The 144,179-nt window shown below is 44.8% G+C and overlaps 1 protein-coding gene across 1 annotated transcript; it reads left to right on the forward strand.

Moving 5' to 3' along the window:
* Nucleotides 1–34,112: 34,112 nt before the first annotated feature.
* LOC144112605 (uncharacterized) lies at nucleotides 34,113–83,907 on the forward strand. The gene is made up of 5 exons (XM_077645402.1): nucleotides 34,113–34,176; nucleotides 39,752–40,284; nucleotides 71,855–71,863; nucleotides 82,817–82,898; nucleotides 83,885–83,907. The coding sequence occupies exons 2-5, from the start codon at nucleotides 39,760–39,762 to the stop codon at nucleotides 83,905–83,907; spliced, it is 639 nt and encodes a 212-aa protein (XP_077501528.1). The 5' UTR covers nucleotides 34,113–34,176; nucleotides 39,752–39,759.
* Nucleotides 83,908–144,179: the final 60,272 nt, after the last annotated feature.

Genomic DNA, 144,179 nt, shown 5'->3' on the forward strand with positions numbered 1-144,179 from the left:
GTAGCGCAAAGCGAACGACAAGGCCGTCGAGGAGAGCATTGCAAGGAGCGCGGGCCGTTTGAATATGCCGTTCCTGTCGTTTCGTCTGCTTCTACTGAAGCGCTTACAACATTTTCGACTAATTAAGCGGAAAAATATCAGAACAAATGATTTAACGAGGCTTTACCTTTTAAAGAATATTGTTTGCAATGCTCGCCTCGGCGGCCTTGTCGTGACGGTTTCCACTGCCCAAAACAGATGGCGCCACTGCCGCCCTTCAGGGAAAAAGCGTCGTCTGCGGGTTTTGGTTGCCGATCTCTACGTAGACGATTATGTTTTCGCATCATGCACGGCTCAACTAAGTAAGTACCGTTGTCAAACTTGCTACGATACAAAAGTTACCATAATACGCAAGCTCTGTGTGCAGTTTCACCGCAAACGAGCCAGCGGTAGAGGCGGCGAAATTTTTGAAAGTTTCAGCGATAAAAACGCACGATACTGTATGAGACAGATACTGTGCCATTTCCTTTCCCCCCAAAACCAATTATTATTATTATTATTATTAATCGGAAGCTTAATTCCTGCATATTCCAAAATGCTAAAGCATACGTGCGGTGCATTTGCTTGCAAACTGAGTCGTTCGAACTCGGCAAACTAGAGAAACAGCTTTACAGTGAAGGCAGTTATCCAAAGGCGTGCTAAGCGAAGTGCATACCGTAGCAGACGACGGCGCAGGCCGCTCGGCGTCCGTGTGGGCGCGCGACCGTGTCACGCGTCCACACAAGCACAAAAAAAAAACTTCAATCATTCTTTTTTTTTTGTATAAATGGTGCATGAGAAAGACAACGCAAACATAATTTCTGGCCTGAAAGGTTTTGTATGAGCACAAAAAGCCATAACGGGAAAAACTCATGCCAGCCTCACCTCGCGGCACCTATCGGTACATAGTAGTACCAGTAGTACTCGATGCTCCGCATGTTGCGTGGTAGCGCGGTCTTCGACTCGGCGCGGCAGCTCAGCTTTAACTGCTTTAGCTTTGCCAGCGGTAGCGCTGAAGTTGTTGGTTTGTTGGGTTCTGGCTTCCTACCACACAATATTTTTGCGTGTTGTACCATTTCTGCACTCCACATATGGCTCGACATTCATGAAAAGTATGTGCTATAGCCCCGTTTGCATAGCGGTTTCTTCCCATGTGCTCTGCATGCCGTGCAGCCGTTTGCTGACAGTTGACTAACGTTTAATTGAAAAGGCTTAGACCTTACTTCTTTGTTGCAGCATCGGACGATTTGTACTGAACTATTTAAGACCATCCTTTTCTTAGGTAGCGGTGTAGGTTGATTGTAGATGCCCACGAAGAATAATTGGTGTGTCTGCTGAGTGGCACCGCTTCGTGGCGATGCCGAAACCAAGCAAAGCGCGGTCTATTCGTTACAAAGCCCGGTTAGAAGTTCAGGCGCTTTTCCGAGCATCTGAAGCGCCGAGCTCTTCGCAGACTCGCTTTACGAGCTCAATTCCGAGTCATTCAGGTGAACCGGATGGCGAAATTAACTCGCCGCGATGCGAGTGATGCCGACTACTTTGCACTTCCTTGCGACAATGCAAGCGGTGCCAGCGGTTCTTCAGATGACCCTTGCGCCAGCGTTCTTGAGCAAGCTGCTGATTCTTCGTACGCTCGCCTCGACTTGCCTTCGGAGCACACTGCAAGCTCAAGTGACTCTAGCGATGCCGACATAATGAGCAGTGTGGCGAGTGGCATTTCTCAGTGTGCACTGGTCGCTGGTTCCCAAGAATTGGGACACGACGTCCCGACAACTGAAAGCGTTGGAACCGTTGACGAGTTTCGTTCTCGGCTGGTTGGTTGGGCGTCACTTGAACACAACATATCCCATCGCTCTGTAACGGACTTGCTGCGTCTTTTGAAAGGTCACAGCTGCTTTTCTGATTTTCCAACAGACGCACGAACGTTGCTTCAAACTCCTCGTAGAACTACAGTTATAGCTGGTGTTACTGAATTGCCTCCTGAACACTACTGCAATTTCGGACTTAAGAAAGGCTTGGAGGATGTTCTGTGTCCCGCAAAGCACCCGCCACAGGTCGTTGGCCTTTCTTTCAGCATAGATGGCCTGCCTTTTTCAAAGAGCTCCCGTCTGCAGCTCTGGCCAATTCAATGCCAGATTCAACTTAGTGCCACCCATAAATTACCAGAGCCGGTGATCGTTGGTGCTTTTCTGGGCCCTGCAAAGCCAAACTCTGCCATTGAATTCCTTTGCCCTTTTGTTCTCGAGCTAAAAAATTTAATTCGGGTAGGTCTAATGATCTCTGGCAAACTGGTTAAGGTAGAAATGAGAAGCTTTATCTGCGACGCACCTGCGCACGCATTTATATTCTTGACAAAAGGACATGCTGGCTACGTGGCGTACCCTAAATGTACTGCAGAAGGCAGTTTCAATGAGAAGATGTTTTTTCCTACCTCAGAATCGACGCTAAGAACGGATAAATTATTCCGGAAACAGGAAGATTTTGAGCACCACCACGGTGTGTCATTGTTGACGGAACTTCCTATTGACTGTGTGAGCAATGTGCCACTTGGTCTCATGCATTTGCTGTACCTTGGTGTAGTTCGTAAGCTGATAAACTTGTGGTTTGCGGGACCACTGACAGTCCACCTTAGTCCCGCAGATTGTAAAGAAATATCAGCCAAAAGGGCCGCCCTTGAGGGTTGTGTTTCACTTGAGTTCGCTAGGAATCCTTGTGGACTCTGGATGAGAAAGGCTGCTGGAAGGCTACAGAGTTTAGGCTTTTTCTGCAATACACTGGCCCACTATTGCAAATGGAGTCACTGCCAAGTCCCATGCTTTTGAATTTTCTGACTTTGCATGCAGCTGCAACTATTCTTAGCACTCCATCACTTTGCCGATACAGTATGCAGACTATGCAGAAACACTGCTTCAGCATTTTGTGAAATACTTTGCTAGAGTTTATGGACAGGAGGAGGTTTCGTACAATGTTCACTGTTTGTTGCATCTAGCAGCAGACGTTTGTTTGTATGGAACGCTTGACTCTTTTTCTGCATTTTCTTTTGAGAAGAACATGCAGGCAATCAAAAAGCATCGTAAACCTGGTCGTGCATTGAATCAGATATATAATCGGTTAGAGGAAAAACGTGCCACCAGAGCACAGCAAAGTTACTTTGAAAGGCGGGCAAGGGAACTCTCCCTCCAAGCTGTAGACTCCCGCAGTACAAAAGAAGCAGCTTTAAATCCTTCACTCTGAGCTTAAGACCTAATGACAGCTGCTGCCAAATCAATGAAGATGTCATTCTCATAGAAAATATTGCTCATAGAGTGTCTGACGGAGAACCGTGCATAGTTGGCAGAAAGTTCTGTGAAACGGAACCATTGTACTATAGCCCGCTTGACTCTAGACGGGTTGACATTTCAGTTGTGAGCAAACTCTCCTCAATAATGTGTTGGCCTATTGAAAATGTGAAAAAACTGGTGAAGCTGCCGTACGAAGGCAAGTCTGTTGTCTTGCCACTTTGGACACAGCGTAATTTTCGGGTAGTGCCTGTATGAAGGTTGTAAAGCTTCCTAAGAAAGGTTGTTTTTCGGCACACAAGCGTGGACTTTGACATCATTTGGGATGTTCATCTGGTCTGATGGCTTCTTGAATTTCGTTTCGCAATGTGCTTTGTATTTTCATTATCACAACTTTACAACTCCTTTCATTTGCTCATTTCTTACGGTTTTTGTGGTGAAGCACCGTTCAGCACGCCTAAAGCATTAGGATGCTTAGCACCAGTATTTATTTGGCTCAGCTAGATAAGCTGTATTCTGGTGCTAAATTTTTAGCATATTTGCGCTTTAGTTTTTTGCTCTCTGGACGCCTACCCAGTTCTTGTATGCGCTTGGAGCGTTGGACTACAGTTTGTCTTATGTGCTACCTTGTAATGTTCCACTCATGCACATGTGCACATATGGAAAGTGGCTCAGTCTTTTCTTGCTCTGAGAACAATAAAAATTCTAATTTTGTGACCTTGTTAAGAATGCTACGAGCATTCAGCAGAACTATCCTGGGCTATGAATTATTTGCACTTTTGGAATGCGATCTGTTATGGTAGTCACCTGCTGTTGGTGATTCGTTATGGTTTTTTCAAGCACCCTTACGTTGGGTCCGGCAGAGCAAACGCTTGTTTCGAGTGTCGTCCAGAAAATACAAATGGTCATCGATCTTCAGCTTATCGTGAACCAACGATACCCTTTGTCTGTTCAATCTCTCGACAGCAACGGACTTCCACAATTTCTTGTACAACTTGTACAATATCTTTTGCATAGTCATTGGTGATGCTACCAGATGTGCCTTTAAGTTTCTGGCAGTTCTTAAGAGCACTGTCTTTTTCTCCGGAGTCATAGAATTTCAAAATTACTGGTCTAGTGGCATAAATGATGTAAATGTACTTTTCTCAGCTCCTAATAAACTTGGTAAGGTGGGGAAGAGAAAGCGGGAAGATTTGAGACAAAAAGCGCCTGCAATATAAAACATGCGAATAATTTCGTTTCCTGCAGGTGGGCGTAATATATCATATTCCCTTTGGTTTATAGCCTCGCTTACATGAACCAGACAGGCCGTCGCATTGTCAGGCTCATAGAACACAAGACTTCTTTGGAAAAGAACGCAAACCTGGCAGAACAATACAACTTGTCAAAATCCAGTTGTAGGTTCAGTGCCGTGTTAGTCTCCACGTTCTTTGTCCTGCTGTCCTGTGCTACTGAAAAAAGCTCGTTATGGATTACCAACTCGCTCAATATACCACTCTTCTGCTCTAAAGTTACATATGCTAGGGGCGTTGTTTTCAACTCGCGACTCTAATGGCATTCGTGCATCCTTTGGCGCAAGGTGGCCAAAATTTGTTGAGCAACAATGCCGAGGGTGATTGCATTTTTGCCAGATCTAACGGCCCGGCACAAATCATCGTAACCACATGTCTAATCGGGGAAGTCCAAAGGTTAGCTATGAGCCATCATAAATTAGAATCATTTGACGAAGTTGGTACAATGGTACGATGCTACAACTAAAAAAAATAGCAGTTAACACTTGGCCATGGCCCGTGCCATCACATATTACTTGGCTAACCGATCACAACAATACATGAAATGAGGTTTTTAAAGTTTGAAATCATTAAAGAACCTGATATCAAAACACTCGAGCATACAATTTCTTTTTCTTGCGATTAGCTTCTTGTTTAGGTAACAAGATAGCTTTTAACTACGGACTATTTTTTTTGTCATAGAGAAATTTCGTGCGGTGGTCCTGAATGGGGCGAAGCTTCACTGTAGACATAGTCAACATGCTTCGCTTGTTTTCTTATGTCTATCAACACTATTTCTATGCTGCAGAAGCCATCTTTATATCTAAAAAAACCCATTTTATTAAATTAGTGACGTGCTTCGTTGAAACACCTGGAATTATTTGAGTTCTGGTCTGGAGTAACTTGTCTCGAGCTAGTTGAAGGCTGATTCTGCTCTTTGGATCTTTGCGCATTAACCAACTGTGCATGCATGTGCTGAACCTCTGCATGAGAAGCAAGCCGCCGCGGTGGCTCAGTGGCTATGGCGCTTGGCTGCTGACCCAAAAGACGTGGGTTCAATGCCGGCCACGGCAATTGAATTTTGATGGAGGCGAAATTATAGAGGCCCGTGTGCTGAGCGACATCAGTGCACGTTAAAGAACCGCAGGTGGTCGAAATTTCAGAAGTCCTTCACTATGGCGTACCTCATAGCCTGAGTCTCTTCGGGCGTTAAACCCTCGTAAACTATTAGCCATCTGCATGATAAGCAAGAGTTCTAGCAAGGCACGATTAGACAGAGGGCCTCTTCGGGAAACAAATGAGCGAATTGGTGTGTGTTGAATGTATACTGTCCCAATTCTCTTCTGTGGTCAGGTGTCCTTCAGAAATGTGCAGCACAAACCACTGGTTCCTGTCGAACCGTTGCGTAAACAGGAAGCAGTTTCAGCATTCCACAAAACTCTTTGGCATAGAAATCATGCATGTCTCCTACCAAATGCAATTCTACATCTTAAAGGGACCATGAAATGACACATACTGAGGTTAAGAAAAGCACGAGTGATAGGTATTCTATCAGTCGTCATCGCACCGCAAATATTTTTAAGCCACCTTCGTTAAAACTGAAGGTCATCATCATCATCATCACCAGCCTTACTACACCCACTGCAGGGCAAAGGCCTCTCCCATGTCTCTCCAATTAACACTATCCTAAAGAAAAAAAATCCGCGTGTCGATGGAATTGCATAACCAGGCCTGGAGTGCGGCCTGATCTCGGTGACCAGAACCGACAACGCACTCTCGCACCAGAGCAGGATTTGGCCACCCTGGTGTAGTACTTGGCCACAACCTTCTATGATCAAACCAAAACTGAAGGTATCGGCGATTAAAAATGGTGCTCCACTTCGTATCCCTCAACTCATACACGCCGATGTTCCAGAAAAAGAAAGATAATAAAAACAGGCTTGGACTCTACCCCTGCACCCCATCCTGCCCACTCGCCCACATACGCTCTCTCAGCATGCCCGATGACGTCAGTAGGCTTGTCCAGACTGCCCTTTAACGTCATTGAGGTAGGGGATATGTGGTGAACAGTCGCCGTAATCGGTTCCGAGCTGCTGCGATAAACAATTAAAAATATTATTTGTAAATTATAAGGTCCACACAGATTTGATTCAAATACTCACAAAGACCATCTCTGCAGATCTGTTGCATTAGAATATGACCATCAGAGTCATTCCAGGGACCCTCTAGTACATACTTGACTGTGAAGAACTGTTATTACCCAAGGCCATCTTAACTTCACTAATCCGCCCTTGAAATCAACATAGTTCTGCCATATTATCATCATTTGCTCTTATAGTAGGTAAACATCTGAGCGAACGGAATTTGGGTTTTATTAGACTTTTTAGCCTTTGTTCTTGAGTTTACAGTCTAATCTAGGCCAACAATCGCAAGCTGTTGAGAAATGACCTTTCTGTTATGAGTATTTTGATATTCAAGGCGTGTAAATTTACATCTGCAGTTGCAGTAATGTGTGGTGTATGCACACACCTGCACCATTAGCACTACCTCCAGATGCCTTTCCAATGCACGATTGCCTGCGTTTACAGATGAACAATGCCCTTGTGTCTTTGGGGCTTTTCACCTGCATATGTGACTATGCTTTGCTTCACTTTGCAGGTATCAGGGCCAACAGAGAGAGTTAAAGGAATACAGGAAGCCTAAGGGAGGTCCTCCAAAACAGCTGCTGCCAACTACGCTGTCCCACAATGTTTTGCTCGTATCCTTTATTGTTGCATATTCAGTGATTTGCATGCGCAAAGATGAGTGCATAACAAAAAATGTGGTGGCGCTTTGGGCAGGATTACTTCATCATCGTCATTAGCCTGATTGCACCCACTTCAGGGCAAAGGCCTCTCCCATGCTTCTCCAATTCACCCTGTCCTTTGCCAGCTTCTGCCACCGTATGCCAGCACACATGTTAATCTCAACCACCCACCTAACTTTCTCCCGACCTTTGCTACACTTGCCTTGTCTTGGAATCCACTGTTACCTTTAAGGACCAGTGGTTATCATGCCTTCGCATTGCATTACCATGGCTAAAATGCCATGGCAGGGATTGAGAAATGCCGTGCGTGATATTATTTGGAGCCCGTAGAAAAACATCATGTTTAGAACTTTGTAATCATATCCTGAAGCACAGTACCAGGTGTACTTTTGTTTTCTATCCTTATTTGAAATCTACCTGAAAGAGAACAAATGGGCAGCTACATGTGCTAAGGCTGTTCTTGACCTCGCCTTTTATTCATTAGACCCTTTAGTATTGCTCATATCCTGTCTTTGCTCATGTACCGGGATCAGGCTCCATCTTGTTTCACTGCTGTTTGTTTCTGGTTTTCTTTTTAGCATCCTTGGAACCTTCTGATGAGACTATATGTCATGATGGAATTACATTAAAGGGGCCATGACAGCCTATTTTCACACATACCCTGCTTACTACATTTAATTATCAACTTGTTAATTTAAAATTCCCCCAAGTTTCAGTTGATTCTGTGGGATAAATATTTTTAAAATGAATTTTTGCCGTTTCTTCAGCGAACTGCTTGCTGGTCTGGCAACTTGTGATTGCTCACGTCACAGGGACATACCCATCCCGCGTCGTCTGCTGCCTGCTGTTGTGCTGTTGAGGTGCTTGCATACACACCGTACACGGCGGTCGCTCGGAATTTTTCTCTTTTTTAGCTTATCGAAATAAAATGCATTTTCAGTGTTTTCTTTTTGGTAGCCCTCAGCTTAGTACGCGACCTGAGTGATCCTTAAAAAAGCGGACTTACTCGTGGCACCCCTTTTCTGTTTGTTGAGGAAAGAGAAATCAGTGGACCCTTGCTTTATTATTTACGCTCATAAGCATGTTATTTTTATGTTATGAGTGTAGTTTCTTTTGAGCAGTCAAGCTCTCCTGTATGTGAAAAGCGGCATGTGCCGTGCATGCCGTCGCCGATGTGCGCCATGAAAGCCACTGCGTTTTGTAGCTGGCTCCCAATTTCTTGTCCGCTATGCATCGGCTCGATAATTAAGCTCAAATCATCACAAGGTGGCTCTAGAGTAACCTTGCGGCGCGAAAAGAGCAGAGGAAAGTGCCGAATGAGACGACTTCCCTCTGCATGTGTGCATTTGTAAGTCGAACACACATTCCCTTCGGCTCGTAGAACCCTTTTGCAGGAACCAAGTCGCCTGCAAAACCCTAGGCAACTTGAATGCTTTCACTGCCCGCACCGATGAATAATCTCCGCCGTCTAAATGAGTGCTTGGAAATAATAGTACATCATTTAGCGTTTACTGTGCGTGCGCATTGTGTCTTGGGAATGCGACGATCACGGCAACTGCAGTGCCGCGCTGGGGTTGTTTACATAGCTGTGTGCAAATAGTATGGCTCGTTTGCTTGGCATAAAACGCAAGGTGGGCTCTCCTTATCTTAAATATTACATAGTATTGCTCACAAATTGTAGTTTTACTCATTTACATGCTATGATAACACTGCAATAAGTGCCGCTGATGCTATATCGCCTGCCTGGGAAACACTTCGCATAGGACCGGCGCTTCCCGCAAATTGTATCTGCATCCTTTTGTGTCATCAGTATATTTGATTTTAATGCGCTTTTGCTAAAGTTATGTTCAGACATTACTTGAATTAATTTAAGCAACTAGATTTGTTGTCCACAGTCGTCGCCGGCGGCTGCTACCGGCTTGTTTTTAGCACATGCTATACAGACTGGGTTACATATCGGCACTTCCGCCTTATTGTACTCGCACCCTGCGATGTAGGCAGTTGTCGCTTTGAGGGCACTGTGGCCAAAACTATGCTCGACAGCTATTTTTAGGCGCTAAAACTTGCGAATTCGCTCTCCGCAATCACCGAAATCGCACACACGAATCCTGTTTACTCGCTAGGCCTCGTCACAAAAGGGGCTGGCGGTCCACCGTTGGCCGAAATTCAAGCATCTGGCAGGATTTCCCCACTGATTAGTAAGGAAGTAGTAGTATGTGTTTATTAAAAATAATAGTAAAAATGGAAGTTAAAAGATTTTTGCTAACCCCTGTATCTGCCATCACGGTGGCGGCAGCACCTGAGCTGGGGCAGTGGAAATAAAGGATAGCAAGCAGTATGAAGGAATTGAATGTTAGAAGTGAGGGGATAGCAAGAAAGGGCATAGGGAGTGGTCATATATACACTATTTACAAAGGGTAACAATAAAGGTGTCCAGGTTGTGCGTATGTACAGTCAAGAAAGAAAAAATAAGAACGCGCGCACAACACTTTGCCCGCAACACCTGAAGTTGGGTGCCCAGCTGTTAATCGTCCTAGGCAGTGTATCAGGAACGTTTGGTCACTGCGCGTCACTACCTGGCGCAAACAGACGGGACGTCAAGCCCGTCTCTTCAAGAAATGCACAGAGGCTCACCAAGGTTCGCTCACGGGTGCGCACACTGCCCTGCGGCCACAATAGCGTATTGAGCGAGTCCAGGAGTATGCCCAGTGCCCTGTAGGCTGCGAGCATATCACGACGAGCGTCGGCGAAACGCGGCACAGCAAAGGAGCAGGTGCTCCAGTGTCTCCACTGCACTGCATCTATCACACATATCACTCGTCGCGAGCCCGTGACGCACTCTTCGTTCCCCAGGACACGCGCAGCCTGTGCGCGCGCTGAGGATCATTACGCGTTGGGACCGCGAAAGAGCTCGGCAGCCGTTGATGTTGGCAATACGCTCACCTGCGGCGGTGCGTGGGTCGGGGTGCTGCCATCGGAGATGTTCATGGATGAGCGCACGCACGTCCTCCAGCACAAGGGGAAGATCACTTGGAAGTAGTTGGTGCGCGACGGTCGTGAGTTGGTTGGCCTCCTCATTGCCAGCGATGCCGCAGTGGCCGGGCACCCACTGTGCACGCACAACGTACCTTTTCTGTGCTGGGCACTCGATGCTTGTGCGAACGCCACCCACTAGTGGGGTACCACGGCCATTGCACTGCAGGCGGGTGAGGGTGGTGCGGGAGTCGCATAGCAGAGCACTCCTGGGTGGCGGAGGGACGATGGAGAGCAGCATGTCCAGCCCGACCCAGATTCCCATGAATTCCGCCATAGTGTAGGAGCCCAGGAAGGTTGCGTGTTGCTGGCTGTGCAGCTGCAGGGTGTGTATGGTAGCCGCCACTGCGAGGAGCGGCTGTCACGGCCCACTGAGCCGTCGGTGTACACGAGGAGATGGTCATGAAGCTCCTCGTGTATGACGGCTCTGGTCAGCTGCTGCACAGGAGGGGTTTGCTCCGCTTTCCCGTGATGCCGACAATCTCTTGCTGTATCTCCGATGCAGCAGGCCAGGGCGGGCAATGGCCGTAGGGTGGTGCGGCTTCTGTTAGGCGCTCATATTCCTGCAGCGCCGCAGCCATTCGTGAGCGTGGGTGCGTGCGCATCCGCTGCAGTAGCGAGCCGCCGTCCGGTGCGCATGGGAGCCGGTCTATGTAATGCCACGTTCTTCACGCTGCTTGGAGCTGGAGCGGCCACGCTTCTGCCTTTGCCAGTGTTGCTGTGCACTAGGAATTTTTCAGCACGCCGATTCACACGCGCAGGGACTTGCAGTGCTGGAGCTCCAGTTTTCTCCAGCAGGGTTTGCGCACCAAGACGAGCGATAGCACGTAGAGTGCAGCCCCCAATCCTGCGGCGTTGTACAGTCGCAGCGCGGCTTGCTGGGTGATGCCCTGTCCTCGAGCGGTAAGCTCGTGCACGGCGGCGGTGATCCTCTTCATCTGCAAAGAGGACTTGGTCGCAGCGGGGCGGAAGGAAAGGCGCCGGTCGATGGCCAGGCCAAGGTACCGCGCCGATTTACGCCAAAGAATCGAAGTCCCGTCCAGTGACTGTGGCGTAAGGTGCACGCGCGAGCGCGAAACGCAAGCCATGGTTACCGATCTGTGCGCGTCCAGCGACAGATCTAGGCCGTGCAAGCAGGCGCCATTTGCTGCCAGCACTCCCTGAAGGCACTCCTGCACATGGAGCACCTCGCCCGGTGGCCGGCCCCCGGCACCACAGAGCAATGTTGTCCGCGTATGTGTACATGTACACATGGTGTCGGCCGCTCGTGGGGAGGCAGGCCGGCACCGCTGACATGGCCACATTAAACAGAAACGGTGATAAGACAGAGCCCTGCGGCACGCCCAGTTCCACCAGACGAGGCTCGGAGAACTTACCCCATACTCGTACTCGCATGGTGCGCCCGCTCAGGAAGCATGAGCATATTGCAAATGGTTCCCGTTCACACCGGCTCCCTCAAGCACCGCGAGAATTGGTGATCGGTGGACATTGTCAAAAGCTCTCGAGACGTCCAGTAGCAGCAGCAGCGTGACCTGTCCTGCCACCCTGGCGTGCTCCACCGCTGTGACGTCCGACATCGAATCAGCCGTACACCGCATCCCACGGAAACCCGTCTGCCGCTCCTCAAACAAACCAAACCATCCGCAGCTCACTCGTTCAAACGCTGCAACGCCATATGCTCCATGAGCTTACCCGCCGCTGATGTTAGTGCCACTGGTCGGTATCCGTTCAGTTCCGTAGGTGAGCGCCGTGGCTTTCGAATAGGACAGACGACAGCGGTGCGCCAGTCCTCCGGTAGCTCCCGGCGTTCCCACACCACGTTAATCTGCTGCAGGAGGATCTGTTGTTGCTCCGCATCCAGGTTTCGCAGCATTTGGTAGGTCACCCCGTTCAGTCCAGTTGCCGATCGGCGGCGACAGCGCTGCAGCACGTTGTTCAGTTCCGTCACGGTGAAAGGCACGTCACACGGACCTTCCAAGGTGACGGGAGAGGGAGTGGCACTGCTTCTGAGGCTCTCGGGTGCAGCCTTGCTAGCTGCACCTGCGGGGCTGTGCGGTATGAACCGGTCGGCAAACCGCTATGCGAGGTCTTCGTAGCTTTGCCTTCTGGATATAGCCAGGTCAGCAATCAGTTGATGGTTCGCCTTCGGTTCTGGGATGCACCGCATGGTGTCAAACAGCATCCGCATTCTGGCGTCTTCCTCCATCTTTTGGCATAATGAAGCCCACTGCCGACGGTAGTTTGTTGGCGTGGCGGCGCGCTGCCGTGTCCATGCGGTTGTAGACCGTCCAGTCGGCAGTTCTGTCAGTCCGTCGCGCCCTTCGCTCAGCGCAGTCCCTTTTCTCGCGCAGCTCGAGCAGTTTGTTGTCTGATGTGGACTACCCCGCTCTCACCCCTGCTCTTCTGGTGGCTGCAAGGGCGCTCTGGACCAAACTATTGAAAAAGGGGGTGTCTGAGGCGGCCGCCTGGTCTACAGCCTGTCTGAACGCACTCCAGTTGACGATGGAGTATGAGTGTGTGGCGTGCGCCTCCGCCGCAGTGGGTTCAATCAGAATTGAGTAGTGGTCCGAGCCGCAAAGAGATGATGATTGGTGCCATGTCACCTCGATGCTTCTGGATGCAAAGGCAACGTTGATGCAGGAGTTGGGTGTTCCGCGTCGTCGAAAGGTGGGCTCGCTGGTGTTCAATGGAGTCAGTCCCAGCTGCGTTGCTGCGTCATGCAGGCCGTCTCCTTGCGCAGAGTGGCGCGCACTGCCCCACGCACTGTGAAGTCACCGCAGATGATTTGGTGCGAGGCACAGCACGAACTCACTGCACGAAAACATAGCGCGTTCCACGAGACAGCTGGGCGCACGTAAACGCAGGCCATCGACATGTCAACACCACCGATGCGCACTGTCACCACAACACACTCCTGGGCATCGGTTGTCGCCGCAGCCGAGCCGATGAGAGTTAGTTGTACATCCCGCCGCACATACACCGCACACAGCGATTTCCCAGGCCCGTGGGAGCAGTCCACACGGCACTTCAGCACAGGACATCTCCTCACAAGTCGTTGCCGAATGGTAGCCGACATAGCCGGGTAGCCGTCGTTGGGGCTCCCCATTGTGGACCTGCACATATGTCTCCTGCAGCGCGATAACCTCCGGTGTTTTCAGCGATTCACATGCGGAGCTCAGAGTACCGTGCTGCAAGAGAGTAGACGTTCCACTGAAGGATTGTGGGGATCCGTGGTGGATCCCGGCGACTAGCCATGCTTTTCGGCATCCTGTCGAAGAAAGCCTGCAGCTTCTAAGCAGGCCGGCGTCCTTCTGATCCCTCTGGAAGCAGGGACCTGAGCGCCCGCAGGGCGAGCTTCAGCTTCAAAGCACAGCAAAGTTACCTCCAAAGCACAGCAAAGTTACTTTGAAAGGCGGCCAAGGGAATTTTTGCTGGAAAATGATAATGTGGGAACTCTCCCTCTAAGCTGTAGACTCCCGCAGTACAAAGGAAGCCGCTTTAAATCCTTCACTCTGAGCTTGAGGCCTAATGACGGCTGCTGCCAAATCAATGAAGATGTCATTCTCATAGAAAATATTGCCCATAGAGTGTCTGATGGAGAGTTGTGCGTAGTTGGCAGGAAGTTCTGTGAAACGGAACCATTGTACAAAAGCCCGCTTGACTCTAGACGGGTTGGCATTTCAGTTGTGAGCAAACTCTCCTCAATAATGTGTTGGCCTATTGAAAATGTGAAAAAACTGGTGAAGATGCCGTACAAAGGCAAGTTTGTACAAAGCCTTGCCGCTTTTGCACACAGCATAATTTCTGGTAGTGCATGTACGAAGGGTCTAAAGCTTCCTAAGAAAGGCTGTTTTTTGAAACAAGCATGGACTTGGATATCATTTGGGATGTTCATCTGGTCTGATGGCTCCTTGAATTTCGTTGCACAGTGTGCTCTCTATTTTCATTGTGACAGCTTTACAACTCCTTTCATTTGATTGTTTCTTACAGTTTTTGTGGTGAAGTACCGTTCAGCATGTCTAAAGCATAAGGATGCTTAGCACCAGTATTTATGCTGGGACTCAGTTAGATAAGCTGTATTCTGGTCCTAAAATTTTAGCATCTTTGCGCTTTAGTTTTTTGCTCTGTGGGCGCCTACCCAGTTCTTTTATGCGCTTGGAGCGTTGGACTGCAGTTTGTCTTATGTGCTACCTTGTAATGTTCCACTCATGCACATGTGCTGCTGTTTATATGGAAAGCGGCTCGGTCTTTTCTTGCTCTGAGAACAATAAAAATTCTAATTTTGTTACCTTGTTAAGAATGCTGCCAGCATTCAGCAGAACTATGCCGAGCTACAAATTATTTTCACTTTTGGAATGTGATTCATTATGGTAGTCACCTGCTGTTGCTGATTCGTTATGGTTTTTCCAAGCACCCTTACGTTGGGTCCGGCAAAGCAAACGCTTGTTTCGAGTGTCATCCAGAGAATACAAATGGTCATCGATCTTCAGCTTATCGTTAACCAACGATACCTTTTGTCCGTTCAATCTTTGACAGCAACAGTCTTCCACAATTTCTTGTACAACTTGTACAATATCTTTTGCATCGTCATTGCTGATGCTAACAGATGTGCCTTTACGTTTCTGACAGTTCTTAAAAGCACTGTCTTTTTCTTTGGAGTCATAGAATTTCTTAATTACTGGTCTAGTGGCATAAATGATGTAAATGTACTTTTCTCAGCTCCTAATAAACTTGGTAAGGTGGGGAAGAGAAAGCGGGAAGATTTGAGACAAAAAGCGCCTGCAATATAAACCATGTGAATAATTTCGTTTCCTGCAGGTGGGCGTAATATATCATATTCCCTTTGGTTTATAGCCTCGCTTACATGAGTTAGACAGGCCGTCGCATTGTCAGGCTCATAGAACACAAGACGTCTTTGGAAAAGAACGCAAACCTGGCAGAACAATACAACTTGTCAAAATCCAGTTGTAGGTTCAGTGCCGTGTTAGTCTCCACGTTCTTTGTCCTGCTGTCCTGTGCTGCTGAAAAAAGCTCGTTATGGATTACCAGCTCGCTCAATATACCACTCTTCTGCTCTAAAGTTACATATGCTAGGGGCGTTGTTTTCAACTCGTGACTCTAATGGCATTCGTGCATCCTTTGACGCAAGGTGGCCAAAATTTGTGTAGCAACAATGCCGAGGGTGATTGCATTTTTGCCAGATCTAACGGCCCGGCACAAATCATCGTAACCACATGTCTAATCGGGAAAGTTCAAAGGTTAGCTATGAGCCATCATAAATTAGAATCATTTGACGAAGTTGGTACAACGGTACGATGCTACAACTAAAAAAAATAACACTTGGCCATGGTCCGTGCCATCACATATTACTTGGCCAACCGATCACAATACATGAAATGAGCTTTTTAAAGTTTGATATCATTAAAGAACCTGATGTCAAAACACTCGAGCATACAATTTCTTTTTCTTGCGATTAGCTTCTTGTTTAGGTAACAAGATAGCTTTTAACTACGGGCTATTTTTTTTGTCATAGAGAAATTTCGTGCGGTGGTCCTGAATGGGGCGAAGCTTCAGTGTAGACATAGTCAACATGCTTCGCTTGTTTTCTTATGTCTATCAACGCTATTTCTATGCTGCAGAAGCCATCTTTATATCTCAAAAAACCCATTTTATTAAATTAGTGACGAGCTTCGTTGAAAGACCTGGAATTATTTGAGTTCTGGTCTGGAGTAACTTGTCTCGAGCTAGTTGAAGGCTGATTCTGCTCTTTGTATCTGTGCGCATTAACCCACTGTGCATGCATGTGCTGAACCTCTGCATGAGAAGCAAGCCGCCGCGGTGGCTCAGTGGCTATGGCGCTTGGCTGCTGACCCAAAAGACGTGGGTTCAATGCCGGCCACGGCAATTGAATTTCGATGGAGGCGAAATTATAGAGGCCCGTGTGCTGTGCGACGTCAGTGCACGTTAGAGAACCCCAGGTGGTCGAAATTTCAGAAGCCCTTCACTACGGCGTACCTCATAGCCTGAGTCTCTTCGGGCGTTAAACCCTCATGAACTATAAGCCATCTGCATGAGAAGCAAGAGTTCTAGCAAGGCACGATTAGACAGAGGGCCTCTTCGGGAAACAAATGAGCGAATTAGTGTGTGTTGAATGTATACTGTCCCAATCCTCTTCTGTGGTCAGGTGTCCTTCAGAAATGTGCAGCACAAACCACTGGTTCCTGTCGAACCGTTGCGTAAAAAGGAAGCAGTTTCAGCATTCCACAAAACTCTTTGGCATAGAAATCATGCATGTCTCCTACCAAATGCATTTCTACGTCTTAAAGGGACCATGAAATGACACATACTGAGGTTAAGAAAAGCACAAGTGATAGGTATTCTATCAGTCGTCATCGCACCGCAAATATTTTTAAGCCACCTTCGTTAAAACTGAAGGTCATCATCATCATCATCACCGCCTTACTACACCCACTGCAGGGCAAAGGCCTCTCCCATGTCTCTCCAATTAACACTATCCTAAAAAAAAAATCCGCGTGTCGATGGAATTGCATAACCAGGCCTGGAGTGCGGCCTGATCTCGGTGACCAGAACCGACAACGCATTCTCACACCAGAGCAGGATTTGGCCACCCTGGTGTAGTACTTGGCCACAACCTTCTATGATCAAACCAAAACTGAAGGTATCGGCGATTAAAAATGGTGCTCCACTTCGTATCCCTCAACTCATACACGCCGATGTTCCAGAAAAAAAAAGATAATAAAAACAGGCTTGGACTCTACTCCTGCACCCCATCCTGCCCACTCGCCCACATACGCTCTCTCAGCATGCCCGATGACGTCAGTAGGCTTGTCCAGACTGCCCTTTAACGTCATTGAGGTAGGGGATATGTGGTGAACAGTCGCCGTAATCGTTTCTGAGCTGCTGCGATAAACATTTTAAAAAATCTATTTGTAAATTATAAGGTCCACACAGAGCTTATAAATTTGATTCGAATACTCACAAAGATCATCTCTACAGATCTCTTGCATTAGAATGTGACCATCAGAGTCATTCCAGGGACCCTCTAGTACATACTTGACTGTGAAGAACTGTTATTACCCAAGGCCATCTTAACTTCACTAATCCGCTCTTGAAATCAACATAGTTCTGCCATATTATCATCGTTTGCTCTTAAAGTAGGTAAACATCTGAGCGAACGGAATTTGGGTTTTATTAGACTTTTTAGCCTTTGTTCTTGAGTTTACAGTCCAATCTAGGCCAACAATCGCAAGCTGTTGAGAAATGACCTTTCTGTTATGAGTACATTGATATTCAAGGCGTGTAAATTTACATCTGTAGTTGCAGTAATGTGTGGTGTATGCACACACCTGCATCATTAGCACTACCTCATGATGCCTTTCCAATGCACGATTACCTGCGTTTGCAGATGAACAATGCCCTTGTGTCTTTGGGGCTTTTCACCTGCATATGTGACTATGCTTTGCTTCACTTTGCAGGTATCAGGGCCAACAGAGAGAGTTAAAGGAATACAGGAATTCTAAGGGAGGTCCTCCAAAACAGCTGCTGCCAACTACGTTGTCCCACAATGTTTTGCTCGTATCCTTTATTGTTGCATATTCAGTGATTTGCATGCGCAAAGATTAGTGCATAACAAGAAATGTGGTGGCGCTTTGGGCAGGATTACTTCATCATCGTCATTAGCCTGATTGCACCCACTTCAGGGCAAAGGCCTCTCCCATGCTTCTCCAATTCACCCTGTCCTTTGCCAGCTTCTGCCACCGTATGCCAGCACACATGTTAATCTCAACCACCCACCTAACTTTCTGCCGACCTTTGCTACACTTGCCTTCTCTTGGAATACACTCTGTTACCCTTAAGGACCAGTGGTTATCATGCCTTCGCATTGCATTACCGTGGCTAAAATGCCATGGCAAGGATTGAGAATGATATCGTGTGTGATATTATTTGGAGCCCGTAGAAAAACATCAGGTTTAGAACTTTGTAATCATATCCTGAAGCACAGTACCAGGTGTACCTTTGTTTTCTATCCTTATTTGAAATCTGCCTGAAAGAGAACAAATGGGCAGCTACATGTGCTAAGGCTGTTCTTGACCTCGCCTTTTATTCATTAGACCCTTTAGTATTGCTCATATCCTGTCTTTGCTCATGTACCGGGATCAGGCTCCATCTTGTTTCACTGCTGTTTGTTTCTGGTTTTCTTTTTAGCATCCTTGGAACCTTCTGATGAGACTATCTGTCATGATGGAATTACATTAAAGGGGCCATGACAGCCTATTTTCACACATACCCTGCTTACTACATTTAATTATCAACTTGTTAATTTAAAATTCCCCCAAGTTTCAGTTGATTCTGTGGGATAAATATTTTTAAAATGAATTTTTGCCGTTTCTTCAGCGAACTGCTTGCTGGTCTGGCAACGTGTGATTGCTCACGTCACAGGGACATACCCATCCCACGTCGTCTGCTGCGTGCTGTTGTGCTGTTGAGGTGCTTGCATACACACCGTACACGGCGGTCGCTCGGAATTTTTCTCTTTTTTAGCTTATCGAAATAAAATGCATTTTCAGTGTTTTCTTTTTGGTAGCCCTCAGCTTAGTACGCGACCTGAGTGATCCTTAAAAAAGCGGACTTACTCGTGGCACCCCTTTTCTGTTTGTTGAGGAAAGAGAAATCGGTGGACCCTTGCTTTATTATTTACGCTCATAAACATGTTATTTTTATGTTATGAGTGTAGTTTCTTTTGAGCAGTCAAGCTCTCCTGTATGTGAAAAGCGGCATGTGCCGTGCATGCCGTCGCCGATGTGCGCCATGAAAGCCACTGCGTTTTGTAGCTGGCTCCCAATTTCTTGTCCGCTATGCATCGGCTCGATAATTAAGCTCAAATCATCACAAGGTGGCTCTAGAGTAACCTTGCGGCGCGAAAAGAGCAGAGGAAAGTGCCGAATGAGACGACTTCCCTCTGCATGTGTGCATTTGTAAGTCGAACACACATTCCCTTCGGCTCGTAGAACCCTTTTGCAGGAACCAAGTCGCCTGCAAAACCCTAGGCAACTTGAATGCTTTCACTGCCCGCACCGATGAATAATCTCCGCCGTCTAAATGAGTGCTTGGAAATAATAGTACATCATTTAGCGTTTACTGTGCGTGCGCATTGTGTCTTGGGAATGCGACGATCACGGCAACTGCAGTGCCGCGCTGGGGTTGTTTACATAGCTGTGTGCAAATAGTATGGCTCGTTTGCTTGGCATAAAACGCAAGGTGGGCTCTCCTTATCTTAAATATTACATAGTATTGCTCACAAATTGTAGTTTTACTCATTTGCATGCTATGATAACACTGCAATAAGTGCCGCTGATGCTATATCGCCTGCCTGGGAAACGCTTCGCATAGGACCGGCGCTTCCCGCAAATTGTATCTGCATCCTTTTGTGTCATCAGTATATTTGATTTTAATGCGCTTTTGCTAAAGTTATGTTCAGACATTACTTGAATTAATTTAAGCAACCAGATTTGTTGTCCACAGTCGTCGCCGGCGGCTGCTACCGGCTGGTTTTCAGTACATGCTATACAGACTGGGTTACATATCGGCACTTCCGCCTTATTGTACTCGCACCCTGCGATGTAGGCAGTTGTCGCTTTGAGGGCACTGTGGCCAGAACTATGCTCGACAGCTATTTTCAGGCGCTAAAACTTGCGAATTCGCTCTCCGCAATCACCGAAATCGCACACACGAATCCTGTTTTGCTCGCTAGGCCTCGTCACAAAAGGGGCTGGCGGTCCACCGTTGGCCGAAATTCAAGCATCTGGCAGGATTTCCCCACTGATTAGTAAGGAAGTAGTAGTAAGTGTTTATTAAAAATAATAGTAAAAATGGAAGTTAAAAGATTTTTGCTAACCCCTGTATCTGCCATCACGGTGGCGGCAGCACCTGAGCTGGGGCAGTGGAAATAAAGGATAGCAAGCAGTATGAAGGAATTGAATGTTAGAAGTGAGGGGATAGCAAGAAAGGGCATAGGGAGTGGTCATATATACACTATTTACAAAGGGTAACAATAAAGGTGTCCAGGTTGTGCGTATGTACAGTCAAGAAAGAAAAAATAAGAACGCGCGCACAACACTTTGCCCGCAACACCTGAAGTTGGGTGCGCAGCTGTTAATCGTCCTAGGCAGTGTATCAGGAGCGTTTGGTCACTGCGCGTCACTACCTGGCGCAAACAGACGGGACGTCAAGCCCGTCTCTTCAAGAAATGCACAGAGGCTCACCAAGGTTCGCTCACGGGTGCGCACACTGCCCTGCGGCCACAATAGCGTATTGAGCGAGTCCAGGAGTATGCCCAGTGCCCTGTAGGCTGCGAGCATATCACGACAAGCGTCGGCGAAACGCGGCGCAGCAAAGGAGCAGGTGCTCCAGTGTCTCCACTGCACTGCATCTATCACACATATCACTCGTCGCGAGCCCGTTACGCACTCTTCGTTCCCCAGGCCACGCGCAGCCTATGCGCGCGCTGAGGATCATTACGCGTTGGGACCGCGAAAGAGCTCGGCAGCCGTTGATGTTGCCAATACGCTCACCTGCGGCGGTGCGTGGGTCGGGGTGCTGCCATCGGAGATGTTCATGGATGAGCGCACGCACATCCTCCAGCACAAGGGGGAGATCACTTGGAAGTAGTTGGTGCGCGACGGTCGTGAGTTGGTTGGCCTCCTCATTGCCAGCGATGCCGCAGTGGCCGGGCACCCACTGTGCACGCACAACGTACCTTTTCTGTGCTGGGCACTCGATGCTTGTGCGAACGCCACCCACTAGTGGGGTACCACGGCCATTGCACTGCAGGCGGGTGAGGGTGGTGCGGGAGTCGCATAGCAGAGCACTCCTGGGTGGCGGAGGGACGATGGAGAGCAGCATGTCCAGCCCGACCCAGATTCCCATGAATTCCGCCATAGTGTAGGAGCCCAGGAAGGTTGCGTGTTGCTGGCTGTGCAGCTGCAGGGTGTGTATGGTAGCCGCCACTGCGAGGAGCGGCTGTCACGGCCCACTGAGCCGTCGGTGTACACGAGGAGATGGTCATGAAGCTCCTCGTGTATGACGGTTCTGGTCAGCTGCTGCACAGGAGGGGTTTGCTCCGCTTTCCCGTGATGCCGACAATCTCTTGCTGTATCTCCGATGCAGCAGGCCAGGGCGGGCAATGGCCGTAGGGTGGTGCGGCTTCTGTTAGGCGCTCATATTCCTGCAGCGCCGCAGCCATTCGTGAGCGTGGGTGCGTGCGCATTCGCTGCAGTAGCGAGCCGCCGTCTGGTGCGCATGGGAGCCGGTCTATGTAATGCCACGTTCTTCACGCTGCTTGGAGCTGGAGCGGCCACGCTTCTGCCTTTGCCAGTGTTGCTGTGCACTAGGAATTTTTCAGCACGCCGATTCACACGCGCAGGGACTTGCAGTGCTGGAGCTCCAGTTTTCTCCAGCAGGGTTTGCGCACCAAGACGAGCGGTAGCACGTAGAGTGCAGCCCCCAATCCTGCGGCGTTGTACAGTCGCAGCGCGGCTTGCTGGGTGATGCCCTGTCCTCGAGCGGTAAGCTCGTGCACGGCGGCGGTGATCCTCTTCATCTGCAAAGAGGACTTGGTCGCAGCGGGGCGGAAGGAAAGGCGCCGGTCGATGGCCAGGCCAAGGTACCGCGCCGATTTACGCCAAAGAATCGAAGAAGTCCCGTCCAGTAACTGTGGCGTAAGGTGCGCGCGCGAGCGCGAAACGCAAACCATGGTTACCGATCTGTGCGCGTCCAGCGACAGACCTAGGCCGTGCAAGCAGGCGCCATTTGCTGCCAGCACTCCCTGAAGGCACTCCTGCACATGGAGCGCCTCGCCCGGTGGCCGGCCCCCGGCACCACAGAGCAATGTTATCCGCGTATGTGTACATGTACACATGGTGTCGGCCGCTCGTGGGGAGGCAGGCCGGCACCGCTGACATGGCCACATTAAACAGAAACGGTGATAAGACAGAGCCCTGCGGCACGCCCAGTTCCACCAGACGAGGCTCGGAGAACTTACCCCATACTCGTACTCGCATGGTGCGCCCGCTCAGGAAGCATGAGCATATTGCAAATGGTTCCCGTTCACACCGGCTCCCTCAAGCACCGCGAGAATTGGTGATCGGTGGACATTGTCAAAAGCTCTCGAGACGTCCAGTAGCAGCAGCAGCGTGACCTGTCCTGCCACCCTGGCGTGCTCCACCGCTGTGACGTCCGACGTCGAATCAGCCGTACACCGCATCCCACGGAAACCCGTCTGCCGCTCCTCAAACAAACCAAACCATCCGCAGCTCACTCGTTCAAACGCTGCAACGCCATATGCTCCATGAGCTTACCCGCCGCTGATGTTAGTGCCACTGGTCGGTATCCGTTCAGTTCCGTAGGTGAGCGCCGTGGCTTTCGAATAGGACAGACGACAGCGGTGCGCCAGTCCTCCGGTAGCTCCCGGCGTTCCCACACCACGTTAATCTGCTGCAGGAGGATCTGTCGTTGCTCCGCATCCAGGTTTCGCAGCATTTGGTAGGTCACCCCGTTCAGTCCAGTCGCCGATCGGCGGCGACAGCGCTACAGCACGTTGTTCAGTTCCGTCACGGTGAAAGGCACGTCACACGGACCTTCCAAGGTGACGGGAGAGGGAGTGGCACCGCTTCTGAGGCTCTCGGGTGCAGCCTTGCTAGCTGCACCTGCGGGGCTGTGCGGCATGAACCGGTCGGCAAACCGCTCTGCGAGGTCTTTGTAGCTTTGCCTTCTGGATATAGCCAGGTCAGCAATCAGTTGATGGTTCGCCTTCGGTTCTGGGATGCACCGCATGGTGTCAAACAGCATCCGCAATCTGGCGTCTTCCTCCATCTTTTGGCATAATGAAGCCCACTGCCGACGGTAGTTTGTTGGCGTGGCGGCGCGCTGCCGTGTCCATGCGGTTGTAGACCGTCCAGTCGGCAGTTCTGTCAGTCCGTCGCGCCCTTCGCTCAGTGCAGTCCCTTTTCTCGCGCAGCTCGAGCAGTTTGTTGTCTGGTGTGGACTACCCCGCTCTCACCCCTGCTCTTCTGGTGGCTGCAAGGGCGCTCTGGACCAAACTATTTAAAAAGGGGGTGTCTGAGGCGGCCGCCTGGTCTACAGCCTGTCTGAACGCACTCCAGTTGACGATGGAGTATGAGCGTGTGGCGTGCGCCTCCGCCGCAGTGGGTTCAATCAGAATTGAGTAGTGGTCCGAGCTGTAAAGAGATGATGATTGGTGCCATGTCACCTCGATGCTTCTGGATGCAAAGGCAACGTTGATGCAGGAGTTGGGTGTTCCGCGTCGTCGAAAGGTGGGCTCGCTGGTGTTCAATGGAGTGAGTCCCAGCTGCGTTGCTGCGTCATGCAGGCTGTCTCCTTGCGCAGAGTGGCGCGCACTGCCCCACGCACTGTGAAGTCACCGCAGATGATTTGGTGCGAGGCACAGCACGAACTCACTGCACGAAAACATAGCGCGTTCCACGAGACAGCTGGGCGCACGTAAACGCAGGCCATCGACATGTCAACACCACCGATGCGCACTGTCACCACAACACACTCCTGGGCATCGGTTGTCGCCGCAGCCAAGCCGATGAGAGTTATTTGTACATCCCGCCGCACATACACCACACACAGCGATTTCCCAGGCCCGTGGGAGCAGTCCACACGGCACTTCAGCACAGGACATCTCCTCACAAGTCGTTGCCGAATGGTAGCCAACATAGCCGGGTAGCCGCCGTTGGGGCTCCCCATTGTGGACCCACACATATGTCTCCTGCAGCGCGATAACCTCCGGTGCTTTCAGCAATTCACATGCGGAGCTCAGAGTACCGTGCTGCAAGAGAGTAGACGTTCCACTGAAGGATTGTGGGGATCCGTGGTGGATCCCGGCGACTAGCCATGCTTTTCGGCATCCTGTCGAAGAAAGCCTGCAGCTTCTAGGCAGGCCCGGCGTCCTTCTGATCCCTCTGGAAGCAGGGACCTGAGCGCCCGCAGGGCGAGCTTCAGCTTCAAAGCACAGCAAAATTACCTCCAAAGCACAGCAAAGTTACTTTGAAAGGCGGCCAAGGGAATTCTTGCTGGAAAATGATAATGTGGGAACTCTCCCTCTAAGCTGTAGACTCCCGCAGTACAAAGGAAGCCGGTTTAAATCCTTCACTCTGAGCTTGAGGCCTAATGACGGCTGCTGCCAAATCAATGAAGATGTCATTCTCATAGAAAATTTTGCCCATAGAGTGTCTGATGGAGAGCCGTGCATAGTTGGCAGGAAGTTCTGTGAAACGGAACCATTGTACAAAAGCCCGCTTGACTCTAGACGGGTTGGCATTTCAGTTGTGAGCAAACTCTCCTCAATAATGTGTTGGCCTATTGAAAATGTGAAAAAACTGGTGAAGATGCCGTACAAAGGCAAGTTTGTACAAAGCCTTGCCGCTTTTGCACACAGCATAATTTCTGGTAGTGCATGTACGAAGGGTCTAAAGCTTCCTAAGAAAGGCTGTTTTTTGAAACAAGCATGGACTTGGATATCATTTGGGATGTTCATCTGGTCTGATGGCTCCTTGAATTTCGTTGCACAGTGTGCTCTCTATTTTCATTGTGACAGCTTTACAACTCCTTTCATTTGATTGTTTCTTACAGTTTTTATGGTGAAGTACCGTTCAGCACGCCTAAAGCATTAGGATGCTTAGCTCCAGTATTTATGCTGGGACTCAGCTAGATAAGCTGTATTCTGGTCCTAAAATTTTAGCATCTTTGCGCTTTAGTTTTTTGCTCTGTGGGCGCCTACCCAGTTCTTGTATGCGCTTGGAGCGTTGGACTGCAGTTTGTCTTATGTGCTACCTTGTAATGTTCCACTCATGCACATGTGCTGCTGTTTATATGGAAAGCGGCTTGGTCTTTTCTTGCTCTGAGAACAATAAAAATTCTAATTTTGACACCTTGTTAAGAATGCTGCCAGCATTCAGCAGAACTATGCCGAGCTACAAATTATTTTCACTTTTGGAATGTGATTCATTATGGTAGTCACCTGCTGTTGCTGATTTGTTATGGTTTTTCCAAGCACCCTTACGTTGGGTCCGGCAAAGCAAACGCTTGTTTCGAGTGTCATCCAGAGAATACAAATGGTCATCGATCTTCAGCTTATCGTTAACCAATGATACCTTTTGTCCGTTCAATCTTTGACAGCAACAGTCTTCCACAATTTCTTGTACAACTTGTACAATATCTTTTGCATCGTCATTGCTGATGCTAACAGATGTGCCTTTACGTTTCTGACAGTTCTTAAAAGCACTGTCTTCTTCTTTGGAGTCATAGAATTTCTTAATTACTGGTCCAGTGGCATAAATGATGTAAATGTACTTTTCTCAGCTCCTAATAAACTTGGTAAGGTGGGGAAGTGAAAGCGGGAAGATTTGAGACAAAAAGCGCCTGCAATATAAACCATGTGAATAATTTCGTTTCCGGCAGGTGGGCGTAATATATCATATTCCCTTTGGTTTATAGCCTCGCTTACATGAACCAGACAGGCCGTCGCATTGTCAGGCTCATAGAACACAAGACTTCCTTGGAAAAGAACGCAAACCTGGCAGAACAATACAACTTCTCAAAATCCAGTTGTAAGTTCAGTGCCGTGTTAGTCTCCACGTTCTTTGTCCTGCTGTCCTGTGCTACTGAAAAAAGCTCGTTATGGATTACTAACTCGCTCAATATACCTCTCTTCTGCTCTAAAGTTACATATGCTAGGGGCGTTGTTTTCAACTCGTGACTCTAATGGCATTCGTGCATCCTTTGACGCAAGGTGGCCAAAATTTGTTGAGCAATGCTGAGGGTGATTGCATTTTTGCCAGATCTAACGGCCCGGCACAAATTATCGTAACCACATGTCTAATCGGGAAAGTTCAAAGGTTAGCTATGAGCCATCATAAATTAGAATCATTTGACGAAGTTGGTACAATGGTACGATGCTACTACTAAAAAAAATAACACTTGGCCATGGTCCGTGCCATCACATATTACTTGGCTAACCGATCACAACAATACATGAAATGAGCTTTTTAAAGTTTGATATCATTAAAGAACCTGATATCAAAACACTCGAGCATACAATTTCTTTTTCTTGCGATTAGCTTCTTGTTTAGGTAACAAGATAGCTTTTAACTACGGACTATTTTTTTTGTCATAGAGAAATTTCGTGCGGTGGTCCTGAATGGGGCGAAGCTTCACTGTAGACATAGCCAACATGCTTCGCTTGTTTTCTTATGTCTATCAACACTATTTCTATGCTGCAGAAGCCATCTTTATATCTCAAAAAACCCATTTTATTAAATTAGTGACGTGCTTCGTTGAAACACCTGGAATTATTTGAGTTCTGGTCTGGAGTAACTTGTCTCGAGCTAGTTGAAGGCTGATTCTGCTCTTTGTATCTGTGCGCATTAACCCACTGTGCATGCATGTGCTGAACCTCTGCATGAGAAGCAAGCCGCCGCGGTGGCTCAGTGGCTATGGCGCTTGGCTGCTGACCCAAAAGACGTGGGTTCAATGCCGGTCACGGCAATTGAATTTCGATGGAGGCGAAATTATAGAGGCCCGTGTGCTGTGCGACGTCAGTGCACGTTAGAGAACCCCAGGTGGTCGAAATTTCAGAAGCCCTTCACTACGGCGTACCTCATAGCCTGAGTCTCTTCGGGCGTTAAACCCTCATGAACTATGAGCCATCTGCATGAGAAGCAAGAGTTCTAGCAAGGCACGATTAGACAGAGGGCCTCTTCGGGAAACAAATGAGTGAATTAGTGTGTGTTGAATGTATACTGTCCCTATTCTCTTCTGTGGTCAGGTGTCCTTCAGAAATGTGCAGCACAAACCACTGGTTCCTGTCGAACCGTTGCGTAAAAAGGAAGCAGTTTCAGCATTCCACAAAACTTTTTGGCATAGAAATCATGCATGTCTCCTACCAAATGCATTTCTACATCTTAAAGGGACCATGAAATGACACATACTGAGGTTAAGAAAAGCACCAGTGATAGGTATTCTATCAGTCGTCATCGCACCGCAAATATTTTTAAGCCACCTTCGTTAAAACTGAAGGTCATCATCATCATCATCACCAGCCTTACTACACCCACTGCAGGGCAAAGGTCTCTCTCATGTCTCTCCAATTAACACTATCCTAAAAAAAAAATCCGCGTGTCGATGGAATTGCATAACCAGGCCTGGAGTGCGGCCCGATCTCGGTGACCAGAACCGACAATGCATTCTCGCACCAGAGCAGGATTTGGCCACGCTGGTGTAGTACTTGGCCACAACCTTCTATGATCAAACCAAAACTGAAGGTATCGGTGATTAAAAATGGTGCTCCACTTCGTATCCCTCAACTCATACACGCCGATGTTCCAGAAAAAAAAAGATAATAAAAACAGGCTTGGACTCTACCTCTGTACCCCATCCTGCCCACTCGCCCACATACGCTCTCTCAGCATGCCCGATGACGTCAGTAGGCTTGTCCAGACTGCCCTTTAACGTCATTGAGGTAGGGGATATGTGGTGAACAGTCGCCGTAATCGGTTCTGAGCTGCTGCGATAAACATTTAAAAAATCTATTTGTAAATTATAAGGTTCACACAGAGCCTATAAATTTGATTCGAATACTCACAAAGATCATCTCTACAGATCTGTTGCATTAGAATGTGACCATCAGAGTCATTCCAGGGACCCTCTAGTACATACTTGACTGTGAAGAACTGTTATTACCCAAGGCCATCTTAACTTCACTAATCCGCTCTTGAAATCAACATAGTTCTGCCATTTTATCATCGTTTGCTCTTAAAGTAGGTAAACATCTGAGCGAACGGATTTTGGGTTTTATTAGACTTTTTAGCCTTTGTTCTTGAGTTTACAGTCCAATCTAGGCCAACAATCGCAAGCTGTTGAGAAATGACCTTTCTGTTATGAGTACATTGATATTCAAGGCGTGTAAATTTACATCTGTAAATGCAGTAATGTGTGGTGTATGCACACACCTGCATCATTAGCACTACCTCATGATGCCTTTCCAATGCACGGTTACCTGCGTTTGCAGATGAACAATGCCCTTGTGTCTTTGGGGCTTTTCACCTGCATATGTGACTATGCTTTGCTTCACTTTGCAGGTATCAGGGCCAACAGAGAGAGTTAAAGGAATACAGGAATTCTAAGGGAGGTCCTCCAAAACAGCTGCTGCCAACTACGTTGTCCCACAATGTTTTGCTCGTATCCTTTATTGTTGCATATTCAGTGATTTGCATGCGCAAAGATTAGTGCATAACAAGAAGTGTGGTGGCGCTTTGGGCAGGATTACTTCATCATCGTCATTAGCCTGATTGCACCCACTTCAGGGCAAAGGCCTCTCCCATGCTTCTCCAATTCACCCTGTCCTTTGCCAGCTTCTGCCACCGTATGCCAGCACACATGTTAATCTCAACCACCCACCTAACTTTCTGCCGACCTTTGCTACACTTGCCTTGTCTTGGAATCCACTGTTACCTTTAAGGACCAGTGGTTATCATGCCTTCGCATTGCATTACCGTGGCTAAAATGCCATGGCAGGGATTGAGAAATGCCGTGCGTGATATTATGGGCAGCTACATGTGCTAAGGCTGTTCTTGACCTCGCCTTTTATTCATTAGACCCTTTAGTATTTCTCATATCCTGTCTTTGCTCATGTACCGGGATCAAGCTCCAACTTGTTTCACTGCTGTTTGTTTCTGGTTTTCTTTTTAGCTTAACAACATCCTTGGAACCTTCTGATGAGACTATATGTCATGATGGAATTACATTAAAGGGGCTATGACAGCCTATTTTCACACATACCCTGCTTACTACATTTAATTCTCAACTTGTTAAATTAAAATTCTCCCAAGTTTCAGTTGATTCTGTGGGGTAAATTTTTTTAAAATGATTTTTTGCCGTTTCTTCAGCGAACTGCTTGCTGGTCTGGCAGCTTGTGATTGCTCACGTCACAGGGACATACCCATCCCGCGTCGTCTGCTGCGTGCTGTTGTGCTGTTGAGGTGCTTGCATACACACCGACACGGCGGTCGCTCGGAATTTTTCTCTTTTATAGCTTATCGAAATAAAATGCATTTTCAGTGTTTTCTTTTTGGTAGCCCTCAGCTTAGTACGCGACCTGAGTGATCCTTAAAAAAGCGGACTTACTCGTGGCACCCCTTTTCTGTTTGTTGAGGAAAGAGAAATCGGTGGACCCTTGCTTTATTATTTACGCTCATAAACATGTTATTTTTATGTTATGAGTGTAGTTTTTTTTGAGCAGTCAAGGTCTCCTGTATGTGAAAAGCGGCATGTGTCGTGCATGCCGTCGTCAATGTGCGCCATGATAGCCGCTGCGTTTTGTAGCTGGCTCCCAATTTTTTATCCGCTTTTCTTCGGCTCGATAATTAAACTCAAATCATCACAAGGTGGCACTAGAGTAACCTTGAGGCACGAAAGGAGCAGAGAAAAGTACCGAATGAGACAACTTGCTCCCTGCATGTGTGCATTTGTAAGTCGAACATACATTCCCTTCGGCTCGTAAAACCCTTTTGCAGGTGCCAAGCCGCTTGCAAAACCCTAAGCGACTCGAATGCTTTCACTGCCCGCGCCGATGAATAGTCTCCACCATCTAAATGAGCGCTTGAATACAATAGTACATCATTTAGCGTTTACTGTGCGTGCACATTGTGGCCTAGGAATGCGACGATCACGACAACTGCAGCCCCGGGCTGGGGTTGTTTACATAGCTGTGTGCAAACACTACTGCTTGTTTGCTTGGCATAAAACGCAAGGTGGGCTCTCCTTACCTTAAATATTACATAGTATTGCTCACAAATTGTAGTTTTACTCATTTACACGCTATGATAACACTGCAATAAGCACCGCTGATGCTATATCGCCTGCCTGGGAAACGCTTCGCGTAGGACCGGCGCTTTCCGCAAATTGTATCTGCTTCCTGTTATGTCGTCAGTATTTGATTTTAAAGCGCTTTAGCTAAAAATACGTTCGGACATCACTTGAATCAATGAAAACAACCAGATTTGTTGTCCACAGTCTACGCCGACGGCTGCTGCCGGCTGCCTTCAGCGCATATCGGCACTTTCCCCTTATTGTACTTGCACCCTGCGATGTAGGCTGCCATTGCGTTTAGGGTTCTGTGGCCAAAATTACGTTTGACAGCTATTTTCAGATGCTAAAGCTTGCGAATTCGCTGTCCGCAATCGCCGAAATCGCACACACGAATCCTCCGTACCCACTAGGCCTCGTCACGAAAGGGGCGGGCAGTCCACTGTCGGCCAAAATTCAAGCATCTGGCAGGAGTTCCCCACTGATTAATAAGAAAGTAGTAGTAAGTCTTTTTTAAAAATATTAATAAAAATGGAAGTTAAAAGATTTTTGGTGACCCTGGCATCTGCCATCACTGTGCTGATGGCACCTGAGCTGGGGCAGCGGAAATAAAGGATAGCAGGCAGCTGTATAAAGAAGTGAGATGAAAGAAGTGAGGCGACAGCAAGAAATGACATAGGGAGTGGTCATTGAGACACTATTTACAAAGGGTAACAATAAAGTTGTCCAGGTTGTGCGCATGTACAGTCAAGAAAGAAAAAATAAAAATGCGCGCACAACACTGCACACAACAGCTGGGTTGGGGCTCCCAGCTGTTTCTCGTCCTAGGTAGTGCATGCGGAGGGTTCGGTTCGGTCACTGCGCGTCACTACGTGGCGCAAAATAGACAGGATGTCAAGCCCGTCTGTTCGAGAAATGCTCAGAGGCTCACCAAGGCTTGCTCACGGGTGCGCGCACTGCCCTGCGGCCACAACAGCGTCTTGAGCGAGTCCGGGAGTATGCCCAGCACCCTGTAGTTGCGAGCATATCGCGACGAGCGTCAGCGAACATGGCCATGCGAAGTAGCAGGTGCTGCAGTGTCTCCACTGCACCGCATCCATCAGGCACATCACTCGTATCGAGCCCGAGACGCACCTTTAAAAAAACAATGCCTGCTCACCTCGCTCGTAAGCAGGCCATTCTAAGAAAGTGTGAAGTTATGAAATGCAGCTGCTCGGTTCGCTTTTTTCGATAAGGATAAGGTGGACAAGCGCAGTTTTTTTTTTTGGCCGTCTATTCACCGGGCGGGAAGCTTTCACTCGGCCGCACAAGCCCAGGCGACGGCGACAAGCGGCACCGTCGTGCGGCGTTTTCTGCCCGTGTTGCTCAATTGCCTCGCTGATATGTTCTATGCGCAGGCGCCAAATGAAAGCACGTCTTTGCTGGTGCACGCACATCGCATATGTCGCCGCGGCTAGCATCAGGTACAATAAGTTATAAAATTCATAAGTTTATATAATGTCGTACCAGCTAGTCCCCCACCACACTCTGCCAGTTCACACTAAGTTCACTCTTACACTACTGCGATACGGGGTCGTCTGTCGTGCTGGCGTCGTCGTCGGTATAGCTTGACAGACCAGTGCGTCAGTGATGACATTTGCATACCGACCAGCCAACCGACCGCCGATCGCCGCCCCATCGGCCTAGTGTAGCCGGACCCTATACCTATTCCGAAGAATAACTGCGTTACTATTATTAACGCCAAATTTCAGAAACTGAATCATAAGCTCTTGTATTAGTTACTGAAGCATAAAGCTGCAATATGAAGAACGACCATGTCATGGCCCCTTTAAGAGTTTCACAGTTGTAATCAAATATTGAGTGATACATTGTGAGCAGAAGCATTTTCTCTGCTGCTACTGAATAGGATATATGCTTTATTTTATTTTGTTTTGGGATTAGTGTTTGTAAATATTCTGTGTAAACACTGCTGGTTGTAATTTTTCTTGTGTTCTCTCGGCACGTTTAATTGTATCCGTAGCATTGGCAGCAACGTGTTAAACGAACCGACAACTCACCAAAAACAAAACATATCATGAGAGTATGATGGGAATTAAAAGATCTCTGTTCATATTGTAAAACTTAAGCACTGTAATTAGAGAAATAAGGATCTGTAGTGTAAAATTGGCATAGGAATAAATTGTAGGGGACACTTAAGCTCTGCCTTCCGAGTGACCAATAATTAATTTAGCTGCCATGTGCCATGGTATGCAGTTTTCTCACTACCCAGTGGGCAGGTTGTGATGATGCCATAAGGTCACATGACCTAGGTGGCCCAGCTGCCTCCTAGGTTATTTTCTGGGGACTGCCTGGCAGACCCATGCCCGTGACTTCACTCACAACGCCGGCAGCACTGATAATTGATTTTTGGGTGAACGGGGCCTTTAGCCCTGTCGCGATGAGAACGCATCATACCTACTGAAGCACCATCCCGTGGTGAAACCTTGGTGTTATCGGTATATCCCATAACATGACCACACCTCTGTAAACTATTACTTATTTCTGGACAAGATGTGTCCATCATATCTGATTATAATTTATGCTCTCTCCAATGCACCTTTCGAGCAATGCTCCCTTCACCACGGTGGCTTAGTGGTGAGGGCGCTCGGCTACTGAGCCGAAGTTCCTGGTTTCGAACCTGGCTGCGGCAGCCACGTTTCGATGGAGGTGAAAGGCAGGAGTGCCCATGTACTGTGCAATGTCAGTGCACATTAAAGATCGCCGAGTGGTCAAAATTATTCTGGAGAGGACTATGGCAGCTCTTTCTTCTTTCACTCCCACATTCTGCCCTTCCCTTGTGATGTGATCTGGGTGCCCATGACATAAGTGAGACAATTACTGTGCATTTCCTTTCCTCAGAAACCATTTTTCAGTTTTCAATTTTTGCATCACTAATGATGTGCTTTCAACTTTCATTCCTAGATGGTGCCACAGTGCTTTACATTTCTTGGTTGACATGGTAGCCATGTTCCACTGAAATTTCCAAGGAGGTACACATCACTGTACATAACAACTCTGGGTGTGGAGACTGAAATGGTCGCTATGCTCTACCATCACTGCCTAATTAATATTTGACGGCTGTAACTGTGTCAGCTTTAGTTCATTATTTTTTTCTGGTGCATGATTGTCGTCATGCTCACTGATTATTGTTTCCAGCATAGGGGCACATGAAACAGGCTCATTGACTGTTTGAAAAATTCCTGGTAAAAACTTTTTATCGCATTTGTCACAAAACCATTGTGGAGTCGAACACCTTAGACAGTAAGCTTTTTGTTGTGGTGAAAAAGTATTGAAGCCTAAAATTAAGCTGTCGGTCTTATTAAGAGTGTCTGTCTTTCCATGCTCTGTAGGTGGAATTCTTTTCCTTGTGTTTTGTATTACACATTTAAGTTGCCATGGGCTACATTTTTCTGTTCAATGCAAATAAACTGTTACCTTTTTTTACTGGTTTTGTCAAACACTGAAAGGTAATGTAATTGTCACTCAAAATGTGTCATTCTAGTTCAAGCCAGGCTGTGTTTTTTGTATTAATGTGATGACACCTAAAGAAAGTACCTTTTTCAAGCTTTCTCTGGTGGTGCTGCAGATCTGCTTGCTTTGCTAGTAGAACTTGTTGCTAGTAGAACTTGTTGTTTCTTTCAACATGAACCAACTCGCCCAAACTAGAGTTTTACTTGACCCTATTTCTCCTACAATGGGCCCTTTCCTCTTTCGAAGCTTCCGCACCAAACCTGCCATTACGTGTCTCAACCAGATTGCCGTCTCAACGTGCCAGTCTCGAGTGGTCTCCTACTGCTTGAAACGGAAAATAGTTCCTTTGGAGGTTCAGTCATTATTCGGTGTTCTGCAGCCATCTTGGGGGCACATCATGCGCGTCTGCAAGATACTCAAGTCTGAGTTGGCGTCAGTCTTGTCTTTTGTGTGCCTTCTGTGTCCCCGTTTCTTGCGCCATTACCAGTTTTTGCTCTAGGCAGGCTGAAATTTTGGCTTAAGTTATTGTGTTGGGGGACATAATGTGGTGCACACAAACAGATACTTGGCTTACATGAATTGGTTTAATACCAATCCTGATGACACTGCAGAGCGAATTCAGGAATGAACATATGCGCTACGGTAGTGTATAGGTTGCAGGTGAATTGGATAAAAATTGGTTTTTTTTTGGGCCTTACCCCACACTGGGGCTCTGTCGGTCTGCTACCGGTGTTTTGTACCTTTTAATTTGGTCACAAGGTGCATCCACTTCTCTAATTCCTTATGAGTTCTTTTACAGCTTAGTTGCTGGCATCAGGTAAGTACCAACGCTCTAGCAAAGAAACCTCTTGCTTTAAAACTAGGGGTGCCACTCAAAGGCATTCCCTTCTTGCAACAAACGTGTTGAGGGGGCAACAAAATGGCCTCATTGGCCTAACAGTGAGTGCGTCCTTTCTACCTGTGTATCTTTCCTCCAGTGTATGCACTCTCACTTTAAAGACAATGGAGCTGTTTCCTGTTTCCGGTAAGACTGCAAGGGCTCCTGTATTGTTTGTTGTTTTCATGCTGGTGCCTTAGCAGTTTTACTGCATTCAACTAAAGTACTGTATTGGCCTCACCACTGATTCATGTGGCAGAAGGAACGGTGAACCACTTATGACTGGAAAGGCAGAACAACCACCGTGCAGGGGATTCAATTAAGGGCCTTCTTTCTAGCTGCCGGTGCTCTTTATTTTCGTGCACAATGAGAAATGAGTCTCTTCGCTGGCATTGTTGCAGTTGGCATTGCACTTGACTTCTTTCTAGGTAAACCAAGCAAGTTGTGCACCGTGAAGTGGCACTACTCGAACATTCCAGTCATTAAGCACTCGTGTTGGATGTATGAACGGCAGCTGTCCAGTGATTTAAGTGGCTGCTAAGGGACTTTGGTTAGGATATCACTGTTATGTTCTCCCCTGGAGATGGGGAATGTTGGAGAATTTTTTTTTTTAAATGCATGCTTCTACACTTCAAATCTGTCCTGTAAATATCTGCATGAGTTAGGTTACTGTGCGTGTGCTTGAACTCTAGATCAGGAAGCATAGGGACTGCAGAGCAGAATTCAATAGAGTGGCGTGACTTTGAGGAACAACCGTCTGATGCAGTGTGTACCATGAGTGTCGTTTCGGTAATGCTTTATTGTCAGCAGTCCCTACTTGCAGCACCAATCAGGTCTTGACAGTGAAAAACGTTAAGAGTGGGCACAGGTTACAGTCTACCACTGAGCGGTTTTGAAAGTGAAGAGTTCCTTTCTACTTAATGAATTTGTTTTGTTATCCACTATTATGCCACAAGAAATATGCTTCTACCACTTCTATTGGACATGACTAAGATATTATCATTGTTTATACTGGAAGCAGCTCTGCTTGCGGCATCGTGTGAGGCTTATGCTGCTTTGCTCTGCCTATTTTACAAGACAGTGCGGACAAGCCAAGAAGCGCCTGCTGTCGGCAATGCACCTTTCTGAACAACTCTTGCGAACATTAACATTTCCAAGTGTTTCAGTGTTCTTGGCCGTTCAAATGCATCCTGGGCAATCATTGTCTGGGGTTTGCACACAAAACACAGTACATCAGGCCTTGTCTTTTTTGCACTATGAGTACAGCCAGATCCCTTCTCCTTCCAAGTTCAATAGGAACTTGAGTATTGGAATACACAAAGCATGCATACAAAGAATGCTGCTATGGCTTTGAAGCTTTGCTTCTGCATGAGCTAATTTGCTGTTCTTTATTTTGCAGCATTATAATCAATGCTGAGAAGACAAGATGCTTGCGGAAGAATGTTTTGAAATCAACTGCGGTCAAGCTGTATGCAAATGCATATAGCTTATTGCTCACATTCTGTAGAAGAGCATATTCAGTGATCCAAAGGGGTGAAACTCTGCAGGCAAACCAAATCAGTCTTCAAATCCAGCATGCCCAGTCACCAAGGCTTAAATTACAAACATTGTAGAAGATACCTTATGTGGCATGGCACTAAAGCATACAGCAAATTTCATGTTCAAACCTACGTAGGCATATAAGCAAGATGCCTATAGTACTTTTTTTTCTTGTCCATTATCTTTCCTATCTTTTTGCGTCGAGAACTAATGGTTAGTTCAGAGTAATTTTTTTGTCTTTTGTTGTACAGTCATTTCTAAAGCAAGTGTTCAAACATCTCTTCTCGTGGCACTGCAGTTTGTATTTTACTTCCACTGTTTTTCTCTGCTTAATTTTGCAGGCTGATATCGAGCCAAGGGGTATATGCTACCACAGGAAGAAATCTTCAATACCTATCCTCATAGGCTCAATGGCCTGATGTTCATAGTTTGTAAAATAGCTTGTTTACAGACCTCAGTGCGTGGTGTATATGGACAAATGGGGTGCATGATGCCCCTTCTATCGAGAGCACAGATACTGGGACATCAACGATGGTTATTGTTTAAGATACCATGGGCAACATGGTCTAAGCATAAAGAAGGGTATACGTATGCAGGTCACCTTGTTGTCATTTGATGGAGCACAATGCAAGCAGAACATTTTTTCCCATAATCTTTCAAGATATTTGCTGAAAGATTAAGGTGCAGTAAAAGAAATACATGCTGTGCAGTGAGTAGCCATTGAATGCATGTGCCTTTGGTCAACCATCCTTGAGATCTCGCTTCTGGTGCTTAAGGGCCTTTGATTTTTCGAAATGTCTCGCCTTGGTTTTCGTGTTACAGTGACATGCGTGTGCATTTCTCATTATTTTGTTTATTTTCTCTGCTGTTTCTTGTTTTTTTCCTGTAGCCATGGTTGAGGCTTTATGATCAGAGCATCTCTACCAAAGCTGCAGTAACAGCTTTTATTGCTGCTCAGCCAGATATTCGGTGTTGAATTTTAACCTGTTCTGTTTTACCTGAAAGCCATAATTGGTTGCTAATTCAATGTTTGCAATATGATCTGCTTTGTTGTGTTTGGACATAGAAGTCTGTTGATATTTTTCATGTGTATACCATTGCTGACACTAGCTGGCTAAGTAATATCTATTCCTACATGCGTTTAACACAAACCTTGACATTTATTTCATTTCTTGGTTTGTGGCAATATGTGTCTGCTTGTGTAATGAAGTGTTGCATTCTTATCTTTAGATGCATTTTTATTAAATTTTGTGTGTTAACATGGAACCGTGCTTATTTCTATTACAATGTGTATGTTAGTTTCATATGTGACAAAGTATGAACCAGCTTTGAGATGAGAGGGTTTTGCACTCTTACGGTCTGCTAGTAACCATGAGCTTTTTGCTGGCTCAAATGCCAACTGTAGGGAGAATTCAAAGAAGGAAATTTCGCTTCACAACTATGCTATCTTTAATCCCTCCAGTCACAGTTCGTTTTTATATGCACATTATATTTGGTGTCTGGTGTCCAGTGAAACGGAGCAGCGAAGGACTGACTTTGCAATGCGACTGAGCCAGTTCCACTCGGCCAGCTGTAGATATCACGTCACTTCAGGTTTAACCAGACCATAACCACAGCCTTTTTGTGTGCTTTCATTTGCTTGTTTTGCTACCTTTAGTCCTCTAAAGGCCTAAATTGTGATTTGTTTAGATAGTTACTCATCTTGTGACAGGAATGAGTTTGAGGCCTTGAAGTTAAGTCATGGTACAGACATATGAGAAGCTGTAGATATTGCAAATAGAAATGGTTGTGTAAATATTTGAAATTTCTATTATAAATATAATATGTTTGTTATTCGGTTTGTATTCAGTTCAAGAAATTAGTATCTAACAGTTTTTGAATGTTGGAAAATTTTGAAATACTTAGCAGAAATCGAATACTATGCTGACTTTCGTTAATCCATTCATGGCAAAACCAAAATATTGCCAAATTATCCGAATATTAAGTTTAAGGTGTCTGTCAGGTAAACTGTGCAATGGAATTTGTTTCTGTCCTTCATCGGGTGGACCGTTATCATACGGGCACTGATTGGCTTGGACATCAGGCAAAATTCTGCTAGTGGGTTGGTCACATCACATGAACTGAGAACATGATGGGTAACCACCTGCTTCAAACAATCATAGATTGAGAACACATCTTTTCATCACCAGCAGCAGCCTGACTACGCCCACTGCAGGCCAAAGGCCTCTCCCATGTCTCTCGAATTAACCCTCTCCTTTGCCGGCTGTGCCCTTGATATATCTGCAAGCTGCTGAATCTCATCAGCCTACCTAACTTTCTACTGCCCCCTGCTACTGTAGCAACAGTAAAAAAAAAAAGCTATGGAAATTTCCGTTGGAACTGATTGGACATTCCAACTGGTTTTAGTTGGATCTTCCAATCGGTTCCAGTCGTGTTTTTATCCAACCAACCAATCAACCTCGCTAAATCCAACTGGACCAACAAATTGGATGCATTAGGCCCTAGCAGTTAGTGCATCCAGAAAATATTCACGAAATATACCTAACAATAGGTGCAAAATATTTCTACAACTTAACATATTATGAATATGATTAACGAAAACTGATTTGTGATTATATTAGAGAGACACTGTGTCTCTTGTTCTTCCAGTACACCGAAACTGCACAGTTGTCACAGGCTTATCACTGTTTGCACATTGAGCTTCGTTGCAAGGCTTCACTGCATTTTTTTTGTCAGTGATGTGGAAGGGGGCATTTTATAACTCAACCTTTGAATAAATCGGTAATTTCTTCCAGTCCCTCGAAATTGGAATTAATGAGGTTTTGCTACCCATAATGTTACCTTCAATTGTTGGATCATATGAATTCACTGATTTCATTTTGTTACTCATATTGCATGATCACATCACCTGTTGCATATTATTAAGGGGACATGTTTGTCAAAAAGCGGCGATTTTCATTTTAAAAATTCAATTTTTTTTTTTACGGTCTAACTTTCATCTCTCCTCTTTTACATATAAAAAGTTCAGAGCTGGAAATCATCCAGAAATTATTAAAACACTCGGTTAATGCTGTCTAATAAAACACTATACATTTCTGTGCACACCATCATATTTTGTACAGTGTTGAGTCAGTATAGTGTTTTATATTTTGGTTGCAAAGGCCTGAACTTTTTTGAAAAAGAACTCCGGGCAATGTTTGCTTATTAATATTTCATAACATCTTTTATTTATATTCAATATTTAAATATTTGCAGACTACTAATATTTGCGCATTTGGGTTGGTGGGAATTATTTCTTTGCCATGTTCCTTACATATATCCAAGAAGTTGGAAGATTTACTTCCACTGGACAGTTCTGCTCGACTGAAGGGCCCAAACTCTGCATCCAGATGTTTGCTGGAAAATAAGATATGACTTGATACTAAATTTGGCTTTTGTTTCCTTGTCATAAACAAGCTCTGGCATCTTGGGCCCTAGGTTTTAATGAAAGTGCTCTGGTTTTGAAATGCAGGATCAGTCATGGCAGACCACAACGTTGGCGTGTTTCCTGGAGAAATTCCACCTGATGAAAAGTGCCCTGTCAACTACAGTGTGCCATTCATTAGTACAAGCATGAGTACTCACCGGGACAAGCCCACAGGCAAGCAGATTCACCAGTGCACCCACTGCGGCAACATTTTCAAGCAGAGATCACACCTGGTGGAGCACATTCGCACCCACGCAGGCGACCGCCCGTATCGTTGCAGTTACTGTGATAGCGCATTCGTTTCTAGGGGCAGCCTGGTCAGACACCTGCGTACCCATACGGGTGATCGTCCATACCGTTGTGACCACTGTGGCAGCACATTTTCAATAAAGAGCAATTTGGACAGACACCAGCGCATGCATACGGGTGATCGTCCATACCGTTGTGACCACTGTGGCAGTGCATTTGTAGAAAAGGGCCACCTCGTAACACACGTCCGCATCCACACTGGTGAGAAGCCATTCCAGTGTCAGCTGTGCCCCATGGCCTTTGCACAAAAGGCATCCCTTGTGGCACATGTGCGGTCGCACAAGGGTGAAAAACCATTGTGACTTGTGCTCAAAGGCGTTCTCAGTTAAGTCGAAGTTAAAACACCACAAAGAGACAAGACACTGAAGGAATAGCAGTGTTCCATGATGCCCTTTGGAACGCGTTTTGGTAGCTATCCTGTTGTAACCAGATAACAGCATGCTATCTGGGTGACCTATGAGAAGCGTGCTATGCTGTCATGGTGCTCGACTGCTGTCCCGAAAGACCAGGGTTTGATCCTGGCTATGACGGCCGCATTTCAATGGACCCGAAATGTTGAAGGCATGCGTATTGTGCGATGTCGGTGCACGTTTAAAGGACCCCAGGCAGTCGAAGCTACCGGAGTCTTCGCTGCGGCGTCGTTCGTAGCCTGAGTCGCTTTGGGATGTTAAACTCCATAAACCAAATGATACTCTATGTCCGTAGTTAGTTTAATTTGCAAGCATTGGTTAATTTTTAATGCTGACACTACACTGGCACTGGACTATTTCGTATGTTTTTTTTGGAACCACTAGCCTACTATGCTTCCAGACTTCTGTGGACTAGAGGAAATTGTGACACATAGGGATGACATCACTTCCCATTAAAGAAAGGTTTTCAGTGATAATGTGTCCAGGATTTATACCTCGTGTTCTCAGCTTTTCAATGAAGATCAGAAGAAAATGTGGCCTGATTGTTTATTGAAATTTATTCCCCTCAGCACACTTGTGTTGCTTAGATGTTTTATCACTTTACGGATTCCTATTGAAGCAGCTCTATTGACATAACGTCAAAAGAAAATCTGCTGTGTTGTTTTTTCAGTGTGGCACTCTGGTAGTGCTAGCAGAATGTATGAGAGAAGAGAACAAAAGATTGCATGGCTTGCTTCAGTTTTTAGGCTTTAAGAACTAATCTTTTTAACCAAAAGCACGAAAAAGTTTCACTGCACTGGTGTCACTTGTCAGATTGCTCTTTCTGTGCTGCGTGCAAATGGCATATTTTGTGGAATATTGCAGCCTATTCTCAGCCTTTTTGTCAGAATAGCAGTTGTGCTGGAATTGTGCTTTGAGTTAGCTTCTTCGTAAGGTGTTTGTGTTACTGAAGCTAGCCTTGTCATATTTTCATTGGGTGTTTATGACAAGAAGGCTATATGGTTTGTCACCACTGATGTCAGTGTTTCTGTAATTGCTGTGAATCATCATAGGCTGTTCAGCTGATGTGCTTGTAGAAACAATCACTTCGTAGCATCGAGAACTCTTTCAGCATGTTTTCTGTTTACATTTTATTTCTTGTGTGTTCTTGGTTCCTTTGTATGAGTGTTTTGTTACACCTGCTGCCAAATGTCGTCTCGGCATTCTTGCTGTTTGCAGTGCTTATTTCCTTATTTGTGCTCTGTACATTAAAACTCAAAAGCATTGGTACTCTTTGGTTTCCCATCTGTGCAAGTTTTAGCCCTCCCCATGATTTCTGGTGTCACTAGCTGCATTAGTCAGCTCTGTGCCTGCACGATTACTACTCTGAGTGGTTGCATTCCCTCACTACTGACACAACAGTGAACAATTGTTTTGTTGGTTGGCTTGGAGAAAGATGCTTTCATTCTTTGCATCAGGAGTCATTTACTTGAGTTAGGGTTGGTAACATTTGGACGAGCAGCAATCAGAACTGCGTACTTAAAAATTACTCCCCAAACTGTGGTTTCATTACTGTAGTCTGAAACACTTGTGGAGAAATACAGTGCAGCATTTGTAGAGTGCAGCTATAATCTTGTTTGACATGTATGCTGGTCATAAACTAGCATCATTGTCTTTACTTTATTGGGCAGTGTTAGCTGACAGTTGCGCTGTATTGTTTGTAATAAAACGGGTTATGTGGCTCTTTCTTGCTATACTGATGTGTCTCCAGCAGCAAAAAAAATGCATTTATTGCCAAGAAAATGTGATGAAAAATGTTCCCTCCACCTGATCCATACTCAAGACATCAGGATCAAAACAGATCCGCAGTGACTGCTTATAAGAGAATGGCAGTGTACCCTCAGCGATCCACATGAAAAAAATTGTCTTGATGCACTGCGTGTTTGCTTGCAAAGACGGCTGCTAGTGGTGACACCTATATGTTATGTTGGTAGTGTGGTGATATATCGATTTGTGTCGGATTCAAATTGTCTTATGTGTCCCTTTGGTGTGCTATTTCTTGTTATCATCAAAATTAAGTAATTTTCAGCCTCAATAGTATTTTCATGCCTTAAGAAAGACAATTTGTTAGTTCTTCAGTGCAAACCACTGGATGTTTTATTGCGGAAATGTGGGAAGTTGTGTACACACTGTCGTAATTAATGAAAACAGCAACGCACATAAGCCGCGACTCATAAAGTGAACATGCAACGCGTCGCGAAAATAAATTTTTTTTGCAAGTGCACATTACGCTTGACGTTGAGAGTAAACAAATCGTTTTACAACTGGCCACAAAATATGTACGCAGAAAAATGGCAGATTACTTGCTACCCCGTTCACTGTTTTGTGAAATAATTCATTATGTGGCATAAACAATCTAGCTTATTTGTAACTTGAAGGATTCGAAAATCACCTGAAACAAAGAAATTGCTGTTAGATGCTGTCCACTCTCTGAAAAAACTGAGTTCGCTTTATATGCATTCGTGCCCATAACGTGTCAAAAGGTTAAAGTGTATTTTAGAGCGATTTGCTATTCCACTTTGTAGCAGACAAGGGTAAAAAATAGGATACACAGAGATACCAGATCATTATTGTGGCACTTTATGCTTCACCATTTTTCTACGTTTAAGCATCTCCTATTTCTGCTTGACAAAATTTGAACTATGTTTCGGAAATTCGTCAATACTTGATGCATTGCTTCTCTTTCAGTGGCAGATAATTACTGTGGAAACATTTATCCTCTGGAAAAAAAATCTGACAATGCTTGCCTGACATGCTGAGTACATTGTGACCAGTTTCCTACACTTTTTCAAATTATTCACTTGACATCAGTCTAGCCATCACCTTAACACTGTGTTATCTTTTGAGGCGAGATATGCTATTCGCACCATTCTTTAAGCTAAATAGAAGATGTGGTCATTTTTTTCGGGTAGTGCTGTGGTATTAAAGGGGCTCCGAAATGTCTTCCGAGGAGAGCAGATCAACTCGCTTAATCAATGCTCTGTGTTGCCATGAAAACGAGCCAAATAATACTGTCCTACTCGCAGCAGACGACCCACAATCGCGCGTCAAAGTTGGCGAGCCCTTCCCGGCGACTTGTTATCCTCGCACCCTTCTGCGTCCCCTGCATCTGCGTATACAACGTGAGAGGTGGCCATTGGTTAGACTCTTGCAGACGTCAGGCAGCTACAGTGGCCACGGCCAATAAGCCGCTTGGCTCCTGTGGGTTGGGAAGCTTCGCTCTCAGAGGGGGTCGGCAAAAGAGCGCCTACATTCCAGCGTGCAAAAAGTGATGAGAGGAGAGGGAAAGGCGCTGAAATTCGAATTTAACTACAGATAACTCAGCCTCTACAAAGCACATTTAAATATGCCTTGCTAAACACTATTCTTGGAGTCACGTGCTTCAATATCCCATGCATGCAACAACTTTATTAGAGCACCCTTCACAGCCCCTTTAATACTTCTGTTTGGGTGAGCGGGCTCATTTCTATTAAGGTACGTACTTGCACGAAGAGAACTGGATGCAACAAAGAAACACATTTGGCATGTTTCGCTCTGTTCATGTCGTACATGTTTGTTCATAGTGTCCTGTCTTCCTGCTAGTATGTTCCTTATTAGGGGTGGTGTGGTATGCGATAAAACACATATGCAAACTGCCGCGATGGCAAAGTGGCTGTGGCGTTTGGCTGCCAAGTGCAATTAAATCCTGGCTACTGTGGCTACATTGTGAAAGAAGTTGAATACAAAGAAATTATGTGCTGTGTGGTGTCGGTGCACATCAAAGAAAACCAACGTAACAAATTATTGGAAACTAATAGGTACCTTGTTTTGGCAGAAACTAAGCCCCACTGCTCCCCATCTCCCAAGTCTGAGTTACAACCACACACCTCCAAATGTTGGCTGCAGCCTAGGGCTGCTCTAGGCACAGATTTGTGACCATAGTATAAGCTGAGTAGTTGCTGAGCACAGTGCCTGTTTGCATATTTTTCTTGTCCAGATTCTTTCATATCTTTTGACTCTAACTGATGGATGGTCCCAAGTTCTTTTTATGTGTTGTCAAACATGCAGTCATTTATAAAGGAAGCATATTAAAATCGCTGCTTAGGGCATTGCAGTTTTTATTTTACTTATCCTGCTTTTCTCTCTTAACTTTGCAGGCTAATATCAATGAGCCAAGGAATACATGCTACCAGATGAAGAAGCCTGCAATTACAAATCTTCCCAACCCTCATAGCCTCAATGGCCTGATGTTCATAGTCTGTAAAAGAGCTTGCTTACAGGCCTCAGAACGTTCTCTATATGGACAAAGCGGGGTGCATGATGCCCCATTTTTTGAGAGCACAGATACTGGGAGATCAATGATGGCTATTGTTTAAGATACCATGGGCAAGATGGGCTAAGCATAAATAAGGATATAAGTATGCAGGTCACCTTGTTGTCATTTGATAGAGCAAGCAGAATATTTTTTTCCGTAATATTTCAAGGTTTTTGCTGAATTAAGAAGGTGCAGTAAAAGTAATACGTTCTGTGCAGTGAGTAGCCATTGAATGAATGCATGTGTGGTGATCCATCCTTGATCTCACTTCTGGTGCTAAAGGGCTTTTAGTTTTTGGAAATGTCTTGCCTTACTTGACTTTGTTGTTACAGTACCATGCACATTTCTGATTATTTTGTTTATTTTCTGTGCTGTTTTTTGTTTTTGCTTGAGTCATGTCTGAGGCTTTATGATGAAGTATCTCTACCAAAGCTACAGCAGCAGCTTTTATTACTGTTCAAGCAGATTTTCGGTGTTGAACTTTAACCTGTTCTGTTTTACCTGCTCTTGAGCAAAAGCCATAATTGGTTGGTTTATTTGAAGTGCACATAGAAGACTGATGATATTCTTATGTGTAAAGCACTACTAACACCACCTGGGTAACCAGTATCTGTTGCTACATGAGTTTAACTCAAACCTTGACGTCAGTTCCATTTTTCGGTTTGTGTTAATAGCACGTGTCTGCGGAATGAACTGTAGCGTCCTCATCTTTACCTGTAATTTTATAAATTGTCCTTATCCTTAAGTGTAATTTTCAAAAAGTTTGTGTCTGAGCATGGAAACTATGTTTACGTCTATTACTGAGTGTATGTTAGTTTGGTATGCGACGAGGTATGAACCAGCTTTGAGATAGGAGGGTTTTGCACTCTTACGGTCTGCCGGTAACATGCGCTTTTTGCCAGGTGAAATGCGAACTGTATGCAGAATTAAAAGAAGGAAATTTCACTTCACAACTGTGCACCTTTTAATCCCTCCAGTCACAGTTTATTCATGTGCGCACATTAAATTTGTGTCTGTTTTTACTACTGCTGTGAATTTTTTTGCTGAAAATGGCTGCTACCTATATATATGGTACCCTTTGCAGCACGCTTTGAGAACCGTCTCAAGCCAGTCATAAAATTAACGAAAAAGTGTTTGATGTATGCCTCTTGTTTATTAATATGTGTACTATGCGATGTCAGTGCACGTTAAAGAACCCCAGGTGGTCGATATTTCTGAAGCCTTTCACTAGAGTCTCCCTGATAGCCTGAGTTGCTTTGGGACGTTAAACTCCCCTATACATTAATAATCTTCTTTAATAATATTAATAATAGCTCTGGCAAGAGTACTTCATGTGTGCTTTCATTTGCTTGTTTTGATACCTTAGTTCTAAAATGGTACTCTAGTGACAGGAATGAGTCGGAACGGTTTGAGGCCTTGAAGTTGCGTCAGATACAGACTTATGAGAGGATGTCGATATTGAAAATAAGGGTGGGAGTGTAAATATTCGAAATTTCTATTTCGAATTGAACATGTTTGTTGTTCGGCTCGTACTCAGTTCAAGAATTTAGTATCTGAGAGTTTCTAATTTTCAAAAATTTTGAAATATTTAGTCAGCAGCAATCGAACATTGTGCTGACTTTCGTTTCATGGCAGAACCAAAATATCTGGGCAAATTATCCAAACATTAAGTTTAAAGTGTCTGGTAAACTGTACAAAGGCATTTGTTTCTGTCATTCATCGGGTCGACCGTTATCACGCGGGCACCGATTGGCTTGGATGTTTAGCAAATTTCTGCAGGTGGGTTGGTCACATCACACGAGCTGTGAACATGATGCGTGACCACCTGCTTCAAACTATCACAGAATGAGAACACATCTTTTCATCATCAGCAGCAGCAGCCTGACTATGACCATTGCAGGCCAAAGGCCTCTCCCATGCCTCTCCAATTATCCCTGTCCTTTGCCAGCTGTGCCGACTGTATGCCCGCAAACTTCTGAATCTCATCAGGCCATCTAACTTTCTACCACCCCCTGCTACACTATCCACAGTGAAAAAAAAAAAAGTTTGGGAATTTTGTTTGGAACAAATTGGACATTCCAACTGGTTCCATTTGGATGTTCGAATTGGTTCCAGTTGTGTTGTAGCCAACCGACCACTTGAACCTCACTGGATCCAACTGAACCAATATATTGGACGTATCAGGCCCTAGAAATTATTGCATCCAGAAAATATTCCCAAAATATGCCTCACAATATGTGAGAAATACCTCTGCAACTTAACATATTATTAATAGGAAAAGGAAAACTGATTTGTGAGGACTTTAGGGAAACAATTGTATCTGTGTTGTTCTTCCAGTATGCCGAAACTGCACATTTGTCATGGGCTTATCACTGTTTGCACTGTGAGCCTCCTCTCAAGGATTTACCGCAATTTTTTTATCAGTGATGTGGGAGAGGGCATTTTATAACTCCAGCTTTGGATAAATTGGTACTATCTTCCAATCCCTGGAAATTTGAATTAGGTTTTGCTACCCATCATGTTACCTTTAATTGTTGCTTCATATGAATTCATTGATTTCATTTTGTTTCTCATGTTGCGTGATCACATCACCTATGGTATCCTTTTAAGTACTGTTTCTGTTAGCTTGATCTCTCCTCCTTTACACATAAAAAGGATCAGAGCTGGAAACCATGAAATTATTAAAAACCTGGGTTAATGCTTTCTAATCACACAATATACAGTTCTGTGCACACCATTTTATATTGTGTAGGGCTGAGTCAGTATAGTGTTTTTTCTTTTGGTTGCAAAGGCTATTCACTTTTTTTTTTAAAAAGAAGTCTGTGCAATGTTTGCTTATTTATATCTTAAAACTTTTTGTTCATATTTGCAATTTAAATATTTGCAGACTCCTAATAATTAGGCATCGAAGTTGGTGGGAATTATTTCTTTGCTATGTTGCCATGTCCCTGACATAAACCCAAAAAGTTTGAAGATTTACTTCCACTGGACAGTTCTCGACTGAGGGGCCTAGACTCTGCATTCTAAATATGGCTTTTCTTCACTAGTTTTAAGCAAGCTGTGGCATCTTAGGCGCAAGGTTTTGATGAAAGTGCCTTGGTTTTGAAATGCAGGATCAGTCATGGGAGACCACAACGTTTGCATGTTTCCTGGACAAAGTCCACCTGATGAAAATCACCCTGTCAACCACAGTGTGCCATCCATTAGTACAAGCATGAGTACTCACCAGGACAAGCCCACAGGCAAGCAAATTCACCAGTGCACCCACTGCGGCAAGATTTTCCAGGAGAGATCTGACCTTGTAGCGCATATTCGCACCCACACAGGCGAACGCCCGTATCATTGCAGTAACTGGGATAGCGCGTTCGCAACAAGGGACAGCCTGGTCAGACACCTGCACACCCATACAAGTGATCATCCATACCGTTGCAGTTTTCGTGACAGTGCCTTTTCTAGAAAAGATACTTTGGTAAGACACGTCTACATTCACACTGGTGAGAAGCCTTTCTAGTGCCAGCTGTGCCCCATGGCCTTTGAACAAAAGGTAACCCTTATGGTGCACGTGCGGTCCCACAGGCATGAAAAACCATTCCATTGTGACTTGTGCTCTAAGGCGTTCTCAGTTAAGTGCAGTTTAAAACACCACAAAGAGCCAGGACACTAAAGGAACAGCTGAGTTCTCTGGTGCCCTTTGGAACGCATTTTGGTAGCTGTCCTGTCGACAACCAGCTGGCAGCATGCTAACTAGGTGACCTATCACAAGTGTTCCTTTTTAAGCTATGTCGGTAGCTAGTTTGATTTGCAGCCATTCTTTAATGTTGACGCGCTCCTTGCCTGAAGGAGACACTGACACATGCCCTTGTACTGCACTGGTACTGGGCTATTCCATTTCTTCTTCTAGAGCCACAAGTATATTGGACTTCCAGACTTGCGTGAACGAAAAAAAAAATAATCTGACATATGGGGTGGCATCACTTCCCATTGAAGAAAAGCATTCAGCAGCAGTGTGTCTAATATATTTATTGCTGGTACTAGTTTTCAGGTTTATGATGAAGATGGGGAAAAAAATGTGGCCTGACTCTCTGTTGAATTTTGTTGTCCCAAGTGTACTTGTGTTTTTAGAGATGGCATTTCTGCAATATAATATTGTGACAGATTTTGCATAATTGGAATGTAATCATGATTGGAGTGTTGGTGAGTGAAAAAATAGAATCGGAATGGAATACATTGCCGTGCCGCAGTGGCTCAGTGTTTGGGGCGCTCGGCTACTGAACCGGAGTTCCGGGCTTCGAACCCGACCGCGGCAACTGCGTTTTTATGGAGGCAAAACGCTAAGGCGCCCGTGTGCTGTGCGATCTCAGTGCACGTTAAAGATCCCCACGTGGTCGAAATTATTCCGGAGCCCTCCACTACGGCACATCTTTCTTCCTTTCTTCTTTCACTCCCTCCTTTATCCCTTTCCTTACGGCACAGTTAAGGTTTTCAAAGATATACGGGACAGATACTGCAGACAGATACTGCGCCATTTCCTTTCTTTCGAAAACCAATTATTATTATTATTAATGTAATACATTGGTGAATGAAAAGCAAAGGCTATCACATGCCCTCCACATCAGTCCAATTGATGACCCCTAAATTTTTAAAAATGGTTTTTGAGTACTGCCGTTTATCACTGCAGCTTTGTTTGCTTAGCGTCAAAATTGAAAACTTCGGATGTGTTGTGTTTTCAATTTGGCATTTTAATAGTGCTAGGAAAACGTATGAGGGGGAATAAAAAAACTTGAGCCTCAAGATTACGTGGCTTGCTTTTGTTTTTAGGCTTTAAGAATTATGTTTTAATAGCACTTGTGCTGAAATTGTGGTTTGAGTAAGCTTCTTTGTAAGCTGCACATATTACTGAAGCTAGCCTTGTCATATTTACATTGGGTGTTAATGATAAGAAGTCTATTCGGTCTGTCACCACTGATGTCAGTGTTGTAATTGCTGCAATTCATTATAAGCTGTTCAGCTGATGTGCTTTTAGAAACATTCACTGCACTGTGGTGAGAAATCTTTCAGTGTGTTTTCAGATTCCATTTTATTTATTCCTGTGCGTTGTTCGTTGCTTCCCATGACTGTTTTGTTACACCTGCTGCCGAAAAGTGGTATTGACATACTGACTGTTTGTTGTAGTTCTAATGCCCTTTATTTGTGTTCTGTACTCTAAACCCCACAGTACTGGCACTCTTTTGTTTGCCATTTGTGTGAGTTTTAGCACCCCCACCCCCAGAAAATATTTCTGGCATCACTTGTTGCACTGCTCAGCGTTGTACCTTCAAGAGTACTACTGTGTGTGGTTGCATTCCCTCACTAGTGTCACAACAGTGGGCAGATGTTTTGTTGGTTGGTTCGGAGAAATATGCCAAGTGTTCATTTTGTATATCAGTAGTTGTTTACGTAAGTTAGGGTAATTAACATTTATATGAGCAGCAACCAGAACTGCACACTTAAAAATTATTCCCCATGATCTGGTTGCATTACTGCTGTGTGAAAAATTTGACAAATGCAATGTGGTATTACTAGAGTGCAGCTCGATTTGTATGCACACGATAAATGTTTAACTGGCATCGATGTTTTCAATTTGTTGGGCAGTGTTAGCTCACAGTTACACTGTATTGTTTGCAACGAAAATGGTTATGTATGGAATGCACCATTTCTTGTTTCATCAAAATGGAACGTTTTTCAGCCTAAATAATATATTCAGGTTTTTATGAAGACAGCCTGTCAGTTTTCCAGCGCAAAATTCTAGAACATATTATGGCAGGAAGGTGCGAATTTTTGTAGTGTCCTAATTGACTAAAATAGCGACATAAATATGCTTTGACTTAGAAGGTAAACTCCTGAAGGTCCATGAAAATAATTTCTATTTCGAAGGTGAGCACTACATTTGACATTGAGGCAAAGAGTTATGCTAAAATGGTGGCAAAATATTTTTGCAGAAGAATGGCGGACGATATGCTATACCGCTCACTGTTTCACAAAATATTCACTGCATTCACTGTATGGCATAAAAAAAATCTAGCGCATTTGCATTATGAAGGATGTGAAGTTCACCTCAAAACAAAGAAAGGCTACTAGATGCAGCCCACTCTCGGAAAAAGCTGCGAGTTTGCTTTATGTGCTGTTGTGCACATAACGTGTCGAAGGGTTAAGGTGTGTTTTGGGGTGATTGCTATTGTACTCTCTAGCAGATGGATAAGAAAGAGGATACAGAGAGATACCAGATCACTACTGAGGCGCTTTTTACTTTACCATTTTTGTATGTTTAAGCGTCTCCCATTTCTGCTTTACAAAGTTTCAATTTTGTTTCGGAAATTCCTAAATACTTGGGGAATTTTTTCTCTTTCAGTGCCAGATTATTACTGTGCAGAAATTTATCCCCTGAAAAAAAAATATCTGGCAATGCTTGCCTGACATACAGGGTATATTCAGTTTTTTGCGGAAACTTTTCAAATGGTTCACTTTCTATCCTTCTTGTCATCACCTTAACTATGTGTTATCTTTTGAGGTGGGATCTGCTGTTCACACTGAGATTTATTACACTGAAAGAAAAGATCTAGTCATTTTTCTTTGTTATTGGTATGGTATTATTACTATTGTTTGGACGAGTTTCGCTGTGACCTATTCTCTTTGCACAAGTACGTACCTGATTAGAGATGGCGTGGTATGCCAAGTGTATTAAACTTGCATGTCACGTCAGCCTTGTACTTGTGTCTGGAAGACTTTTCATTTCATAGAATGGGCCAATTGGTGGAAACTGAGGGGAGAGATTAGCGATACTTGCACGAGAGAGGATAGTACTGTTACACGCACATGACAATTTCCTGTTTGGTCGTCATTGCTGGTCACGTTAACACCAGCGCATTGTTTCCACAGGACCAGGTAAAGCAGAAAGCGCTACTCACTTTTGTAGAAAATTATCGCCCCACAAAACTTCCCATTGTTGGGCCTTTCACACACTGTAATGGCAAGTAGAAAACACAGATCAAGTAAACGGTACCTGTCAACTCCTTTGTCTGCCCAGAGCTGTATGCAGCACTAGAGGAAGCAGATATGCTTACTACTAGACCCAATCCATTGCATAAATATACAGATATCTCTATAGAGCATTCGAGGCACTCAGAGTGTGCTTGGAATTCTACCAGGCCTTGCTTTAGAGAGTGTTTTCAAGGAATTCCACAATGTGAAACAGATTCCAAAACAAGCAAATGAAACATAACTTCCATATGGTGAAACAGCCACTAGGAAATTGGGAGACATAAGACCCTCTGAAATGCAACACAATGCAATTTTCTGCAGATGTAACGAAACAGGTTATTTCAGTGTCCTGTCAACCATGTTTAGCCATAACTGCAATCAACATGTAGCTCTGCGCAGCCAGGAGCTTCAAAAAATGTCCTTGTTTGTAGCCAGCTCCCATGCTCGAGAGGAGTTTAATTGTAATTACTTCAATGTTATGCACAACTGTGGACTTTCGTGAACACACCTGAGCCAAACATTCCAGTGCATGCAAATCTTCAAATGTGTATGCAACATCCGGTACCTATTTCATTGCAAGGCCAGAAACGCTTTTCTCACAAGTGAACAAATAGAAGCAGCAACCTGGCAACATGTGAAACATGGATATTGATGCAAACTGCTGTATTGATTCAATGGCTTTTTTGTTTGGCTGCTGAGTGCAATGTTGTCGAATGAAATCCTGGCAACGGTCACTACATTTCGACGGAAGTTAGATGCAAGCACACCCATGTGGTATGCGGTGTCAGAGCGCATTAAAGAACCTCATGTGGTCGAAATTATTTGAAGCTATCACCATGTTTTGGCATAAGCCAAGCCCCCTGCTTCTCATCTCCCACGTCCAGAGCTACAGCCACTGACCTCCATAAGTGAGCTGCAACCTAGGGCTGCACAAGGCATTGATTTCTAGCCATAGTATAAGCTAAATAGTTGTATCATAAGCATAATGTCTGCTGATATTTCTTTCTTGTCCAAATTCTTTCATATCCTTTTTTCTCTAACTGATGGATGGTTCCGGGTACTTTTTGTGTGTTGTCCAACGTGCAGTCTTTTATAAAGAAAGAATTTAAGCATCGCTGTTTATGGCATTGCAGCTTTTATTCACTTACACTGCTTTTCTCTGTTAATTTTGGAGGCTAATATTGACAAGCCAAAGGAATACATGCTACCACAGGAAGAAGCCTTCAATATAAATCCTTGCCTTCATGGATGCTTTGTCCTGATGTTCATAGCCTGTGAATTAACTTTTTGTAGGCCTTAGTGCCTGTTGTCCATGGACGAAATGGTGTGCATAATGATTGGCCCATCCATCAAAAGCATAGATACTTGCAGCATCGATGAGGGTTATTGTTGAAGATACCATGGGGCAACATGGTATAAGCATAAAGAAGGGTATGATTATACAGGACACCTTGTTATCATTTGATAGAGCACAGTGGAAGGAGAATATTTTTTTCCCCCAATTTTTCAAGATTTTCATGGAGCAAGGTGTTGTAAAAAAAATACATTCCGTGCAATAAGTAGCCATTGGATGAATGGGCTATTGGTGGGCCATCCTTAATCTCCATTCTGGTGCTATAGGAACTTTAAGAAATGTCTAGCCTTACTTGTCTTTCTTGTTACAGTACCATGCGAGTGCATGTCTCATTATTTTGTTTATTTTCTCTGCTGTTTCTTGTTTTTGCTTTAGTCACATTTGGGACATTATGATGAAGCATCTCTACCAAAGCTGCAGCAACAGCTTTTATTACTGTTCAGCCAGACATTCAGGGTGGCATTTTAATCCGTTATATTTAAACTGCTCTGAAATGAAAGCCACATTTAATGTGCATTTCACTGCAGTTGCTAATTCAAAGTACACAGTGTAGCGAGGCTTGTTGTGGCTGGGCATTGGAGCTTGTCATTATTTTTCATGTGTATAACACAGCTCACACCGGCTGGCTGAACAGTATCTGTTGCTACATGGGTTTAACTCGCACCATGACGTCTATTCTATTTTTATGTTTGCGGTAACAGAAGGTGACTTTTTGCTGAATGAAGTGTAACATTATTTAGAATTTTCTGTCCAAAAATGGAAACCTTGTTTTTGTCTATTGATCATGATGTATGTGTTTGTTACACAATCCATGACTGTGGTATGAACTATGAACCAGCTTCGAGAAGAATGGAGGCAAGGGGCTATTCATAACTCAACCTTCGGATAATTTGGGAATTTCTTCCGGTCCCTTGATGTCCGAATTCATGAGGTTTTACTATCCATCCTCTTACCTTTAAATGTTGCATTGTATGAATTCATGGTTTCATATGGTTACTCATTCTGCGTGTCTACATCACCTATTGCATGCAGTTAATGCTGTTCAATCAAGCAATATACATTTCTAAGGACATCATGTTTTTTTTTTAGTATGGTAGAGTCAGTATAGTTTTGTATATTTTCGTTCGAAAGGCGGGATACTATTTTGAAAAAGAACTTGGAACAATGTTTGCACAATTATATTTTTAAATTGTTTTTTTAGAAAACATACACTCCATTCGATATTGCAAGGTTTTTTTTCTTATTATTCGCATTTGAAAATTTAAATATTCACACATCAAGGTATCTGCGACGGTGGGAATTTTTTCTGAGCTGTTGGATATGTTCCTTATAGAAATCTAAAAACTAAAATTTAATTCTAGTGGACGGTTGTTCTTGACTGAAGGGATTAAGCTCTACATATGAAATTTAACTTTACTCAAGTAATGCAGCTATTGCATAGCACTGTTGTCTACAGTCACAATCTCACAGCCCTAGCAGTATGTGAGCTGCGGCGTATTGGGCGCCACGTTTTAATAAAAGTGGTCTGTTTCTACAGATTTACCACACACAGCACATGTGTCATCTTCGTTAAATTTCTTTTTGTAGCTGAACGTTCTAAGACTCCCTGACCTATACTTCAAAGAGGAGGGCACTGCCCCTTGAGTTATCATAAAACGTTTCCTTCCTGATCTGCCTTTTCCAGCATCGATATAGTTCTACACTATGCTTCTTTTCCATTGAACGTGGCAAATTTTTACCTTCGACGTTTTTAACCTGCCGTTTAATGCTCTTTCTTTCTCCTTCCTCATCCCTGGCAAACTTACTGGTCAGCTTTCTAGTTCGTTTCCGCCACTGTGTTTCATCGCTCTTTCTGTACAGGTATTTAAATACATTACCTGCCCAACTGTTATCGTCCAATTTCCCCAGGCGTTCTTCGTATAGTACTTTACTCTGAGCTTCCCGTGCTTCGAACGTTGCCAAGTCCATATCCCCCTGTACTGCCTCGTTTGTGGTTTTCCCGTGCGCACCTATAGTGCTAATCTTCCAACAGTTCTCGGATTTACTTCTAATCGCAACTGAAATTCAGCTCTTAAGCATAGAACTGCATTCCCGAAAGTAAGCATCGGCACCATTATTCTTTTCCAAATACCTCTGAGGACTTCATACCTGTTGTACCCCCACAAGGCCCTATGTTTCATTATCCCGGCATCTCTTCGCCCTTTTGCTATGAGAGACTGTTCGTGCTTTTCCGTGTACATATGCCCTTTGTTTGCCCATACCCCGAGGTATTTGTATTCGGCCACTCTGGGTATTTCATGGCCCTGTATTGTAAGCTCCTGATCAGTTGTGCCGTTGAAAACCATCACACCTGACCTAGTTGCGCTAAAACTGAAACCTAGACTGAAACCACAGAAGTTCACCAAAGTTTGCAAATCTTTCTGGTTATTCACTAACAGTACAATATCGTCCGCATACATTAAACCCGGTAGTCGTTGCTCAACAACCTTTCCGCCTAATCTGTATGACAGATCATAACCTAATAATAATAACTGGTTTTGGGGGGAAGGAAATGGCGCAGTATCTGTCTCATATAGCGTTGGACACCTGTACCGCGCCGTAAGGGAAGGGATAAAGGAGGGAGTGAAAGAAGAAAGGAAGAAGAGGTGCCGTAGTGGAGGGCTCCGGAATAATTTTGACCACCTGGGGATCTTTAACGTGCACTGACATCGCACAGCACACGGGCGCCTTAGCGTTTTTCCTCCATAAAAACGCAGCCGCCGCGGTCGGGTTCGAACCCGGCACAGATCATAACCTAGATTGCTTCCTTGTAGCCTTCTCTCCATACTTATCATATAAAGCATGAACAGCAGCGGTGATAGAGAACAACCTTGCCTTAATTTTTTTTGTACCTGGACAGTTGATGTACCCTTAATTCCTTCTCATGTATTTCAACTTTATTCTTTCGATATATTTCCTGTAGAAAATTAATTAATCTCAAAACCGCGTACAGCGCCGCTTCAGCAGCGGCGGCAGCGGCATGATCGAATGTTGTTTTTGCCTTCTTGTGTTAGCAGCGGCGTGGCAGCCGTTGCGTTCTTTAGAGGGTCTCGTGTGGTCGTCGTGTGGTCGTCGGTGGTCGTGTCGAGTGTGGTGCGCAGGTAAAGTGAACTAGAAGAGAGGGTGTCAAACGCCTATGCCGCCTGTGTATTAAAATTGAGGTAAAAAAAAAGGTAATTTCCGCTTGGAGCGCTGCGCACGTTATCCTTGCCTAGGTGCCTTTTTAGAGGCGGCAGAACCACTGGGATGCCGCATCGGGCGCCCGAAAGTGAAGCCACCTGAAGTTGGGCAGCATGTCCCGGATGTCAGCCTTTGGCATGAACAAGCCGTGCTAGCTAAAAAAAAATAACCGAAACCGAAACGGAAGTTTGTGCCGCGCCGTCTTCCTGCTGCCGTTGACTTTGATTCTCCGTGCCACGCAGCGCTACTTTTGAATGCGCGTTTAGAGCACCCACGACTTTACTCTCCCAACCCCAATAGGCGCTTTTGGCAGATGAGTACTACAAACACGCCCTTCAAACCGTGCTGGGAATTCTTTCGTTCAGCTTGACGTCTGCCAGCTGCAGAGTGCGTCACGCAAACGTACGCTGTCGATCACTGAACGGAGTTTTCGTCTGCGAGGTGACTGTAGTGTTTTGTTTCAGCTTGTTAAAAGAGGGAAAATAAAGCACAACTGGATCAGCCCAGACTTGGCGGCGGCTCCCTGCACACAATGCAGCGAACGTTGCATTGTTAAGGATCCTACAGCCACCGGTTATACATGTCAGCCGATGGATGCGCGAGCTGCATGATTGCGAAGCATGGACGGCTAGCTCATCGACAAAGTGGGCACACTTCGTTCTAGTCAATGTAAAAGTATGAGTGAAGTCAGAAGTACAATCAAGCCGCCTTGTTGAACTTCAGTGCAGCGTATGCAACAAGGATAGCTTTATTCAAAAGCATGGGCGCATTGCACTGAACTAAACGAAGAAAAAGATTGCAGTAATTTAGACATAATAGCACCTATCTCCGCACATATCAGGCTAATATGAGAGCGTATACACGTGTGCAGTAGAAATGAAAGAAAAATAAGCTAAAGTAGATATTCTTCATTGTTTTTAACTCGAAAATGTTGTACATAAATAATATTCATTTCCAATAGGAGGCAAGGAAAAGGCTATATTAAATCGGCTTGAGCGGGCCCCCAAAACTCCACAACTGCACCTTTAAAGGGGGAAGGAACAAAATTTGTGTTTCGCATTTTCTCATACATTGGCAAATATAGATAACTACGTGGTAATCAACTATAGGTACCCGGTAAACAGACTGTGATTGAGGTCACGAAGACATAGCTGTTTGTTCGGTCGCTCGCATTCCGGCTCATGGGGAAGGCTAGTACGGTTAAGAGACACAGGTTAATAAAACCGCGAGGAAGTTATTGTAGCTCTTTGTACATATGTGACGAGAGCACTAAATTTACATGTTACACGTACCACTTCACTGCTGATACCAAACTGCATGAAAGAAACATTTTTATATAGTTTTAAGTGGACAGGTTTTATATGGAGCAGGGAACACGGCGCGGAACAGATGTCAAGTAAATGCCGCTCTTAGGGGCAACACGGCAGGCCGCCGGACGCCGTTCTCCTCTTCTCACCGGCTTCGCTCTAATCGTCTTCATCAGGTACGTCTCTCACACGCAGGTTCTCCCTGGATCCCTGGGCAGCCGAAGGTCCCTGCGTGATGGTTAACCCCTCGGGCACGGCAGGCAGGGCCACGTGGTCGACTGCAGTCCTAGAGGAACCACGTCCACTGCTAACCTGCAACTGTGAGGTCGCTGAGTAGATCGACAACAACGCGAAGGTGGAACGTAGTGCGGCAACATTTATGTTTACATGGTGGAGAGAGGGTGTGCAGATGGTGTCTTTGCACTCACAAAGTGAAGAAGGCCTTCTGCTTCGAAACAATTATCTTTAAATAATTACCCTATTATCTCCAATTACTGAACACCACAATGTAAAAAAAAACATACGCTCCTTGTTTTCGGTGACTGTTGGCTTCCATCAAAGGAGGGGAAAGCCTCGGAGTGCTTGCCAACGTTTCAACTAGAGGAGTTGTCGTCGTGTGGGTAAAGCATTCGTCAATGGCGTGGAGTATCGCCTTGCCTCCGAGGAAAAAGGCCCAGTGAGGGGGAAAAGGTGGGAAGGGTGTTATAGAATGGGGAGGGTGAATCTTGTCCAGGCTTGGTGGCTGCTTCAGCGGCTTGAAATAAAAAGGCCGGCTCAACAGAAAGGAATACGGGGGTATTGTGCGTGGAGAGATGTGGCGAACGTGGAGGCTTTGTGTCCAGCTGCAATAGGTGCACCGTGACACGACTGGCTTCGTTGACCTGAAAAACGAAAAGAATATGATGAAACAATGAAGCAGCATGGCAGAGTGAAATGCGGGAGAACAAAAAAAGAAGGAATTAGAGGAAAAGAGAGAGAATGGGGCGATATTAGATGAATTGTGAGAGGAAGGGGGAGGGAATTAATGCTGAAGCCAAGGGTTCCTGAGAAATGACAGCAAGAGCTTCAGGGCATAAGGAAAAAGTAGAACGATCAGAAATCAGAGAGAGGGAAAAAAGGAGACTGAAGGAGAAAAACTCGGGTTGGGGCGGAGGGACAGAGTGAAAGAAAGGAGAAAGCGGCGATATTGAAGCAGTGAGAGAACATATTCTACCACATTCCAGACCTTTTTAAAGAATTACGCCAGTACTGGAATAAATTCTAAGTTTCCTTTGCATATATGTTGCTCCCTGCAAGGTTTGCAATGTTTTAAACTTGTGGATTACGGATACAACTTTTTGTTTTCTATTTCTTGCAAATTTCAAGCCTTTTTTTGCTTGTTATATAGAACACATTTTTATCAGCAGCCGATCATAAAGAAGGTGTGTGGCTCGAGCCATCTTTTCTGCAAAGCCCGTATGCCAGCGCTTTTGTCCCGAGGACTCCGTCCTGTATGCAGCTGTGCAGAACGCAAGCTTTATGAGCACCTGCTTTTTTTTTCTACGGTTTGCCGCTGGCTGAAACGGTCCCTGTAGGGCACCAACTGGTTTTTTGCTTTGATCTACTGGTCCCAGAAAGAATGCCTTCTGGTTTTGTGCTGGGGTCTACTGGTTTCAGAAGGAAGCCTTCGGGCTTTGTGCTGTCTACTGGTCTCAGAAGGAAGCCTTCTGGTTTGCGCTGCTGGTTGAAATGGTCCCTGTAAGGAGCCTCTTCTGGTACCTGCTGGGCTTCTGGTTCTGAAGTGGGACCTACTGGCTCCTACAGAGAGCTTTTTGTTGTTCGATTGACAACTTTTTGCTGTTGTTTATGTTCCAATGTTATTTCTCAGTTAAGAAAATTTTTAACTTAAATTTGTTTGTGTTTTTCTGCTGTAAATTGCAAAAATAGTGGTGAAATTTAATGAGAAAACTGTTTAATAACTGTTCCCCACTAACACTTGTGGGATGCCCTTAATGAGGGAGTATATATAAGCATGAGCTCATAGTAACAGTTTGTATACTAACGTGATTGTATGTTTCTCATATAAGTTATGTATAATGCAGTGCTTTGTTGCTGGGCTTGTTGGCGCTTGCTACAATTAAAGCTGTGTGTTCTCACCACCCAGTAAACCACAAATATCCATTCGACGTGCCGGAAAGATCCAAGCGTCATGTCATGAAAAGAGCATCTATTAGATGTACATCATAAGGATCATCATTTGGGCGTGCTACACGTTGATAGGACGTCATTAATATGAATGTTTTTATATCTAGAGCACGTCCGCAAAGCGTGGACGCTAGGTGCCTAATATATAATCTAGTACATGTCCACCAAGCGTGAACACTCGGTGGCGCTGCAAGCAGCCGAGGAGAGCGGACGCACTTCACATGCGCTCTGCAGTTTTCGGGACTTTTGACCCGGTTAACTGGACTGGACTGCCAAAATTTTGGTGGGAGACGACGTCGAAAGCGAAGCGGGCCACGACGACACCTCTTTCAAACCGCTGGGTCCAATATTTTTGGATTTATACGGTTTTGAAGATCTCCCACGTGGCCGACCGAAGCTAGGCCTATTAGGCCTAACACAGTAGCGGGGCTCTGCGGTCCTCCCGGCCTCGGCCAGCGGTAGAAGCGACGGAGCGATGACCCATGCACTAAATCCCAGCGTATATCGCGCACCGCTAAAAGACCAGACGAATTTTATGGCGGAAACCCAAGAAAATATGGACGAAGACTATCAAGACGCTACCGGGGAGACCTTCGCCCACGGACCAATGACATCCTTTCAAGCCCTAAAAAGCAGCACCCCAGCGACAACAACGCTACAGGCAAGTCAGAACAAGGTTTTGGACGCGGACTGGGAGATAGCCATGTCCAAGCGGCAAAAGAAACGCTAACGTGGAAGCCAAGCAGGAGATTTGGCGGGAAAAGCACTAGGGAACGAAAATTCCCTAGGCGCGGCGAAGAGCACAGGTGGCACGCCAACTGCACCGAAACAAGGAGAGGGGGAAGGAGCGCCGAGGAGAGGGCTACCTCCGCTTCCCAGGGATGATTTAAAAGTAGTACTTCGGCCGAAAGGACTGGCAGTGAAGAACCTGCAGACGCACCAAGTGGCGCGGGCGGTGGTCGCGGCTACCGGACATGGATACAAGGCAGAAGATCTCATCATCCGACTGCGCACCGGCTCGAATATCATAATAATCAGTACCGATAACGAAAGCGCTGCTCAACATATCAGGCGCATCACGCAACTGAAGTTTGGAGAGCATAGCTACGGAATCAACGCACACGTGGCGGCGCCGGAGGGAACGCTGCGCGGGGTCATCCGCGGAGTGGACCCGGGGTCTCCGGCCGAAGAACTCAAGGCGAATTTACGAACCCGCTCACAAGGGGTGAAGATCCTGGCGGCAAGGATGCTAGGCCGATCGAGCACAGTCGTCATCACCTTTGATGGCCCCATCCTCCCCAAGCAAGTCTTGTACTATACGGGGGATGGAGAGTTGTGGTGCTACCCCTATAGGCCGACGCGGCAAATATGCTACGTTTGTTACCAACACGGACATCGATCGGACGACTGTCCGAACCCGGGAATCAAGGCATGCAGACAATGCGGCCAGAAAGATCCGGAAGAACGACATCAATGTACACCCAAGTGCCTGCTATGCGGGGGCTCCCACGCGGCGGGCACGAAGGACTGTGCACAACGACTGAAGCCAGTCAACGAACTGCGATGGGGACCCCAGAGCCAGCAGCGACGCGGCCGCAGCCGAAGCAGAGGCGGGGCACGGAGACCGCGCTGGTTCCGGAACGAGGACCAGGAGCGGCAAGGTGACTACCGGAGCGAATCCAGGAGTCGCAGCCGGGGGCGCAGCAGCAGCCAGGGCCAGGGCCGGAGCCGGGAGCGGGACGAGTCCTACCCACCCCTGGGCGGCCAGCAGTCCTGGGTGAAGCCGAAGCAGCAACAGAAGAAGAGCGGCGGAGTCAACGTGAGCTGGGGAGCGGGCCCTCCCAAGGCGCTTTTTGCTCCGCACAACAACAACAACACAAACACACGAACAGAAAATGAAAAAAGGCTTACTGCCGAAATTAATAACATCAGGAAGGAACAAGAGCAGACCCGAGAGGAAATCAGACAGCTTAAGAAACAAATAAGCGAATTAATAGCGGAAATGCAAGAGATGCGAAAGGCAGGCTGCTCGCCTGTCAGGGCACCCTCACCCCCACAACAGAGTGTAGAAAGTTTACAAACTAATGAAGGAGGAAACTCAACAATAAACGATCTAAAGACATTCATGCAGCAGCAAATGCAGCAGATGCAGCAGCAGATACAGCAACTAAATCAAAAGATAGCCCTGCAAGATCAGAGCTTCCGCAACTATGTAAAGAGTCAAAACACACGGAAGACAGTAAATGACGCTAGGGACCGCCTCTATAATGAGCGCAGGTTTCGATCAGAATCCCAGGCAACAAACAACAGTACCAATACGATAACATGGCAGGACAACAACAACTAGAGATATGGCAGTGGAATTGCCGGAGCTACAGGCGTAAGCAAGGGCTCTTACAGCAATTCATTAACACTAGAGGAAACCCACCAGATCTAATACATCTACAAGAGACATATTGCACCCCAACCCTAAAAGGACACTCATGTCAGGAGAACGGAAGAACAGCAACTCTCATTAGGAACAAAATCACAAGCATAGCTCATAAGGAGTTTGAAGACACACAGCTAGAACACATAATAACTGAAGTGATTCCCAAGAGAATAAGAAAAGCTAAAAGCACTTTTATAGTAAATTTGTACAGCCCACCTAAAAATAAAGGAGACTTCATTAAGCTTTTTGCGGAAGCAAAGAAGCTTGCAGGGCAGAATACCCTAATAATAGCAGGGGACTTTAATGCGAAAAGCCCACAATGGGGCAGCAGGATCGAAGATAAAAAGGGGCGCGGCATCTGCACAGCAGCGGAAAACATAGGCTGCGAGTTAGTCGCAGATGAAACTCAGCCTACTAGACAGGGTAATAGCGTAAGCGTGGACACATGTCCCGACCGAACCTTTGTCAGGGGCGCTAAGCAAGTCGAATGGGAGAACCTGCAATAAAATCTCGGCAGCGACCACTACATCATTAGGGTCAGCACAGAGGCAGAAAGCATCAAAAGGAAGAACGGCAAGGCAAACTTAACTGACTCCATGGGATGCCTTCCGGACCTACTGCAAACAACTTAAGGACGACATAACTTCGGCAGAAGATTGGAGCCAACAGCTTAGACAAATCGGGGACCTCTACACTAAAGAAGTGGATCGAACAGAACAAGCACCAGAAGTGGACAAGCGACTTCTCAGGCTCTGGGAGGCAAGACGAGGACTGACCAAGTGGTGGAAGCGCCAAAAGCTAAACAGAAAGCTAAAGAAGAAGATTGCCGAAATCACCAGGCAAGCAGAGGAATATGCAACGCAGCTGGCAAGACAAGGGTGGCAGCAAGTACCTCGCTGAATGGCACCCTCAGCACGGCTAGAACGTGGCAGATCTTCAGAACACTCATAGATCCGAGCAAACGCAAGGCGGGAAGCAGCAAATCCATCCAAAGGCTAATTCACCAGTACGAAGGTACAGAAGAACAGCTGCTCCAGGCAGTACGAGAGAATTGCTACGGGTAGGACCAGGTAGACGGCTACCAAGGCGACTACCAGGGCGAAGAAAACCCAACCACGGACAGACCCATCACAAGAGAAGAGGTCGTCGAGGCCATAAGGGCAACAACGAAAAATTCGGCAGCAGTGGCGGACAAGATTCATAACTCGTTAATCCGAAATTTAAGCGACGAAGCAATCAGCCAACTCACCCTATACCTAAACAAACAATGGGAAGAAGGGACGGTCCCAGCGGAGTGGAAACACGCCGTAGTCGTCATGATCCCCAAGCCCGGCAAGAAACTCCAAATTGAAAACCTCAGACCGATCTCGCTAACATCATGCCTAGGCAAGCTGTACGGGAGAATAGTAACCCGACGAATACAAACGCATCTAGAAGACGGAGAATGGTACCCCAACACCATGTTCGGATTCAGGGCAAATTTATCAACCCAAGACATCTTGCTACAACTAAAAGAAGAGGTACTCGAAACAATGCCAAAGAACGGGGAGAACGTTGTCATGGCCATCGATATTAAAGAGGCCTTTGACAACGTATCCCATGCCGCCATTATGGAAGGACTTAACACCACCAACTGCGGGAAGAAGGTCCATGACTACGTTAGAAGCTTCCTCATGGACAGAACAGCGACGGTAGGCCTAGGAGACCTGCGAAGTGACACCTTTCAAACGCCATGCAAGGGCACTCCGCAAGGCTCAGTAATCTCGCCAATACTCTTTAACATAGCGATGGTCAACCTCGTCAAGAAACTCAGCCAAGTCCAGGGGATTAGTCATGCAATGTACGCAGACGATTTCACCATCTGGACCACCCAAGGCTCACTGGGGGAGAAGCAGGAGGCGCTACAAGAGGCTGCCACCTGCATTGAATAATACACAAAACAAAGAGGACTTAAATGCTCCACGGAAAAACCTGAGCTCCTCAGAGTGGGTAGGCACCCTACGGATGCTCCACTCGAAATAAAACTAGAGGGCCGGAACATCCCTGAACAAAAGATGATCAGAATCCTCGGCATGTGGCTGCAAGGAAGCCGGAAGTGCAGTCATAAACTCAGACTGCTAAGCAAAGCGGCAGGATAAGTAAGCCGGATGATCAGCAGAGTAGCGCACAAGAGGTATGGCATGATGGAGGAGGACACACTCAGGCTAGTCAACAGCCTAGTGGTCATCCGGGTAACATATTCATTACCGTACCATGTGACTATCAAAGCAGAGAAGGAGCAAGCGGAGACAATATTCCGGAAGGCATACAAAACAGCTCTTCATCCCCCAAGAAATACATCCAACGACAAGCTCATGCAACTCGGAATCAGTAACACCTTCGAAGAATTAAGAGTGTGCCAGCTCAAGCCACAAATACCAAGACTTAGCAACACAACGACTGGAAGTGCGCTCCTGACAAAGCTAGGTCGGGAAATAGAAAAGCCACAAAATAGGAGGGCCGCAATACCGGACCCGCTAAGAAAGAAGCTATGCATACTACCTATCCTCCGAAATATGGATCCAAATCTCCATGCTAACAGGAGACAGGTTAGGGCAGAATTTTATGAGAGGAACATGGGGCATCGGGACAACACAGTCTACACTGATGCCTCCCTATACCCCCAAGCACACAAAAATAGCGCGGTAGCAGTAGTTGTAAATTACCACGGAGAACACATCACAAGCCTCACAGCCGAAGTATCTAACATAACGGAGGCAGAGGAGATTGCTGTCGCCCTGGCAGCGAATGAAGGATATAGGACAGGGAGATCCCTTAACATCTTAACGGATTCACAAGAGGCGTGCCGGAACTATACTAGAGGCAGAATTAGCAGCACGGCACTCAAGATCCTCAGTAGAGCTCTGCTCCCTGAGGGACGACCAATACACTACATAATCTGGATACCGAGTCACGCAGGGATCAGGGGCAACGAAGGGGCAGACAACCTAGCTCGAGGAATGCCCAGCCGAACAGGAACGTCATTACCCCCGGAGGGGCCCCAGATTAATTGCGGGGACAGCTATTCGGAATTATTAAACCTATATAAGGGGCTAAGATTCCAATACCCCCCACCACATAAAGCATTATCCAAGGAGGAAGCCACAGGATGGCGAAGACTGCAAACAGGCTCCTTCCCAATCTTATACATATTAAACAAGATGTTCCCCACACAGTATAGCGCCACCTGTCCGTGTTGCGGAGCAAAACCAACACTATATCATGTCACATGGGAGTGCGGAAGAAATCAAGCATTCCACAAACACAAAACACCAAGTGCGGAGCAATGGGAGAGCCGGCTCACCAGCTGCGAGCTAGGGGTCCAAAGGGCCCTCATAGCACACGCAAGCGAGGTGGCCTGACTCAGTGGAGCCCTGGACTAGGGGCCCACCCACGGCCAAGGAGGACCCAAGCTTCAAGATGAAGACTTCGTCCTCTACCGCTACTTCCTAAAGGAACCAATAAAGTTTTTCATTCATTCATTCGATGCGCAAGTTATGTTCTAATGTATGTCCAACAAACACAGATATTGGACGCACAAACTATCAATTAATATATCCCATATATCTCTGGCAGCTTTAGTGCCGCATTCGAACATAAGAAAAGCCTGAATCCTAAGACGCATGTCATATGGAATTAATTTATTAAGGTTTTCCATGGGCAATTAAAGAGCTTTTTGGCGATAATGCGGAACATTGATAATGCGAAACATTCCCATCGTTTGTGATGTAACCACGAGGTAGTGGCGGTGTTGTGACCGGGTGACCTAGAGGAATGCGCGAGAGGCATGCAAAAAAAGTCACGTGCTACGCCGCACGTGTTCTAGAGCGGCGCTCGCGCACACTTTTCCTTTCCTAAACTTCCTCCTTAATTATTGGTTTCGGCAAAACATACACTCGGTCATGAGGCTGAATATGCAGGAATGCGGCTAGTAGTGCTACTGCGTTATTAACGGGTCTTCCGCCGCTTTGCTATTAAGTTGTAAAGTATACTGTTACCTGTGCATTTCTTGCGAATCGGAAGCTTAATTCCTGCATATTCCAAAATTCTTAAGCATACGTGCGGTGCATTTGCTTGCAAACTGAGTTGATCGAAATAGGCAATCTAGAGAAACAGCTTTACAGTGAAGGCAGTTATCGAAAGGCGTGTTGAGCGAAGTGCATACCGTAGCAGACGACGGGCCTGGCCGCGACATGCGCAGGCCATTCGGCACCCGTGGCCGCGCGAGTTTGTCACGTGTCCACACAGACACGAAAAAAAAAACTTCAATCACTCTTTTTTTGCATAAATGGTGCATGAGAAAGACAACACAAACATATTTTCTGGCCTGAAAGGTTATGTATGAGCACAAAAAGCCACAACAGGTAAAACTCATGCCAGCCTCACCTAACGGCCCCTATTGGTACATAGTAGTACCAGTAGTACTCGCTGCTCCGCATGTTGTGTGGTAGCGCGGTCTTCGACTCGGCGCGGTAGCTCAGCTTTAGCTGCTTTAGCTTTGCCAGCGGTAGCGCTGAAGTTGTCGGTTTGTTGGGTTCTGGCGGCCTACCACACAATATTTTTGCGTGTTCTACCGTTTCTGCACTCCACATATGGCTCGACATCCATCAAAAGTATGTGTGATGGCCCCGTTTGCATAGCGGTTTCTTTCCATGTGTTCGGCATGCCGTGCCGCCGTTTGCTGTCAGTTGACTAACGTTTGATTGAAAAGGCTTAGACCTTGCTTCTTTGTTGCAGCATCGGACGATTTGTGCCGAACTATTTAAGACTATCCTTGTCTTTATGTAGCGGTGTAGGTTGATTGTAGATGCCCACGAAGGATAATTGGTGTGTCTGCTGAGTAGCACGGTTTTGTTGCGATGCCAAAACTAAGCAAAACGCGGTCTGTTCGGAACAAAGCCCGGTTAGAAGTTCAGGCGCTTTTCCAAGCATCGGAAGTGCCGAGCTCTTTGCGGACTCACTTTACGAGCTCAATTCAGAGTCATTCAGGTGAACCGGATGGCGAAACTCGGCGCGAAGCGAGTGATGCCGACTACTTAATTTGCACTCCCTTGCGACAGTGCAAGCGGTGCCAGCGGTTCGGCAGACGACCCTTGCGCCAGCGTTTTGAGCAAGCTGCTGATTCTTCGTACGGTCGCCTCGACTTCCCTTCGGAGCACGCTGCAGGCTCAAGTGACTCTAGCGATGCCGACATAATGAGCAGCGTGGCGAGTGGCACTTCTCAGTGTGCACTGGTCGCTGCTTCCCAAGAATTGGGACACGACGTCCCGACGATTGAAAGCGTTGGAACCGTTGACGAGTTTCGTTCTCGGCTGGTTGGTTGGGCGCCACTTGAACACAACATATCCCATCGCTCTCTAACGGACTTGCTGCGTCTTTTGAGAGGTCACAGCTGCTTTTCTGATTTGCCAACAGACGCACGAACGCGACTTAAAACTCCTCGTAGAACTGCAGTTATAGCTGGCGTTACTGAATTGCCTCCTGGACACTACTGCAATTTCGGGCTTAAGAATGGCTTGGAGGATATGTTCTGTGTCCCGCTAAGCACCCGCCACAGGTTGTTGGCCTTTCAACATAGATGGCATGCCTTTGTCAAAGAGCTCCCGTCTGCAGCTCTGGCCAATCCAATGCCAGATTCAACTTAGTGCCGCCCATAAATTACCAGAGCCGGTGATCGTTGGTGCTTTTCTGGGCCCTGCAAAGCCAAACTCTGCCAATGAATTCCTTCGTCCTTTTGTTCTCAAGCTAAAAAATTTAGCTCGGGTAGGTCTAATGATCTCTGGCAAACTGGTTAAGGTTGAAATGAGAAGCTTTATCTGCGACGCACCTGTGCGCGCATTTATATTCTTGACAAAAGGACATGCTGGCTACGCAGTGTGCCCTAAATGTACTGCAGAAGGCAGTTTCAATGAGATGTTTTTTCCTACCTCAGAATCGACGCTAAGAACTGATAAGTCATTCCGGAAACAGGAAGATTTTGAGCACCACCACGGTGTGTCATTGTTGACGGAACTTCCTATTGACTGTGTGAGCAACATGCCACTTGATCCCATGCATTTGCTGTACCTTGGTGTATTTCGTAAGCTGATAAACCTGTGGTTTGCGAGGCCACTGACAGTCCACCTTGGTCCCACAGATCGTAAAGAAATAGCCAAAGGTGTCGCCCTTGAGGGTTGTGTTCCACTTGAGTTCGCTAGGAAACCTAGGACTCTGGATGAGAAAGACCGCTGGAAGGCTACAGAGTGTAGGCTTTTTCTGCATTACACTGGCCCACTAGTGCTAAGGGAGTCACTGCCAAGTCCCATGCTTTTGAATTTTCTGACTTTGCATGCAGCTGCAACAATTCTCAGCACTCCATCACTTTGCCAACAGTATGCAGACTCTGCAGAAACACTTCTTCAGCATTTTGTGAAATGCTTTGGTAGACTTAATGAACAGGAGGAGGTATCGTACAACGTTCACTGTTTGTTGCATCTAGCAGCAGACGTTCGTTTGTATGGAACGCTTGACTCTTTTCCTGCATTTTCTTTTGAGAAGAACATACAGGCAATCAAAAAACTTCTTCGTAAACCTGGTCGTGCATTGAATCAGATATATAATCGCTTAGAGGAAAAACGTGCCTCAAAAGCACAGCAAAGTTACTTTGAAAGGTGGCCACGGGAATTCTTGCTAGAAAATGATGATGTGGGAACTCTCCCTTCAAGCTGTAGACTCCCACAGTACAAAGGAATCAGGTTTCAATCCTTCACTTTGAGCTTGAGACCTAATGACGGCTGCTGCCGAATCAGTGAAGATGTCATTCTCATAGAAAATTTTGCCCATAGAGTGTCTGACTGAGAGTCGTGCATAGTTGTCAGGAAGTTCTGTGAAGCAGAACCATTGTACAATAGACCACTTGACTCAAGAAGGCTTGGCATTTCAGTTGTGAGCAAACTCTCCTCAATAATGTGTTGGCGTATTGAAGATGTCAAAAAACTGGTTAAGCCGCCGTTCCCGGGATCGAACCTCGCTGCAGCAGCCACGTTTCCATGGAAGTGAAAGGCAGAAGTGCTCATGTACTGTGCAATGTCAGTGCACATTAAAGATCGCCGAGTGGTCAAAATTATTCTGGAGAGGACTATGGCAGCTCTTTCTTCTTTCACTCTCACATTCTTCCCTTCCCTTGTGATGTGGTCTGTGTGCCCATGACATAAGTGAGACAATAACTGTGCATTTCGTTTCCTCAGAAACCATTTTTCAGTTTTCAATTTTTGCATCACTAATGTTGTGCTTTCAACTTTTATTCCTAGATGGTGCCACAGTGCTCTATATTTCTTGGTTGACATGGTAACCATGTTCCACTGAAATTTCCAACAACGAGGTACACATCACTGTACCATAACCGCTCTGGGTGTGGAGACTGAAATGGTCGCTATGCTATACTGAAACTGCCTAATTAATGTTTGATGGCTGTAACTATGTCAGTTTTAGTTCATAATTTTTTTTCAGGTGCGCAGTTCTCACGCTTGCTGATCATGGTTTTTAGCATAGAGGCACATGAAACACGCTCATCGACTGTTTGAAAAATTCTTGGTAAAAAGTTTTTATCGCATTTGTTGCAAAACCATTGCGTAGTCGAACAGCTTAGACAGTAAGCTTTTTGTTGTGGTGAAAAAAAATTTGATGCCTAAAATTTAGTTGTCGGTCTTATCAAGAGTGCCTGTCGTTCCATGCTCTGTAGTTGGAATTCTTTTCCTTGTGTTTTGTACTACACATTTAAGTTGCCATGCAAATAAAGTGTTACCCTTTTTTTTTTACTGCTTTTGTCAAACCCTGAAAGGTGATGTAATTGTCACTCACGATGTGTCATTCTAGCTCAAGCCAGGCTGTGTTTTTGTATTAATGTGATGACACCTAAAGAAAGTGCCCTTTTCAAGCTTTCTCTGGTGCTCCTGCGGACCTGCTTGCTTGCTTTGCGGGTAGAACTTGTTGCTCTAGGCAGTCCAAAATTTTGGCTTAAGTTATTGTTTTGGGGGACGCACTGTGGTGCACAGAAGCAGATGCTTTGCTTACATGAATTGATTTAATACCAGTCCTGTTGACATTGCAGAGTGAATTCAGGAATGAACATATGCGCTACGGTAGTGTATAGGTGGCAGACGGCTTGCATAAAAACTTCCTCTTTTTTTCTGGCCTTACCTCACACACACTGGTGCTCTGTTGGTCTGCTACCGGTGTTTTGTACCTTTTAATTTGGTCACAATGTGCATCCACTTCTCTAATTAGTTCTGACTTCTTTTCCAGCTTAGCTGCTGGCATGAAATAAGTACCAACACTCTAGCAAAGAAACCCCTTGCTTTAAATCTATGGGTGCCTCTCAAAGGCGTTTCTTGCAAGAAAAGTGTTGAGGAGGCAACAAAGTGGCCTCATTGGCCTGACAGTGAGTGTGTCCTGTCTACATGTGTACCTTTCCACTGGTGTATGCACTCTTTCCTTAAAGACAGTGGAGCTGTTTCATGTTTTGAGTAAGACTGCGAGGGCTACTGTAATGTTGTTTTCATGCTGGTGCCTTAGCAGTTTTACTGCATTCAACTAAAGTACCGTATTGGCCTCACCACTGATTAATGTGGCAGTGCTCCTTATTTATGAGCAGAATGAGAGTATGAGTCTCTTCACTGGCATTGTTGCAGTTGGCATTGCACTTGACTTCTTTCTAGGTAAACCAAGCAAGTTGTGCACCATGAAGTGGCACTATTCGAACACTGCAGTCTATAAGCACTCGTGTTGGATGTATGAACCTCAGACATCCAGTGATTTTAGTGGCTGCAATTGGGCTCTGGTTATAATATCACTGTTATCTTCTCGCCTGCAGATGGGAAAGCTGGAGACTTTTTTTTTCTAAATGCATGCATCCCACCCACACTTCGTCTTTCCTGTAAATACCTTCTTGAGTTAGGTTACTGTGCGTGCGCTGAAACTCTAGATTAGGAAGCATAGGGACTGCAGGGCAGAATTCGATAGAGTGGTCTGACTTCGAGGAAGAACTGTCTGATACAATGAGTACCATAAGTGTTGTTTTGGTAATGCTTTATTGTCAGCAGTCTCTACTTGGAAGAATACAGCGCCAATCAGGTGTTGACACTGAAAAACATTAAGACCGGGCACAGGTTTCAGTCTGTCACTGAGCGGTTTTGAAAGTGAAGAGTTCCTCTGTACCAAATGAATATGCTTGTACCGAATCTCTTGGACATGACTAAAAAATTGATTGTTTATGCTGGAAGCACCTCTGCTTGCGGCAATGTGTGAGGCTTATGCTGCTTTGCTCTGCCTATTTTACAAGACAGTGCAGACAAGCCAAGAAGCACCTGCTGTCGGCAAAGCACCTTTCCGAACAACTTTTGTGAACATTAACATTTCTAAGTGTTTCAGTGTTCTTGGCCATTCAAATACATCCTGGGTAATCATTGTCTTGGGTTGGCATGCAAAGCACAATACATCAGGCCTTGTCTTTTTTGAACCTTGAGTACAGAAAGATCCCTTCTTCTTCCAAGTTCACTATGAACTTGAGTATTGGAATACACAAAGAATGCTGCTATGGCTTTGAAGCTTTGCTTCTGCATGAGCTAATTTGCTGTTCTTTATTTTGCAGGCATTATAACCAATGCTGAGAAGACAAGATGCTGGAAGAATGTTTCAAATCAACTGCAGTCAACCTATACGCAAATGCATATAGCTTATTGCTCACATTCTGTAGAATAGTATATTCAGTGATCCAAAGGGGTGAAACTCTGCAGGAAAACCAAATCGGTCTTCATATCCAACGTCCCCAATCACTAAGGCCTAAATTACGAGCATTGTAGAAGATGCAATATGTGGCATTGCACTTAAGCATACAGCAATTGTCATGGTCAAAGCTACATAGGCATATCATAAGCAAGACGCCTGTAGTACTTTTTTTTATTGTCCGTTATCTTTCCTATCTTTTTCCATCGAGAAATAATGGTGAATCCAGAGTAGTTTTTGCGTGTTGTTTGTTGTGCAGTCATTTCTAAAGCAAGCATTTTTGCATGGCTTCTTGCAGTACTGCAGTTTGTACTTTACTTCCACTGCTTTTCTCTGCTTAATTTTGCAGGCTAATATCAATAAGCCAAGCGATATATGCTACCACAGGAAGAAATCTTCCATACCTTTTCTCGTAGACTCAATGGCCTAATGTTCATAATCTGTAAAATAGCTTGTTGCATGCACCTCTGTGCATGGTGTATATGGACAAAATGGGGTGCATATTGCCCCATCTATCGAGAGCACAGATACTGGGGCATCAATGATGGTTATTGTTTGATACCATGGGCAGCATGGTCTAAGCATAAAGAAGGGTATACGTATGCAGGTCACCTTGTTATCATTTGATGGAGCACAGTGCATGCAGAACATTTTTTTTCCATAATCTTTCAAGATATTTGCAGAAAGAATAAGGTGCAGCAAAAGTAATACATTCTGTGCATTGAGTAGCCATTGAATGCATGTGCCTTTGGTCAACCATTCTTGAGATCTCGCTTCTGGTGCTAAAGGGCCTTCAGTTTTTGGAAATGTCCTGACTTTCTTGTCTTTCTTGTTACAATGTCATGCGAGTGCATTTCTCATTATTTTGTTCATTTAATCTGTTGTTTCTTGTTTTTTTTTTTGCTTCAATCATGTTTGAGGCATTATGAGCATAGAATCTGTACCAAAGCTGCAGTAACAGCTTTTATTAGTGCTCAGCCAGATATTCGGTGTTGAATTTTAACCTGTTCTGTTTTACCTGATCTTGAGTGAAAGCCGTAATTGGTTGCTAATTCAAAGTACACGTTATAATCTGTTTTATTGTAGTTGGACATAGATGTGTGTTGGTATTTTTGATGTGTCTTTCTGTTGATATTTTTCATGATCAAATCACCTGTTGCAGATTGCTAAGGGGAGATGTGAGTCAAAAAGCGACGATTTTCATTTTAAAAAATTCAATATATTTTTTTTTTTCACTGTGTCCATAACTTTCATCTCCTCTTTTACATATAAAAAGTTCAGAGCTGTAAATCACACAGAAATTGTTAAAAAACTAGGTTAATGCTGTCTAATCAAACACTACATTTCTGTGCACACCATTTTATTTTGTATCATGCTGAGTCAGTATAGTGTTCTATATTTTGTTTGCAAAGGCTTTACACTTTTTTTAAAAAGAACTCTGTCTAATGTTTGTTTATTAATATTTCATAAAAAATTTTTATTCATATTCAATATTTGCAGACTCCTAATTGTGCATTTGGGTTGGTGGGAATTATTTCTTTGCCATGTTGCCATGTTTCTAGCATAAATCCAAAAAGTTTAAAGATTTACTTCCACTGGTCAGTTCTTCTCGACCGAAGGGCCTAAACTCAGCATCCAGATGTTTTCTGAAAAATAAATATTATTTTATTTGGTTAATACTAAACTTGGCATTTGTTCCTTAGTTATAAACAAGCTCTGGCATCTTGGGCCCTAGGTTTTAATGAAAATGCTCTGGTTTTGAAATGCAGGATCAGTCATGGCAGACCACAACTTTGGCGTGTTTCCTGGACAAAGTCCACCTGATGAAAAGTGCCTTCTCAACCACAGTGTGCCATCCACTAGTACAAGCGTGAATACTCACCGGGACAAGCCCACAGGCAAGCAGATTCACCAGTGCACCCCCTGCGGCAACGTTTTCAAGAAGAGATCACACCTAGTGGAGCACATTCGCACCCACACAGGCGACCGCCCGTATCATTGCAGTGACTGTGATAGCACATTTGCTTATAAGAACAGCCTGGTCAGACACCTGCGCACCCATACGGGTGATCGTCCGTACCGTTGTGACCACTGTGGCAATGCATTTGTAGAAAGGCACCACCTGGTAAAGCACGTCCGCATCCACACTGGTGAGAAGCCATTCCAGTGTCAGCTGTGCCCCATGGCCTTTGCACAAAAGGCAACCCTTGTGGCACACGTGCGGTCGCACAGGGGTGAAAAACCATTCCAGTGTGACTTGTGCTCAAAGGCGTTCTCAGCTAAGTGTAGTTTAAAACACCACAAAGAGACAAGACACTAAAGGAATAGCATTGTTCCATGGTGCCCTTTGGAACACGTTTTGGTAGCTATCCTGTTGGCAACCAGATAACAGCATGCTAGCTAAATGACCTATGAGAAGTCTTCTATCCTAACATGGTACTCGACTACTGTCCCGAAACATGCAGGTTTGATCCCGGCTGCGACAGCCACATTTCAGTGGAGGCGAAATGTTGAAGGCATGTGTACTGTGCGATGTCGGTGCATGTTTAAAGGACCCCAGGTGGTCGACATTACCAGAGCCCTTAACTACAGCATCAGAAGAAGAAAATCTGGCCTTATTGTTTATTGGGATTTATTGCCCTAAGCACACTTGTGTTTATTAAATGTTTTATCAATTTACAGATTCCCATTGCAGCAGCTCTATTTGCATAACGTCAAAAGAAAACATGCTGCTGTGTGATTTTTTCAGTGCGGCATTCTAGTTCTAGCAGAATGTATGAGAGAAGAGAACAAAAGATTGCATGGCTAGCTTTGTTTTTTGGTTTTAAGAACTACTTTTTTTTAACCAAAAACATTGAAAGAGGTTCACTGCACTGGTATCACTTGTCAGAGTGCTCTCTCTGTGCTGCATGCAAATGGCATATTTTGTGGAATATCGTGGCCTATTTTCAGCCTTTTTGTCGGAGTAGCAGTAGTGCTGGAATTGTGCTTTGAGTTAGCTTCTTCGTAAGGTGTACATATTATGGAAGCTAGCCTTGTTGCATTTTCTCAAGGTGTTTATGACAAGAAGGCTATTGGGTTTGTCACCACTGATGCCAGTGTTGCTGTAATTTCTTTGATTCATCATAGGCTGTTCAGCCGATGTGCTTGTAGAAACAATCACTTCGTGGCAGCGAGAAGTCTATCGGTGTGTCTTCAGATTGCGTTTTATTTCTTCTTGTGTGTTCTTTGTTCCTTCCTATGAATATTTTGTTGCACCTGGTGTCAAAAAGTGGTCTCAACATTTTGGCTGTTTGCAGTGCTTTTTTTCTGTATTTATGCTCTGTACTTTAAAACTGAAAACCATTGGTACTCTTTGGTTTCCAATCTGTGTAGGTTTTAGCCCTCCCCATGATTTGTGGCATCACTAGCTGCATTAGTCAGCTCTGTGCCTGCACGATTACTATTCTGTGTGGTTGCATTCCCTCACTACTGACACAACAGTGAACAATTGTTTTGTTGGTTGGCTTGGAGAAAGATGCTTTCATTCTTTGCATCAGGAGTCACTTACATGAGTTAGGATTGGTAACAATTGGATGGGCAGCAATTAGAACTGCCTACTTAAAAACTATTCCCCAAAGTGGTTGCATTACTGTTGTCTGAAACACTTGTGGAAAAACACAGTGCGGCATTTCTAGAGAGCAGCTCTAATCTTGTTTGACATGTATGCTGGTCATAAAGGTTCATCTGACATAATTGTCTTTCTTTTATCGGGCAAGTTTAGCTCACAGTTGCGCTGTATTGATTGCAATAAAAATGATTATGTGGCTTTTTCTTGCTGTACTGATGTTTCTCCACCAGGAAAAAAATGCATTTATTGCCAAGAAAATTGGATGAAAAATGTTCCCTCCACCTGATCCAAACTCAAGATGTCAGGATCAAAACAGATCCGCCGTTTCTTTTCATAAGTGAATGGCAGTGTATCCTCAGCGATCCACATGAAAAAAATTTTCTTGATGCACTGCATGTTTGCTTGCAAAGACGGCTGCTAGTTGTGACACCTATTTTTTATGTCGGTAGAGTGTGGTGATGTATCTATTTGGGTCGGCTTCAAATTGTCTCATGTGTCCCTTTGGTGTGCTATTTTTTGTTTTCATCAGAATTATATATTTTTCAGCCTAAATAGTATGTTCATGCCCTAAGAAAGACAATTTGTTAGTTTTTCTGTGCAAAGCACTGGGTGTTTATTGCGGAAATGTGAGAAATTGTATACAAAGTGTCGTAATTGAAAACAGCATCGTAGATAAGCTGCGACTTGTAAAGTAAACATCCAAAGGGTCGTGGAAGTAATTTCTTTTTCAAAAGTGCACGTTACGCTTGACATTGAGAGTAAACAAATCGTTTTACAGCTGGCCGCAAATTATGTACGCAGAAAAATGGCAAATGGCTTCCTACCACACTCACTGTTTTGTGAAATAATATTTACTGCATTCACTATGTGGCATAAACAATCTAGCTTATTTGTAACTTGAAGGATTCGAAATTCACCTGAAACAAAGAAGTCACTGTTAGATGCTGCCCACTCTCTGCAAAAGCTAAGAGTTCGCTTTATACGCAATCGTGCCCTTAACGTGTCGGAAGGTTAAAGTGTATTTTAGAGCGAGTTGCTATTCCACATTGTAGCAGACAGGGATAAAAAATAGTAAACGGAGAGATACCAGATCATTATTGTGGCACTTTATGCTTCACCATTTTTCTATGTTTAAGCATCTCCCATTTCTGCTTGACAAAATTTGAACTATGTTTTGAAAATTCCTCAATACTTTGTGCATTGATTCCCATTCAGTTTCAAATAATTACTGTGGAAAAATTTATTCCCTGGACAAAAAAAATCTGACAATGCTTGCCTGACATGCTGAGTACATTGTGACCAGTTTCCTACAATTTTTCAAATGATTCACTTCACATCCTTCTAGTCATCACCTTAACACTGTGTCGTCTTTTGAGGCGAGATATGGCATTCACACTATTTTTTAAGCTAAATAGAAGATCTGGTCATTTTTTTCGGGTATTGCTGTGGTATTAAAGGGGCTCCGAAACGTCTTCCGAGGAGAGCACATTAACGCGCTTCATCACTGCACTGTGTTGCCATGAAAACAAGAGCCAAATAATACTCTTCTACACGCAGCAGGCGACCCACAATCACGCGTCAAAGTTGGCGAGCCCTTCCCTCCGACTTTTTCATCCTAGCGCCCTCCTGCATCCCCCGCATCTGCGTAGACAAGGTGAGAGGTGGCCATTGGTTAGATGCTTGCAGACTTCAGGCAGCTACCGTGGCCGCGGCCAATAAGCCGCTTGGCTCCGGCGGGTCGGGAAGCTCTGCTCTTAGCAGGGGGTCGGGAAGGAGCGCCTACCTTCCAGCGTGCAAAAAGTGACGAGAGGAGAAGAAAAGGCGCGAAGACGCTGAAATTCAAATTTTAACTACAGATAACTCAGCCTCTACAAAGCGCATTTAAATATGCCTTGCGAAACACTATTCGTGCAGTGACGTGCTTTAATATCACATGCATGCCACAACTTTATTAGAGCACCCTTCACAGCCCCTTTAATACTTCTGTTTGGGTGAGCGGGTTCATTTCTAATAAGGTACGTACTTGCGCGAAGAGGACTGGATGCAACAAAGAAACACATTTGACTTGTTTCACTCTGTTCATGCCGTACATGTTTGTTCATAGTGTCCTGTCTTCCTGCTAGTATGTACCTTATTAGAGATGGTGTGGTATGCGATAAAACGTACATATTCATGCAAACTGTCGCGATGGCTAAGTGGCTGTGGCGTTTGGCTACCGAGTGCAATGTTGTGGAATAAAATCCTGGCTACTACGGCAGCTTTTCGACAGAAGTTGAATGCAAAGAAGTTATCGGTGTGGTGTCAATGCACATCAAAGAACCGCACGTGACAAATTATTCAAAACTAATAGGTACCATGTTTTGGCAGAAATGAAGCCTCACTGTTTCCCAGCTCCAAAATCCCGATTTGCAGCCACTGACCTTCAAAAGTGAGCTGCAGCCTAGGGCGGCTCTAGGCACTGATTTCCAACCATACTATAAGCTAGGTAGTTGTATGTTAAGCACAGTGCCTGTTTGCATATTTTTCTTGTCCAGATTCTTTCATATCTTTTGCTTCTTTATGTAATGAATGGTCTTGAGTTCTTTTTATGTGTTGTCCAAAGTGCAGTCATATATAAAGGAAGCATACTAACATAGCCGCTTTGGGCATTACAGTTTTTATTTTACTTCCGCTGCTTTTCTCTGTTAATTTTGCAGGGTAATATCAACGAGCCAAGGAATATATGCTACCAGATGAAACCTGCAATTACAAATCTTCCCAACCCTCATAGACTCAATTGCCTGATGTTCATAGCCTGTAAAATAGCTTGTTTACAAACTTTAGTCTGTGGTCTATACGGACAAAGTGGGGTAGATAATAACACGTTTATTGAGAGCACAGATACTGGGACATCAATGATGGTTATTGTTTACCATGAGCAAGATGGCCTAAGCATAAATAAGGATATAAGTATGCAGGTCACCTTGTTGTCATTTGATAGAGCAAGCAGAATATTTTTTTCCGTAATATTTCAAGATATTTGCTGAATTAATAAGGTGCAGTTAAAGTAATACATTCTGTGCAGTGAGTAGCCATTGAATGGATGTATGTGTGGTGAACCATCCTTGATCTCGTTTCTGGTGCTAAAGGGCTTTTAGTTTTTGGAAATGTCTTGCCTTACTTGACTTTGTTGTTACAGTACCATGCACATTTCTGATTATTTTGTTTATTTTCTCTGCTGCTTCTTGTTTTTGCTTTAGTCATGTCTGAGACCTTATTATGAAGTATCTCTACCAAAGCTACAGCAACAGCTTTTATTACTGTTCAAGCAGATTTTCGGTGTTGAACTTTAACCTGTTCTGTTTTACCTGCTCTTGAGCGAAAGCCATAATTGGTTGCTTATTCGAAGTGCACATAGAAGTCTGATGATATTTTTTATGTGTATGACACTGCTGACACTAGCTGGCTAAACAGTATCTGTTGCTACATGAGTTTAACTCAAACCTTGATGTCAATTCCACTTTTCGGTTTGTGTTAACAGCACATGTCTGTTTGCAGAATGAACTGTAGCTTTCTCATCTTTACCTGTAATTTTTAAAAATCTTCCTTATCTTTACGTGTTACTTTAAAAAATTTTGTGTCTGAACATGGAAACTATGTTTATGTCTATTACTAAGTGTATGTTAGTTTGGTATGCGACGAGGTATGAACCAGCTTTGAGATAGGAGGGTTTTGCACTCTTATGGTCTGCCGGTAACATGAGCTTTTTGCCAGGTGAAATGCGAACTGTATGCAGAATTAAAAGAAGGAAATTTCACTTCACAACTGTGCACCTTTTAATCCCTCCAGTCACAGTTCATTCATGTGCGCACATTAAATTTGTGTCTGTTTTTACTACTGCTGTGAATTTTTTTGCTGAAAATGGCTGCTACCTATATATATGGAACCCTTTGCAGCAGGCTTTGAGAACCGTCTCAAGCCAGTCATATAAAATTAACAAAAAGAGTTTGGTGTATGCCTCTTGTTTATTAATGCGTGTACTATGCGATGTCAGTGCACGTTAAAGAACCCCAGGTGGTCGATAGTTCCGAAGCCCTTCACTAGAGCGTCTCTGATAGCCTAAGTTGCTTTGGGACATTAAACTCCCCCATACCATAAACCATCTTCTATATCAATATTAATAATAGCTCTCGCAAGAGTACTTCATGCGTGCTTTCATTTGCTTGTTTGGATACCTTAGTTCTAAACTGGTACTCTAGTGACAGCAATGAGTCGGAACGGTTTGAGGCCTTGAAGTTGCGTCAGATGCAGACTTATGAGAAGATGTCGATATTGAAAATAAAGGTGCGAGTGTAAATATTCGAAGTTTCTATATCGAATTGAACATGTTTGTTATTCGGCTCATACTCAGTTCGAGAATTTAGTATCTGAGTTTTTTATTTTTGAAAGTTTTGAAATATTTAATTAGCAGCAGTCGAATATTGTGCTGACTTTCATTAATCCATTCATGGCAGAACCAAAATATCTGGGCAAATTATCCAAACATTAAGTTTAAGGTGTCAGCTAAACTGTGCAATGGAATTTGTTTCTGTCATTCATCGGGTCGACCGTTATCACGCGGGCACCGCTTGTCTTGGATGTTTAGCAAATTTCTGCAGGTGGGCTGGTCACATCACACGATCTGAGAACATGATCGGTGACCACCTGCTTCAAACTATCACAGAATGAGAACACATCTTTTCATCAGCAGCAGCAGCCTGACTACGCCCACTGCAGGCCAAAGGCCTCTGCCGTGTCTCTCCAATTATCCCTGTCCTTTGCCAGCTGTGCCCACTGTATGCCCGCAAACTTCTGAATCTCATCAGGCCATCTAACTTTCTACCGCCCCCTGCTACACTAACCACAGTCAGAAAAAAAAGGTTGGGAATTTTCTTTTGATCCAATTGGACATTCGAACTGGTTTCATTTGGATCTTCGAATTGGTTCTAGCTGTGTTTTTAGCCACCCGACCAATTGAACCTCACTGGATCCAACTGGACCAACAGATTGGACGAATCAGGTCCTAGCAGTTATTGCATCCAGAAAATATTCCCAAAATATGCCTCACAACATGTGAGAAATACTTCTGCAACTTAACATAATAATAATATGGAAAAGGAAAACTGATTTGTGAGGAAATTAGGGGAACATTGTGTCTGTGTTGTTCTTCCAGTACGCCGAAACTGCACATTTGTCACGGGCTTATCACTGTTTGCACTGTGAGCCTCCTCACAAGGATTTACCACAATTTTTTTTATCAGTAATGTGGGAGGGGGCGTTTTATAAACTCAACCGTTGGATAAATCGGTAGTTTCTTCCAGTCCCTGGAAATTCAAATTAATTAGGTTTTGCTACCCATAAAGTTACCTTTAATTGTTGCTTCATATGAATTCATTGATTTCATTTTGTTTCTCATGTTGCGTGATCACATCACCTGTGGCATACTTTACAGTACTGTTTCTGTTAGCTTGATCTCTCCTCCTTTACATATAAAAAAGATCAGAGCTGGAAATCACGAAATTATTAAAAACCTGGGTTAATGCTGTCTAATCATACAATATACACTTCTCTGCACACCATTTTTTATTCTATAGTGCTGAGTCAGTATAGTGTTTTATCTTTTAGTTGCAAAGGATATACACTTTTTTTTTAAAAAGAAGTCTGTGCAATGTTTGCTTATTTATATCTTAAAATTTTTTATTCATATTTACAATATAAATATTCGCAGACTCCTAATAATTGTGCATCGAAGTTGCTGGAAATTATTTCTTTGCTATGTTGCCATGTCCCTTAAATGAATCCAAAAAGTTTGAAGATTTACTTCCACTGGACAGTTCTCGACTAAAGGGCCTAGACTCTGCATACTAAATATGGCTTTTGTTCTCTAGTTGCAAGTAAGCTGTGGCATCTTGAGCCTGAGGTTTTGATGAAAGTACTCTGGTTTTGAAATGCAGGATCAGTCATGGCAGACCACAACGTTGGCGTGTTTCCTGGACAAAGTCCACCTGATGAAAAGCACCCTGCCAACCACAGTGTGCCATCCATTAGTACAAGCTTGAGTACTCACTGGGACAAGCCCACAGGCAAGCAGATTCAACAGTGCACCCACTGCGGCAAGATTTTCCAGAAGAGATCTGACCTCGTAGTGCATATTCGCACCCACACAGGCGATCGCCCATATCATTGCAGTAACTGTGATTGCGCGTTCGCGACAAGGAACAGCATGGTCAGACACCTGCGCACCCATACAGGTGATCGTCCATACCGTTGCAGCTTTTGTGACAGTGCCTTTTCTAGAAAAGATAACGTGGTAAGACACGTCTGCATTCACACTGGTGAGAAGCCTTTCTAGTGCCAGTTGTGCCCCATGGCCTTTGAACAAAAGCTAACCCTTATGGTGCACGTGCGGTCCCACAGGCATGAAAAACCAATTCATTGTGACTTGTGCTCTAAGGCGTTCTCAGTTAAGTGCAGTTTAAAACATCACAAAGAGCCAGGACACTAAAGGAACAGCTGAGTTCCCTGGTGCCCTTTGGAACGCATTTTGGTAGCTGTCCTGTCGACAAACAGCTGGCAGCATGCTAGCTAGGTGACCTATGACAAGTGTTCCTTTTTAAGCTATGTCGGTAGCTAGTTTGATTTGCGGCCATTCTTTAATGTTGACGCGCTCTTTGCCTGAATGGCGCGCTGACATGCCGTTGTACTGCACTGGTGCTGGGCTATTTCATTTCTTCTTCCAGAGCCACAAGTATATTGGACTTCCAGACTTACGTGAACGAAAAAAAAAATAATCTGGCATATGGGGTGGCATCACTTCCCATTGAAGAAAGGCATTCAACAGCAGTATGTCTAATATATTTATTGCTGGTACTTGGTCTCAGAATTATGATGAAGATTGGGGAAAAAAAGGGTGGCCTGACTGTCTGTTGAATTTTATTGTCCCAAGTGTACTTGTGTTTTTAAAGAGATGGCATTGTTGCATTATAATATTGTGACAGGGTTTGCGTAATTGGAATGCAATCAGAATTGGAGTGTTGGTGAGTGAAAAAATAGAATCGGAATGGAATACATTGCCCCGCCGTGGTGGCTCAGTGGTTGGGGCGCTCGGCTACTGAACCGGGTGTCTGGGGTTCGATCCCGACTGCGGCAGCTGCGTTTTTATGGCGGCAAAGCGCTAAGGCGCCTGTGTGGTGTGCGATGTCAGTGCGCGTTGAAGATCCCCAGGTGCTCGAAATTATTCTGGAGCCCTCCACTACGCCACATCTTTCTTCTTTCACTCCCTCCTCTATCCCTTCCCTTACGGCACAGTTCAGGTGTTCAAGGATATATGAGACAGATACTGCACCATTTCCTTTCTTTAAAATTATTATTATTAATAAAATACATTGGCAAATGAAAAGCAAAGGCTATCGCATACCCTCCACATAACTCCAATTGATTGCCCCTAAATTTTTTAAAATGGTTTTTGCAGTACTGCCTAATATCACTGCACCTTTGTTTGCTTAATGTCAAAATTGAAAGCTGCAGATGTGTTGTGTTTTCAATTTGGCATTGTAATAGTGCTAGCAAAACGTATGAGTGGGGAGAACAAAAGTTGAGCCTCAAGATTACGTGGCTTGCTTTTGTATTTAGGCTTTAAGAATTACGTTTTTTGAACAAAAAATTTGAAGAACTGGTGTCACTTGACAGATCACTGTTCCTGTGTTGCATGCAAATGGCATATTTTGTGGAATATTGTGTCCTCACTATATTCAGCCATTTTGTCAGAATAGCACTTGTGCTGAAATTGTGGTTTGAGTTAGCTTCTTTGTAAGCTGCACATGTTACTGAAGCTAGCCTTGTCATATTTTCATTGGGTGTTAATGACAAGAAGGCTATTGGGTCAGTCACCACTGATGTCAGTGTTGTAATTGCTGCGATTCATTATAAGCTGTTCAGCTGATGTGCTTTTAGAAACATTCACTGCACTGTGGCGAGAAATCTTTCAGTGTGTTTTCAGATTCCATTCTATTTCTTCCTGTGTGTTGTTGGTTGCTTCCCATGAGTATTTTGTTAAACCTGCTGCCAAAAACAGGTCTTGACATACTGACTGTTTGTTGTAGTACTAATGCCTTTTATTTGTGTCCTGTACTTTAAAACTCCACAGCACTGGCACTCTTTCATTTGCCATTTGTGTGACTTTTAGCACCCCCACCCCCCAGAAAATGATTTCTAGCATCACTCTTTGCACTGCTCAGCTCTGTGCCTTCAAGAGTAATACTGTGTGTGGTTGCATTCCCTCACTAGTGTCACAACAGTGGGCAGATGTTTTGTTTGTTGGTTTGGAGAAATATGCCAAGTGTTCATTCTGTATATCAGTAGTCGTTTACGTAAGTTAGGGTAATTAACATTTATATGAGCAGCAACCAGAACCGCACAATTAAAAATTATTCCCCAAGATCTGGTTGCATTTCTGCTGTGTGAAAAATTTGTGGACAAATGCAATGTGGTATTACTAGAGTGCAGCTCGATATGTCCGCACATGATAAAGGTTTAACTGGCATCGATGTTTTCACTTTGTTGGGCAGTGTTAGCTCACAGTTACACTGTAATGTTTGCAACAAAAATGGTTATGTATGGAATGCACCATTTCTTGTTTCATTGAAATGGAATATTTTTCAACCTAAATAATATATTCAGGTTTTTATGAAGACAGCCTGTCAGTTTTCCAGCCCAAAAATCTAGAACATATTATGACAGGAACGTGCGAAATTTTATGCAAAGTGTCGTAATTGACTAAAATAGTGGCATAAATATGCTTTGACTTAGAAGGTAAACTCTTGAAGGTCCATGAAAATGATTTCTATTTCGAAGGTGAGCATTACATTTGACATTGAGGCAAAGAGTTATGCTAAAATGGTGGCAAAATATTTTTGCACAACAATGGCGGACGATATTCTACACCGCTCACTGTTTCCCAAAATATTCACTGCATTCACTGTATGGCATAAAAAATCTAGCGTATTTACACTATGAAGGATGTGAAGTTCGCCTCAAAACAAAGAAAGGCTACTAGATGCAGCCCACTCTCGGAAAAAGCTGCAAGTTTGCTTTATGTGCTGTTACATAACGTGTCGAAGGGTTAAGGTGTGTTTTGGGGTGAGTTGCTATTGTACTCTCTAGCAGATGGATAAGAAAGATGATACAGAGAGATGGCAGATCACTACTGAGGCGCTTTATACTTTACCATTTTTGTATGTTTAAGCATCTCCCATCGCTGCTTCACAAAGTTTGAATTTTGTTTCAGAAATTTCTAAATACTTGGGGAATTTCTACTCCTTCAGTGGCAGATTATTACTGTGCAGAAATTTATCCCCTGAAAAAAAAATCTGGCAATGCTTGCCTGACATACTGGGTATATTCAGTTTTTTGCGGAAACTTTTCAAATGATTCACTTTATATCCTTCTTGTCATCACCTTAACTATGTGTTGTCTTTTGATGTTGGATCTGCTGTTCACGCAGATTTTTTTACACCAAAAGAAAAGATCTAGTCATTTTTCTCTGTTATTGGTATGGTATCAATACTATTGTTTGGACGAGTTTCACTCTGACCTATTTTCTTTGCACAAGTACGTACCTGATTAGAGATGGCGTGGTATGCCAAGTGTATTAAACTTGCATGTCACATCAGCCTTGTACTTGTGTCTGGAAGACTTTTCGTTTCACATGTTGGGCCAATTGGTGGAAACTGAGGGGAGACATTAGCGATACTTGCGCGAGAGAGGATAGTACTGTTACACGCACATGACAATTCCCTGTTTGGTCATCATTGCTGGTCACGTTAACACCAGTGCATTGCTTCCACAGGACCAGGTAGAGTGGAAAGCGCTACTCACTTCTCTTGAAAATTATCGCCCCACAAAACTTCCCATTGTTGGGCCTTTCACACACTGTAATGACAAGTACAAAACACAGATCACGTAAACGGTGCCTGTCAACTCTTTTGTCTGCCCAGAGCTTTATGCAGCACTAGAGGAAGCAGATATGCTTACTACTAGACCCAATCCATTGCATAAATATACAGATATTTCTATAGAGCATTCGAGGCACTCAGAGTGTGCTTGGAATTCTACCAGGCCTTGCTTTAGAGAGTGCTTTCAAGGAATTCCACAATGTGAAACAGATTCCAAAACAAGCAATTGAAACAACTTCCATATGGTGAAACAGCCTCTAGGAAATTGGGAGACATAAGACCCCCTGAAATGCAACACAATGCAATTTTCTGCAGATGTAACGAAACGGGTTTTTTCAGTGCCCTGTCAACCATGTTTAGCCATAACTGCAATCAACATGTAGCTTGACGCAGCCAAGAGCTTCAAAAAATGTCCTTGTTTGTAGCCAGCTCCCATGCTCGAGAGGAGTTTGATTGCAATTACTTCAATGTTATGCACAACTGTGGACTTTCATGAACACACCTGAGCCAAACATTCCAGTGCATGCAAATCTTCAAATGTGTATGCAACATCCGGTACCTATTTCATTGCAATGCCAGAAACGCTTTCCTCACAAGTGAAAAAATAGCAGCAGCAACCTGGCAACATGTGAAACATGGATATTCATGCGAACTGCTGTACTGGCTCAATGGCTTTTTTGTTTGGCTGCTGAGTGCAATGTTGTCGAATGAAATCCTGGCAACGGTCACTTCATTTTGACGGAATTCATACGGTATGCGGTGTCAGAGCGCATTAAAGAACCTCAGGTGATCGAAATTATTCGAAGCTATCACCATGTTTTGGCAGAAGCCAAGCCCCACTGCTTCCCATCTCCCAAGTCCAGAGCTACATCCACTGACCTCCATAAGTGAGCTGCAGTCTAGGGCTGCACTAGGCATCTATTTCCAGCCATAGTATAAGCTAAATAGTTGTATCATAAGCATGATGTCTGCTGGTATTTCTTTCTTGTCCAAATTCTTTCATATCCTTTTTTCTCTAACTGATGGATGGTTCCGGGTACTTTTTGTGTGTTGTCCAACGTGCAGTCATTTAGAAAGAAAGAATTTTGTAGGGGTGTGTTTATTCGGTGAACCCAGATGATTCCAGCCGCTCAGGGGAGACTCGCAGCGAAGCGTCAGGCGTGGCGAAAGAGCAAGGCAGCGAACAACTTCTTCGTCCTTGAGAGCGGCAGCACGCGACGCATGTCAGTGGTTATATCGATGAAGATTACCACACTACAGTTTCCCCCCCGGGCAGAGAAGGAGCCATCCTGGCGACTCATGGTGCCGAAAGGACAGACGGATCGTAGTAGGGCTTGATTCGGTCCACATGAACTATTTCGCGTCCACGGCGACGCAAGTCCGCAGATGGCGTAACGGGCTCAACTACGTAGTTCACAGGAGATGTTTTTTGAAGCACTCGGTATGGACCGTGATACCGAGCAAGAAGCTTCTTTGACAGGCCGGCGGTTGTGGCAGGAACCCAGAGCCACACCAGGGAGTTGGGCGCATATGAAGGCGCCTCACCAGTGTCACGATGGTGTTTTTGTTGCCATTGATTTTCCTTTGTGAGCGAACGAGCGAGCTGACGGCATTCTTCTGCATACTGGGCGGCGTCCGAGAGTGGCGTCGATTCAGAAACATCAGGGCGGTAGGGAAAAAGCGCGTCCATTGTGCAGGTTGGCTCGCGCCCGTAAAGAAGAAAAAAAGGGAGAGAATCCAGTGGTGGTCTGTATCGCAGTGTTGTACGCGTAGGTTACGAAGGGAAGAACGTGGTCCCAGTTGGAATGAGCGTCGTTGACGTACATGGCCAGCATGTCACTCAGAGTACGGTTGAAGCGTTCTGTCAGGCCATTCGTCTGAGGGTGGTAAGAAGTAGCGGTGCGATGAATGATGCGACATTCTTTCAGTAGGGCCTCGAGAGCGTCGCTCAAGAAAACGCGTCCGCGGTCACTGAGCAGTTCCTTCGGAGTCCCGTGGCGAAGAATCAAGTTGTTGAGAATGAACAAAGCAACGTCTCTTGCAGAGGCAGAGGGTAACGGTGATGTTTCAGTGTAGCGAGTCAGATGGTCTACTGCCACAATAATCCACCGGTTTCCAGCAGGAGTAGTCGGAAGAGGGCCATAGAGATCTATGCCAACGCGGTCAAACGGACGAGCAGGGCAGGGTAACGGCTGCAACGAAACAGAGGACTTCTGAGGAGTTTTTCGGCGTTGACAAGATTCGCAAGCGCGCACGAAATGTCTTACGAAGCGGTACATTCCACGCCAGTAAAATCGCAGACGTAGGCGTGTGTAGGTTTTCAATACGCCACCGTGAGCACATTGTGGGTCACCATGGTACGCAGCACAAATGTCGGCGCGGAGATGACGCGGGATGACTAGAAGCCACTTCCGTCCATCAAGCAAATAATTGCGGCGATAGAGAAGACCGTCACGAATGGAGAAGTGGTGTGCTTGGCGGACGAGCGCTTTGGAGGAATGACCGGGAGTAGGACTTGAGAGAAAATTCAAAAGTGCATTGATCCAGGGGTCATTCCGCTGCTCGGTAGCCATGTCGATAGTTGTAAGAGTCGACATATCGTAGGCACAGACGTGGTCAGACGAATTATCTCTAGGCAATGGCGAGCGGGAAAGAGCATCCGCGTCCGTATGCTTCAGCCCTGATCGATAAATGACATGAATGTCAAACTCCTGGAGACGAAGAGCCCAGCGAGCAAGGCGACCGGATGGGTCTTTCAGAGAGGCAAGCCAGCACAAAGCGTGGTGATCGGTCACAACGTAAAACGGTCGACCATACACATAAGGACGAAATTTTCCGATAGCCCAAATAATGGCCAAACATTCCCTTTCTGTGACTGAATAATTAGATTCTGCCTTTGTCAATGTTCGGCTGGCGTATGCCACAACATACTCGCTGTAACCAGGCTTACGTTGGGTAAGGACGGCACCAAGCCCAATACCGCTGGCATCAGTGTGGATCTCCGTAGGCGCAGCCGGATCAAAGTGGCGTAGAATGGGCGGCGAAACCAAAAGGCGGCGTAAAGTGTCAAAGGCTTTATCGCAGGCTGGAGTCCAGGCGGAAAGGTCGGAGCTGCCGGCAAGGAGCTGGGTCAGAGGAGCGATGATAGAGGCGAAGTTCAAGATGAAACGTCGAAAGTAGGAGCAGAGGCCGATAAAGCTCCGAAGCTGCTTCAGGGAGGTTGGCTTCGGGAACTCTGCAACTGCGCGAAGTTTGGTGGGGTCGGGAAGAATGCCGTCCTTAGAAACTACGTGGCCTAAAATTGTGAGTTTTCGAGCGGCAAAGTGGCACTTCTTCAAATTCAACTGAAGCCCAGCGCCGGCGAGACACGTGAGGACATCCTTTAGGCGGAGAAGGTGAGAAGAAAAGTCGGCAGAAAAAACTACGATGTCGTCCAGATAACAAAGACAGGTCTGCCACTTGAGTCCACGAAGAACAGTGTCCATCAGGCGCTCGAAAGTAGCCGGGGCATTGCAGAGGCCAAAGGGCATAACGTTGAACTCGTATAATCCATCCGGTGTTATAAAGGCAGTTTTCGAGCGGTCATTATCAGCCATCGGTACCTGCCAGTAGCCGGAGCGCAAATCCAAAGAGGAGAAATACTCGGCTCCCTGTAAACAGTCCAAGGCGTCGTCGATTCGCGGCAAAGGATAGACATCTTTGCGCGTGATTTTGTTAAGCCTACGGTAATCGACGCAAAACCGGATGGAACCATCTTTCTTGGTGACCAAAACAACCGGAGAAGCCCATGGACTGTTAGATGGCTGTATGACGCCCCGGCGAAGCATGTCGTCCACGTTGTCAGCAATGACTTGGCGCTCAGAGGCCGACACGCGATAAGGACGCTGTCGTAAAGGTGCGTTTGTACCAGTGTCGATTGCGTGCGTAACGACAGACGTGCGACCCAGAGCAGTGTGAGGAAGGTCGAAGGCAGAAGTGAAGTTCTGTAGAAGAGCAGCGAGTTGATCGCGTTGTGCGGGTGGGAGATCTGCGTCAATAGCTTGTTGAAGAACATCGGGTGGTGTCGAAGCGGTCGCTGTATCGCAAGAGCTGAGCACATTAACGTCTAATGAAGTAGGCGTTGCAGGAAGAGTATTTACAAGCGCGGGATCAAGTTCTTCAATACGACCGAGACACTCGCCGCGTAGCAGGACGGACGGGCACGAAAATGGATTTGAGACGTACATTGCACTAAGGCCATCTTCGATCTTGAGGACCGCAAATGGAAGCAGGAGGCAGGGATGGCGTGAAGCGGCGTCGGAAGGTGTGAAGAAGACAGTCGAACTAATAACGCTTTCACAGGAGAGTGGAACGAGGGCAGCAGAAAATGGAGGAATGTCTGTGTCACTGGCGACGAGGAGTTTTGCAGGCCGGGTAGGGACGTCACACAAGACGGTATCACAAAGAGGTAAAAAGGAAACTTCCGCGCGGGCGCAGTCAATAACGGCATGATGAGTGGAAAGGAAATCGTAGCCCAGGATGATGTCGTGTGAGCAGCGAGACAGTACAATAAACTCGATGGTGTATAAGACGTCTTCGATGAGAACACGGGCCGTGCACGCCGCTGAGGGATGAATGCGCTGTGATGAGGCGGTGCGAAGCGAAAAGTCGGAAAGTGCGGTGGTCACCTTACGAAGACGACGGCAAAGAGCTTCACTGATGACTGATACGGCAGCGCCCGTGTCGACTAGAGCGAGTACTGCGACGCCGTCGACAAACACTTGAATTACGTTAGTGGGAGAACACCGAGGACTTGAAGAGTTCGAACCAAGCGCAGTTCTTGCCCCGGGAACTGCGACTGTTAGTTTCCCTCAACGGTGCCGGTAGAACGTCGGAGTGGGGACGGGGAACGGCGACGAGGGGAAGGTGATCGGCGAGCTGTGTACGTTTGATTGTCACGAGATACAAATTCGGAACTGGGCGGATTTCTCGGCGAGGGCTGTTCTGTATTGTAGGAGTAGTTCCATAGTTCAGGTCGAGAAGGTGGAAGGCGTTGGCGGCAAAGGCGTGCGACATGGCCCGGCAGCCCGCAAGAGTAGCAGATTGGTCGGTTGTCCGCGGTACGCCAAGGGTGCGTAGGGCGTTGGCGTACCCTTGGAATAGGGACATGGAATGCAGACCCAGGCAAAGGCGAAGGAAGGTTGGAAGGAGCGGCCTGGTAGGAAAGAGATGCTGATGGCATGAGCGGCCTGGCCGCAACTTGGGCGTAAGTCAGTGGTGCCGTTACTTGCGCTGGCACGGGGCTGGGCGGCAGCACAGGGCTGGGCGGGAGCATGGAGCTGGGAGGAAGAACGTCAGCGATGTGATCTTGAACGGCACGCCGTATGGTAGGGGCCAAAGACGGAGCCATGTCAGGAACAAGGCGGCCACTATCCTGTAACTGAGGGACCAGCGATAGCTGGCGGGCGACCTCTTCTCGAACGAAGGCTTTGATTTGCTGAAGTAAAGGGCTGTCCTCTGATGGGGTAGAACCGCCCAGCGCAAGTGTAGAGATGGCGTCGTCTCTAACACCGGACCGCCGGGTAGAAGCGCGCTTCTTACGAAGCACGTCGTAGCTCTGGCAAAGCTTGATCACGTCACTCACCGTGGCAGGATTTTTTACCCAGAGCATTTGGCACGCGTCGTCAGAGATGCCTTTCATGATGTTCTCGATCTTATCCGCTTCAGTCATTAGCGGATCGACACGCTTGCATAGGTCCACGATGTCCTCTATATAACTAGTGAACGACTCATCGACTTGCTGAGTGCGCTCACGCAAGCGTTGTTCTGCCCGGAGCTTGCGAACTGCAGGGCGGCCGAACACTTCTGCAAAATTCTTTTTAAATGCAGACCAAGATGGCAGGTCTGCCTCATGGTTGCGAAACCAGAGGTTCGCCACGTCAGTCAGATAAAAGATTACATTGCTTAGCTTGATAGCGTCGTCCCATCTGTTGTAGCTACTGACGCGCTCATATGCCGCCAACCAATCGTCGACGTCCTGGTCGGCTGTGCCACTGAAGAAGCACGGATCACGCTGCCGTAGAGCTCCAGAACACAGCACGGTGGTTGGGAGGGGCGACGATGTCGTGGCAGTGTCATCCGGCATGCTGGAAGCAGAGGGTAACGTGCGGCTTCTTAGTTCCAGGGTGGACGGGAACGTACCCAGCAGCACCTGCACCAATTGTAGGGGTGTGTTTATTCGGTGAACCCAGATGATTCCAGCCGCTCAGGGGAGACTCGCAGCGAAGCGTCAGGCGTGGCGAAAGAGCAAGGCAGCGAACAACTTCTTCGTCCTTGAGAGCGGCAGCACGCGACGCATGTCAGTGGTTATATCGATGAAGATTACCACACTACAATTTAAGCATCGCTGTTTATGGCAGTGCAGTTTTTATTCACTTACACTGCTTTTCTCTGTTAATTTCGCAGGCTAATATTGACAAGCCAAAGGAATACATGCTACCACAGGAAGAAGCCTTCAATATAAATCCTCGCCTTCACAGATGCTTTGTCCTGATGTTCATAGCCTGTGAATTAACTTGTTTATAGACCTTAGTGCCTGTCGTCCATGGACGAAATGGTGTGCATAATGCCCCATCCATGAAAAGCACAGATACTTTAAGCATCGATGAGGGTTATTATTGAAGATATCATGGGGCAACATGGTATAAGCATAAAGAAGGGTATGAGTATACAGGACACCTTGTTATCATTTGGTAGAGCACAGTGCAAGCAGAATATTTTTCCCCAATTTTTCAAGACTTCATGGAGCAAGCTGTTGGAAACAAAAATACAGTCTGTGCAATAAGTAGCCATTGGATGAATGTGCCATTGGTGGCCATCCTTAATCTCCCTTCTGGTGCTAAATGGACTTTAAGAAATGTCTAGCCTTACTTGTCATTGTTGTTACAGTGCCATGCGAGTGCATTTCTTTTATATTTGGTTATCTTCTCTGTTGTTTTTTGTTTTTGCTTTAGTCACATTTGGAACATTATGATGAAGCATGTCTGCCAAAGCTGCAGCAACAGCTTTTATTACTGTTCAGCCAGACATTCAGGGTGGCATTTTAATCCATTATATGTCAACTGCTCTCAAATGAAAGCCACATTTAATGTGCATTTCACTGCAGTTGCTAATTCAAAGTACACAGTGTAGCGTGGCTTGTTGTCACTGGGCATGGGAGCTTGGCATTATTTTTCATGTGTATAACACAGCTCACACAGGTTCGCTGAACAGTATCTGTTGCTACATATGTTGAACTCGCACCATGACGTCTATTCTATTTTTAGGTTTGCGGTAACAGAAGGTGACTTTTTGCTGAATGAAGTTTAATATTATTATATTTACATGTAATTCTTTATAATTTTCTGACCAAAAATGGAAACCTTTTTTATGTCCATTGCTCATGATGTATGTGTTTTTTATGCAATCCATGACTGTGGTATGAACTATGAACCAGCTTTGAGAAGAAATGAGGCAGGGGGCTATTTATAGCTTAACCTTTGAATAATTAGGGAATATCTTCCGGCCCCTTGAAGTCCGATTTAATGAGGTTTTACTATTCTTCCTGTTAGCTTTAAATCTTGCATCATATGAATTCATGGTTTCGTATTGTTACTTATTCTGCGTGTCTACATCACCTATTGCATGCTGTTAATGCTGTCCAATCAAGAAATCTACATTTCTATGGACATCATGATTTTTTTAGTATGGTAGAGTCAGTATAGTTTTGTATATTTTGGTTGCAAAGACCAGATCCTATTTTGATAAAGAACATGGAGTTATGTTTGCACATTTATATTTTTAAATTGTTTTTATACAAAACGTACATTCGATTCGATATTGGAAGGTATTTTTTTCTTAATATTCACATTTGAAATTTAAGCATTCACACACACCTAATAATTCGGTAACTGGAACGGTGGGAATTTTTTCTGAGCTGTTGGATATGTTCCTTATAGAAATCTAAAAACTAAAAATTTACTTCTAGTGGACTGTTGTTCTTGACTGAAGGGATTAAGCTCTACATATGAAATGTAACTCTACTCAAGTAACGCAGCTATTGCATAGCACTCTTGTCTACAGTCACAATCTGATAGCCCTAGCAGTATGTGAGCTGTGGCGTATTGGGCCCCACGTTTTAATAAAAGTGGTCTGGTTTTGTAATGCAGGAATGGCCACCGCAGACTGCAAGGCTGGCGTGTTTCTCGGACAAAATTCACCTGATCAAGAGTGCCCAGTCAACCACAGCGTGCCATCCATTAATACAAGCACGAGTACTCACCGGGACAAGCCCACAGGAAAGCAGATTCACCAGTGCACCCACTGCGGCAACATTTTCAAGAAGAGATCAGTCCTGGCTGCGCACGTTCACACCCACGCAGGCGACCGCCCGTATCATTGCAGTGACTGTGATAGCACGTTCGCTTATAAGAACGGCCTGGTCAGACACCTGCGCACCCATACCGGTGATCGTCCATACTGTTGTGACCACTGTGGCAGCACATTTGCTGTGAAGAGCAATTTGGACAGACACCTGCGCACGCATACGGGTGATCGTCCATATCATTGTGACCACTGTGACAGAAAATTTTCAGTGAAGAACAATTTGGACAATCACCTGCGCACCCATACGGGTGATCGTCCATACCGTTGTGACCACTGTGGCAATGCATTTGTACAAAAGAGCCACCTGGTAGATCATTTCCGCATCCACACTGGTGAGAAGCCATTCCAATGCCAGCTGTGCCCCATGGCATTTGCACGAAAGGCAACCCTTGTGGCACACGTGCACTCCCACAAGGGTGAAAAACAATTCCAGTGTGATTTGTGCTCAAAGGCGTTCTCAGTTAAGTGGAATTTAAAACACCACAAAAAGACACGACACTAAAGAAATAATAGTGTTCCATGGTGCCCTTTGGAGGAAGTTTTGGTAGCAATCTTGCTGGCAACCAGATAACGGCGTGCTAGCTAGGTGTCTTGTGACAAGTGTTCTATCCTAAAATGGCGCTCGACTGTTGTCTCGAAAAGCACAAGTTCGATCCTGGCTGCGACGGCCGTATTTCAGTGGAGGCGAAATGTTGAAGGCATGTGTACTGTGCGATGTCGACCACCCTAGGTGGTCGAAATTACCAGAGCTCTTCACTTTGGCGTCGCTTTGGGTCGTTAAGCTCCATAAAGCAAATGAAACCGTATGTCCGTAGTTAGTTTAATTTGCAAGCATTCTTTAATGTTGACACTACACTGTCACTGGGCTCGTATCCTCTTTCGGAACCGCTAGCCTACTGTGCTTCCAGACTTATGTGGACTAGAGGAAATTGTGACACATAGGGATGACATCACTTCCCATTAAAGAGAGGTTTTCAGTGATAATATGTCCAGGATTTTTACCTCGTGTTCTCAGCTTTCTGATGAAGATCAGAAGAAGAAAATCTGGCCTTATTGTTTACTGAGATTTAGTGCCCTAGGCACACTTGTGTTACTTAAATGTTTTATCACTTTACGGATTCCTATTGCAGCAGCTCTATTTGCACAACATCAAAAGATAATATGCTGCTGTGATGTTTTTTCGGTGTGGTGTACCAGTGGTACTAGCAGAATGTATGAGAGAAGAGAACAAAAGATTGCATGGATTGCTTGCATGGCTTGCTTTTGTTTTTATTCTTTAAGAACTACTTTCTTTAATCATAAACGTTAAAAGAGTTTAACTGCACCAGTACCACTTCTCAGATCACTTTCGCTGCTGCATGCAAATGACAAATTTGGTGGAATATTTCAGCCTTTTTGGTCAGAATAGCAGTCGTGCTGGAATTGTGCTTCGAGTTAGCTTCTTTGTAAGGTGTATGTATTACTGAAGCTAGCCTTGTCACATTTTCATTGGGTGTTAATGACAAGAAGGCTGTTGGGTTTGGCACCATTGATGTCAGTGTTGTTCTAATTGCTCCGATTCATTATAAGCTGTTCAGCTGATGTGCTTTTAGAAACATTCACTCCACTGAGGCAAGAAGTCCTTCAGTGTATTTTCAAATTCTATTTTATTTCTTGTGTGTTCTTGGTTCCTTCGTATGAATATTTTGCTACACCTGGTGTCAAAAAGTAGTCTCAACATGTTGGCTGTTTGCAGTACTAATTCCTTTTATTACTATTCTGTGCATTAAAACTCAAAAGCATTGATACTCGTTGGTTTCCCATTTCTGTGAATAGCTAAGCTGCTCCTCTCCCTAAACTGAGCTTTTATGTTGACAGGCAGTTCTAGTTTCCCCCTCGAAACTAATTTTTGGCATCACTAGTGTTTTGCTCAGCGCAATGTCAGCAACTATACTACTCTGTGTGGTTGCATTCCCTGCCTATTAACACAACATTGTACAGAGGTTTTGTTGGTTTGTTTGGTGGAATTTGGTTACCTTTCATTCTCCACATCAATGGATGTTTACTTAAATTAGGGCTGTTAACAAATAAACATGCGGCAACCAGAACTGGGCACTTAAAAATTATTCCCCAAGTTCTGGTTGCATCCGTCTATAGAGCTGTCTGAAAAATTTGTGGAGAAAAACAGTGCAGCATTCCTTGATGGCAGCTCTAATCTTGTTCGACATGTTTGCTGGTCATAGAGGCTCAACTAGCATCAATGTTTTTACTCTATCGGGGCAGTGTTAGCTCAAAGTTACACTGTATTGTTTGCAATAAAAATTGGTATGTGGCTCTTTCTGGCTATGATGATGTCTGTTCAGCAGCAAAAAATGCATTTATTGCCAAGAAAATTGGATTATAAAAATTTGCCCCGCGCCTGAATAAATTACTCGTGACAACAAGATCAAGAAAAACTCCACAATGACTGTTTATAGGTGAATGGCGGCGTAGCCTCGGGGATCACATGAAAAGAACTGTCTTGATGCACTGCAGACTGCTTGCAAAAGCCGCTGGTTGTGGCGACATGTACATTTCAGTATTTTTTTTAATACAAAAGCATTGCTTGTCCCATTATGAGAATCACCAGCAGCACGTGTTAGTGTACTCGCAGGTGGTACAGAAAATCCCAGGATTGGAACCCTACCGCGGCGGCCATGTTTCAACAGAGGCGAAACACAAAAGGCGCCGTGTGCTGTGTGATATTGGTGGATTAAAGATGCCCAGGTGGTCCGAGCCCTCCACAACAGCACCTCTCTCTTCTTTTCTTCTTCCACTGCCTTCTTTATCCCTTCTCTTATGTAGTGTCCGCCAAGATAAGTGAGACAATTACTGAGTCATTTCCTTTCCTCAAATCCAATTTTGATTTTCAAATGCTGGGACTTATCACACCCACAGCTAAACACCCAAAGGATTGTAGAAATAATTTCTATTATGAATGTGCACTTTATACTTGAAATTGTGATGAAAATAATGCTGCAACTGGTAGCTGAATATGTGCACACAAATATGGTGAACGATGAGCTACACCGCTTACTGTTTTGCAAAATATCATCGGCTACGTACGTTGACTGCACAGCATAAAAAACAACCTTGTTTGCTGGATGAAGGATATAAACTTAATGTGATACAAAGAAATCACCACTAGATGTAGCCCACTATCGGAAAAAGCTGCGAGTTTACTTTTTACGTACACAATAGTGTACCTACATACATACAGTGCCAGAGGGTGTATATTGGGGTGAGTTGCTAGTCCACTTTGTAGCAGACAAGGATAGAAAAGGAGATGTAGAGAAACCAGACCACTATGCTTTACCGTCTTATGCTTTACTATCTTTACGTTTAAGCAAAAGGAAGGACAAACGGAAGGTGGCTGCCACGGGAAGATGCCGAAGGGCGATGGATGGATGGATGGAAGGTAGGAGCGTCCCCTTTGAAACTGGGCAGTGGTAGTTGCCACCGTGCTCAGTTTTTGCTCCTTTATTTTTGTTTAACTCTGCTGTAGGTTGTTAATAAAATTCGCCATTTTCTTTAAAATACGTGTTCCTTCTCTTTAAAACTTATGTCACGGCTCTGCTTTTGTGCCACCAATCCTCCAATATCTTTTTGCTAATTTACACCGCAGATTTATTTACATGAATATTTTTTATCTCTAAACCCTAAGGAAGAGTGACTGTGCATGCATCGACAACTGGATTGATACCATCAAAATTTAGAATGAGGTGTTCTGTTGTTTCTACAGATTTACCACACACAGCACATGTGTCATCTTCGTTAAATTTCTTTTTTTAGCTGAACGTTCTAAGACTCCCTGACCTATATTTCAAAGAGGAGGGCACTGCCCCTTGAGTTATCATAAAACGTTTCCTTCCTGATCTGCCTTTTCCAGCATCGATATAGTTCTACACTATGCTTCTTTTCCATTGAATCTGTCAAATTTTTACCTTCGACGTTTTTAACCTGCCGTTTAATGCTCTTTCTTTCTCCTTCCTCGTCCCTGGCAAACTTACTGGTCAGCTTTCTAGTTCGTTTCCGCCACTGTGTGTCATCGCTCTTTCTGTACAGGTATTTAAATACATTACCTGCCTAACTGTTAGCGTCCAATTTCCCCAGGCGTTCTTCGTATAGTACTTTACTCTGAGCTTCCCGTGCTTCGAACGTTGCCAAGTCCATATCCCCCTGTACTGCCTCGTTTGTGGTTTTCCCGTGCGCACCTAGTGCTAATCTTCCAACAGTTCTCTGATTTACTTCTAATCGCAACTGAACTTCAGCCCTTAAGCATAGAACCGCATTCCCGAAAGTAAGCCCCGGCACCATTATTCTTTTCCAAATACCTCTGAGGACTTCATACCTGTTGTACCCCCACAAGGCCCTATGTTTCATTATCCCGGCATCTCTTCGCCCTTTTGCTATGAGACTCTTCGTGCTTTTCCGTGTACATATGCCCTTTGTTTGCCCATACCCCGAGGTATTTGTATTCGGTCACTCTGGGTATTTCATGGCCCTGTATTGTAAGCTCCTGATCAGTTGTGCCGTTGAAAACCATCACACCTGACCTAGTTGCGCTAAAACTGAAACCTAGACTGTCTCCTTCGTCTCCACAGAAGTTCACCAAAGTTTGCAAATCTTCCTGGTTATTTGCTAACAGTACAATATCGTCCGCATACATTAAACCCGGTAGTCGTTGCTCAACAACCTTTCCGCCTAATGTGTATGACAGATCATAACCTAATAATAATAATTGGTTTTGGGCGGAAGGAAATGGCGCAGTATCTGTCTCATATAGCGTTGGACACCTGTACTGCGCCGTAAGGGAAGGGATAAAGGAGGGAGTGAAAGAAGAAAGGAAGAAGAGGTGCCGTAGTGGAGGGCTCCGGAATAATTTTGACAACCTGGGGATCTTTAACGTGCACTGACATCGCACAGCACAAGGGCGCCTTAGCGTTTTTCCTCCATAAAAACGCAGCCGCCGCGGTCGGGTTCGAACCCGGCACAGATCATAACCTAGATTGCTTCCTTGTAGCCTTCTCTCCATACTTATCATATGAAGCATGAACAGCAGAGGTGATAGAGAACAACCTTGCCTTAATTTTTTTTTGTACCTGGACTGTTGATGTACCCTTTATTCCTTCTCATGTATTTCAACTTTATTCTTTCGATATATTTCCTGTAGAAAATTAATTAATCTCAAAACCGCTTACAGCGCCGATTCAGCAGCGGCGGCAGCGGCATGATCGAATGTTGTTTTTGCCTTCTTGTGTTAGCAGCGGCGTGACAGCCGTTGCGTTCTTTAGAGGGTCTCGTGTGGTCGTCGTGTGGTCGTCGGTGGTCGTGTCGAGTGTGGTGCGCAGGTAAAGTGAACTAGAAGAGAGGGTGTCAAACGCCTATGCCGCCTGTGTATCAAAATCTAGGTAAAAAAAAAAAAGGTAATTTCCGCTTGGAGCGCTGCGCACGTTATCCTTGCCTAGGTGCCTTTTTAGAGGCGGCAGAACCACTGGGATGCCGCATCGGGCGCCCGAAAGTGAAGCCACCTGAAGTTGGGCAGCATGTCCCGGATGTCAGCTTTTGGCAGTGCATGAACAAGCCGTGCTAGCTAAAAAAAAAAAAATAACAGAAACCGAAACTGCAGTTTGTGCCGCGCCGTCTTGCTGCTGCCGTGGACTAGACTCTCCGTGCCACGCAGCGCCACTTTTGAATGCGCGTTTAGAGCACCCACGACTTTACTCTCCCAACCCCAATAGGTGCTTTTGGCAGATGAGTACTACAAACACGCCCTTCAAACCGCGCTGGGAATTGTTTCGTTCGGCTTGACGTCTTCCAGCTGCAGAATGCGTCACGCAAACGCACGCTGTCGACCACTGAAAGGAGTTTTCGTCTGCGAGGTGTCTGTAGTGTTTTCTTTCAGCTTGTGAATGAGGGAAAATAAAGCACAACTGGATCAGCTCAGACTTGGCGGCGGCTCCCTGCACACAATGCAGCGAACGTTGCATTGTTAAGGATCCTACAGCCACCGGTTATACATGTCAGGCGATGGATGCGCGAACTGCATAATTGCGAAGCATGGACGGCTAGCTCATCGACAAAGTGGGCACACTTCGTTCTAGTCAATGTAAAAGTATGAGTGAACTCAGAAGTACAATCAAGCCGCCTTGTTGAACTTCAGTGCAGCGTATGCAAAGGGGATAGCGTTATTCAAAAGCATGGGCGCATTGCACTTAACTGCACGAAGAAAAAGATTGCAGTAATTTAGACATAATAGCACCTATCTCCGCACATATCAGGCTATAATGAGAGCGTATACACGTGTGAAGTAGAAATGAAAGAAAAATCAGCTAAAGCAGATATTCTTCATTGTTTTTAACTCGAAAATGTTGTACATAAATAATATTCATTTCCAATAGGAGGCAAGGAAAAGGCTATATTAAATCGGCTTGAGCGGGCCTCCAAAACTCCGCAACTGCACCTTTAAAGGGGGAAGGAACAAAATTTGTGTTTCGCATTTTCTCATACATTGGCAAATATAGATAAGCACGTGGTAATCAACTATAGGTACCCGGTAAACAGACTGTGATTGAGGTCACGCAGACATAGCTGTTTGTTCGGTCGATCGCATTCCGGCTCATGGGGAAGGCTAGTACGGTTAAGAGACACAGGTTAATAAAACCGCGAGGGAGTTATTGTAGCTCTTTGTACATATGTGACGAGAGCACTAAATTTACATGTTACACCACTTCACTGCTGATACCAAACTGCATGAAAGAAACATTTTTATATAGTGTTAAGTGGACAGGTTTTATATGGAGCAGGGAACACGACGCACAACAGATGTCAAGTAAATGCCGCTCTTATGGGCAACACGGCAGGCCGCCGGACGCCGTTCTCCTCTTCTCGCCGGCTTCGCTCTAATCGTCTTCATCAGGTACGTCTCTCACACGCAGGTTCTTCCTGGATCCCTGGGCAGCCGAAGGTCCCTGCGTGATGGTTAACCCCTCGGGCACGGCAGGCAGGGCCACGTGGTCGACTGCAGTCCTAGAGGAACCACGTCCACTGCTAACCTGCAACTGTGAGGTCGCTGAGTAGATCGACAACAACGCGAAGATGGAACGTATTGCGGCAACATTTATGTTTACATGGTGGAGAGAGGGTGTGCAGATGGTGTCTTTGCACTCACAAAGTGAAGAAGGCCTTCTGGTTTGAAACAATTATTTTTAAATAATTACCCTATGAATCTCCTGTTACTGAACACCACAATGTAAAAAAAAAAACATACGCTCCTTGTTTCCGGTGACTTTTGGCTTCCATCAAAGGAGGGGAAAGCCTCGGAGTGCTTGCCAACGTTTCAACTAGAGGAGTTGTCGTCGTGTGGGTAAAGCACTCGTCAATGGCGTGGAGTATCGCCTTGCCTCCGAGGAAAAAGGCCCAGTGAGGGGGAAAGGTGGGAAGGGTGTTATAGAATGGGGAGGGTGAATCTTGTCGAGGCTTGGTGGCTTCTACAGCGGCTTGAAATAAAAAGGCCGGCTCAACAGAAAGGAATACGGGGGTATTGAGCGTGGAGAGATGTGGCGAACGTGGAGGCTTTGTGTCCAGCTGCAACAGGTGCACCGTGACACGACTGGCTTCGTTGACCTGAAAAACGAAAAGAATATGATGAAACAATGAAGCAGCATGGCAGAGTGAAATGCGGGAGAACAAAAAAAGGAAGGAATTAGAGGAAAAGAGAGAGAGTGGAGGCGAGATTAGATGAATTGTGAGAGGAAGGGGAAGGAATGAATGCTGAAGCCAAGGGTTCCTGAGAAATGACAGCAAGAGCTTCAGGGCATAAGGAAAAAGTAGAACGATCAGAAATCAGAGAGAGGGAAAAAAGGAGACTGAAGGGGAAAAACTCGGGTTGGGGCGGAGGGACAGAGTGAAAGAAAGGAGAAAGCGGCGATATTGAAGCAGTGAGAGAACATATTCTACCACGTTCCAGACCTTTTTAAAGAATTACGCCAGTACTGGAATAGATTCTAAGTTTCATTTGCATATATGTTGCTCCCTGCAAGGTTTGCAATGTTTTAAACTTGTGGACTACGGATACAACTTTTTGTTTTCTATTTCTTGCAAATTTCAAGCCATTTTTTGCTTGTTATATAGAACACATTTTTCTCAGCAGCCGATCATAAAGAAGGTGTGTGGCTCGAGCCACCTTTTCTGCAAAGACCGTATGCCAGCGCTTTTGTCCCGAGGACTCCGTCCTGTATGCAGCTGTGCAGAACGCAAGCTTTATGAGCACCTGCTTTTTTTTTCTACGGTTTGCCGCTGGCTGAAACGGTCTCTGTAGGGCACCAACTGGTTTGTTGCTTTGATCTACTGGTCCCAGAAGGAATGCCTTTCGGTTTTGTGCTGGGGTCTACTGGTTTCAGAAGGAAGCCTTCGGGCTTTGTGCTGTCTACTGGTCCCAGAAGGAAGCCTTCTGGTTTGCGCTGCTGGTTGAAATTGTCCCTTTAAGGAGCCTCTTCTGGTACCTGCTGGGCTTCTGGTTCTGAAGTGGGACCTACTGGCTGGTTCTGAAGTGGGACCTACTTTTTGCTGTTGTTTATGTTCCAATCTTATTTCTCAATTAAGAAAATTTTTCACTTAAATTTGTTTGTGTTTTTCTGCTGTAAATTGCAAAAATAGTGGTGAAATTTAATGAGAAAACTATGTTTATTAACTGTTCCCCACTAACAATTGTGGGATGCCCTTAATGAGGGAGTATATATAAGCATGAGCTCATAGTAACAGTTTGTATACTAACGTGAGTGTATGTTTCTCATATAAGTTGTGTATAATGCAGTGCTTTGTTGCTGGGCTTGTTGGCGCTTGCTACGCTTAAAGCTGTGTGTTCTCACCACCCAGTAAACCACAAATATCCATTCGACGTGCCGGAAAGATCCAAACGTCATGTGATGAAAGGAGCGTCTATTAGATGTACATCATAAGGATCATCATTTGGACGTGCTACACGTTGATAGGACGTCAATAATATGAATGTTTTTATATCTAGAGCACGTCCGCAAAGCGTGGACACTAGATGCCTAATATATAATCTAGTACATGTCCACCAAGCGTGAACATTCGGTGGCGCTGCAAGCAGCCGAGGAGAGCGGACGCACTTCACATGCGCTCTGCAGTTTTCGGGACTTTTGACCCGGTTAACTGGACTGGACTGCCAAAATTTTGGTGGGAGACGACGTCGAAAGCGAAGCGGGCCACGACGACACCTCTTTCAAACCGCTGGGTCCAATATTTTTGGATTTATACGGTTTTGAAGATCTCCCACGTGGCCGACCGAAGCTAGGCCTATTAGGCCTAACACAGTAGCGGGGCTCTGCGGCCCTCCCGGCCTCGGCCAGCGGTAGAAGCGACGGAGCGATGACCCATGCACTAAATCCCAGCGTATATCGCGCACCGCTAAAAGACCAGACGAATTTTATGGCGGAAACCCAAGAAAATATGGACGAAGACTATCAAGACGCTACCGGGGAGACCTTCGCCCACGGACCAACGACAACCTTTCAAGCCCTAAAAAGCAGCACCCCAGCGACAACAACGCTACAGGCAAGTCAGAACAAGGTTTTGGACGCGGACTGGGAGATAGCCATGTCCAAGCGGCAAAAGAAACGCCAACGTGGAAGCCAAGCAGGAGATTTGGCGGGAAAAGCACTAGGGAACGAAAATTCCCTAGGCGCGGCGAAGAGCACAGGTGGCACGCCAACTGCACCGAAACAAGGAGAGGGGGAAGGAGCGCCGAGGAGAAGGCTACCTCCGCTTCCCAGGGATGATTTAAAAGTAGTACTTCGGCCGAAAGGACTGGCAGTGAAGAACCTGCAGACGCACCAAGTGGCGCGGGCGGTGGTCGCGGCTACCGGACACGGATGCAAGGCAGAAGATCTCATCATCCGACTGCGCACCGGCTCGAATATCATAATAATCAGTACCGATAACGAAAGCGCTGCTCAACATATCAGGCGCATCACGCAACTGAAGTTTGGAGAGCATAGCTACGGAATCAACGCACACGTGGCGGCGCCGGAGGGAACGCTGCGCGGGGTCATCCGCGGAGTGGACCCGGGGTCTCCGGCCGAAGAACTCAAGGCGAATTTACGAACCCGCTCACAAGGGGTGAAGATCCTGGCGGCAAGGATGCTAGGCCGATCGAGCACAGTCGCCATCACCTTTGATGGCCCCATCCTCCCCAAGCAAGTCTTGTACTATACGGGGGATCGAGAGATGTGGTGCTACCCCTATAGGCCGACGCGGCAAATATGCTACGTTTGTTGCCAACACGGACATCGATCGGACGTCTGTCCGAACCCGGGAATCAAGGCATGCAGACAATGCGGCCGGAAAGATCCGGAAGAACGACATTAATGTACACCCAAGTGCCTGCTATGCGGGGGCTCCCACGCGGCGGGCACGAAGGACTGTGCACAACGACTGAAGCCAATCAACGAACTGCGATGGGGACCCCAGAGCCAGCAGCGACGCGGCCGCAGCCGAAGCAGAGGCGGGGCACGGAGACCGCGCTGGTTCCGGAACGAGGACCAGGAGCGGCAAGGTGACTACCGGAGCGAATCCAGGAGTCGCAGCCGGGGGCGCAGCAGCAGCCAGGGCCACGGCCGGAGCCGGGAGCGGGACGAGTCCTACCCACCCCTGGGCGGCCAGCAGTCCTGGGTGAAGCCGAAGCAGCAACAGAAGAAGAGCGGCGGAGTCAAGGTGAGCTGGGGAGCCGGCCCTCCCAAGGCGCTTTTTGCTCCGCACAACAACAACAACACAAACACACGAACAGAAAATGAAAAAAGGCTTACTGCCGAAATTAATAACATCAGGAAGGAACAAGAGCAGACCCGAGAGGAAAACAGACAGCTTAAGAAACAAATAAGCGAATTAATAGCGGAAATGCAAGAGATGCGAAAGGCAGGCTGCTCGCCTGTCAGGGCACCCTCACCCCCACAACAGAGTGTAGAAAGTTTACAAACTAATGAAGGAGGAAACTCAACAATAGAGGATCTAAAGACATTCATGCAGCAGCAGATACAGCAACTAAATCAAAAGATAGCCCTGCAAGATCAGAGCTTCCGCAACTATGTAAAGAGTCAAAACACACGGAAGACAGTAAATGACGCTAGGGACCGCCTCTATAATGAGCGCAGGTTTGGATCAGAATCCCAGGGAACAAACAACAGTACCAATACGATAACATGGCAGGACAACAACAACTAGAGATATGGCAGTGGAATTGCCGGAGCTACAGGCGTAAGCAAGGGCTCTTACAGCAATTCATTAACACTAGAGGAAACCCACCAGATCTAATACATCTACAAGAGACAAATTGCACCCCAACCCTAAAAGGACACTCATGTCAGGAGAACGGAAGAACAGCAACTCTCATTCGGAACAAAATCACAAGCATAGCTCATAAGGAGTTTGAAGACACACAGCTAGAACACATAATAACTGAAGTGATTCCCAAGAGAAAAAGAAAAGCTAAAAGCACTTTTATAGTAAATTTGTACAGCCCACCTAAAAATAAAGGAGACTTCATTAAGCTTTTTGCGGAAGCAAAGAAGCTTGCAGGGCAGAATACCCTAATAATAGCAGGGGACTTTAATGCGAAAAGCCCACAATGGGGCAGCAGGATCGAAGATAAAAAGGGGCGCGGCATCTGCACAGCAGCGGAAAACATAGGCTGCGAGTTACTCACAGATGAAAGTCAGCCTACTAGACAGGGTAATAGCGTAAGCGTGGACACATGTCCCGACCGAACCTTTGTCAGGGGCGCTAAGCAAGTCGAATGGGAGAACCTGCAAGAAAATCTCGGCAGCGACCACTACATCATTAGGGTCAGCACAGAGGCAGAAAGCATCAAAAGGAAGAACGGCAAGGCAAACTTAACTGACTCCATGGGATGCCTTCCGCACCTACTGCAAACAACTTAAGGACGACATAACTTCGGCAGAAGATTGGAGCCAACAGCTTAGACAAATCGGGGATCTCTACACTAAAGAAGTGGATCGAACAGAACAAGCACCAGAAGTGGACAAGCGACTTCTCAGGCTCTGGGAGGCAAGACGAGGCCTGACCAAGTGGTGGAAGCGCCAAAAGCTAAACAGAAAGCTAAAGAAGAAGATTGCCGAAATCACCAGGCAAGCAGAGGAATATGCAACGCAGCTGGCAAGACAAGGGTGGCAGCAAGTACCTCGCTGAATGGCACCCTCAGCACGGCTAGAACGTGGCAGATCCTCAGAACACTCATAGATCCGAGCAAACGCAAGGCAAGAAGCAGCAAATCCATCCAAAGGCTAATTCACCAGTACGAAGGTACAGAAGAACAGCTGCTCCAGGCAGTACGAGAGAATTGCTACGGGTAGGACCAGGTAGACGGCTACCAAGGCGACTACCAGGGCGAAGAAAACCCAACCACGGACAGACCCATCACAAGAGAAGAGGTCGTCGAGGCCATAAGGGCAACAACGAAAAATTCGGCAGCAGGGGCGGACAAGATTCATAACTCGTTAATCCGAAATTTAAGCGACGAAGCAATCAGCCAACTCACCCTATACCTAAACATTCAATGGGAAGAAGGGACGGTCCCAGCGGAGTGCAAACACGCCGTAGTCGTCATGATCCCCAAGCCCGGCAAGAAACTCCAAATTGAAAACCTCAGACCGATCTCGCTAACATCATGCCTAGGCAAGCTGTACGAGAGAATAGTAACCCGACGAATACAAACGCATCTAGAAGACGGAGGATGGTACCCCAACACCATGTTCGGATTCAGGGCAAATTTATCAACCCAAGACATCTTGCTACAACTAAAAGAAGAGGTACTCGAAACAATGCCAAAGAACGGGGAGAACGTTGTCATGGCCATCGATATTAAAGAGGCCTTTGACAACGTATCCCATGCCGCCATTATGGAAGTACTTAACACCACCAACTGCGGGAAGAAGGTCCATGACTACGTTAGAAGCTTCCTCATGGACAGAACAGCGACGGTAGGCCTAGGAGACCTGCGGAGTGACACCTTTCAAACGCCATGCAAGGGCACTCCGCAAGGCTCAGTAATCTCGCCAATACTCTTTAACATAGCGATGGTCAACCTCGCCAAGAAACTCAGCCAAGTCCAGGGGATTAGTCATGCAATGTACGCAGACGATTTCACCATCTGGACCACCCAAGGCTCACTGGGGGAGAAGCAGGAGGCGCTACAAGAGGCTGCCACCTGCATTGAATAATACACAAAACAAAGAGGACTTATATGCTCCACGGAAAAATCTGAGCTCCTCAGAGTGGGTAGGCACCCTACGGATGCTCCACTCGAAATAAAACTAGAGGGCCGGAACATCCCGGAACAAAAGATGATCAGAATCCTCGGCATGTGGCTGCAAGGAAGCCGGAAGTGCAGTCATAAACTCAGACTGCTAAGCAAAGCGGCAGGACAAGAAAGCCGGATGATCAGCAGAGTAGCGCACAAGAGGTATGGCATGATGGAGGAGGACACACTCAGGCTAGTCAACAGCCTAGTGGTCATCCGGGTAACATATTCATTACCGTACCATGTGACTATCAAAGCAGAGAAGGAGCCAGCGGAGACAATATTCCGGAAGGCATACAAAACAGCTCTTCATCCCCCAAGAAATACATCCAACGACAAGCTCATGCAACTCGGAATCAGTAACACCTTCCAAGAATTAAGAGAATGCCAGCTCAAGGCACAAATACGAAGACTTAGCAACACGACGACTGGAAGGGCGCTCCTGACAAAGCTAGGTCGGGAAATAGAAAAGCCACAAAATAGCAGGGCCGCAATACCGGACCCGCTAAGAAAGAAGCTATGCATACAACCTATCCGCCGAAACATGGATCCAAACCTCCATGCTAACAGGAGACAGGTTAGGGCAGAATTTTATGAGAGGAACATGGGGCATCGGGACAACACAGTCTACACTGATGCCTCCCTATACCCCCAAGCACACAAAAATAGCGCGGTAGCAGTAGTTGTAAATTACCACGGAGAGCACATGACAAGCCTCACAGCCGAAGTATCTAACATAACGGAGGCAGAGGAGATTGCTGTCGCCCTGGCCGCGAATGAAGGATATAGGACAGGGAGATCCCTTAACATCTTAACGGATTCACAAGAGGCGTGCCGGAACTATACTAGAGGCAGAATTTGCAGCACGGCACTCAAGATCCTCAGTAGAGCTCTGCTCCCTGAGGGACGACCAATACACAACATAATCTGGATACCGAGTCACGCAGGGATCAGGGGCAACGAAGGGGCAGACAACCTAGCTCGAGGAATGCCCAGCCGAACAGGAACGTCATTACCCCCGGAGGGGCCCCAGATTAATTGCGGGGACAGCTATTCGGAATTATTAAACCTATATAAGGGGCTAAGATTCCAATACCCCCCACCACATAAAGCATTATCCAAGGAGAAAGCCACAGGATGGCGAAGACTGCAAACAGGCTCCTTCCCAATCTTATACATATTAAACAAGATGTTCCCCACACAGTATAGCGCCACCTGTCCGTGTTGCGGAGCAAAACCAACACTATATCATGTCACATGGGAGTGCGGAAGAAATCAAGCATTCCACAAACACAAAACACCAAGTGCGGAGCAATGGGAGAGCCGGCTCACCAGCTGCGAGCTAGGGGTCCAAAGGGCCCTCATAGCACACGCAAGCGAGGTGGCCTGACTCAGTGGAGCCCTGGACTAGGTGCCCACCCACGGCCAAGGAGGACCCAAGCTTCAAGATGAAGACTTCGTCCTCTACCGCTACTTCCTAAAGGAACCAATAAAGTTTTTCATTCATTCATTCGATGCGCAAGTTATGTTCTAATGTATGTCCAACAAACACAGATATTGGATGCACAAACTATCAATTATTATATCCCATATATCTCTGGCAGCTTTAGTGCCGCATTGGAACATAAGAAAAGCCTGAATCCTAAGACGCATGTCATATGGAATTAATTTATTAAGGTTTTCCATGGGCAATTAAAGAGCTTTTTGGCGATAATGCGGAACATTGATAATGCGAAACATTCCCATCGTTTGTGATGTAACCACGAGGTAGTGGCGGTGTTGTGACCGGGTGACCTAGAGGAAAGCGCGAGAGGCATGCAAAAAAAGTCACGTGCTACGCCGCACGTGTTCTAGAGCGGCGCTCGCGCACACATTTTCTTTCCTAAACTTCCTCCTTAATTATTGGTTTCGGCAAAACATACACTCGGTCATGAGGCTGAATATGCAGGAATGCGGCTAGTAGTGCTACTGCGTTATTAACGGGTCTTCCGCCGCTTTGCTATTAAGTTGTAAAGCATACTGTTACCTGTGCATTTCTTGCGAATCGGAAGCTTAATTCCTGCGTATTCCAGAATTCTTAAGCATACGTGCGGTGCATTTGCTTGCAAACTGAGTTGTTCGAAATAGGCAATCTAGAGAAACAGCTTTACAGTGAAGGCAGTTATCGAAAGGCGTGTTGAGCGATGTGCATACCGTAGCAGACGACGGGCCTGGCCGCGACATGCGCAGGCCATTCGGCACCCGTGGGCGCGCGAGTTTGTCACGTGTCCACACAGACACGAAAAAAAAAAAACTGCAATCACTCTTTTTTTGCATAAATGGTGCATGAGAAAGACAACACAAACATATTTTCTGGCCTGAAAGGTTATGTATGAGCACAAAAAGCCACAACAGGAAAAACTCATGACAGCCTCACCTAACGGCACCTATCGGTACATAGTAGTACCAGTAGTACTCGCTGCTCCGCATGTTGCGTGGTAGCGCGGTCTTCGACTCGGCGTGGTAGCTCAGCTTTAGCTGCTTTAGCTTTGCCAGCGGTAGCGCTGAAGTTATCGGTTTGTTGGGTTCTGGCGGCCTACCACACAATATTTTTGCGTGTTCTACCGTTTCTGCACTCCACATATGGCTCGACATCCATCAAAAGTATGTGTGATGGCACCGTTTGCATAGCGGTTTCTTTCCATGTCTTCGGCATGCCGTGCCGCCGTTTGCTGTCAGTTGACTAACGTTTGATTGAAAAGGCTTAGACCTTGCTTCTTTGTTGCAGCATCGGACGATTTGTGCTGAACTATTTAAGACTATCCTTGTCTTTAGGTAGCGGTGTAGGTTGATTGTAGATGCCCACGAAGGATAATTGGTGTGTCTGCTGAGTACCACGGTTTTGTTGCGATGCCAAAACTAAGCAAAGCGCGGTCTGTTCGGATCAAAGCCCGGTTAGAAGTTCAGGCGCTTTTCCAAGCATCGGAAGTGCCGAGCTCTTTGCGGGCTCGCTTTACGTGCTCAATTCCGAGTCATTCAGGTGAACCGGATGGCGAAACTCGGCGCGAAGCGAGTGATGCCGACTACTTAATTTGCACTCCCTTGCGACAATGCAAGCGGTGCCAGCGGTTCGACAGACGACCCTTGCGCCAGCGTTTTTGAGCAAGCTGCTGATTCTTCGTACGTACGCTCCCCTCGACTTGCCTTCGGAGCACACTGCAGGCTCAATTAAGTGACTCTAGCAATGCCGACATAATGAGCACTGTGGCGAGTGGCAGTTCTCAGTGTGCACTGGTCGCTGCTTCCCAAGAATTGGGACACGACGTCCCGATAATTGAAAGCGTTGGAACGGTTGACGAGTTTCGTTCTCGGCTGGTTGGTTGGGCGCCACTTGAACACAACATATCCCATCGCTCTCTAACGGACTTGCTGCGTCTTTTGAAAGGTCACAGCTGCTTTTCTGATTTGCCAACAGACGCACGAACGTTGCTTAAAACTCCTCGTAGAACTGCAGTTATAGCTGGCGTTACTGAATTGCCTCCTGGACACTACTGCAATTTCGGGCTTAAGAAAGGCTTGGAGGATATGTTCTGTGTCCCGCAAAGCACCCGCCACAGGTTGTTGGCCTTTCTTTCAACATAGATGGCATGCCTTTGTCAAAGAGCTCCCGTCTGCAGCTCTGGCCAATTCAATGCCACATTCAACTTAGTGCCACCCATAAATTACCAGAGCCAGTGATCGTTGGTGCTTTTCTGGGCCCTGCAAAGCCAAACTCTGCCCATGAATTCCTTCACCCTTTTGTTCTCGAGCTAAAAAATTTAGCTCGGGTAGGTCTAATGATCTCTGGCAAACTGGTTAAGGTTGAAATGAGAAGCTTTATCTGCGACGCACTGGCGCGCGCATTTATATTCTTGACAAAATTACATGCTGGCTACGCAGTGTGCCCTAAATGTACTGCAGAAGGCAGTTTCAATGAGAATATGTTTTTTCCTACCTCAGAATCGACGCTAAGAACGGATAAATCATTCCGGAAACAGGAAGATTTTGAGCACCACCACGGTGTGTCATTGTTGACGGAACTTCCTATTGACTGTGTGAGCAACGTGCCACTTGATCCCATGCATTTTCTGTACCTTGGTGTAGTTCGTAAGCTGATAAACTTGTGGTTTGCGAGGCCACTGACAGTCCACCTTGGTCCCACAGATCGTAAAGAAATAGCCAAAGGTGTCGCCCTTGAGGGTTGTCTTCCACTTGAGTTCGCTAGGAAACCTAGGACTCTGGATGAGAAAGACCGCTGGAAGGCTACAGAGTGTAGGCTTTTTCTGCATTACACTGGCCCACTAGTGTTAAGGGAGTCACTGCCAAGTCCCATGCTTTTGAATTTTATGACTTTGCATGCAGCTGCAACAATTCTCAGCACTCCATCACTTTGCCAACAGTATGCAGACTCTGCAGAAACACTTCTTCATCATTTTGTGAAATGCTTTGGTAGACTTAATGAACAGGAGGAGGTATCGTACAACGTTCACTGTTTGTTGCATCTAGCAGCAGATGTTCGTTTGTATGGAACGCTTGACTCTTTTCCTGCATTTTCTTTTGAGAAGAACATACAGGCAATCAAAAACTGTTTGTTGAATCTAGCAGCAGACGTTCGTTTGTATGGAACGCTTGACTCTTTTCCTGCATTTTCTTTTGAGAAGAACATACAGGCAATCAAAAAACTTCTTCGTAAACCTGGTCGTGCATTGAATCAGATATATATTCGCTTAGAGGAAAAACGTGCCTCAAAAGCACAGCAAAGTTACTTTGAAAGGCGGCCAAGGGAATTCTTGCTCGAAAATGATGATGTGGGAACTCTCCCTTCAAGCTGTAGACTCCCACAGTACAAAGGAAGTAGCTTTCCATCCTTCACTCTGAGCTTGAGACCTAATGACAGCTGCTGCCAAATCAATGAAGATGTCATTCTCATAGAAAATTTTGCCCATAGAGTGTCTGACGGAAAGCCTTGCATAGTTGGCAGGAAGTTGTGTGAAACGGAACCATTGTACAATAGCCTGTTTGACTCAAGAAGGCTTGGCATTTCAGTTGTGAGCAAACTCTCCTCAATAACGTGTTGGCGTATTGAAGATGTGAAAAAACTGGTTAAGCCGCCGTTCCCGGGATCGAACCTTGCTGCAGCAGCCACGTTTCCATGGAAGTGAGAGGCAGAAGTGCCCGTGTACTGTGCAATGTCAGTGCACATTAAACATCGCCGAGTGGTCAAAATTATTCTGGAGAGGACTATGGCAGCTCTTTCTTCTTTCACTGCCACATTCTTCCCTTCCCTTGTGATGTGGTCTGGGTGCCCGTGACATAAGTGAGACAATAACTGTGCATTTCGTTTCCTCAGAAACCATTTTTCAGTTTTCAATTTTTGCATCACTAATGTTGTGCTTTCAACTTTTATTCCTAGATGGTGCCACAGTGCTCTATATTTCTTGGTTGACATGGTAACCATGTTCCACTGAAATTTCCAACAACGAGGTACAGATCACTGTACCATAACCGCTCTGGGTGTGGAGACTGAAATGGTCGCTATGCTATACTGAAACTGCCTAATTAATGTTTTTTTGGGTGTAACTATGTCAGCTTTAGTTCATAATTTTTTTTCAGGTGTGCAATTCTCACGCTTGCTGATCATGGTTTTTAGCATAGAGGCACATGAAACACGCTCATCGACTGTTTGAAAAATTCTTGGTAAGAAGTTTTTATCGCATTTGTTGCAAAACCATTGCGTAGTCGAACAGCTTAGACAGTAAGCTTTTTGTTGTGGTGAAAAAAAATTTGATGCCTAAAATTTAGTTGTCGGTCTTATTAAGAGTGTTGTCGTTCCATGCTCTGTAGTTGGAATTCTTTTCCTTGTGTTTTGTATTACACATTTAAGTTGCCATGCAAATAAAGTGTTACCCTTTTTTTTTTACTGGTTTTGTCAAACACTGAAAGGTGATGTAATTGTCACTCACGATGTGTCATTCTAGTTCAAGCCAGGCTGTGTTTTTTGTATTAATGTGATGACACCTAAAGAAAGTGCCCTTTTCAAGCTTTCTCTGGTGCTCCTGCAGACCTGCTTGCTTGCTTTGCGGGTAGAACTTGTTGCTCTAGGCAGTCCAAAATTTTGGCTTAAGTTATTGTTTTGGGGGATGCACTGTGGTGCACAGAAGCAGATGCTTTGCTTACATGAATTGATTTAATACCAGTCCTGTTGACATTGCAGAGTGAATTCAGGAATGAACATATGCGCTACGGTAGTGTATAGGTGGCAGACGGCTTGCATAAAAATTTCCTCTTTTTTTCTGGCCTTACCTCACACACACTGGTGCTCTGTTGGTCTGCTACCGGTGTTTTGTACCTTTTAATTTGGTCACAATGTGCATCCACTTCTCTAATTAGTTCTGACTTCTTTTCCAGCTTAGCTGCTGGCATGAAATAAGTACCAACACTCTAGCAAAGAAACCCCTTGCTTTAAATCTATGGGTGCCTCTCAAAGGCGTTTCTTCCAAGAAAAGTGTTGAGGAGGCAACAAAGTGGCCTCATTGGCCTGACAGTGAGTGTGTCCTGTCTACATGTGTACCTTTCCACTGGTGTATGCACTCTTTCCTTAAAGACAGTGGAGCTGTTTCATGTTTCGAGTAAGACTGCGAGGGCTACTGTAATGTTGTTTTCATGCTGGTGCCTTAGCAGTTTTACTGCATTCAACTAAAGTACCGTATTGGCCTCACCACTGATTATTGTACACAGAAAGAAAGGTGAACCACTTATGACTGGAAAGGCAGAACAACCACCGTGCAGGGGATTCAATTAAGGGCCTTCTTTGTAGCTGCCAGTGCTCCTTATTTATGAGCAGAATGAGAGTATGAGTCTCTTCACTGGCATTGTTGCAGTTGGCATTGCACTTGACTTCTTTCTAGGTAAACCAAGCAAGTTGTGCACCATGAAGTGGCACTATTCGAACACTGCAGTCTATAAGCACTCGTGTTGGATGTATGAACCTCAGACATCCAGTGATTTTAGTGGCTGCAATTGGGCTCTGGTTATAATATCACTGTTATCTTCTCCCCTGCAGATGGGAAAGCTGGAGACTTTTTTTTTTCTAAATGCATGCATCCCACCCACACTTCGTCTTTCCTGTAAATACCTTCTTGAGATAGGTTACTGTGCGTGCGCTGAAACTCTAGATCAGGAAGCATAGGGACTGCAGGGCAGAATTCGATAGAGTGGTCTGACTTCGAGGAAGAACTGTCTGATACACTGTGTACCATAAGTGTTGTTTTGGTAATGCTTTATTATCAGCAGTCTCTACTTGGAAGAATACAGTGCCAATCAGGTGTTTACACTGAAAAACATTAAGACCGGGCACAGGTTTCAGTCTGTCACTGAGCGGTTTTGAAAGTGAAGAGTTCCTCTGTACCAAATGAATATGCTTGTACCGAATCTCTTGGACATGACTAAAAAATTGATTGTTTATGCTGGAAGCACCTCTGCTTGCGGCAATGTGTGAGGCTTATGCTGCTTTGCTCTGCCTATTTTACAAGACAGCGCAGACAAGCCAAGAAGCACCTGCTGTCGGCAAAGCACCTTTCCGAACAACTTTTGTGAACATTAACATTTCTAAGTGTTTCAGTGTTCTTGGCCATTCAAATACATCCTGGGTAATCATTGTCTTGTGTTGGCATGCAAAGCACAATACATCAGGCCTTGTCTTTTTTGAACCTTGAGTACAGAAAGATCCCTTCTTCTTCCAAGTTCACTATGAACTTGAGTATTGGAATACACAAAGAATGCTGCTATGGCTTTGAAGCTTTGCTTCTGCATGAGCTAATTTGCTGTTCTTTATTTTGCAGGCATTATAACCAATGCTGAGAAGACAAGATGCTGGAAGAATGTTTCAAATCAACTGCAGTCAACCTATACGCAAATGCATATAGCTTATTGCTCACATTCTGTAGAAGAGTATATTCAGTGATCCAAAGGGGTGAAACTCTGCAGGAAAACCAAATCGGTCTTCATATCCAACGTTCCCAATCACTAAGGCCTAAATTACGAGCATTCTAGAAGATGCAATATGTGGCATTGCACTTAAGCATACAGCAATTGTCATGGTCAAAGCTACGTAGGCATATCATAAGCAAGGCGCCTGTAGTACTTTTTTTATTGTCCGTTATCTTTCCTATCTTTTTCCATCGAGAAATAATGGTGAATCCAGAGTAGTTTTTGCGTGTTGTTTGTTGTGGAGTCATTTCTAAAGCAAGCATTTTTGCATTGCTTCTTGCAGTACTGCAGTTTGTATTTTACTTACACTGCTTTTCTCTGCTTAATTTTTCAGGCTAATATCAATAAGCCAAGCGATATATGCTACCACAGGAAGAAATCTTCAATACCTTTCCTCATAGACTCAATGGCCTAATGTTCATAGTCTGTAAAATAGCTTGTTGCATGCACCTCTGTGCATGGTGTATATGGACAAAATGGGGTGCGTAATGCCCCATCTATCGAGAGCACAGATACTGGGACATCAATGATGGTTATTGTTTGATACCATGGGCACCATGGTCTGAGTATAAAGAAGGGTGTACGTATGCAGGTCACCTTGTTATCATTTGATGGAGCACAGTGCATGCAGAACATTTTTTTTCCATAATCTTTCAAGATATTTGCAGAAAGAATAAGGTGCAGCAAAAGTAATACATTCTGTGCAATGAGTAGCCATTGAATGCATGTGCCTTTGGTCAACCATCCTTGAGATCTCGCTTCTGGTGCTAAAGGGCCTTCAGTTTTTGGAAATGTCTTGACTTTCTTGTCTTTCTTGTTACAATGTCATGTGAGTGCATTTCTCATTATTTTGTTCATTTAATCTGTTGTTTCTTGTTTTTTTTTTGCTTCAATCATGTTTGAGGCTTTATGAGCATAGAATCTGTACCAAACCTGCAGTAACAGCTTTTATTAGTGCTCAGCCAGATATTCGGTGTTGAATTTTAACCTGTTCTGTTTTACGTGATATTGAGTGAAAGCCATAATTGGTTGATAATTGAAAGTACACATTATAATCTGTTTTATTGTGGTTGGACATAGATATGTGTTGGTATTTTTGATGTGTCTTTCTCTTGATGTTTTTCATGATCAAATCACCTGTTGCAGATTGCTAAGGGGAGATGTGAGTCAAAAAGCGGCGATTTTCATTTAAAAAAATTCAATTTATTTTTTTTCACTGTGTCCATAACTTTCATCTCCTCTTTTACATATAAAAAGTTCAAAGCTGTAAATCACACAGAAATTGTTAAAAAACTAGGTTAATGCTGTCTAATCAAACTCTACATTTCTGTGCACACCATTTTATTTTGTATCATGCTGAGTCAGTATAGTGGTCTTTATTTTGTTTGCAAAGGCCTTACACTTTTTTTGAAAAAGAACTCTGGCTAATGTTTGTTTATTAATATTTCATAAAAACTTTTTATTCATATTCAATATTTGCAGACTCCTAATAATTGCGCATTTGGGTTGGTGGGAATTATTTCTTTGCCATGTTGCCATGTTTCTAGCAGAAATCCAAAAAGTTTAAAGATTTACTTCCACTGGAGTTATTCTCGACCGAAGGGCCTAAACTCGGCTTCCAGATGTTTGCTGAAAAATAAATATGATTTTATTTGGTTATACTAAATTTGGTATTTGTTCCTTAGTTATAAACAAGCATTGGCATCTTGGGCCCTAGGTTTTAATGAAAGTGCTCTGGTTTTGAAATGCAGGATCAGTCATGGCAGACCACAACTTTGGCGTGTTTCCTGGACAAAGTCCACCTGATGAACAGCGCCTTCTCAACCACAGTGTGCCATCCACTAGAACAAGCGTGAATACTCACCGGGACAAGCCCACAGGCAAGCAGATTCACCAGTGCACCCCCTGCGGCAACGTTTTCAAGAAGAGATCACACTTAGTGGAGCACATTCGCACCCACACAGGCGACCGCCCGTATCATTGCAGTGACTGTGATAGCACATTCGCTTATAAGGACAGCCTGGTCAGACACCTGCGCACGCACACGGGTGATCGACCGTACCGTTGTGACCACTGTGAAAGCAAATTTTCAGTAAAGAGCAGTTTGGACAGACACCAGCGCACGCATACGGGTGATCGACCGTACCGTTGTGACCACTGTGACAGAAAATTTTCAGTAAAGAGCAGTTTGGACAATCACGTGCGCACCCATACGGGTGATCGTCTGTACCGTTGTGACCACTGTGGCAGTGCATTTGTAGAAAGGAGCCACCTGGTAAAGCACGTCCGCATCCACACTGGTGAGAAGCCATACCAGTGCCAGCTGTGCCCCATGGCATTTGCACGAAAGGGAACCCTTGTGGCACACGTGCGGTCCCACAAGGGTGAAAAACCATTCCAGTGTGACTCGTGCTCAAAGGCGTTCTCAGTTAAGTGGAAGTTAAAACACCACAAAGAGACAAGACACTAAAGGAATAGCATTGTTCCATGGTGCCCTTTGGAGCACGTTTTGGTAGCTATCCTGTTGGCAACCAGATAACAGCATGCTAGCTAAGTGACCTATGAGAAGTGTTCTATCCTAACATGGTACTCGACTAGTGTCCCGAAACATGCGGGTTCGATCCCGGCTGCGACAGCCACATTTCAGTGGAGGCGAAATGTTGAAGGCATGTGTACTGTTCGATGTCGGTGCATGTTTAAAGGACCCCAGGTGGTCGACATTACCAGAGCCCTTAACTACAGCGTCGCTCTTTGCGTGAGTCGCTTTGGGATGTTAAACTCCATAAACCAAATGATACCCTATGTCCGTAGTTAGTTAAATTTCAAGCATTAATTTTTAATGCTGACACTACACTGGCACTGGGCTATTCCGTATCTTCTTTTGGAACCACTAGCCTACTATGCTTCCAGACTTGTGTGGAGTAGAGGTAATTGTGACACATAGGGATGACATCACTTCCCATTAAAGAAAGGTTTTCAGTGATAATGTATCCAGGATTTATACCTCGTGTTCTCAGCTTTCTGATGAAGATCAGAAGAAGAAAATCTGGCCTTATTGTTTATTGAGATTTATTGCCCTAAGCACACTTGTGTTAATTAAATGTTTTATCAATTTACAGATTCCCATTGCAGCAGCTCTATTTGCATAACGTCAAAAGAAAACATGCTGCTGTGTGATTTTTTCAGTGCGGCATTCTAGTTCTAGCAGAATGTATGAGAGAAGAAAACAAAAGATTGCATGGCTAGCTTTGTTTTTTGGTTTTAAGAACTACTTTTTTTTAACCAAAAACATTGAAAGAGGTTCACTGCACTGGTATCACTTGTCAGATTGCTCTTTCTATGCTGCATGCAAATGGCATATTTTGTGGAATATCGTGGCCTATTTTCAGCCTTTTCGTCGGAGTAGCAGTAGTGCTGGAATTGTGCTTTGAGTTAGCTTCTTCGTAAGGCATACATATTACGGAAGCTAGCCTTGTTGCATTTTCTCAAGGTGTTTATGACAAGAAGGCTATTGGGTTTGTCACCACTGATGCCAGTGTTGCTGTAATTTCTTTGATTCATCATAGGCTGTTCAGCCGATGTGCTTGTAGAAACAATCACTTCGTGGCAGCGAGAAGTCTATCGGTGTGTCTTCAGATTGCGTTTTATTTCTTCTTGTGTGTTCTTTGTTTTTTCGTATGTATATTTTGTTGCACCTGGTGTCAAAAAGTGGTCTCAACATTTTGGCTGTTTGCAGTGCTTTTTTCCTTTATTTATGCTCTGTACTTTAAAACTGAAAACCATTGGTACTCTTTGGTTTCCCATCTGTGTAGGTTTTAGCCCTCCCCATGATTTGTGGCATCACTAGCTGCATTAGTCAGCTCTGTGCCTGCAAGATTACTACTCTGTGTGGTTGCATTCCCTCACTACTGACACAACAGTGAACAATTGTTTTGTTGGTTGGCTTGGAGAAAGATGCTTTCATTCTTTGCATCAGGAGTCACTTACATGAGTTAGGATTGGTAACAATTGGATGGGCAGCAATTAGAACTGCCTACTTAAAAACTATTCCCCAAAGTGGTTGCATTACTGTTGTCTGAAACACTTGTGGAGAGACACAGTGCGGCATTTCTAGAGTGGCGCTCTAATCTTGTTTGACATGTATGCTGGTCATAAAGGTTCATCTGGCATAATTGTCTTTCTTTTATCGGGCAAGTTTAGCTCACAGTTGCGCTGTATTGTTTGCAATAAAAATGGTTATGTGGCTTTTTCTTGCTGTACTGATGTTTCTCCACCAGGAAAAAAAATGCATTTATTGCCATGAAAATTGGATGAAAAATGTTCCCTCCACCTGATCCAAACTCAAGATGTCAGGATCAAAACAGATCCACATTTTCTTTTCATAAGTGAATGGCAGTGTATCCTCAGCGATGCACATGAAAAAAATTTTCTTGATGCACTGCATGTTTGCTTGCAAAGACGGCTGCTAGTAGTGACACCTATATTTCATGTCGGTAGAGTGTGGTGATGTATCTATTTGGGTCGGCTTCAAATTGTCTCATGTGTCCCTTTGGTGTGCTATTTCTTGTTTTCATCAGAATTATATAGTTTTCAGCCTAAATAGTATGTTCATGCCTTAAGAAAGACAATTTGTTAGTTTTTCTGCGCAAAGCACTGGGTGTTTATTGCGGAAATGTGAGAAATTGTATACAAAGTGTCGTAATTGAAAACAGCATCGTAGATAAGCTGCGACTTGTAAACATCCGAAGGGTCGTGGAAGTAATTTCTTTTTCAAAAGTGCACATTATGCTTGACATTGAGAGTAAACAAATTGTTTTACAACTGCCCGCAAAATATGTACTCAGAAAAATGGCAAATGGCTTCCTACCACAGTCACTGTTTTGTGAAATAATATTTACTGCATTCACTATGTGGCATAAACAATCTTGCTTATTTGTAACTTGAAGGATTCGAAATTCACCTGAAACAAAGAAGTCACTGTTAGATGCTGCCCACTCTCTGCAAAAGCTATGAGTTCGCTTTATACGCAATCGTGCCCTTAACGTGTCGGAAGGTTAAAGTGTATTTTAGAGCGAGTTGCTATTCCACTTTGTAGCAGACAGGGATAAAAAATAGGAAACGGAGAGATACCAGATCATTATTGTGGCACTTTATGCTTCACCATTTTTCAATGTTTAAGCATCTCCCATTTCTGCTTGACAAAATTTGAACAATGTTTCGGAAATTCCTCAATACTTTGTGCATTGCTTCCCATTCAGTTTCAAATAATTACTGTGGAAAAATTTATTCCCTGGAAAAAAAAAAATCTGACAATGCTTGCCTGACATGCTGAGTACATTGTGACCAGTTTCCTACAATTTTTCAAATGATTCACTTCACATCCTTCTAGTCATCACCTTAACACTGTGTTATCTTTTGAGGCGAGATGTGCTATTCACACTATTCTTTAAGCTAAATAGAAGATCTGGTCATTTTTTCCGGGTATTGCTGTGGTATTAAAGGGGCTCCGAAACATCTTTTGAGGAGAGCACATTAACTCGCTTAATCACTGCTCTGTGTTGCCATGAAAACAAGAGCCAAATAATACTCTTCTACACGCAGCAGGCGACCCACAGTCACGCTTAAAAGTTGGCGAGCCCTTCCCGGCGACTTTTTCATCCTAGCACCCTCCTGCGTCCCCCGCATCTGTGTAGACAAGGTGAGAGGTGGCCATTGGTTAGATTCTTCCAGACGTCAGGCAGTGGCGGCGGCCAATAAGCCGCTTTGCTCCTGTGGTTCGGGAAGCTTCGCTCCCAGAGGGGGTCGGCAAAGGAGCGCCTACCTTCCAGCATGCAAAAAGTGACGAGAGGAGAGGGAAAGGCGCCAAGGTGCTGAAATTCGAATTTTAACTACAGATAACTCAGCCTCTACAAAGCGCATTTAAATATGCCTTGCTAAACACTATTCGTGCAGTGACGTGCTTCAATATCACATGCATGCTACAACTTTATTAGAGCACCCTTCACAGCCCCTTTAATACTTCTGTTTGGGTGAGCGGGTTCATTTCTAATAAGGTACGTACTTGCGCGAAGAGGACTGGATGCAACAAAGAAACACATTTGACTTGTTTCGCTCTGTTCATGCCGTACATGTTTGTTCATAGTGTCGTGTCTTCCTGCTAGTATGTACCTTATTAGAGATGGTGTGGTATGCGATAAAACATACATATTCATGCAAACTGTCGCGATGGCTAAGTGGCTGTGGCGTTTGGCTACCGAGTGCAATGTTGTGGAATAAAATCCTGGCTACTACGGCTGCATTTCGACAGAAGTTGAATGCAAAGAAGTTATCTGTGTGGTGTCAATGCACATCAAAGAACCCCACGTGACAAATTATTTGAAACTAATAGGTACCATGTTTTGGCAGAAACGAAGCCTCACTGTTTCCCAGCTCCAAAATCAAAATTTGCAGCCACTGACCTTCAAAAGTGAGCTGCGGCCTAGGGCGGCTCTAGGCACTGATTTCCAATCATAGTGTGGGCGGCCGCGGCGGCTAAGTGGTTATGGCGTTCGGCTGCCGGACCGAAAGACGCGGGTTCGATCCCGGCGGCGGCGGTCGAATTTCGGTGGAGGCGAAATTCTAGAGGCCCGTATACTGTGCGATGTCAGTGCACGTTAAAGAACCCCAGGTGGTCGAAATTTCTGGAGCCCTTCACTACGGCGTCTCTCATAGCCTGAGTTGCTTTGGGACGTTAAACCCCTATAAACCAAACCATACTATAGGCTAGGTAGTTGTATGTTAAGCACAATGCCTGTTTGCATATTTTTCTTGTCCAGATTCTTTCATATCTTTTGCTTCTTTAAGTAATTAATGGTCTTGAGTTCTTTTTATGTGTTGTCCAAAGTGCAGTCATATATAAAGGAAGCATATTAACATCGCTGCTTTGGGCATTACTGTTTTTATTTTACTTCCGCTGCTTTTCTCTGTTAATTTTGCAGGGTAATATCAACGAGCCAAGGAATATATGCTACCAGAAGATTTTTGCTGAATTAATAAGGTGCAGTAAAAGTAATACATTCTGTGCAATGATGAGCCATTGAATGGATGTATGTGTGGTGAAGCATCCTTGATCTTGCTTCTGGTGATAAATGACTTTTAGTTTTTGGAAATGTCTTGCCTTACTTGACTTTGTTGTTACAGTACCATGCACATTTCTGATTATTTTGTTTATTTTCTGTGCTGTTTTTTGTTTTTGCTTTAGTCATGTCTGAGACCTTATTATGAAGTATCTCTACCAAAGCTACAGCAACAGCTTTTATTACTGTTCAAGCAGATTTTCAGTGTTGAACTTTAACCTGTTCTGTTTTACCTGCTCTTGAGCAAAAGCCATAATTGGTTGCTTATTCGAAGTGCACATAGAAGTCTGATGATATTTTTTATGTGTATGACACTGCTGACACTAGCTGGCTAAACAGTATCTGTTGCTACATGAGTTTAACTCAAACCTTGACGTCAATTCCATTTTTCTGTTTGTGTTAACAGCACGTGTCTGTTTGCAGAATGAACTGTAGCGTTCTCATCTTTAACTGTAATTTTTAAAAATCTTCCTTATCTTTAAGTGTTTTTTTTTAAATTTTGTGTCTGAACATGGAAACTATGTTTATGTCTATTACTAAGTGTATGTTAGCTTGGTATGCGACGAGGTATGAACCAGCTTTGAGATAGGAGGGTTTTGCACTCTTACGGTCTGCAGGTAACATGAGCTTTTGCCAGGTGAAATGCGAACTGTATGCAGAATTCAAAAAAGGAAATTTCACTTTACATCTATGCTCTTTTTAATCCCTTCAGTCACAGTTGATTCATGTGTGCACATTGAATTTGTGTCTGTGTTTCCTACTGCCGTGAATTTTTTTGCTGATAATGGCTGCTACCTATATATATGGAACCCTCTACAGATGGCTGCGAGAACCGTCTCAAGCCAGTCTTGTAAAATTAACGAAAAATTTTTTGGTGTATGCCTCTTGTTTAATAATTCTTGTACTATGCGATGTCAGTGCACGTTAAAGAACCCCAGGTGGTCGATATTTCCGAAGCCCTTCACTAGAGTGTCCCTGATAGCCTGAGTTGCTTTGGGACGTTAAACTCCCCTATACCATAAACCATCTTCTTTAATAATGTTAATAATAGCCCTGGCAAGAGTACTTCATGTGTGCTTTCATTTGCTTGTTTTGATACCTTAGTTCTAAAATGGTACTCTAGTGACAGGAATGAGTCGGAACGGTTTGAGGCCTTGAAGTTGTGTCAGATACAGACTTATGAGAGGATGTCGATATTGAAAATAAGGGTGGCAGTGTAAATATTCGAAATTCCTGTATCGAATTGAACATGTTTGTTATTCGGCTCGTACTCAGTTCGAGAATTTAGTATCTGAGTTTTTTATTTTCGAAAGTTTTGAAATATTTAGTTAGCAGGAATTGATTATTGTGCTGACTTTCATTAATCCATTCATGGCAGAACCAAAATATCTGGGCAAATTATCCAAACATTAAGTTTAAGGTGTCTTTTAAACTGTACAATGGCATTTGTTTCTGTCATTCATCGGGTCGACTGTTGTCACCCAGGCACCGATTTTCTTGGATGTTTAGCAAATTTCGGCAGGTGGGCTGGTCACATCACACGAGCTGAGAGCATGATGGGTGACCACCTGCTTCAAACTATCACAGAATGAGAACACATCTTTTCATCATCAGCAGCAGCAGCCTGACTACGCCCACTGCAGGACAAAGGCCTCTGCCGTGTCTCTCCAATTATCCCTGTCCTTTCCCAGCTGTGCCCACTGTATGCCCGCAAACTTCTGAATCTCATCAGGCCATCTAACTTTCTACCACCGCCTGCTACACTAACCACAGTCAGAAAAAAAAAGTTTGGGAATTTTTTTTTTGATCCAATTGGACATTCGAACTGGTTTCATTTGGATCTTCGAATTGGTTCTAGCTGTGTTTTTAACCACCCGACCAATTCAACCTCACTGGATCCAACTGGACCAACAGATTGGACGAATCAGGTCCTAGCAGTTATTGCATCCAGAAAATATTCCCAAAATATGCCTCGCAACATGTGAGAAATACTTCTGCAACTTAACATAATATTATATGGAAAAGGAAAACTGATTTGTGAGGAAATTAGGGGAACATTGTGTCTGTGTTGTTCTTCCAGTACGCCGAAACTGCACATTTGTCACGGGCTTATCACTGTTTGCACTGTGAGCCTCCTCACAAGGATTTACCGCAATTTTTTTTATCAGTAATGTTGGAGGGGGCGTTTTATAACTCAACCGTTGGATAAATCGGTAGTTTCTTCCAGTCCCTGGAAATTCAAATTAATTAGGTATTGCTACCCATAATGTTACCTTTAATTGTTGCTTAATATGAATTCATTGATTTCATTTTGTTTCTCATTTTGTTTCTCCACCTGTGGCATACTTTTAAGTACTGTTTCTGTTAGCTTGATCTCTATTCCTTTACATATAAAAAGGATCAGAGCTAGAAATCACGAAATTACTAAAAACCTGGGTTAATGCTGTCTAACCATACAATATACACTTCTGTGCACACCATTTTATATTGTATAATGCTGAGTCAGTATAGTGTTTTATCTTTTGGTTGCAAAGGATATACACTTTTTTTTTTAAAAAAGAAGTCTGTGCAATGTTTGTTTTTTTATCTTAAAAAATTTTATTCATATTTGCAATTTAAAGATTCGCAGACTCCTAATAAGTGGGCATCTAAGTTGGGGGGAATTATTTCTTTGCTATGTTGCCATGTCCCTTACATGAATCCAAAAAAGTTTGAAGATTTACTTCCACTGGACAGTTCTTCTCGACTGAAGGGCCTAGACTCTGCATTCTAAATATGGCTTTTGTTCTCTAGTTGCAAGCAAGCTGTGGCATCTTGGGCCTGAGGTTTTAATGAAAGTACTCTGGTTTTGAAATGCAGGATCAGTCATGGCAGACCACAACCTTGGCGTGTTTCCTGGACAAAGTCCACCTGATGAAAAGCACCCTGCCAACCACAGTGTGCCATCCATTAGTACAAGCTTGAGTACTCACTGGGACAAGCCCACAGGCAAGCAGATTCACCAGTGCACCCACTGCGGCAAGATTTTCCAGAAGAGATCTGACCTCGTAGCGCATATTCGCACCCACACAGGCGATCGCCCGTATCATTGCAGTAACTGTGATAGCGCGTTCGCAACAAGGAACAGCCTGGTCAGACACCTGCGCACACATACAGGTGATCGTCCATACCGTTGCAGCTTTTGTGACAGTGCCTTTTCTAGGAAAGATAACTTGGTAAGACACGTCTGCATTCACACTGGTGAGAAGCCTTTCTAGTGCCAGTTGTGCCCCATGGCCTTTGAACAAAAGCTAACCCTTATGGTGCACGTGCGGTCCCACAGGCATGAAAAACCATTCCATTGTGACTTGTGCTCTAAAGCGTTCTCAGTTAAGTGCAGCTTAAAACACCACAAAGAGCCAGGACACTAAAGGAACAGCTGAGTTCCCTGGTGCCCTTTGGAACGCATTTTGGTAGCGGTCCTGTCGACAACCAGCTGGCAGCATGCTAGCTAGGTGACCTGTGACGAGTGTTCCTTTATAACCTATGTAGGTAGCTAGTTTTATTTGCGGCCATTCTTGAATGTTGACGCGCTCCTTGCCGGAATGGGACGCTGACATGCCCTTGTACTGCACTGGTCCTGGGCTATTTCATTTCTTCTTCCAGAGCCACAAGTATATTGGACTTCCAGACTTACGTCAACGAAAAAAAAAATAATCTGACATATGGGGTGGCATCACTTCCCTTTGAAGAAAGGCATTCATCGGCAGTTTGTCTAATATATTTATTGCTGGTACATGTTCTCAGGCTAATGATGAAGATGGGGAAAAAAAAGGGTGGCCTGACTGTCTGTGTAATTTTATTGTCCCAAGTGTACTTGTGTTTTTAAAGAGATGGCATTGCTGTATATAATATTGTGACAGGTTTTGCGTAATTGGAATGTAATCAGAATTGGAGTGTTGGTGAGTGAAAAAATAGAGTCGGAATGGAATACATTGCCCCGCCGCGGTGCCTCAGTGGTTAGGGTGCTCGGCTACTGATCCAAAGTTCCCGGGTTCGAACCCAACCGCGGCGGCTGCGTTTTTATGGTGGCAAAACGCTAAGGCGCCTGTGTGCTGTGCGATGTCAGTGCACATTAAATATCCCCAGCTGGTTGAAATTATTCCCGAGCCCTCCACTACGGCACATCTTTCCTCCTTTCTTCTTTCACTCCCTCCGTTATCCCTTTCCTTAGGGCGCAGTTCAGGTGTCCAATGATATATGAGACAGATACTGTGCCATTTCCTTTCTTCAAAAAACCAATTAATATTATTATTAATGGAATACATTGGAGAATGGAAATCAAAGGCTATCACATGCCCTCCACATCAGTCCAATTGATTGCCCCGAAATTTTTAAAAATGGTTTTGGAGTGATGCCGTATATCACTGCAGCTTTGTTTGCTTAGTGTCAAAATTGAAAACTGCGGATGTGTTGTGTTTTCAATTTGGCATTGGAATACTGCTAGCAAAACGTATGAGAGGGGAGAACAAAAGTTGAGCCTCAAGATTACGTGGCTTGCTTTTGTATTTAGGCTTTAAGAATTACGTTTTTTGAACAAAAATTTTGAAGAACTGGTGTCACTTGACAGATCACTGTTCCTGTGTTGCATGCAAATGGCATATTTTGTGGAATATTGTGTCCTCACTATATTCAGCCATTTTGTCAGAATAGCACTTGTGCTGAAATTGTGGTTTGAGTTAGCTTCTTTGTAAGCTGCACATGTTACTGAAGCTAGCCTTGTCATATTTTCATTGGGTGTTAATGACAAGAAGGCTATTGGGTCTGTCACCACTGATGTCAGTGTTGCAATTGCTGCGATGCATTATAAGCTGTTCAGCTGATGTGCTTTCAGAAACATTCACTGCACTGTGGCGAGAAGTCTTTCAGTGTGTTTTCAGATTCCATTTTATTTCTTCCTGTGTGTTGTTGGTTGCTTCCCATGAGTATTTTGTTAAACCTGCTGCCAAAAACAGGTCTTGACATACTGACTGTTTGTTGTAGTACTAATGCCTTTTATTTGTGTCCTGTACTTTAAAACTCCACAGTACTGGCACTCTTTCGTTTGCCATTTGTGTGACTTTTAGCACCCCCACCCCCCAGAAAATGATTTCTGGCATCACTCTTTGCACTGCTCAGAGCTGTGCCTTCAAGAGTACTACTGTGTGTGGTTGCATTCCCTCACTAGTGTCACAACAGTGGGCAGATGTTTTGTTTGTTGGTTTGGTGAAATATGGCAAGTGTTCATTCTGTATATCAGTAGTCGTTTACGTAAGTTAGGGTAATTAACATTTATATGAGCAGCAACCAGAACCACACAATTAAAAATTATTCCCCATGATCTGGTTGCATTACTGCTGTGTGAAATATTTGTGGACAAATGCAATGTGGTATTACTAGAGTGCAGCTCGATATGTATGCACACGATAAAGTTTTAACTGGCATCGATGTTTTCATTTTGTTGGGCGGTGTTAGCTCACAGTTACACTGTAGTGTTTGCAACGAAAATGGTTATGTATGGAATGCACCATTTCTTGTTTAATCGAAATGGAATATTTTTCAACCTAAATAATATATTCAGGTTTTTATGAAGACAGCCTGTCAGTTTTCCACCGCAAAAATCAAACATATTATGGCATGAAGGTGCAAAATTTTATACAAAGTGTCGTAATTGACTAAAATAGCGACATAAATATGCTTTGACTTAGAAGGTAAACTCACGAGGGTCCATGAAATTAATTTCTTTTTCGAAGGTGTGCATTACATTTGAAATTGAGGCAAAAAGTTATGCTAAAAATGGTGGCAAAATATTTTTGCACAACAATGGCGGACGATATGCTACACCGCTCACTGTTTCACAAAATATTCACTGCATTCACTGTATGGCATAAAAAAAAATCTAGCGTATTTGCGTTATGAAGGATGTGAAGTTCACCTCAAAACAAAGAAAGGCTACTAGATGCAGCCCACTCTCGGAAAAACCTGCAAGTTTGCTTTATGTGCTGTTACATAATGTGTCGAAGGGTTAAGGTGCGTTTTGGGGTGAGTTGCTATTGTACTCTGCAGCAGATGGATAAGAAAGATGATACAGAGAGATGGCAGATCACTACTGAGGCGCTTTATACTTTACCATTTTTGTATGTTTAAGCATCTCCCATCGCTGCTTCACAAAGTTTGAATTTTGTTTCAGAAATTTCTAAATACTTGGGGAATTTCTACTCCTTCAGTGGCAGATTATTACTGTGCAGAAATTTATCCCCTGAAAAAAAAAATCTGGCAATGCTTGCCTGACATACTGGGTATATTCAGTTTTTTGCGGAAACTTTTCAAATGATTCACTTTATATCCTTCTTGTCATCACCTTAACTATGTGTTGTCTTTTGATGTCGGATCTGCTGTTCACGCAGATTTTTTTACACCGAAAGAAAAGATCTAGTCATTTTTCTCTGTTATTGGTATGGTATCAATACTATTGTTTGGACGAGTTTCACTCTGACCTATTTTCTTTGCACAAGTACGTACCTGATTAGAGATGGCGTGGTATGCCTAGTGTATTAAACTTGCATGTCACATCAGCCTTGTACTTGTGTCTGGAAGACTTTTCGTTTCACATGTTGGGCCAATTGGTGGAAACTGAGGGGAGACATTAGCGATACTTGCGCGAGAGAGGATAGTACTGTTACACGCACATGACAATTCGCCGTTTGGTCATCATTGCTGGTCACGTTAACACCAGTGCATTGCTTCCACAGGACCAGTTAGAGCGGAAAGCGCTACTCACTTCTCTTGAAAATTATCGCGCCGCAAAACTTCCCATTGTTGGGCCTTTCACACACTTTAATGGCAAGTAGAAAACACAGATCACGTAAACGGTACCTGTCAACTCCTTTGTCTGCCCAGAGCTGTATGCAGCACTAGAGGAAGCAGATATGCTTACTACTAGACCCAATGCATTGCCTAAATATACAGATATTTCTATAGAGCATCGGAGGCACTCAGAGTGTGCTTGGAATGCTACCAGGCCTTGCTTTAGAGAGTGCTTTCAAGGAATTCCAGAATGTGAAACAGATTCCAAAACAAGCAATTGAAACAACTTCCATATGGTGAAACAGCCTCTAGGAAATTGGGAGACATAAGACCCCCTGAAATGCAACACAATGCAATTTTCTGCAGATGTAACGAAACGGGTTTTTTCAGTGCCCTGTCAACCATGTTTAGCCATAACTGCAATCAACATGTAGCTTGACGCAGCCAAGAGCTTCAAAAAATGTCCTTGTTTGTAGCCAGCTCCCATGCTCGAGAGGAGTTTAATTGTAATTACTTCAATGTTATGCACAACTGTGGACTTTCATGAACACACCTGAGCCAAACATTCCAGTGCATGCAAATCTTCAAATGTGTATGCAACATCCGGTACCTATTTCATTGCAATGCCAGAAACGCTTTCCTCACAAGTGAAAAAATAGCAGCAGCAACCTGGCAACATGTGAAACATGGATATTCATGCGAACTGCTGTACTGGCTCAATGGCTTTTTTGTTTGGCTGCTGAGTGCAATGTTGTCGAATGAAATCCTGGCAACGGTCACTTCATTTTGACGGAATTCATACGGTATGCGGTGTCAGAGCGCATTAAAGAACCTCAGGTGATCGAAATTATTCGAAGCTATCACCATGTTTTGGCAGAAGCCAAGCCCCACTGCTTCCCATCTCCCAAGTCCAGAGCTACATCCACTGACCTCCATAAGTGAGCTGCAGTCTAGGGCTGCACTAGGCATCTATTTCCAGCCATAGTATAAGCTAAATAGTTGTATCATAAGCATGATGTCTGCTGGTATTTCTTTCTTGTCCACATTCTTTCATATCTTTTTTTCTCTAACTGATGGATGGTTCCGGGTACTTTTTGTGTGTTGTCCAACATGCAGTCATTTATAAAGAAAGAATTTAAGCATCGCTGTCTATGGCAGTGCAGTTTTTTTTTCACTTAACACTGCTTTTCTCTCTTAATTTTGCAGACTAATACTGACAAGCCAAAGGAATACATGCTACCACAGGAAGAAGCCTTCAATATAAATCCTTGCCTTCACAGATGCTTTGTCCTGATGTTCATAGCCTGTGAATTAACTTGTTTATAGACCTTAGTGCCTGGTGCCCATGGACGAAATGGTGTGCATAATGCCCCATCCATGAAAAGCACAGATACTTTAAGCATCGATGAGGGTTATTATTGAAGATATCATGGGGCAACATGGTATAAGCATAAAGAAGGGTATGAGTATACAGGACACCTTGTTATCATTTGGTAGAGCACAGTGCAAGCAGAATATTTTTCCCCAATTTTTCAAGACTTCATGGAGCAAACTGTTGGAAACAAAAATACAGTCTGTGCAATAAGTAGCCATTGGATCAATGTGCCATTGGTGGCCATCCTTAATCTCCCTTCTGGTGCTAAATGTACTTTAAGAAATGTCTAGTCTTACTTGTCTTTGTTGTTACAGTGCCATGCGAGTGCATTTCTTATTATTTGGTTATTTTCTCTGTTGTTTTTTGTTTTTGCTTTAGTCACATTTGGGACCTTATGATGAAGCATGTCTACCAAAGCTGCAGCAACAGCTTTTATTACTGTTCAGCCAGACATTCAGGGTGGCATTTTAATCCGTTATATTTAAACTGCTATCAAATGAAAGCCACATTTAATGTGCATTTCACTGCAGTTGCTAATTCAAAGTACACAGTGTAGTGTGGTTTGTCGTGGCTGGGCATTGGAGCTTGGCATTATTTTTCATGTGTATAACACAGCTCACACAGGTTCGCTGAACAGTATCTGTTGCTACATGGGTTTAACTCGCACCATGACGTCTATTCTATTTTTAGGTTTGCGGTAACAGAAGGTGACTTTTTGCTGAATGAAGTATAATATTATTATATTTACATGTAATTCTTTATAATTTTCTGACCAGAAATGGAAACCTTGTTTATGTCCATTGCTCATCATGTATGTGTTTGTTATGCAATCCATGACTGTGGTATGAACTATGAACCAGCTTTGAGAAGAAATGAGGCAGGGGGCTATTTATAGCTTAACCTTTGGATTATTCGGGATTATCTTTCAGCCCCTTGAAGTCCAAATTAATGAGGTTTTACTATCCATCCTGTTAGCTTTAAATGCTGCATCATATGAATTCATGGTTTCGTATTGTTACTTATTCTGCGTGTCTACATCACCTATTGCATGCTGTTAATGCTGTCCAATCAAGAAATCAACATTTCTATGGACACCATGATTTTTTTAGTATGGTAGAGTCTATAGTTTTGTATATTTTGGTTGCAAAGACCAGATACTATTTTGATAAAGAACATGGAGTTATGTTTGCACGTTTATATTTTTAAATTGTTTTTATACAAAACGTACATTCGATTCGATATTGGAAGGTATTTTTTTCTTAATATTCACATTTGAAATTTAAGCATTCACACACCCCTAATAATTGGGTAACTGGAACGGTGGGAATTTTTTCTGAGCTGTTGGATATGTTCCTTATAGAAATCTAAAAACTAAAAATTTACTTCTAGTGGACTGTTGTTCTTGACTGAAGGGATTAAGCTCTACATATGAAATGTAACTCTACTCAAGTAACGCAGCTATTGCACAGCACTCTTGTCTACAGTCACAATCTGATAGCCCTAGCAGTATGTGAGCTGTGGCGTATTGGGCCCCACGTTTTAATAAAAGTGGTCTGGTTTTGTAATGCAGGAATGGCCACCACAGACTGCAAGGCTGGCGTGTTTCTCGGACAAAATTCACCTGATCAAAAGTGCCCAGTCAACCACAGCGTGCCATCCATTAGTACAAGCACGAGTACTCACCGGGACAAGCCCACAGGAAAGCAGATTCACCAGTGCACCCACTGCGGCAACATTTTCAAGAAGAGATCTGTCCTGGCTGCGCACGTTCGCAGCCACGCAGGCGACCGCCCGTGTCATTGCAGTGACTGTGATAGCACATTCGCTTATAAGAACGGCCTGATCAGACACCTGCGCACCCATACCGGTGATCGTCCATACTGTTGTGACCACTGTGGCAGCACATTTGCTGTGAAGAGCAATTTGGACAGACACCTGCGCACGCATACGGGTGATCGTCCATATCATTGTGACCACTGTGACAGAAAATTTTCAGTAAAGAACAATTTGGACAATCACCTGCGCACCCATACGGGTGATCGTCCATACTGTTGTGACCACTGTGGCAATGCATTTGTACAAAAGAGCCACCTGGTAGATCCTGTCCGCATCCACACTGGTGAGAAGCCATTCCAATGCCAGCTGTGCCCCATGGCATTTGCACGAAAGGCAACCCTTGTGGCACACGTGCACTCCCACAAGGGTGAAAAACAATTCCAGTGTGATTTGTGCTCAAAGGCGTTCTCAGTTAAGTGGAATATAAAACACCACAAAAAGACACGACACTAAAGAAATAATAGTGTTCCATGGTGCCCTTTGGAGGAAGTTTTGGTAGCAATCTTGCTGGCAACCAGATAACGACGTGCTCTCTAGGTGTCTTGTGACAAGTGTTCTATCCTAAAATGGCGCTCGACTGTTGTCTCGAAAAGCACAAGTTCGATCCTGGCTGCGACGGCCGTATTTCAGTGGAGGCGAAATGTTGCAGGCATGTGTACTGTGTGATGTCGACCACCCTAGGTGGTCGAAATTACCAGAACTCTTCACTTTGGCGTCGCTTTGGGTCGTTAAGCTCCATAAAGCAAATGAAACCGTATGTCCGTGGTTAGTTTAATTTGCAAGCATTCTTTAATGTTGACACTACACTGTCACTGGGCTCGTATCTTCTTTCGGAATCGCTAGCCTACTATGCTTCCAGACTTATGTGGACTAGAGGAAATTGTGACACATAGGGATGACATCACTTCCCATTAAAGAGAGGTTTTCAGTGATAATGTGTCCAGGATTTTTACCTCGTGTTCTCAGCTTTCTGATGAAGATCAGAAGAAGAAAATCTGGCCTTATTGTTTATTGAGATTTCGTGCCCTAAGCACACTTGTGTTACTTAAATCTTTTATCACTTTACAGATTCCTATTGCAGCAGCTCTATTTGCATAACATCAAAAGATAATATGCTGCTGTGATGTTTTTTCGGTGTGGTGTACCAGTGGTACTAGCAGAATGTATGAGAGAATGGAACAAAAGATTGCATGGCTTGCTTTTGTTTTTATTCTTTAAGAACTACTTTCTTTAATCATAAACGTTAAAAGAGTTTAACTGCACCAGTACCACTTCTCAGATCACTTTTGGTGCTGCATGCAAATGACAAATTTGACAAAATGACAAGGAATATTTATGCCTTTTTGGTCAGAATAGCAGTCGTGCTGGAATTGTGCTTCGAGTTAGCTTCTTTGTAAGGTGTATGTATTACTGAAGCTAGACTTGTCACATTTTCATTGGGTGTTAATGACAAGAAGGCTGTTGGGTTTGGCACCATTGATGTCAGTGTTGTTCCAATAGCTCCGATTCATTATAAGCTGTTCAGCTGATGTGCTTTTAGAAACATTCACTCCACTGAGGCAAGAAGTACTTCAGTGTATTTTCAAATTCTATTTTATTTCTTGTGTGTTCTTGGTTCCTTCGTATGAATATTTTCTTACACCTGTTGTCAAAAAGTGGCCTCAACATGTTGGCTGTTTGCAGTACTAATTCCTGTTATTACTATTCTGTGCATTAACACTCAAAAGCATTGGTACTCGTTGGTTTCCCATTTCTGTGAATAGCTAAGCTGCTCCTCTCCCTAAACTGAGCTTTTATGTTGACAGGCAGTTATAGTTTCCCCCTCGAAACTAATTTTTGGCATCACTAGTGTTTTGCTCAGCGCAATGCCTGCAACTATACTACTCTGTGTGGTTGCATTCCCTGCCTATTAACACAACATTGTACAGAGGTTTTGTTGGTTTGTTTGGTGGAATTTGGTTACCTTTCATTCTCCACATCAATGGATGTTTACTTAAATTAGGGTTGTTAACAAATAAACATGCGGCAACCAGAACTGGGCACTTAAAAATTATTCCCCAAGTTCTGGTTGCATCCGTCTATAGGGCTGTCTGAAAAATTTGTGGAGAAAACAGTGCAGCATTCCTTGATGGCAGCTCTAATCTTGTTCGACATGTTTGCAGATCATAGAGGCTCAACTAGCATCAATGTTTCTACTCTATCGGGGCAGTGTTAGCTCAAAGTTACACTGTATTGTTCGTAATAAAAATTGTTATGTGGCTCTTTTTGGCTATGATGATGTCTGTTCAGCAGCAAAAAATGCATTTATTGCCAAGAAAATTGGATTATAAAAATTTGCCCCGCGCCTGAATAAATTACTCGTGACAACAAGATCAAGAAAAACTCCACAATGACTGTTTATAGGTGAATGGCGGCGTAGCCTCGGGGATCACATGAAAAGAACTGTCTTGATGCACTGCAGACTGCTTGCAAAAGCCGCTGGTTGTGGCGACATGTATATTTCAGTATTTTTTTTAATACAAAAGCATTGCTTGTCCCATAATGAGAATACCAGCAGCACGTGTTAGTGTACTCGCAGGTGGTACAGAAAATCCCAGGGTTGGAACCCTACCGCGGCGGCCATGTTTCAACAGAGGCGAAACACAAAAGGCGCCGTGTGCTGTGTGATATTGGTGGATTAAAGATGCCCAGGTGGTCCGAGCCCTCCACAACAGCACCTCTCTCTGCTTTTCTTCTTCCACTGCCTTCTTTATCCCTTCTCTTATGTGGTGTCCGCCAAGATAAGTGAGACAATTACTGAGTCATTTCCTTTCCTCAAATCCAATTTTGATTTTCAAATGCTGGGACTTATCACACCCACAGCTAAACACCCAAAGGATTGTAGAAATAATTTCTATTATGAATGTGCACTTTATACTTGAAATTGTGATGAAAATAATGCTGCAACTGGTAGCTAAATATGTGCACACAAATATGGTGAACGATGAGCTACACCGCTTACTGTTTTGCAAAATGTCATCGGCTACGTACGTTGACTGCACAGCATAAAAAACAACCTTGTTTGCGGGATGAAGGATATAAACTTAATGTGATACAAAGAAATCACCACTAGATGTAGCCCACTATCGGAAAAAGCTGCGAGTTTACTTACTATGTAAACAATAGTGTACCTACATACATACAGTGCCAGAGGGTGTATATTGGGGTGAGTTGCTAGTCCACTTTGTAGCAGACAAGGATAGAAAAGGAGATGTAGAGAAACCAGACCACTATGCTTTACCGTCTTATGCTTTACTATCTTTACGTTTAAGCAAAAGGAAGGACAAACGGAAGGTGGCTGCCACGGGAAGATGCCGAAGGGCGATGGATGGATGGATGTAGGGAGCCTACATGTCGCGCCCCCTAGATGGATGGAGGTAGGAGCGTCCCCTTTGAAACTGGGCAGTGGTAGTTGCCACCATGCTCAGTTTTTTTTTCCTTTATTTTTGTTTAACTCTGCTGTAAGTTGTTAATAAAATTCGCCATTTTCTCTAAAATACAATTTCCTTCTCTTTAAAACTTATGTCACAGCTCTGCTTTTGTGCCACCAATCCTCCAATCTCTTTTTGCTAATTTCCACCGCTGATATATTTACATGACTATTTTTATCTCTAAACCCTAAGGCCTCAGGAAGAGTGACTGTGCATGCATCGACAACTGGATGGATACCATCACAATTTAGAATGAGGTGTTTTGTTGTTTCTACAGATTTACCACACACAGCACATGTGTCATCTTCTTCGTTAAATTTCTTTTTGTAGCTGAACGTTCTAAGACTCCCTGACCTATACTTCAAAGAGGAGGGCCCTGCCCCTTGAGTTATCATAAAACGTTTCCTTCCTGATCTGCCTTTTCCAGCATCGATATAGTTCTACACTATGCTTCTTTTCCATTGAATCTGTCAAATTTTTACCTTCGACGTTTTTAACCTGCCGTTTAATGCTCTTTCTTTCTCCTTCCTCGTCCCTGGCAAACTTACTGGTCAGCTTTCTAGTTCGTTTCCGCCACTGTGTGTCATCGCTCTTTCTGTACAGGTATTTAAATACATTACCTGCCCAACTGTTAGCGTCCAATTTCCCCAGGCGTTCTTCGTATAGTACTTTACTCTGAGCTTCCCGTGCTTCGAACGTTGCCAAGTCCATATCCCCCTGTACTGCCTCGTTTGTGGTTTTCCCGTGCGCACCTAGTGCTAATCTTCCAACAGTTCTCTGATTTACTTCTAATCGCAACTGAACTTCAGCCCTTAAGCATAGAACCGCATTCCCGAAAGTAAGCCCCGGCACCATTATTCTTTTCCAAATACCTCTGAGGACTTCATACCTGTTGTACCCCCACAAGGCCCTATGTTTCATTATCCCGGCATCTCTTCGCCCTTTTGCTATGAGAGACTGTTCGTGCTTTTCCGTGTACATATGCCCTTTGTTTGCCCATACCCCGAGGTATTTGTATTCGGCCACTCTGGGTATTTCATGGCCCTGTATTGTAAGCTCCTGATCAGTTGTGCCGTTGAAAACCATCACACCTGACCTAGTTGCGCTAAAACTGAAACCTAGACTGTCTCCTTCGTCTCCACAGAAGTTCAACAAAGTTTGCAAATCTTCCTGGTTATTTGCTAACAGTACAATATCGTCCGCATACAATAAACCCGGTAGTCGTTGCTCAACAACCTTTCCGCCTAATGTGTATGACAGATCATAACCTAATAATAATAATTGGTTTTGGGGGGAAGGAAATGGCGCAGTATCTGTCTCATATAGCGTTGGACACCTGTACCGCGCCGTAAGGGAAGGGATAAAGGAGGGAGTGAAAGAAGAAAGGAAGAAGAGGTGCCGTAGTGGAGGGCTCCGGAATAATTTTGACCACCTGGGGATCTTTAACGTCCACAGACATCGCACAGCACACGGGCGCCTTAGCGTTCTTCCTCCATAAAACCGCAGCCGCCGCGGTCGGGTTCGAACCCGGCACAGATCATAACCTAGATTGCTTCCTTGTAGCCTTCTCTCCATACTTATCATATAAAGCATGAACAGCAGCGGTGATAGAGAACAACGTTGCCTTAATTTTTTTTTGTACCTGGACAGTTGATGTACCCTTAGTTCCTTCTCATGTATTTCAACTTTATTCTTTCGATATATTTCCTGTAGAATATTAATTAATCTCAAAACCGCTTACAGCGCCGGTTCAGCAGTGGCGGCAGCGGCATGATCGAATGTTGTTTTTGCCTTCTTGTGTTAGCAGCGGCGTGGCAGCCGTTGCGTTCTTTAGAGGGTCTCGTGTGGTCGTCGTGTGGTCGTCGGTGGTCGTGTCGAGTGTGGTGCGCGGGTAAAGTGAACTAGAAGAGAGGGTGTCAAACGCCTATGCCGCCTGTGTATAAAATCTAGGTAAAAAAAAAAAGTAATTTCCGCTTGGAGCGCTGCGCACGTTATCCTTGCCTAGGTGCCTTTTTAGAGGCGGCAGAACCACTTGGATGCCGCATCGGGCGCCCGAAAGTGAAGCCACCTGAAGTTGGGCAGCATGTCCCGGATGTCAGCCTTTGGCAGTGCATGAACAAGCCGTGCTAGCTAAAAAAAAAATAACCGAAACCGAAACTGAAGTTTGTGCCGCGCCGTCTTGCTGCTGCCGTGGACTTTGACTCTCCGTGCCACGCAGCGCCACTTTTGAATGCGCGTTTAGAGCACCCACGACTTTACTCTCCCAACCCCAATAGGTGCTTTTGGCAGATGAGTACTACAAACACGCCCCTCAAACCGTGCTGGGAATTGTTTCGTTCAGCTTGACGTCTTCCAGCTGCAGAGTGCGTCACGCAAACGCACGCTGTCGATCACTGAAAGGAGTTTTCGTCTGCGAGGCGACTGTAGTGTTTTCTTTCAGCTTGTGGAAGAGGGAAAATAAAGCACAACTGGATCAGCTCAGACTTGGCGGCGGCTCCCTGCACACAATGCAGCGAACGTTGCATTGTTAAGGATCCTACAGCCACCGGTTATACATGTCAGCCGATGGATGCGCGAGCTGCATGATTGCGAAGCATGGACGGCTAGCTCATCGACAAAGTGGGCACACTTCGTTCTAGTCAATGTAAAAGTATGAGTGAACTCAGAAGTACAATCAAGCCGCCTTGTTGAACTTCAGTGCAGCGTATGCAAAGGGGATAGCGTTATTCAAAAGCATGGGCGCATTGCACTTAACTGCACGAAGAAAAAGATTGCAGTAATTTAGACATAATAGCACCTATCTCCGCACATATCAGGCTATAATGAGAGCGTATACACGTGTGCAGTAGAAATGAAAGAAAAATCAGGTAAAGTAGATATTCTTCATTGTTTTTAACTCGAAAATGTTGTACATAAATAATATTCATTTCCAATAGGAGGCAAGGAAAAGGCTATATTAAATCGGCTTGAGCGGGCCTCCAAAACTCCACAACTGCACCTTTAAAGGGGGAAGGAACAAAATTTGTGTTTCGCATTTTCTCATACATTGGCAAATATAGATAAGCACGTGGTAATCAACTATGGACCTCCTTCACCCCGCGACGTCACGAAGATGCGGTGGCGCTGATGTTAGCAGCGACTTTCGCATGGTAGGCAAAACAGGTTCCGCTTGCCCGTGCCTACCGCAGCTGCCGCAGTTAGCGGCGGCTGCTTCAAGCCTGTGCACTGCAGAAGCAGCAAATATTGACCAGCTGCGTCACTGCTGGATCCGCGTAGTAGCATAAAAAATATTAAATTAATAATAATAATTGGTTTTGAGGGAAAGGAAATGGCGCAGTATCTGTCTCATATATCGTTGGACACCTGAACCGCGCCGTAAGGGAAGGGATAAAGGAGGGAGTGAAAGAAGAAAGGAAGAAGGTGGTGCCGTAGTGGAGGGCTCCGGAATAATTTCGACCACCTGGGGATCTTTAACGTGCACTGACATCGCACAGCACACGGGCGCCTTAGCGTTTTTCCTCCATAAAAACGCAGCCGCCGCGGTCGGGTTCGAACCCGGGAACTCCGGATCAGTAGTCGAGCGCCCTAACCACTGAGCCACCGCGGCGGGTATTAGCCTCGATAGGTTTCTCGCGCATAAATGCCGCGGAAACTGGCTAACAGGCATTGGGCCACGGTAGTAAAGCGCGAAGTCTGGGAGTCGATAGGCACTGCCACTCAATGCACTTAATAGCATGCAAGTTACCGCGTTCATTCACCTGAACTTCAGGTTAGTAGGCTGATAATTGCTCAAGGAAAAAAAGACATGTAGTTGCACACATACTTATCACCTTGAGCCGGGGTGCACGGGGCGCCGACAAGTTCACTCGCCCCCAAGGAATGCGTTTTTTTTTTGTTAATAGCACACCATGTTTTAATGGCGCGTTTTGTGACAATTAATATTTACTTGAAACTGTTTCTTGATATGACGACGTAATTATTTCATTCGAGTAGAAAGAAGTCTGGTAAGTTGTGTCAATCTTGCGCGGTCGCAATTGTGTGCTTAGATTAGCGTACCTTAAGTGTGCTAAACGCCATATGCTTTTTCATTGTATCATGCATGTGTCATGTTTCATGGGGTAATACATGATCGCGAAGCTTGTTTGCAAAGAAGCAGCAGCAGGCGTGCTACTAACAGACACGTGGCGAGATTGAGAGGGGACGCGGCGTGAAAAGTGTTTTCGTTATTCATGCATGCGATATGTAGCTAAACTTGGTGCAAATATGAAATTCCTACGCTAGTTTCAGTCATTCCTTTTATTTATAGCTATACCTGGTGCAGTTCTGGGCAATTATAATTAACACCGTCGTCAAGTCCCCCCAAGGTCTCAAATAATTGAGTAGATAGTGAGCAGTTTTTTTATGCCAGCATGTACATAAAGCCCTGTTCTGTATGATGACGCGTTAGTTCTTTTTCTATATGATCAGTACTTATGCATGCATAGTTACATGAAAACGTTTCTTACAAAAAATAACTAACACAATACTGCACGTGTAGGGAAAAAAATCGAGATTTATTACGCTCCTCAACGTCTCAGGAATAGTTTGCGACAAATGGAATCATTTGATTTTCATGCGAATTACGAAGGTGAGTGATCCAGTCGCAGAAAATGTGAGAGGTCAGAAAACGAACCTTAAAGTTTATTCCCTCGTTTATGGCATCTTCGCTTTCGCTTTGGTCAAAGAAATGCGGCACTGAAATCAAAGAAATTACCTCACAATTTTGGACGACCACACTTCGAAAAAGCGTAATTTATAAATTTGTACTCAATATTTTGCTATAATTTTTCGTCACGAAGCTAGACTTCAGGGCTAGGAAAGAAAATAATTCTAGAAATCAAAAATTTTCACCAAATCGACCAGCTTAACAAGAGGACAAGTCGGCCTGGCTGGTGCGTGGTCATGCGGCTAACAACAGCGCTAAGCGAGACAGGAGATCGGGGACACGACGCTGTCCCCACTTTTCGCGCAGCGCGACACTTACGTATGTCAGCAGACGATGAGCGCATGTCCGCTCCGACGAAACAACGCCACCACTTCCCCTCACTACTGTCCCGAAGTAAAATCATTCCGGCTAGTGCAGAGTGTCAAACTTGTTTTATTCAATGCCTAGCGCATAAATAAACGGCAGGAACGCTTTCTACATGTTTACTACTAACCATATATACAATACACAGTGGCAAACTATTTCTCTTTATAGGCCGCACGTGGACAACGCGAGCTCGTGTACATCGACAAATTACTAAGTTGGAAGCATCAACCATTGCTATGATTCGCAGAAACTGGAAATGCGCCTACAAGCCTTGAAAACCCGCGCTCAACACCTATCCGCGACGCCACTCCCCGACCTTTTGCCTACCACGAGCTCGCTAGCGACTGCAGCGCCACCTCGTTTGTTTACAAACATGCAGGAGGTCCATAGGTACCCGGTAAACAGACTGTGATTGAGGTCACGAAGACATAGCTGTTTGTTCGGTCGCTCGCATTCCGGCTCATGGGGAAGGCTAGTACGGTTAAGAGACACAGGTTAATAAAACCGCGAGGAAGTTATTGTAGCTCTTTGTACATATGTGACGGGAGCACTAAATTTACATGTTACACCACTTCACTGCTGATACCAAACTGCATGAAAGAAACATTTTTATATAGTGTTAAGTGGACAGGTTTTATATGGAGCAGGGAACACGGCGCGGAACAGATGTCAAGTAAATGCCGCTCTTAGGGGCAACACGGCAGGCCGCCGGACGCCGTTCTCCTCTTCTCGCCGGCTTCGCTCTAATCGTGTTCATCAGGTACGTCTCTCACACGCAGGTTGTCCCTGGATCCCTGGGCAGCCGAAGGTCCCTGCGTGATGGTTAACCCCTCGGACACGGCAGGCAGGGCAACGTGGTCGACTGCAGTCCTAGAGGAACCACGTCCACTGCTAACCTGCAACTGTGAGGTCGCTGAGTAGATCGACAACAACGCGAAGATGGAACGTATTGCGGCAACATTTATGTTTACATGGTGGAGAGAGGGTGTGCAGATGGTGTCTTTGCACTCACAAAGTGAAGAAGGCCTTCTGGTTTGAAACAATTATTTTTAAATAATTACCCTATGAATCTCCTGCTACTGAACACCACAATGTAAAAAAAAAACATACGCTCCTTGTTTCCGGTGACTGTTGGCTTCCATCAAAGGAGGGGAAAGCCTCGGAGTGCTTGCCAACGTTTCAACTAGAGGAGTTGTCGTCAAGTGGGTAAAGCATTCGTCAATGGCGTGGAGTATCGCCTTGCCTCCGAGGAAAAAGGCCCAGTGAGGGGGAAAAGGTGGGAAGGGTGTTATAGAATGGGGAGGGTGAATCTTGTCCAGGCTTGGTGGCTGCTACAGTGGCTTGAAATAAAAAGGCCGGCTCAACAGAAAGGAATACGGGGGTATTGTGCGTGGAGAGATGTGGCGAACGTGGAGGCTTTGTGTCCAGCTGCAACAGGTGCACCGTGACACGACTGGCTTCGTTGACCTGAAAAACGAAAAGAATATGATGAAACAATGAAGCAGCATGGCAGAGTGAAATGCGTTAGAACAAAAAAAGAAGGAATTAGAGGAAAAGAGAGAGAATGGAGGCGAGATTAGATGAATTGTGAGAGGAAGGGGAGGGAATGAATGCTGAAGCCAAGGGTTCCTGAGAAATGACAACAAGAGCTTCAGGGCATAAGGAAAAAGTAGAACGATCAGAAATCAGAGAGAGGGAAAAAAGGAGACTGAAGGGGAAAAACTCGGGTTGGGGCGGAGGGACAGAGTGAAAGAAAGGAGAAAGCGGCGATATTGAAGCAGTGAGAGAACATATTCTACCATGTTCCAGACCTTTTTAAAGAATTACGCCAGTACTGGAATAGATTCTAAGTTTCCTTTGCATATATGTTGCTCCCTGCAAGGTTTGCAATGTTTTAAACTTGTGAACTACGGATACAACTTTTTGTTTTCTATTTCTTGCAAATTTCAAGCCATTTTTTGCTTGTTATATAGAACACATTTTTCTCAGCAGCCGATCATAAAGAAGGTGTGTGCCTCGAGCCACCTTTTCTGCAAAGACCGTATGCCAGCGCTTTTGTCCCGAGGACTCCGTCCTGTATGCAGCTGTGCAGAACGTAAGCTTTATGAGCACCTGCTTTTTTTTTCTACGGTTTGACGCTGGCTGAAACGGTCTCTGTAGGGCACCAACTGGTTTTTTGCTTTGATCTACTGGTCCCAGAAGGAATGCCTTTCGGTTTTGTGCTGGGGTCTACTGGTTTCAGAAGGAAGTCTTCGGGCTTTGTGCTGTCTTCTGGTCCCAGAAGGAAGCCTTCTGGTTTGCGCTGCTGGTTGAAATGGTCCCTGTAAGGAGCCTCTTCTGGTACCTGCTGGGCTACTGGTTCTGAAGTGGGACCTACTGGCTCCTACAGAGAGCTTTTTGTTGTTCGATTGACAACTTTTTGCTGTTGTTTATTCTCCAATGTTATTTCTCAATTAAGAAAATTTTTCACTTAAATTTGTTTGTGTTTTTATGCTGTAAATTGCAAAAATAGTGGTGATTTTAATGAGAAAACTATGTTTATTAACTGTTCCCCACTAACAATTGTGGGATGCCCTTAATCAGGGAGTATATATAAGCATGAGCTCATAGTAACAGTTTGTATACTAACGTGAGTGTATGTTTCTCATATAAGTTATGTATAATGCAGTGCTTTGTTGCTGGGCTTGTTGGCGCTTGCTACGATTAAAGCTGTGTGTTCTCACCACCCAGTAAACCACAAATATCCATTCGACGTGCCGGAAAGATCCAAACGTCATGTGATGAAAGGAGCGTCTATTAGATGTACATAATAAGGATCATCATTTGGACGTGCTACACGTTGATAGGACGTCAATAATATGAATGTTTTTATATCTAGAGCACGTCCGCAAAGCGTGGACACTAGATGCCTAATATATAATCTAGTACATGTCCACCAAGCGTGAACACTCGGTGGCGCTGCGAGCAGCCGAGGAGAGCGGACGCACTTCACATGCGCTCTGCAGTTTTCGGGACTTTTGACCCGGTTAACTCAACTGGACTGCCAAAATTTTGGTGGGAGACGACGT

This window comes from Amblyomma americanum, unplaced genomic scaffold, assembly GCF_052857255.1.
Source record: "Amblyomma americanum isolate KBUSLIRL-KWMA unplaced genomic scaffold, ASM5285725v1 scaffold_428, whole genome shotgun sequence".
Lineage (NCBI taxonomy): Eukaryota > Metazoa > Arthropoda > Arachnida > Ixodida > Ixodidae > Amblyomma > Amblyomma americanum.

Excerpts from the sequence above, each read along its gene's own strand:
- LOC144112605 (XM_077645402.1), top strand. The coding sequence starts at position 39,760 with ATGGCAGACCACAACGTTGGCGTGTTTCCTGGAGAAATTCCACCTGAT. Across the intron at positions 82,899-83,884 it reads GCGCCTGTGTGGTGTGCGAT|CACCCCCACCCCCCAGAAAA; the intron begins GTCAGTGCGCGT and ends TGTGACTTTTAG.